This window comes from Pezoporus flaviventris, unplaced genomic scaffold (assembly GCF_033815535.1).
Source record: "Pezoporus flaviventris isolate CSIRO_AGI_PZ_B2104156 unplaced genomic scaffold, CSIRO_AGI_Pfla_v1 ptg000002l, whole genome shotgun sequence".
In the NCBI taxonomy this organism is placed as follows: domain Eukaryota; kingdom Metazoa; phylum Chordata; class Aves; order Psittaciformes; family Psittacidae; genus Pezoporus; species Pezoporus flaviventris.
In genome coordinates, this window is record NW_026892550.1 from 90,126,985 (window position 1) to 90,271,163 (window position 144,179).

Consider the following 144,179-nt stretch of genomic DNA (forward strand, 5'->3'; position numbering starts at 1 on the left):
GAAATTTGACTGGCCCTAGTTATCATGCCAGCAGCAAAACCTGTTCTATTAAAATTAAATTATGCATTTCTTCTTTAAATCCAGATGCAACATTTGATTCAATGACTGATTTAATTTACCATTCAATTTCTCAGAATGGTTTAATAATAAACTGCATGAAGAAGCAATCCGTTTCTGTTGGGCCTCATTTGTACTGATCTAATTAAGTCAAATGTTTCCCTTTCCAGTCTTGGGAGAAAGTCATGCAAAGGAATTCATGCTTCTCATTTTCAACCTTTTATAATTTAGAATGTGCCAGTCAACCTTACTTTCCTTTCTGGAACAAATCACTTATATTTTGTGTCCTACTATGATGGTTTGAAACTTGCATTTGCTTTTGTATTCATTGGCATTCTCTGTCATATCTAGCCTCTTTCATGGTTTGGGTTTGGGTTTTTTTTTCGGTTTACAAGATTCAATTCACATATCTTTTAAAACTGAAAGTTATGCAAACAAAAGGTAATATTGTCAGTGAAGAGAATACAGTCCCTTGGAAAGGCAGCTGGATTCGAGTCAAGAAATCTAGACTTGATTTACCATCTTCTATTGACTGCACAGGCAGCTTTGAGCAAGCCAGTGTAACTCTTTGTGCTTGTCTCTTACTCCACTCTGAAGAGAAGCTGAGTTACCGTTGTGATGTCCTTCATTTTCTCTATACTGCTAAGTGTCTGGACCCCAAATCTTGTTTGTGGCTTTGTAATGCAAGTTAGGAAAATGTAAAAGTCACTTTGTTCTCTTGGGGAAAACACTGGAGAACCAATTATATTGCACATACCACTGTACATGTATGATTAACAGGACCAGTACAAGCATTCCTGGAAAAACATTTTCTGCATCAGTAATTCACAAGCCTCTCAAATTTTAAATCAGACAACAGTCACAAATTTCCTTGGAATAAATTATATATGGTCTAGCTTGGCCTGAGCCTTACTGTGAGTCCCAGAAAAGCACTAGCATGAGCAATGAGCCTGAGAAACAGCCAGAAGGTGCAGGCAAGGCCAGAGCAGCTTGGACCCCAGGGATGAAGATCTGGCAGCTTCCAGAATAAGGGTGCTCCTCACTATCAGCACTGCAGGGAAGCACACCTGGGGGCAGCACTACCAACTACAGCTGATAAATGGGGGGGTTTGGGTTACCTCCCCTTCCTGCCTTCCAAAAGTCGAGCATCGACTGTCTGCTTTGGTTCAGTTCATTGCACTGAACAGAAGGAAGCTTTTCCACCGTGGCATAACCAGCTACCGACAGCCACAAAAGTCTTCGCAAACCACTGTTTGCCACCTGTCATAGCAGGCCCTTCTCTGGGGGGTATGTGGGTTAGGATGGAGTTATGTGGGACCTCCTGAGCTTCACACAGGCTTATGCCGTTCAGCTCTCCCCTGGCAATGCTCTGCCAAAGCTAAGGTGTAGCTGAGGGCCTCTCACCCCCGCTCTCATTTCTGTGCCCGCAGGCAGGGGGCTGACCTGTAGGTCGCTGCTCTTTCAAGTGTTGTGAGACCTTGCTATGCTGAGCAACCCCCTCCTGCCCAGATCCTGGCTGGTGACCTGCAAGTGAGATGTGCCGTGGGGCAGGGGGAGGCGGGGAGCCGTCTGCTGTCACTGTGGAAATGGGATCTCCTCTGACTGGATTAATCTCCGCAATCTGGGAAAACATGGTTTCAGTTTTCCCTTTTGTAACGGCAATCCGTGTTGTCAACTTAGATTATAGAGCTGAACGGCCAGATTAAGCTGTCAAATGCTTGCTTCTGCAAGACCGTGTTGAGCAGCTCACGTGTCGTTCCTCCTCTTGTTCTTTCCATAGCTCTTCTGGTTGACTTTTTACGTGCTGGTAAGGGTGAGGATGCCTTGAACCAGGCTTGAGCAGAATAGAGAAGGACCAGCATGCCTCCTGGAGCGAAGGATTGCCGCTGGGTGGAGCTGAGGTTTTCACAGCGAAAGCAAAGATACGCAGATATGTCTCTGAACCACATGCTGGGATCAGGACCAAGAACTGCTGAGCTTATTCTCCATTTGGCCATTGAATTTAGATACCTTGAACTTCAGGGAAATTTGAGTTTGGGTTTTAAGCACCTTGGGATCTGAAGCACCATGGATTGTTGGGAGGTGTTGTGGTGAGCCCGAGAGAGAAGCATGCAGTCACAACAGGATGCAGAACCTGGACCTGCAGTTTCCAATGGGCCCACCTCCAACCTTTTATATTGAAGTGTAATGAATTCAGCTGCAGACAATACCTGCTCTGTCCTGTGCTATTTCATAGCGCATTGCACTGCTCCAAGGCTCATTTGAGCCCACAGTAAATTAATATTTTACCTGTTGGAATGCCTTTTTCCTCCAGCTAGTTTAAAGGCAAGTTGTGGCAACGAGTGGGTGGAGTGTATTTTATTTAGCTGTGGTGAAAATATTACTGTTCTTGATCTGAGCAGCTGAAGCAATAGGAGCCATAGAGAGCGAAAACCACCAGGGTGGGAGGAGGAGATGAGGGGGAAGAAGTGCTTTCTTGGTGGAGGTGTAAGGAATCTACAGTTCTGAGAGGGAAGCACTCGAGAAAAGATGATACACAAATGAAAGGGCATAGACCCCTAATCAGGATGGCCCTATACAGGCTTTGTGAGTAATTGTGCCAGACTTCTAGTTACCAGGAAGGTGACCTGGAGACCTAGACAATAGGTGCTGCCCAATGCTTCCTTTACTGGGTCCCAGGGCTGTGTATAAGTGGGCTCGATGAGTCAAAAAGTGCTGGGATCCTCTGATCAGAAGTGGACTTTGCCCCTTGCCAGGGAACACAGACAGAAGTTTTGAGATCCCCAGGTAGCCCAATTTTGTATTTTCCAAAAAATGTTGCCATGTTGCTATGCTCAAAGGTTTTCTTACAGCCTGTGGTATTTAGCAGGGAATATGTCAGATTCACTGTGAATAAGCTGCTTCAGAGCTCTGCTGTCCACTATATAATTTTAAATCTTCTACGTTTCATCTCACAGCTGGAAAATGTTTTCAGTGAATGCCAAGAGCAAGGGCTTAATGAAAGGAGGGCACAGCTGGTTCCACTGCAAAACATGTGAAGCAGAGTGATGCACAGAAAAAGGAAAAAGCAAAGCCGGGGGGTTGAACATTAACCAGTTCCTGCTTATAAAATGGTTTTCATTTCTAAGGATGCTCCAGTGCTCTGGTTATAAATATCAATATGAAATGCCTTGATTGAAAGAGACAAGCAGGAGACGTGTTGGTGTTTGGGACAACTCTGTCATTCAATGCTAATCATAATAAGTCCCACTTCCAGCTGGCAGTGTGCAATCACCCACTTGTAAGTACCATGGCTCCATGCAATAGTGAGGTTGGGGCACATAGGCAAGACACCCTGTTGTGCATCTGCCCCACAAGATTTGTGTGCCTTGGACTCGGGAAGCTTGGCACTGCTGCATGTCTTCTGTAGCAGATTCTCCACTCTGAGCAAGCAGCGAGTCCTCCCACTCCCCCATATGTTCAGTTGCTAATTGCAAACATGAAGGACAGACATTTTGATGCCTGCTCTTTCAACTTCCTCAAGTTCTTACTTTCAAGTGGTTTGTTTCCAAGATGAACTGTCTTCTTTTCCTTGGTACTCCAGTGCGAGTAACTCAGACTATCGCTTTAACAGCTTTGCTAATTGTAGATGTCGTGGGCATCCATGGTGTCTTGACTGTCTTTGCCTAGGAGCATTCTATTAGACCTCATAGCAACTGAGGGCTAAGAGCACACATTTACAGTAGATAAATTAAAGCACTATGAAGTCACAGAGCAGATTTTCTTCCCCGTACTCATCCATCATACAGCACTGTCACTCAGCCCCAGGAAGACATTACTTCTGTTTGCTGCTTTCTGTATGAGACTTCATTCTTTAGCTTTAAAAGGATGCAGTTGTTTGTCCACCCTTTTTCCCTCCCCATATTACCAATTCCCAGCTATGGGAAAACATTGCCTTTACAGCCCATAGACAAGCAAGAAAAATGTGTTTCTTTTTGTGGCAGCCCCAGACAAGAAATTTGTTGTTCCCAATTCTCCCAGCCCTCAATCCTTTCTAAAGCTAGGTCACATCTAGTCTCTGACCTGTTTGTCACTCCCTCCACTTCACCAAGCTGTTGTGAACATCTCCTGCCCTAGTCAGTTAGGGTTCTCTAATTAGTGACATAATAGTTGGGCAATTAATGAACTAAACCTGCCTTGTAATGAAGGATAAACATTGTTAGTGAGTCACTCTGAAGCAGGGATCCAATGCTGCTGGACTGTTTTTTCCCCAGCAAGCTGCAGCTGGTTGTTACAGGGGTGTATGTTTTATATGCTCTGCCTCAGGGGCAAATTACTTCAAATACAACCGTATTGTGTGGCTGGAGAAAACCGTTCGCTTGCAGTTTTCCTTTCAAAGGGAGGACTCTAAATCATGTTTCTTGATTGAAGTGAAGTAGTACCTACAAGGTCAATTCCTTTTTTTGTGGCTATTTTCAAAGGAAAATCTCTGCTGGGATTGTCCATGCAGGGTACTCATTGAAGGGGTTGACAGACAGCAATGTGCCCACAGAGCGAGTGGGGAGCAGTGACAGGACCTCCCGTATCACCCACCAGCAGCCCATTTTGCCATTATTAGTGGAAGGGACAGTGTGTATTAATACCTCTCTGGTTGATGGATGGAGGTTTTCTAGGGTAAGGCTCAAACCAGCAACACTGTACACAATTGACTTGGGTTGGTGGTTTACCTCAAAAAAATGGAGGTAATCAGCTCTTTAAGAGAACACTACCACAGCCATAGTGGTTGTGGATTTACTTAAAGGTGGAGAAAAGGGAAAGTGCTGTGGCAGAGCTCAGGGATTTTCCAGCATGGCCTTGAGCGGGCAGTGATGGTTGCTGGGCTGTGGGAATTCCAACATGCACGTCTGGAGTGCCCAGCAGGAACTGCAGGAGAGGCCAGCCTCTTATCCACATACATGCTTTTTCAGCAGATGCATTGATAGCATGAAGCTGTCTGACATCCAGACTGGAAACCATCTCCTTCTTACCATCTGAGTTGTTCTTTGAATGAGATAAGTCAGGTTTGATGCTCTTGGGATTGCAATAGAAACCCCAGCAGAAGGGAGAGGGGCTACATCTCATCGAGACCCAGCAGGTAGAAAGCAGAACACTGCAGTATTTCCCACTGAGGAAGCAGAACTTGAGCAATAAGCAGATGTCTGCAGCTCCTGGCAGGCCAATGTCAGACTGTGGATTTTGAGGGTGCGAGAGGCTGCAAGGTCAGGGAAAAATGGGATTCACAAGAGATGCCTTCATCTCAGTGAGTTTAATCACACAAGGCTTCTTCTCTAGTCAGCAGAGAGTTTTTTCTATGGAGAGATGCAAAGCAGCTGATTTAGATGCTCATTCTGAACCATCCTGTAAAGGATGCCTTATTTCTTCACTGAAGTTGAGGAAATTTACACCCCCAGTATCACCTAAGATGCAGGTTGTACAGACTTCATGTATTCTCTTGCATGTTCTCTGGCAGTAGGCTGGGATGTCTTGGGATTTGAAAGGTTTTCTTGTAGTTTCAATTAGTCATAAAAGTTGCATGTGGCCTAATCCAGAGATCCTGCAGACATGAAGGAAGCAAACTTCCATACAAAGCTGTGAGGAGACATGGAATTTGCACCACATGAACACAGAATCCCACCATTTACAGAGTTTGCAAATTACATAAAAGTGGATTATTGCACTTTTTATGCCTGATTGTAGTGCTCCAGAGAGGCTGTGACAGTGGCTTGTCCCTTTAGGAGTCTGTACAGTTGTCATATCCATGGCTAGTGCTGTAAATGGGATCTCTACACAGTGTGGACAGAACACTCTCATGCAAGCGGGAACACAAAGTAAGAAAAACTGATCAGACTATCGACTCTTTAGGTTCCTTTCCCTCTTCAAGCCATACATTTAAAAGCTTGGCCACGCACTGCTAGGAAATAGCTGAATCATCCCTGGAGACCTGCAATGCAAACTTGTAAGGAGGAAGCAAACTATTGCAGTGTTCCTGACACAGGGGAGAGAAAGGAAGGTATGTCCAGAAGTTTTGGCTTTGACTGGATATAGAAGCGAGGTCCGCCTTGTATGTTAGAGAATAGCACTGCTAAAAGAGACTTTTGGGTCTGGCTGAGTAAGGAAAGGCAAGAGCTGCCATATGGGGAGAACAGCAACAGCTCACTGGTGCTTCAGGAATACTCAGTGGCTGAGGCAGGAGGAAACTAAGCCCCCTTAGTATGACTTTCTGCAATCACTGGCTGCAAAATTCCAGGTATCTCTGAAGTAAGCCACCAGCTGGTGTGACTGCAGCTTTCCTTCAAGAACCGTTCCTGTTTGTCTTTAAAGATGGAAAGATACAGAACGTTTTCCTGGGTAAGCTGCATTCATGGATTTCTACAAAGCCCACACTATGCTTGACACTGTGGTGACTGGGATACACTGCACTGAAGCTGCAGCAGTTCTCACAGGGAGTGTCAGAGAAGTGGCACCTTTGCCATAGGTCCCATCTGCAAATCTCTGCAGCGTGCTCAACTTCTGATGAGAAATGCTTACGGTCCAGCTGAGATGCAGAAAGCAGATCCCATGACTGTCATAGCTTAAACGTTGCTGAGGTGCCATCTGTAGCTGTCACTGAGAATCTGCACAAAAGGAAGAAGAACTGAGATACTTAGTCATAGAAAACTGGAGAGCAGCTGTCTGAAAGGTAGCCAGGAAGTATAGGGTGCATTTCCACAGTCCCAGCTCCTGTCACAGTCTGGGTTTCATCCAAACTAAAAGTGCTCCTGTATTTTTACAGAAGGAGAAAAAGGAATTTCCAAAGAAGTGAGAAGATCCTTTAAGAGTCCCTCTGGAACAAGCATTAGCGGGCTCGGCCACATGCAGTGAAAAGGATCCCACCTTGTCTAGCTCCACTGTATCACCTACTGCGCTCTAAATATAACTTCCCACCACTGAAATCACTCTGCTTCTGTTCTTGAAGCACTCTGCTCCTGTTCTCTGTCCATTGTTTTAGTCTGCCTTAACTTTGTGCAGTGCCTGTATTAGATGTGCAGAGTGAAGCAGCCATCCGCACTGACCGGCAGAGGGAATAAACTCTTAAACAAAAAATGGTACCTTGCAGGGAGCAGGACACCTTGCTCTTCTCAGATTTCCATTTCAGTCCACAGTTAAGCTGGGTAACTTTTCTGCTTACCCAACTTAATTGGCGCTTTGCAGGTACAAAAATGTTTGCTCTGTCAGGGCAGAGAGCAGCCATTGTTTGCCATGGCCTCAATTCCTTGTAAATGCTTTCTTGTAGCTTCTTATTCTCATCTCCTTTGGCTAAGCCACAGCACAATAACCCTTTGTAAGGCAAACACCTTGGTATGACATGTTAGGATTTGTTCCACTGAGCCAATTTAGAGCATGCTCGTAACTGTGTAATTGAGCTGCGCTGATATGCATGTGCCAGGGAACATTAACTTCTCCTAAACTCCCAATATTTTCACATTCATGGTATTTTTCCAGATGGATTGTAGCTGAAACTGTATCTTTAGTGTCCTTAAGATATAACACAGCAACCTATAAACGTCTTTTGCTCCACAGTGCATTGGGTGGAAAAGTGTTTGCTGTGCCAGATTTCTCCGCTAAGTATTTCTCCTGACAGTGGCATGTTGAAAATCCATGTAACTGTGAGATCTGGTGGTTACAGTGCTTTCAAAAAAGGAAAAATAGTGTTGCGAGCAAAGGTTAACCTGCAGTGATTGATTTACTTAAGCTTTGAGCAGTCACGCTGAACCTTTGGATAAATGTTTATTTAGCATTGAAAATGTGTTGTTCATTTTCATGACACAACAAACAGAGTGTCTGTGCTTGCTGGGACATGGCAAGGTTAGTTAAGTTTTCTGCCTTCATAAAAAAAAAAAGAGTCCTGATAGTAGGGAAGAATATGAAAAAACACTTTGCCAATGAATGGGATAGTATTTCAGGTTAGTCTCCCATTTATGGCTTTGTTCCGTACAAGGAACAAAGGGATTGTTCCAGACAAGATGAGACGTACTAAGAAATATTCATCAGTAAAACCTAGGACTCTCTATAGGCCTGGCCTAATAGGCATTAATCAACATCTTATTTGAATGTCAGTGTGTTTAATCAAAGTATTAATTCTGAAAGGGGGAGGTCTGAGTCTGCCTTCCTCCTGTGTCTGGCCAAGCTCCAGGCTGGGTAACTAAGGTGTCCCCCTTCATGCCATCAATAGGGGAGGGTGTGTAGCACCTTCGCACATCAAGGCTGCAGCAGTACCAGCTGGTCAGCAGGACCAGAAGGCACTGGAGACATTTGGCAGAATCTGAATGGTGACTTGCTACGGAATGGAAAGGTCTGTGGCACTGAAGAACAAAGGCAGTGAGTTTAATACTGTATGAAGGAAATGCCGTTGAGTGCTTCTGGTACATCAATGGCTATTTGGTGTTTTCAATAAGGCAAAGAAAAGTCATGCCAAAGTAAAGTGACATACTGTTGTCAGGGGATAGGCAGGGGGCAGTGGTGCCGACCTACCTGTTAGGATGAGCGCCAAATCATCCACCAGCCCAGAGGGATTTGAGGAAACTGACCTAGGGACTAGAAGACCATTTTCCAGGATCAGCAGGGCCAGAATCTCTCATGAAGTCAAGCCCTCTAGACATGATTTAGTGTGGTCACATACCATGGACCAGAGTAAAAAGCACTCTTTTGGCTTTACAGTTTCACCACCTCCTGGAAGCTGTCTCTGAAAAAAGACATCAGGCCTGTGGCAATTAGAAATCTTACCCTCTTCTGGCTGCTAGCAAATAACAAGATTATCCTCAGCACTGAGGGGGAAAGCAGGACAGATCCCTTTCCCAGCAGCATAGGGCTCTACTCCTGCTGTCCATGTTGTTCAGCTGGAGAGCAGTTAGATAGGAAGGGCAGGTGCCAGGGCCAGATCCTGATTCTTACCCAGCAGAACAATTCCTACATCGTTTTAGAGCAAGAAGGTTGCACAGCAGTCTTCAGCAGGTGCTGAATCCTCCAGATTTGGCCAGTGATTGCACGAGATCCAAATGTTCCCCCTTCAAATATTTATTTCTTTGCTTATGGGGACCAGCCCATATAACAGCAGATGTTGCCTCTATGGAAAAAGCCAGCCTCTTACAGCACTGATTTTAAATCAAGGGTCCATGGGTGGGCTACTTTCAGAAGGTGCATGAAATAATAATGAAGAAAACTCTTCTTCAACTGGCAGGCTGCCTGTGCTCTTCAGAAGGATGTCTGCACTTCCCTTGGAAGTTTTCTAGGGATCTCCACATCAAAAAAGGTTGAAAACCACAGTCCTTGAGAGATTTTCTGTCATGTTGTTTATATCACATCCAGATTACAGATGTTCTTGATCCTGATCTTCTACAGAGAGCACTCTTCTGAAGGAAAAGGAACAACCCACAACATGTAAAATGTAGCCTAAGTTAAGGTGTCTGCAATAAATCCAGTAAATCCTTTTTCATTTTATGTAAGACACATCTTTCCATTTACACTATTTTACATTCATTAGAAGCTGCATGGGATTTACTTAATGAGTGAGTAGAGAAGAGCACAGCTGATCTTGCAGCGCCTTGCTGTGAAGTACTTATTCAGGCAAAACTCCAGTGACGTCAATGAATCATTTCACCATGTAATGATTTCAGTAGCAGGTTCTATCAGATTAAAGATATTTTTTCCCCAAGATTTTACTGTATGAAATTACAGTATTTTCAGGTCCTGGATCTTTTGATTACGACAAGGGCACAGAACACCGCCAGTTTAATAGTATAACCGTACCAAATATCATTGGACCTGCATGCTGTATGCTTGTCCTGTTGTGGTACCAAACTGGCTGCCAAAATGGTCATGCTTTTGACCACATGTCATGTTTAGAAAGAATGTGGCAATTATGGTAAGATTTGGACTAGTTCTCCTTCAATTATGGATAATTCATACTCCACTTATATAACTGCTATGGGTCTTTTATTTTTCAAATTTAGTCATTTCTCAACTAGAAATAATCTGTAGGGTTTGGGACTGATTTTTGCCTTCCTAAATGTACAAGTCATGGGCTTGGATTTTCAAGAGGAAAGGGAGAAGACAAATTACCCTAATGTGACCTCTTTGGTATCAGACAGCTGCATTCTTCAAACTGCACTATGATTTTACAGAAACCCTATCCAAACTAGGACAGGGACATTGAATCCTGGGAGGAGGGAGAGGGATTGGGTAGAGACGAGCCTGCCTTTTATAAGTGTGCAGTCTGCTTAGTGCAGGGAACATTGTCAGCAATTCATAAGCTATTCATCAGGTCAAAAGCAATAAGGAAGAAGAGCGACATGGTTCAGTGGTCAGTCAGGCAGATCATCAGTCTTTCCATAATCCAAGCTGTACAGAGGAATCTGGCAGAAAGGCCAGATCTAGAGAGTCTCTATTTTTGTCTCCATTCTGATTTTTAATAGATACTCATTTGCACACACTTATTTAATCTCGCTGTTGCATCACCACCCTTCTTCCAAAGTTCCATGGGGAAAAAAAGTTGCTTTTTGCAATGTGCAAAACCTCAGATTAAGATGGAAGAGCAAAATAAACTGCAAAGCCCAGAAACCTCGAAAATGAAGCAAGCTTTGCACAAACATTCATAGGACAGAAGCTGCAGAAACTGCATTTTTCATCAGTCTGGTCTCACTGGCATATAGCACCAAAATTGTGTCAACTGAGATATTTTATAGAAGAAAAATTTTTTTTTTTTTTTCAAGGAATTTTAACTCTTTAAATGAAACCCTATCACCCCACATTCTGGAAATTTGTAGTGAGGCAGGGGAGCACAGACCATGCAAATCAAATAGGAGAAGCCATTCCTCCTAAATCCCAGCTCAACTCCAGTGTTTACTGGAATAAAGTCTTGGAAACATTCCTTTGGAGAAGCTAACTTTCCGAGGTTTGGGGATTGTCCTGATCTATGTTGTAACATGATGAATTAAGGTAAAACATAAGGTAAAAAGATAGAGGTGTGCTAATACAATAGTTAAATAATGCCTAAAATTCCCAAGGACACTTGCTCTGGAGTCTTTCTTCCACTGAAAGTAGAAGTTGGGCTGATGGACAAGAGCATTTCTATGTCTCCTACAGCCATATAGAAACAGAGTATTTCATGCCTGAGCAGCCTTGAGAAGGTTCCGTGATCTGACATCTGCAGTCAAATCGGGGCCAGTCTTGAGGTAAGATGGCAGTTAGGTCAGCATCATCGAGGACATGAGTTTCAGTCAAAGTAGGTGAGGAAGGCCTTGATCCAAAATCCAATCTGACTGCCAAGAGGGTCTACTGAAAGCATTTTAATCAGTGCAAAGGCTCACATTGACTGCCATTGGAGCTGGGTCAGGACATCAGTTCAGTGGGACTGGCTGCCACAGTCAAATCATGGAATAATACAACCAGGCTTTTGTTGACAGCATTCAAGGCACCAGATTGTATTCTCTCCTGTATTGGTGACTATCCAAAATAACTCCATTCACGTCACTGGAGCAATTCCCTACTTGTTCCTGTGTAATTAAGAGAAGACTCTTTCCCACTGGGTTGGTGAAATCACTCAGCATTTGGCCTATGGATAATCTGTACATATTCATCACTGTCAACACAAAAAGATTTAGGATCCTCTGCAGGACTGAACATACTTCTGTTGGCTTCCAGGTTGCAGTCATAAAATCATACAGGTTGCTTTATTCAGAAATGCACCTCACCTGGGCTGCAAGGGTCATGGCTAGCTCTGCATTTCTACCCAGTCTGGGGGTACCAGATTCTTCACAGACCATCTACAAAACTGTGACTTATTGACGTGGGTCCTGACATGCTCCCTGGAGCTGTACTGCAGCAAAGATATGAGCCTGTGTACATTTCCGATGCAGTAACTACTGGAGATGGAGCAGAAGAGGTTCGTGCTTCCTATGTCTCCTATAAAGGGTTTTATTCATGTGATATCATGCAGTGGATGTTGTAAGCCACAGGGAAAATTTTAAAAACCTTTAAAATCAGAAACTTCTGAGCAAATACAGAATCACAAGCAGAGATAACAGCACCCTAGATAATAAAATCACTCTGAGACACTGTCCCTTGAGGAAAAATCTGAGGAATGGGGAACAGAAGAGAGCTGGAAATTTCAGAGGAAAATTTGGAGAGGAAACAATAAGGCAAAAATCCTTTACAACTTGTATCACATTTCTCATATACTGTTACATGCTATGAGCACAGTGTAGCATCGGTGCTGTTATGAATGGCAAAGGTACTGAACAAGTTTGGCAGTACATAGTTTGAAAGTAATACTTTTTACAATAAAAATCACCCAAGAGAAATTGCATTAATATAAGTCTTTATTTTCAGTACCCTGGAGAACAAAAGAGAAATTTCTTCTGTAATCTACAGACTAGATATTTTTGCCAGCTGATTTGTGTCAGAAAGGAAAAGGTATTATAAGCAAGGGTGCATGATCTGTTCCAAAAGGGAAGCATAACTGTGGCTGCAGCAGTAGGAGAGATGCTCAAGAACAGGGCACCCGCATGTCCACTCTGACAGTGACACACTTCACTCAGAATCTCATCTGAGCAGTCAGGGGAAAGCAACATGGGACTCCTTGGGATATGAGATGAGCAGTGTTAACATGTGAGAGCAAATGCCAGAAAACAGGAAACAAAAGCATTCAGATGGTAGATTCTTTGGGTAGCTCTCAGAAGCACCTACCTTACATCTTGAAAGAGGTACCCACAGCTGTTATCAGAGATCTGCTGCACCTTTAACCTGCAATGGAAAATTTAAGCAGTGCAGACTTTGACTGCATGTTCAGCTGCACAGCAGCATGAAGTTTAGTCCTGCTCTACCCAGGAAGCATTCTCAGTGCTTGCTCCCTGTCACCTTTATCAGCTGCTTGCAGAAACCACACGCTTATGTATCAATTTCCTTCCAGGAGACCAGCCTTCCCCCTGTTTACATGCTGTTGGGAAATATTTCTGTACCTAAAAGGGCAACTGGCTACAACCATGGTGACTTGTGTTTCTCCATCTGGTGCAATAATGCCTAACAAGGTTGTTCCTGTACCTGATGTTTCATTTTGTGAATACCCCTTTCTTCTTAATTAATATGGACGTCCTGGTATAGAGAGACTCATAAACATCGACATGCAGGGGATCCTGTAAGCAAGCTGCACGGGAAAGTCGTATTCCTTAGTACTTCATGAGCAGTACTGAAAATCAGCTATAAACCAGTGATAGAGGCAGGCCCTTTGTAAAACTCTTACTATTAGGACATAAGCACCAGTTGATTGTATTTCACCTGAAGCACAAGACAGTAAATACCTCAGTTAACAAAAGCCACAGTCAGTGCCTCAGGTTTTAAGGTGATGTTTTATCTTGGTATTTGTTTTGCATCAAGGCCAAGTTCTATTTCAGATTTCTTTGCACTTCTTAAAATATTGACTTGAGATGGCAAGAAAGGCCAGTGGCAAAACTGAGCTGAACCCAGGTAAGCAGATTTTGTAGCAACCTTCTGATGCAATGCCTCTCTGACCTAGTGCATCTTCTTTCTTATTGAGGTTTTAATGTTGTATTATGGCCTTGCTCACCAACTGGTTAGCAACACTTTTATTTAGAAGCACATGCTGTCATTGTCCACTCTTTAATCAGTGAATTAGATGAAACTTCATCTTCCTTCTTCCAACTAATATGATCAAGTAAAGAATCAGTCAAGCAATTTCCACTTCTCCTTGACTACTTCCATATACTCTGCCTTGAACGTAGAGCTTGGAGACTCACCAGGTTTCAGGCATATGTCTGAGATTGTCCTTGCTTTGTTGGTTTTGGTGTTATAATGACACTTTAACCTGGAATTTATTTCCCATTTCAGTAGTAGAAAAATGCTTTGAAAAAACACGGAGGAGAGATACTCCTTATTTAACTCTCTACAGATGTATACTAGTCATAATAGGTAAAGAATGTATCTTCTGGCTTTACTCTGAGCTGTAGCAAATGGCTTTGACCCACATCCTCATAAATTAGGATGTAAGCAAAAACTTACCCAACTATGCCTTACAAATGTAATCAAAATCAGACCCGAGCCTTGTAACAACTCTATTTATCCTCTGTGATACCCTTTTGTGCCTTCCAATTATAGTCGTGGACATCATGATCAAATTACACAGAAATTTTCAGTGAGGGTTGGGTTTATCCAGTTATTCATGAATAAGAGGATTTATTTTTCACACTCTGCTGGTTTTGTCTGGGATAGAGTTAATTTTTCTTCCTAGAGCTGATGCAGTGCGTGTTTTGGTTTTAGTATGAGAATAACGCTGATAACACACCGATGTTTTAGTTGTTGTTAAGTAATGCTTACCCTGATCAAGGACTTCTCAGTCTCATGTTTTGCCAGTGAGAAGGGACACAAGAAGCCAGGAGGCAGCAGCGACAGGACACCAGACCCAAACTAGCCAAAGGGGTATCCCATACCACAGCACATCCTGCCTAATATGTAAACTGGGGGGAGTTAGCTGGGAGGAACCAATCACTGTTTGGGGATGGGATGGGCATCAGTCAGCAGATGGTGAGCAATTCTGTTGCACATCACTTGTTTTTCTTGAGTTTCATTCCCATCTCTTTTTTTATAATCTCCCTTTTCATTATATTATTATTATCTTTATTACAGTTATAAAGCTTATGAAGTTTTTATCTCAACCCGTAGGTTTTACCTTTTTCAGATTCTGTTCCTCATCCCACTGTGGGGAGGGGGCATGAGTGAGCGGCTGCATGGCACTTGGTTACCAGCTGGGGTTAAGCCATGACACACACTTTTGTTCAATTTTATTCATGTCTGAATTGTACAATCTGCCAACATGGCATAAACATCCAAACAATTTCCCTTAGTACTATGCAGCCACATGACTGTTTCATCCCATCATTGAGGGCTTGACCCCACATCTTATACCTGAAGTTAAAAAACATGTTATTACCATAGTATTAATTCAGAAAATGTTCACAGCTCATGTTTTGGAGGCTTCTTGCTCTCCTACATAGAAGAACAAATAGAAAGAACATGATTTGGGGATTAGAACTAGATTTTAAAGTCCCTTCCAACCCAAACCATCCTATGATTCTAGGATTCTCTAGCAATAGATCTTCTTTCAAGTTTCTGGGTTTCCTCTGATTGGCTAGTGTATCCTTGGATGTGTTATGAAACCTGGTGATGAAAGCAAGTTGTCTGCCTATAGAAGGTTAGTAGGTTAACTAAACATAGGAGACTATGACCACCTGGTTAAAACAGGGAAGAAGTTCTAGCTCAAGTGCCAAAGAAGCTTAAGTAGCATGTATTTTTGGACTAGACCATTTAAATTTTGCCCCTTAATGCATATGCATGTGGTCATTTGTCTAATATATGTATAAAGCATTTGGTCTGCACTCATGGGTATTTTCCTAGCATTGGAGAAATATTCAGTAATTTCTATGGACCCTAGATCTGACCCCTGGAAAAGTGAGCAGGGAGCTCTGACTGGGTGTGTTGCCTCACACCTGCAGGCTTGTTACACCACTGGCAGTGCAGCATGGCATCTACCTCAGAGTGCTGCCAAATTTGGTAACAACACACAAAACCCATCTGGCTTTAACTCAGATTCTAAGCAAAAGACGTAGCTAAGGCTCTTCAAGAGCAAATTTCATCCGACCTAACTAGATTTCAAGGCAACAGGAGATTTCTTTGAGTGGAAGGAGGAACCCACTTTTTGCTTCTACTTTACCGCAAGCTGGGCTTTATGGCAAGGCAGAACTTCAATTACAATGTTAGGTTTGTCCCCACCCCAAACACAAAGGGTCTTATGGTATAAAGGGCACAAGACAGCCAGTTTGTGTGACCACTGGACACAACTCCCCATTCTTGAAGCACTTTTACACAGTAGCACTTTTCATCTCCTATTTATGTGTGGAGAGGTGATTGACTGTAAAACAGTGCTGACTAGGTGGTAAACACCTTGCAAGCCTGGCTTACAAATATTGCTCTGAAACCCTACATGTGTATAAATTAACTCATACTCTTCACAAGGACCTGTTACATTGACCAAGGAATAGGTAGAATTGGAGTAAGTATGATTCAGAACCATCTGCTTTGAAATGAGGGTGAAGATAAAGCTAAAAGAACAGCTGCTTTAGTGCCATGACTCAACTTGCCAGGCATCTGCTGTAATGTCATACCTACCTCGATATAGCAGAAACAACCTGCAGGTTTCCCTGCATCTAGACAATATGCAATCCTTCATTCCACACGGAGTTCCATACTTTGCTTCTGCAGCAGTCACTTCAGCCCAGCCAAGGTTATCAGTCCTTTTGCTTGCAAGGAAGAAGGTGGTCCCAAGAGAGTGGCAGGTTCTTGGCTCCCAGCTTCTATATACCCCATGTTTCATGACTCTGAGGTGTTTAGTGGAGGAGGATCAGCTCTGCTCTCAGTAAGCCTCTGCCCCATCTACCTAGTAGAGTGTAATGGTGTGTTAGACATTGCAGTGCAAGAGCTTAGGAAGGACAAGCAAGCTGTTCTTCTTTCTTCCCAATATTTCGTTACTAACTAGACAGTATTGAAAAATTACCATTTGCTCTATTTGCTGTACAGCTCTGAGTATTTTGTAACAGGGTGTGACTAAATCCAGTCAATACCTGATCTGTAAAGTGACAGGGCTTGTGTGCTGTTCCGTCAAAGGACCGGTTTACTGAATCGGTAATCCTGTCAGTTTGGGAGAGAATTGCTAATGCTTTTAATGATTAGTTTCTCTTCCTGGTTAATGCCCAGTTACACTTAGAGCATAAAGTTTCCTCAATAGCAATTTCACTGGCTACATATATTCCAATGCTGCCCATACTACTTAATTGACATGTATGCACTTACTTCCCTGCAAGAGGTTGGCTTTGTTTTAAGTGGAAGACCAAATGTGAACTGAGATGAAAGCCCATTGAGGCCAGGGAGCAGACATCAGTCTTGAATTTGGCCTATACTGTCTAGTACTAAGGAAAAAGGCCACAAGATGAATTGTTGATATATGTGCTTGTTAAATGGTATTTTCACCTCAAAGCATACTTGAATCTTAGAAGAATGCAACTATTTCAGCTTTCTTGGATGATGTGCCAATGATACAGCCTGAGTCTAATATGGATCATATCCTTCTTTTAGTCATTCCAGCATGATTTTATTGACTCAATGTGTTCATTGTCTCTCCTATCACCATCATTGAGAAGAAATATCACAGATTCTAGATGATAGCTTTCTGAACCAAATCCTTAGCAGGAGAAAACTAGGCCAAACTGCCATCTATGATCTTGCTTTGTGTGCCTACAATGTCTTGCTATCTGTCTGGAGTTGCATTACTGTAACTTGAGAACAGTCAGCGTGAGAAGAGAATTGATACTGCTATTTGCTCAACCACATGTTACAAAACTCACTCTGTCATGTGTTAGGTGATCAAAAACGGAGCAGTCAAGACAGACCTTTACTGTCTACAGTAAAAAGAGGAAAAAATAAAATTATATTGCCCTATAGCTACAGGGGTATGTATGCATATGTATGTACACTACATAAACACTCATGCAAAGTGATAAATTAATTGCAGATGGAGCACAGTAATCTCAGCCTCCTGAGAGTTAGACAGTAATATACAACAACAACACAATCTCCAAGCCATGACTCCACCACCCACATCCAACACAACGCAGGGCTTCTTAAATCATTATGCCAAATTGTAATGCAAACAGTGTACAGAAGGAGGAACAAAGAAAATAATTGACGTGTCTACCCTAAGGCTCTTCTAAAGATTAGAGAGAAAAGCCTCAGGACTGATATGTTATTTGCTTTGTTCTTTATCCTTTTGCTAGCTCTTTGCACTAATTTTGGCACTGGATGATTTAGAGCACCCTTAGTTTTGATGGATGCAAGTGGCGACATGTGCGTGGTTCCTTAGTAAATAATGCTACCAATGTGGATTGTTTTAAGTGGCTCTGCTATCAAAGAGTTCTGTCTTAATTTGAAAATGCATTTAGGTGATTAAATAATCTCTTAGATTCATTTGTCTTCTCTGATTTTAGTGGCATTATAATTAAAGCTCCAAATACATAATTACATAAAGCAGAACAGTGAGCAACTTACTTTCCCTCATTATAAATTACTGCATGGTTGAGAGGCAGGGAGGAAATAGCTTCACATGCAAGAGCACTGGGGAAGGCTGTAGTTTTATAGATAACAATTGGGCACCACATCACTTGAAACCACCAGCTGTGCAGTTTGGGAATACCTGTACTAAAGGGTTCAGGTCACAGAGGAAAGATGTCAACCATCACTGTCACAACAGCTGTAGCCTATGGAAAAATGACAGAGATGGGGTAGGTCTGTAAGAAATTTAAAGACACAGGCGTGTATAGTGGCCAGGCTGTTATCAGGAGAATGTTGAGTGACCATGGAGGAAAAGAATAATGGCAGTTACCAGAGATGTGAAGGGCTTCAGGGGAAAGTTAAAAGCATTGACTGAGTGATGGTATGAGGAGATGTGTATATAAATATTTGCAATGGATTAACACTTAGTGGAGAGTGGAATTACTTATCTAGGAACAACAGGATGCGTATGATAACATAGCCCTGCAAATGCCATACAGAGCAGTGCTGCAAGGTGGTATGTAGAGCTACATTGTTCAGCAAAAACAGGCTACTTCTGGAAGATCGTGCTTGGCTCAGTTAGGAAGAATTTTTCCATATCCTAGTGAGGAAGAGGCGTTGCACGAGAGAGCAATGTTTGCAGCCTCCAAAGTTCCCAATCTACCGATCACGTTTCATCAAAAGGAGTACCCAGGAAAACCACTGCGTGGGAAACCTGAGAGACTCTCTTCATTCTCTCTTCCAGGCTTTTTCCCACATAAAGTTGGGTATCTTGTCCGGTACACTGATATTCACCTGAAATGCATTCATGCATTCATTTCTGAGTTTAATTTCAACAACCCAGTAGTAAAGGACAGATGCATGCTGGTGTTTGGGGGCAGGGGAAAGGGTAATGTGAAGGACCATAGGAAATATCTTTCAGTCTTATTTCCTACAGAGCATGTAGGGTTTTAAGGTCATTCCAGCTAGAGATGGCAGAGGAAATGAGAAGACAGCAGGAGCAAGGGAGAGATGCCCAAACTGCATGAAACAACAGGTGGGGTTTTTGTCTTAATGGGTGAAGGATTAAGATGATCTTTCTTATTCTGCATTTATCTTTCCAAGACGACACAGGCTTGTCAAATCTGTCCTGCTGTTAATCTGCTGTCTTCAGAGAGAAGAGTTCTGTAAAACAGGGAAAATACAAATCAAATCCAGAAGGTTTATACTCTCTCAGTTTATTAGTTCAAAGCCCTTGTAAATCTATGGGTGTCGAAGGAGATACTTCTCACTCACACCCTATATAAATCATAGAAGAACTGGAACCAAAAATGTTAGCAGAAAACCAAATATTTCTTGTTATCACCAGATGATATAGAATGGAAACAAGAAGTACGGGACAATAAGGTACAGTGCATTCTGGGGACCATTTTGTACTTTCCACAAGCAACAGCATCTTAAGGCATTGTGCAAACACAGCCTTTGTGATGACACACACAGTCCTTAATGTGATCCAAAGATGGGAGATTGACATGAACATTGTTGCTCACTCAATATGGTGATGAAAGCTCCTGCCTACAACAGCGATCCACTGATTTGTTAAGAAAATTTCTAAGGATGAGAAAACTGCAAAAGTCATATATAAATTATTCAAAATCTCATGAAAACTTTCTGGGTTTTGTTTCTCTTATGTTTTTTCTTTGAAAGATGGGGTTTATTTTTAAATGTACTCCTTCATGGGAAATTGCCGAATACCCCATCCTCTGTCTTATTCAAGTCCTTAAATGAGTCATCTTCATCTCTTAGTTTTCCTTCCTTCCTTGTTCCTGAGCCATTCAGAAATGCTGCTGTTTCTGCCTACTCTGTATTGTCTTATCCAGAGTGACCCTTTGTATCTAAGAGCTTTCCAACTAGTAAAAATAGAATTCTTTTTTTTCTCTCTTCCACCCTCACTTCATTCTAAGATACCAGTTTGCATCTTTCTTCATTTTGGCTGTAACATTTGAAAGGACAGGATTTAACCTGGTTGGAACCTGGGCTGAACTGGGAACCTGGCTCTCTGAGCTCCATTTTGTGCTGCCACTCAAGATTTATCCTGGTAATGGGTGTATAATTCCTCTTTTTATTTCCAGAAGGAGTTTTACCATCTCCAGTCCTTGTCCCCTGGCTGAGCAGGCTTTCATGGTGCAAGGTTGAGACACCTCGGTGGGGGTGGTGGTGGGATTTAGTTATGGCCAAATGCACCAGAAGCAATGGTGCTAACAGGAAGCCTGGTAATAAGAAATGTCAGCCTGGCATCACTGCTCTGCCAAAACATGGATCTCTTCCTGCCAAGACGAGGGTCTCTGCACACCCTGAAGATAGCCCAGAAGCTGCACCAGAAGATGGCCCTACTCTCACCCTTTTCTTTCCAGCTTCTGCTCCTCACTCCAGCCACTTAAACCCCAATGCAGTCAGCACGTCAGCACACTCATCTCCAGCAAAACCTAGCTCAAATCTCTGCAAATATTAACTCTTTCCAACTAACCATGTTTTATTGGGTGGGCAGAGGGGAGGACAGTGAGAGGATGAGAGTGCTGGGTTGCTTCCCACTGCCATAAATACCATTCAGTGCAGCACAGTGCAGTTTTGAGTTTATTTCAGCCTTTTTCATACGGCACAAAAGTATGAGATCACAGCTAAGTTGTTTGAAAGGCTGGCCTGAGAGGTGGACTTTGCTGTTAGCAATATCAGCACTCAGCTTCCTCCTACTTTTATCTCACTCACCAGTGAGTTCATCTAATAAGGAAGTCTGTAAGGAAAATAAATTCAGGCTCAATTCCTCTGCTGGTATAAACTGATATAATTCATAGCACTTAACATCAATAAAGGTCAACCTTTTTGCTAACTTCAATGCTTGCACTCATTTTCATTTTGTTTAGGGTTTTTTGGGTTTGGGTTTTTTTTCTCTTTTTTTTGTATTTCCTTTTTTTTTTTTTTTCCCTGGAGGCCACCCTCCAAAATGCAGTTGCTAAGATGGTATTCTTTGCCCATCAATCGCCCAGTGTCAGCTCCTCTTACCCTCTTTGAATCATTCTTCAGACCCCCTCAGCTTCAGGACACGAGGGTCAGGCTTTTTGTATCCACTATGAATGCTCTCCACAGCCTGATCCTTCTGCCTACCTTCCCTTATAAAGCTTGCACTGTCAGAGGGTGCCTGAGTTCCCAACCTTTATGAATAGGAGCAAGCAGGAGAGCCAGTTGCCCTCCACTCATTGGGAACCTCCAAAGGAAAAATGAATCAAACTAACCAACCAAATCAAATAGCAAAGCCAGCGCATTACCACACAAACTCTGCATGATTTCTGGAAGGGTTTGTTACTGTCTGTGATCCTGAAACATTTTCTAGCATAAAATACCATAAAAAAGCAAACCAGTAGCAAAATTGGCCTAGGAGAATTTGATGCAGTGGAGACTAATCTTGATAATGTGTGGTGGAAGCTGCAGCCATTTTTAGCAAATTTTCCCTTTTTCCACCTGAAAGTCTAAGTAAAATTCTGAAGACATGAGCTCATGCAAACCAAAACCAGGAGACAAGCTTTATGGTGGCTGCAGAAGCTACACCAGATCTGCAGACCTACCGGCAGAAACTCCTTGTACCCAAGGAACTTCCCTCTACCCAAGGAAGGACACCAGGCTGTGATCAGAGCAAAGAGCTAGATAACAACCCTGGAGCACTGGAGAGCAGAGGGCCAGGATATACATAGGATGCCATGGAAGCCACATCTGTGGGCTGCTTTATGGGCTTAAGCATGAGGCCCTGGTGCTGCCAGCAGTGTGTGCCTTGGTTCTGGCTTGGCCACAAGCCTCACTTCTCTTTAACTGGAAATTAGGAGATAGGGATGGAGTATGGGAAGTGGGAAGGAGCCTGGTCCAGGCCAGCTCTTAACCTGACATGGGTCCTAGGACAATACCCACACAAATGGACTTTCCTTCCTTCTAGAAGAAGGCCATACAGAGATTTAGGGTAATGGAGGATTTGTTAAAAGCTCTTCTGAATGAGTCAGATCAGATCTGTTCTCTTTTCCATTCTGTCTGCTTCTTACAAAGGCTCTGGCCATGTTAATTGCCAGTGTTTTTCTTGCCCCCCCCCCCCCCCCTTCCCCCATTACTACATCATTTAACAGGCATGAAGAAAAATGTCATTTGGTTGCCCTTTAGACACTAGCCAGAAGTGACAATAAATTTAATGCAGATTTTGGGGATAAAGCAAAAACTATTTCTGAAGAGTGACAGTATGTGCAAAGCTTGAAGCTTAGCAGCTAAATTCTGAACCCATGCAACATTATGCTGCCCTGTGTCATTAACAAGCTGCCAAAATGACAGCAAACTGGATTATCTCCTTCGCAATGTAGTCTGTTCAGCACAAAATAAATGACTGCTGACTTTAACAATGCGCAGTACCATTACAGCAAAACTGTGTTGTGACCAGAGGCAATCCTACATGGAATTACCTTGGGAAATGAAGCTGCAATTAATCTTTTCTAGCTACACATGTTACCCCAGGTTCTTCTTATCAAAATCATCTAATTAAACACTGCATTATTTCCAGTTTTATACCAGCCTAACTCCCTTGATGTTATTGGAATAATACCACTATCAACTTGGAGCAACACAGGAGGGAAGCAAGGCATATTCCGCAGTGCAATCACATCATCATGGTTTCTTCCACTCAGAGGGTGTCTCCAATAGACTTTCTGGCCACCACTTTCTAGGAGAAATTCAAAGTGTAACCCCAGAAACTTACAGTGTCAACCAAACCAACCTTTTGGTATTTGTGCCAGAGGGGAATGATGACAGAAATTTAAACAGCCACTCTCTGTTGTTTTACAAAGCCTCTGTTTTACACTGAGTCATAAAGAAACTGTAGAGATCTGGACTTTCAGCTGATCATGAAACTGAGCAGAAAGTCCAGCTGAGGATTTTCCAGGGTTTAGCAGAACAGGTCTCCTCCTCACATGTTCAAGCTGAAAGATTAAAGGAGCTCTTTATTCAAGCCCAAGTACAGCATCCTGCACTTGTCTCTGCTGAATTTCATCCTACTTTCTTCAGTCTGTTTTTCTAAGCTGATGAGATAATTTTAAATCCCACTCCCCACCCCGACGCACTGCAGGTCTCCCAGCTTTGTGTCTTCCACAGATCAACCAAACACCATCTCTACACACCCTCAACATCACTACTGAAGACACGGAGCTGTGTCAGAGCTGGCTTCAAGACAGTCCTCCAGCTGGGCAAGGAGCTGCAGATGATGGTGCCATCAAACTGCCCTTTCAAAGCCACATTTTCCTATGTAGTGTGAGATGGCATCAGAAATGATGCAGGCCTTCGGCATCCCTGAAGGAGGGCTCCAGCTATGATTGTTGGCTGGACCTTGGGGAATGTCTTGGTGGGCACCTACTAGATTCACATTGGTTTGCAAAGGATGGGCAGAAGGATGGATAGCGTTGTACCTCACACAGTAAGTCTGCCTTGTGCTGGGTACATTCCTGTTCTATGGGGAGCCCCCAGAAGGTTCAAAAACCCACTCTTCTTCCCATGGGAACAGGCACAGTAAACAGCTCCTCCAAAGACAACAACCAACTGCTGTTGTTTCACCTTTCAGGAGAGCAAAGGTAGTGTTTTTGTACACGAGTTGGGTGCGTAATGCCAGGCAGGTCCAGGCACGTGGGCCACATTGCATGTTCACCAGCCTTCTTGGCTTCTTCCATGGAGGCCGAGCACACACGCATGCAGGCTGCTTGTCACAGCATCAGCTGAGCCCCAGCTGCCTCCAGCTTTGGGAGGCGCAGGCTGCTGCCCGCCAGCCTCGTTGGCAAGGCGGGTGTTTTGCTAGCATTCTGCATGCACGTACACATCTCCCCGCGAGCACTCAGCTTGTTCGGATGCATCCAAAGCTCCACCACCTTGGAGGAGTCACAAGGGAGCAGCTGCCCACCTCACTGCCAGCTGCCTCATCAGTGCCCCCAACTAAGAATTCATCATGCAGCAGAGCTGATGTGATCTGAGAGGGGATAAAGATGCCCGGGGTCAGCCAGAGGCGTTCTTCCTACCCTTGTCCCTGGTTTAGAAGAAACACCTGACTACATTAAAAAAGGCTCCAGATCCCAGCTCTTTATCTCTTTGATTGGAATCTGGAATAAAAACCCCAAAGAAACTCTTGGATGATACAGATTAAGGTCTCTGATATGCTTATTTAAATTATAAATCCTGGAGGATTAGAAGGGGTGTGTAAATGAGGCTTGGCAATGATAGGGTTTTGTCAGTGATGGAGGCACTAATAGAACACAGAAGCCCAGATTTTCAAAAGCAGTTGGGTGTTTTATTAAGAATTAAGAGTAGATCCCTGTGAGTAGCAGGATCTGCAGCATCTCTCTGGGTGGCAACAAAAGTAAAAGGCTTTTTTTCAAAAGGACCCTGTGCTCTGCCCCTTTTAAGGGTGTTTCTTCTCTGCTAACACTCCAAGATATCACCAGAAAATGTCACAATACAGTGTACTGAATTTAGAGGTGAACATTCAGTGTTCATCTTCATGACATATGAATGATGTCTTGCTTCATATCCTCGTGCTTGGGATAGGTCCTCCATGTTGCTGTACTCATTGGGAAATTGCAGCTAAAATGGGGGTGAGCTGGCTGAAAAATATGCTGTGGTTCCCCTGGTTTTCCATGGATATAGTACTGTTCATATGCATGTGCCTGAGTTTTCAGCAGAGGAGCGCTCCTGTTAGAGCCAGCACCTGAACTGATGGAAATTCCTTTCACCCTTTTTGGTTCTTTAGCAGAGCTTCATTCACACCAATGACTAAGAAGATATTTTTACTTTTGCACATCTGTCCTGGATCTATTGAGTATTTTTCCTTCCAACAAGCAGTCCCCAAAAGGGCATATGTCTGTATATATGCGTGCAGGACAGTTTTGCCTAAATAGTTGCCATGCTGCCTTGATGTCATTACCAGAGAAAAGATTTATTGCTGAAGCTCAGAAGTCTGAAGACTTCAGTGACAGATGTAAAACCCAGCAAGACTGCAGTCTGGGATCCTGATTCAGTTCTGTGCTAATAAAAATGTCCTTCATGCATATTTCACATCCAAGCAATTGTCCATCTCTTTTTCCCTGCTTACCTCCCAGCACTCACCAGAGAAATAAATGTACGCAATCCACTGGAGTAGAACCTACATCTTTTCAATGTCAGGTGCTGGTTTGATGACAGACAGTTGGGATAGTTCCTAGAGACTGCAATGCACCTGAAAAGCTGAAAGGTTGATCTGCTGGAGTCTGAGCTACAGATTTGAGGTGTTCTAAATAAAATGCCAAGCGACTCATATCTTCTGTAAACCAAGCAGCAAGGAGAGATCTGGATCACATGCACGTACACACACACAGACTGCTGGGTGATAGCGGTAGAGCATTCTCTGGTCAGCAAAGGGACAAGAATAGCTGGACATTAAAATGGCCATGGCTGAAGGAGCTGTGCTGGTAAAATTATCCCCTAGAAGCTTGCTGTTGAGGGATTAAATGGATATTAATTCCTTTTTGGTACGAGAAGGCTGGAGAATTGCATAATGGGGCATACTGAAGAGTTTCTGAAGAGGAAGTGAGTCAAAGTTTGTTATTTTCAGTGCAGCCAGGATTGTACTTTCTGACACTCGGTTGGGAGGGGGGTGGTAGTGGCATGATTTACCCAGCATAGTTGTGCTGCAGGAATCACAGCCAGGATCTGGAGCAAACATCTCAATTGCGACATCCTGGCAAAAAGCTTGCTCTAACAAGTAACTATTTTGAGAAGAGGAAGAATAAAGAACAAAAGTTGGCAAGAAGAGCTGCAAGGGCTGCATTTCATGCGGATGCTCCCTTCTGCTCCCCGGGCCTTGCAGACCTGTTTGTGCTGTCCTGGCTTCTGCTCCCTTTGCTCTGCCAAAACAACCTCCCTATCCGTGTCTAAGCACTCCCAAACACCCACAGTCTTTCTTAACTCTGCTTCTTTGCCTCTCCACCCTCCTCAAGCATTGGTTCCTTTCCAGCTACTGGCACTCCCGCTCCCTGTTCTGTGCTGCATGGTTACACGCAGCTCTCCTTTCCCAGCTGCAGTTCCCCCCGCACCATTTATCTCCTAGTGCCTCAGCACCCAGGCACACTGAGGGGTATTGCACCACCAGCAAAACCACCTGCTTGTCACTACCCACAGGATCCGAAACATCCCTGTGGGGCTTAACTTGCCAGTGCCCGGCGTCTTGTTTGGTCATTTACATCTGGGAGAAGGAAACGCGAGGTGGCTGTGATAGGCCACCAAATGCGAGCAGCCGTAAGCTGACAAGGGCCATTTGTCACTGTTATTAATCCCCTGAGTCACACTGACTCCAGATATTTCCTGTGTCACTGCTATTTTTATTTCTTAGCAAATAAAGACTGTAGACTTCGGTTTGCTTCTGCTCACATCAGGGTTGACTCAAGACTCTGACAAGGAGAATTAAACGCTTGGCTTGCCCCAGCAGAAGGCAAAAACTGTGTCCTAGGTTTTGCACCGTTTTGTAATTACTATGAAATGTATGTTAGTGGTGAAGTACTAAACAGCACCAGGAACTTATCTGATATTAACAATCTCTTGTAGACTGGCTGTGAAAACAGTCCATCTATTATCTTGAATATTTCAGAAAGAAATATTGGATTCTAGGATCAGATCTGGCTTCTTTTTTCCTTCCCCCTTTCCCCCCTCACCACTTTCTTAATGCTGTCTAATATCAAAGGAAATACTTGCCAGCATTATCCTGAACAAAATCTCTGCAGCTGAGGCACCGCAGATGTCAGGCAGGGCAAAGCGCAATAGCCTATAAGTGTGAGAGTCATGCAGACCTTTGACATTAGCTTGAAGTTTGCTAAATCATCTACTTAGATGCATGGCAAAATGCTTCACACTGACATAGCTCTCAGTTGCTTTCCAACGGCAAAAATAATGGTAAAACAATGAAGGTTTGTGGCATTTACATGCAAAACTTTCAAAGTATGAGCAAGCGGCATTTCGTTATCACTGGTGGGAGGGTATCAGCAAAATCTAACCTTTCTCCTAAAATCTTAGGGTATAGTTTTAAAGTTAAATTGAGATCTTTACTAATTAGCATTTACTTTGAAATCCCTAGACTGCAGAGTACAAATGTGAAGACAGAGAATATCAAGATAATTGTTCCCTCGTATAATGGTCTTCAGATTAAGCAAGTCGAGCACACATTGAATTTCAGTGACCCAGAGCCCTTATCTGTCTCCAACAATACAGCACAGCTCTGACTAAGAAAGGTTTCTAAAGCTCAGGCATCTAGTGCTTGCTGAGACAATGTTAAAGAAGGTGACAGGACGTGCCTCAGATATACCAGCATCACTGAGTCACACGAAGGGTTAGCAGAGCACTAGTGACTTGGTTTTATAGTCCTGCGGTTACATTCATCTGCTCAAGCGATATTCTTCCTCTCCTCAGACACAACAAGTGACCACTTGCCAGCTGCTGACCATAGGGAGAAAAACATGTCAAAGCAGGAACCCAGAAGTAAAAGAGAATATTTTTGCTCTGTTCTGCGTATCCTTAGAGAAAGAGACTTCAGGAACTTGGCTGGAAGAAAAAGCCCACAACGTACACTCCCAGGACTCGAAGGTATCAGATGAAAATCAACTAATTCTATCTCTCACAGCTAAAATGTTTATTCTCCCTCATCAAAAGGGTCTAACAGGCCTTTAGAGGTTTGCAGTCAAAATAAAATAAATTTATAGAACTGGCAGTTTTCTGGCAAAATATTTTATTCTACTTAACCACTCTGTGCATTCTTCATTGTGGTTCAGATTCTCTGTGATGCAGTTATCATGTCTGGCTACAGCTCTTGTTTTCTCTTCGCCCTGTGTTGCATTAAACGCTAACACTGGCCATCACATCCACAGCACCAGGCAGCATTCCCCATGGATTCATTCAGCCAGTTCAGCCCCAAAATTGCCCTTCCCTCTAGGACCCCAGCAGCTGGATGACTGGTAGTTTACCACTCTCCTTCCAGGAATGGAGAGGTTTCTGCCCAGGTGGAAGGTTTGAGAAATTAAGCCTCAGGCAGATGCACCATTACATTTGTCTGCCCAATATGCAATGAGGTGAGAAATGCCCTTATGCACTGTATTTCAGTGTGGAGCCTTGGCCAAGAGGTTTCCTCCTTTTCTCCTCTATCCTTACCCCTTTTCCAAATCCTTCATGCTGTGCTCCCTGGAAAGTTCTCCTGATCTTCAGAGTTTCAGAGGCTGCTTCTGCCCAATGCCCATCCCAGCACACTCTAAACACTGGTCCAAAGGGCTGCCACATGCTTGGCTCTGCTCCCATCTGCACCCTACTCAGCACCATGTAGCACCATTGATGGCAGTGGATCATTATCCAAACAGGGCAGCCTTCAGCGCTGGCTTTGTCATAAAGTCTCTTACTTGTGCTCAACCTCAGATTTTTCTGGTTCATTATATCCCCATCAGATGAGGGTTTCAAGGTGTTTTGCACTGGCACCAGTGTGACCTACTGTATGTTCAAGGCCACAGACTGACTCCCTGTTTTACCTGAACCCCATAATTTGTTTCTCTTCCTTCCAGAAAGACATCCAGAGTTTGGTTACGGGACATTCAGAGGTGAAAAAGTCATAGTTTCCTGAGCAGTTTGCTTTAGTGGTTAATCACTTCAACAGTTAGAACTGCCACCCTTAATTTTTCAGTTGATCATGTCTGACATTAGTTTCCAGGCACCCATTTTGTTGTGCCTTTAGCTGACTTTGTACTTAGTGTTTTCTTCAGTCACTCCTTTGACCTTCCTGTTTACACCTTAAGTGTCTGCCTGTCAGGCATGTTTTCCAGCCATGGTGTCATTCTTCTTCCTGCACCCATTTTGAAACTTGCCAGTTCCTTAGAAGGCAGGCATGGTGCCACACAACAAAATGGTAAGAGGAAGACATCATAGGTAGATGAAGCCTCTTTGTCTCTGTGACAAAACTAAACCAGTAGTTTTGTCTGTAGTTCCTTTGCAAAATTTACTTTAGATCTGGAGCTCACCCAAAACTTTCTCAAGGAAACCAGAACAGGGCAAGCTGTTGACTTCACTATTTATGTGAAAGTCCCTGAAGTCCTGGTCACTAAGAATCCTATATTTGAGCTTACAGTTGGCTTTTCAGACGGGACAGTCATGGCATCCAAGGTAAGAATTTGGACCTGAGGAAGTAATTGTATACTCCTAGTGCAAGGAGTTTACATAGTAATTATGTACTCCCGAAGTGTACGATGCTTGGTAGTTATACACAGCAGACCCAAAAATATCATTTAACACGTGTGCTGGTTTTTAAGGCAAAAAATAATGGTGAATTTACTTTGTGATTATATGGTCCTTACCACATATGCTTTCTGCCAGTATTTGATACTTACTATGTCATTAAATGGTCAGCAATTGCTTTGGAGGCAAAGACTGTTTGGAAAATTGTTCTCTGCAAAATGGAGCATTATTTAAAAATCATTAACATTTTTCACCACAACATTTTTCCTAAGGGAAAATATACAAGTCTTGGAATTTGACTTCAGTCTGCATTCTTCTGGAGATGTGTTGTGTTCCTGTTGTCTTGAGAAAGCATAATGATGCTGCTCTCAAACTCCTTCTCTTGCCTTTAACCAGTGTTTCTCTCCATCCATTTTCCTCTTTAAGCCCTTCCTACCCAAGCCAAAAATAAGGACTGAAAGTTGATTGTAATTTTAAGCCAACAATATCCCTGCTCCTCATGAAGCCAATGGGCATGGCAAAGTTCCCATTGACTTCCATAGTCCAAGTTCTGTTCTGAAGATCCTTGCCATGCAGATGGAATAACTACTGAAGTCAACGGGGTTGCATGGAAAATGCCTGGGTACAATAGCAGTAAAATCCACCCTAGCAGTACGAGGATCTTTTCCAATTTTTTCTGACCCAGGCATATCTACATGTGTATGCACACACACCAGAATGGAGCCTGCAGTCCGCAAGCTCTCTTTAGCTTTGCCAGCATGGTATGTTATTTTGTTTGATTGCAGGGCTGCAGCAGAGAAACGTGGATCTGTCCAACCTGGCATGACTGCAAATTAAATCCTGAAAGGTAGCCTGAAAGAGGCAGCTTCATTCAGCACACTCTATATCAAGTCTTATAGGGCTCTAACTAGTGTAATTTATGGCTCCTAATGTAAGTACTAAATTCCTATTTAGGCTCTTCTGCTTTTGCTTGAGTTTTCTATTTATTCTAAGGAGCACTGAAAATATTTTGGTGGTGATTCATAATAACATGACACCAGTTAAGTTATAAGACTGTAATTCACTCATTTTCAGAAGACCAACAGAATGGCTGTACATTACTGCGCTGTCAAAATAGGACTTACAGGAGACTGTGGAAAAGCACATACCCCCTGCTGGCTGCCTACAAGGGGGGAATTAATCCCATTCTTTTGCAGCATTGCAATCTTTAGGACAAACTGTACCCAAAAGCAACATGTGCACAGAAGACATGACTCTCATGGGCATGGTATCCATCTCTAAGTCTGCAAACAGAATCTGTCCATTTGTAATGGCTTCTACCACGTCTTGTTTTCAGGCCTGGTGAAAGCAATGTGTGGTTTCTGAAAGCAAAGACCAGACAGGTAATGGCAGCTTGGGTGGAAAAAGAAGATATAGGCTGGGCAGAGAAGAGATTCAGAGCAGCCCTGTGGAGAAGGACTTGGGGGGTTTGGTCAATGAGAAAATGAACATGAGCTGGCTTCAGTGTGCTCTTGCAGCCCAGAAAGCCAACCATATCCTGGGCTGTATCAAAAGGAGCGTGACCAGCAGGTCGAAGGAGGTGATCCTGCCCCTCTGCTCTGCTCTTGTGAGACCTCATTTGGAGTATTGTGCGCAGTTCTGGTGTCCTCAACATAAAAGGGACATGGAACTGTTGGAACAAGTCCAGGGGAGCGCCACGAGGATGATCAGGGGACTGGAGCACCTCCCGTATGAAGACAGGCTGAGAAAGTTGGGGCTGTTCAGCCTGGAGAAGAGAAGGCTGCGTGGAGACCTCATAGCAGCCTTCCAGTATCTGAAGGGGGGGGCCTATGGGGATGCTGGGGAGGGACTCTTCATTAGGGACTGTAGTGATAGGACAAGGGGTAAGGGGTTCAGACTTAAACAGGGGAAGTTTAGATTGGATATAAGGAAGAAGTTCTTTACTGTGAGGGTGGTGAGGCACTGGAATGGGTTGCCCAAGGATGTTGTGAATGCTCCATCCCTGGCAGTGTTCAAGGCCAGGCTGGACAGAGCCTTGGATGACATGGTTTAGTGTGAGGTGTCCCTGTGAATGGCAGGGGGGTTGGTACTAGATGATCTTAAGGTCCTTTCCAACACTAATTATTCTATGATTCTATATGAACACAGCACCTTAGCCACAGAATTACTTGCTGACTGGTGGGTGCAAACAAGTAATTTTAACAGCTACAATGATGGACCACATGGGATGGTTCAAATGCTAAATGTCAGACTAAAAATGTTTCATGGACTGGATTCTTTAATAATAATACTAAAAAAGTATTCCTGCTCTGAAAGCCACAGGCTTTCTTTAGCCATTTTCTTTTTGAAGAAAACCACCCTTTTTCATATGTTTCTCAACTGATGGATTGCTACATTGCCTGTCTTAGAAACTGAATGAGTCCTGCCTATGCATGCCTGTGTCAGGAGAATGAGTTTTAAAATAGCTGCCTCTATTAAAAATACCTCTTGATTATATGGCAATGTAGAGATACTTAAGGGGTTCAAGTAACTATTCACCTCAGGCATCTTTGTCCAGGTCCATGTAATACCATAAACTTCTTTCTCTGGAACCTGTTTTTTAACCGTTTGGAACAAGCACTTTTTTGCAGAACCCATTTGGCCACAGAATGACAGCTCTCAAATGCTTGCTACCAGCTGAGACAAAACCTAGGCCTTGGGACACCTGTGTTTTATAATATTACTAAAAATACTAAGTGAGCCTTTGGGTTTCAGCCTTTCCTGGCTCATAACATCCCAATTCTCTCTGCTCTCCCACAGAGAACAAAGTCCACCCCTGTTTAACTACCAAGAAGCTCCAAAAAGCATCACTGCAAGCTCAGCCAGCAGCAAAGCCAGCAGATCTGCTCTGAAAATAGAAGCAGCAAAAGAGAGACGGGTGATGACTCACGGCTTAGCTCTGCTCTTGTTTATAGTGGCACAAAACAAGAGTAACTCCCTTGAAATCGGTGAAGTTAACACCCTTTCAAGTAGCCACACTTCTTGAGCAATTTTAGATCAAGCTGCACTGGTTTGGCATAAGTCAGCTTTGATATTGGATTAAGTCAACTGGTATACAGTTGAATGCATCCTGATCAATTCAGAGCTGAGCTGAAGTCCTCCAGTGCAAATAGTGCAGTTGTTTGGGTGGCACAGACTGTCTGCATCGCACAGCCTAGGATTCCCTCAGGGAGAATCTCCCCTGTAGTCACTAGGGGGTTATCAGTTAAAATTGGGTGGAAAAGAGTGGGAAGATAGCTTGACTGAGGGATAAGAGTGATTTGTTGTGTTTCTTACATTTCTACGGCATTACACAACACAATTTTTGCAGCCTGGCTGGATCCCTAGCTGGAGAACTTGCTGAGCACAAGAGTGGGTTGAGGATTTGCTTGATTGTTTGTTTTCCTCTGAAAAGCAAGAGGTTTCTCACTAAGATTTTATGGGAAATTCAGTTATAATAAAGATGTTTCCATTTTAGTGAAAATACTCACTAGGGGAAAAATGTTTCTCAGCCATCTGTACTGCGTGTTTCCAGCTCCTGAAGAAAAGAAAGGTGCCTGATGTCCTGTGAGAAGTCCCAGAAGAGGACCTACTGCAAAAACAAAACAACCCAAAAAGGTTTGGCAACAGACCTACGGCAGCTCCAAGCAATGCCCAAACTACCGAGCTATTTAGCATGATTAAGCCCATGCAAAGGCTGATGGAGGTATTCTGCTGATTCAGTAGTGTATAATTCCCTGGCCAGACCCCCCACTTAGATTTCTGGGCCACCCCATAGCAACTGAGAGAAGTTATCAGACATTGTTGATTGTCCACCGAGGAGTGGAAATGGAAATCAGCTAAACATCTGCTATTCTTCATGGCAACATTACAGCTCAGCTATGCAATTCACCTAGCTAGCTGCATGCAAACAAAATGGTGTGCCAGCATTTCCAGTATAATGAGTGAAGGTTACAACCTGAGATGCTGTTAACAGAGATGCTATAAACAAAGATAAGCATATGTGAGGTAGGGGGCAAAATAATAAGGAAAGATCCCACATGTGTGGGGCTTTGTGCTGTTGCTCAAAGAGATGGGATTCAACAGGCACAGCTGCTCCTTGCCTGTTGCTGCCTCCACCCGTACTTTTTAAACAATATCCATATTTAATTGAGGATTCTCAATTATATTTTCCCCAGTGCTTTTGGAAGGCCGGATTGTTTCATTTTTCCTTGGCATCTTTATCTTCCAGCTGCTAATTTCCTTATTACTGAGGACTCTATCACTCACAGGAGGTCTAGATCTTGGCTGCTCCTGCATTCACTAGATTTTAAAGCTGATGTGGCAAGACAGTATCCATTGAGATATGATGGTATTTCTTTAAAGCAATTATTGTCAGATCATGCTTTAAAGATATATGTGGGAAAGTTGATGCCCAGGTTTTGTCCCCTTTGGAGCAGCAATGAGCAGCCTGCAAGCGCTGTGCTGTGCCTGCCTCCACACCTTCTTTTGAGCCCATCTGTAACATGGGGCATCTACACAGGTATGTGTAGGGTGAGGCAAGGACGTTGGAGCTGGGGCAGAGCAGCTGCTTGTAGCCCCCCGGGAGGACCATTGGCACAGCTCACCTCATCGCCATGCTGGGTGAAGTGTTGACCCTCACCTGGAGTTTGGGCCACATTACATGGACCTGTTCTGACACCTTGATGGAGCCACAGCAGAGGAACAAAGGCCCACAGGGAATTAAGCCCTCAGCATATCTTTGTAACTTTTAAGTTCCACTGCCAACCCCCTTTAAAGTCACGTACATAGAGTGTATGAAAGGCAAAGGAGGCCAATGGCATCTTGGAAGTGAAACTGCATTCACAATTTAGAGCTCTTTTCATTTTTGCTACAGCACCGTTCAGCCAAATCTGGCCTGGGATCGCAACTCCAGGCATCAGAGCACATTTAGAGACCCTGGGGTGGATACTGCTTTGCAGCCAGCTCTTGCCTTTGTGCTCACAGGAGGCAGGAAGACAATGGGGGACTGCTCAGGTATCCCAGAAAAGGGAAAGGCTGCTACAAGAAGAGCATGATGCAGAGACACTCCAATGTCTCTTGCAAGGAGTCAGCCTGGGACATGCAAGCTCAGCTCCTGGCAGGTCACCCATATCTGGGGCTATCTGAGCCCAGCTAATGAGGGCTGGAAGTTGCTCCTGCCTTAGGGACCCTGGCCCAGGAGTGTGGAGGTTCAGAACATCAGCAAGCAGGATGCATCAAGGGTAAGATTAGTGTAGATAATAGCAAGAGATAGTCTAGTTCTCCTCAGAGGTACAATGTCTTTGTTAAAAACAATGACATCCTGCTTGACAGACTGTACAATTTCAGGACCTATGCTGGGATGACTGAATAGATTCAAACAGTTGAAAGGAATCACCTACCAGCTACAGACAAAGTTAGCGAGAAGGTAACAGATGCTTTTTGTGTCTTTAGTCTTCTTTATGGCTTTTTCCATCAATTTCAAAGCAGTTATCACCTCCTTGAAATTTAGCAGGGCTGCAGGGCATGATCAGGCAGGGGCTGGGTAATAGGATAGAATTGTAAGCGGAATGAAGATGTGAAGCAGTGGGAATAAGCTATTCAATGTGCTCTGCTTCATGCATTTCTTCAGGCAATGGATGTGGCTAAGACTGATCAGAGGTAGGAGTAGCATATTTTAAATATGTGAACTGTACATTAAAATAAATGTGCTTGTGTGCCACAAAGTAGATAATCAAGAAGAATAGTTTGCTGAAATATATGGTTAGCACAGCTTAGCTCTAATTGTTATGGTCAATGTTAGGTTGTACTTGCAATACCATTATAATCCATTTAGTTGCCCAAGGGAAACTTGAGAAGGAATTTAACGCTATCTGTATGAACACAGGAGAAGGATTTGCCCTCATGAGTTGGGCACTTTTTGTTACTCAGGACTAAACTACAATGCTACTGACATTTCTTTAATTTCAAAATGCCAAATACTAGGAAAGAGCAAGTGTAGGAAAACCTACCTGATAGATTTTGTATATGCCTGCGAAGGAAGGCTCTTTCTCTTTTTAATGAGCTAAAAAACCCCAAATGCGTTCATAATCCCAAAACGGGATTGCACATTTAATCTAATTATGCACTAGACTCTGGAAAATCCTGAGAGTTTCCTGTTGTGCTGTTTGGCTTTATCCCTCATCTCGGCTGAAGCTTTTGAGCTCCCTTTGGGGCTCTGTGACACCATGGATCTGATTCAGCAAAACACTTAAGTATACACTCAGCTCAAAAGCTTTGAGAACTTACATCCTTGTTTGGCAATACTTTTAAGCACTTACAGAATTTTAAGTATATACTTGAGTCCCTTCAACTTCACTGAAGCATAACATCTACTTAAGTGTTTTGTTTAATGAAGGTATAATTGATTAGAACATCGTAAACGCAAACTGATTTTTCTCTGGTTTGCATTTGCTATCTTCTTTTCTAAGAAGCCCAGCTTGTCAGATCTATTTGTTTATACTCATTTTGAATGCAGAGCTGTGTGTGGGAACTCTACAATTAAATTCTCCAATCTGTTTGTTTGATTTCTCCTGCATATGTAGGAGTTCCCAGCTCTTTTGAGAAGTGCTGTGCTGCAAAGGTTTTAGCATAACACTGAAGCCAGAAGCAGAGTTACAAGTCAGATTCATTGCATGTGACAGGAGCAGATGAGTAAAGTAAGATCTGGTTCAGTCCTCTTAGGCAAGATTTGTTCTTCTTTGGCTCTAATCTTGCAAGCCACACAGGAGCAAATAATCTTCATCCACTCAAATATACCCTTGAAGTTGATGGAAGCAGCCAATGCACAGAAAGTTTACAGGAACTGATAAGCAGAGATGAAAGAGTGCAAAACCAATCCAAAAGAGACCACGTCCACCTGCCACCTAAGTGGCAGTTTACTGCCAGCTTCAGCAGAAGCAGACTCAGTGCTGAATGACCCTTTGCTGTGCATGGCATCCGTATAAGCAAGCAGAAAGATTGTTTTTCCCAGACTATTGTGGCACGAAATAGATGAGCTCAGGCAAGACCACCTGAAAGTCCTCTTCTTTGCAGTCTATTTTATAAGGCTGGGTAATTAAACAGGAATTACTTCTCAGCCTGATTTTTCAATGTCACCTAAAAATACAAGGAAGATGTTTGGCTCCATCAGAAAACAAGATTTGTATTGCAGAACTGTTGTGTTACAGCCGTGGGATGAGCCCAGGCTGCACAGCCTAAGTGTGAAAATATCTCCTATTAGTCCCTCCCTTTAGCAGACAAGTCCATCCTATTTTTTCCCGGGCAACAAGGTATATATTAATTCTTAAATCTGCAGGATAACATGCCAGCTGCTGGGATATCTGGCTACTGTGATGAAGTGGGAGGGATTTTGACACTGGGTCATTCCCCACAAGAGAGCAATTCCACCTCATAGCTTGGCCAGAGAGAGTTTTAAAGAGGGGTCCTTTCTCAGAACATACTTAAGAGAAAAGCCATCCTAGAGGAGGTAAAGGCAAGTGGTAAAACTGTAACACATTCAATAAACTACGTTGACAGAGACATTGATCTCAGCAGTAAAATGAAAAGAAGATTAATCTACCTTTGGTGATGCTAATGTACTGGGGAATCAATTAGGACAAAGGGACTGCAGAAAGCCCTAAAAACTCTCACTGTACAGAATTCTTGTCAGAAGGTTCTTCTGGAAAAGACCAAAACACCCAGGAAACCAGCAGCTTTTAAACACAGAAGTACACAGACAGAGGTCAGATAGAAGAAGAGAAACACTACTTTTTCTTTTAGTTTTGAAGGGTTTTATCCTAGAGCAGAGCTGGTCAGGAATACTGGACAACATCTGTAAGAGGAAGGGTAGCTAAGCACAGGACAGGCATCAAGGACACCCAATTGTATACCAGTTGTCTCAGCTAGAATATCTTAAACTGTTTTAATCTCAGGCATCTTAAGTAATTTATCTGGAACATGCATATGAAGCATTTCTTTGCCCTATGTTCCTTCCATAGACAAAGGAGAGAAGATGACTCAGTTCATCTGTTCTTCATGTGCAGCCTTGGGTGATGGCTGAGGGAGTCCCATAGGGGAAAGGAATTAAGCCCTGTGAGTTTCCAGGGCTGTTTCCCTGTCTTACATTCTTCACAAAGAATGATAGTATCTCTTGGTCCCCCTGTTCCTTGGATTTTTCTACTTGATTATGGATTCTCTGAAACAGGTAAAGTTCTCCAGTTATTACACTAATACATAATGTAAGTTAGCCAAGCTATTTCATTAACTAGCAAACATCCCTGCAATATTACGGCCACAGTTCCTGGAGTCTTAATTAAGTCGTATTTGTTCAGGGGAATCTTGACAATTGAAGTAAGTTTAGCTTCACTCCCTTGTTCATATTCCTTACTAGGTATGTGTGTATTGGGGTTTCATATTTTTGTTCACACTAGAGTCTGACTTTACTTGTGTATATTTGTTATATAGCGGTAAAAAGGGGGACTAAAACTTTAGGGCATAAGAGGAAACAAATACAGAGCTTTCTGCATCCACAAGATATAGAATTACTGTTCTCATGAAAATGATGGCAGGAGGTGAGGAGAATTTCTAAGGAATAAGTAAGTCACTCAAAGGATCTAATGTACAGAAATGCTGGGCACCCACAAGTCTGGGGTGGGAGCTACCTACTCCAGCCGTATGCAGCCAAGGACTCACTGTGGGGTCCTGCTGATCAGCATCCCTGGTGTGCTAGGTAAATCCCTGAGCACTTTCTGCTGTTGATAAAAGGAGGGTTTTCAAGAGACACGGGTCCCGAGGCAAACCCCAGAAATGCCTGTGGAGCAGTGGCTCAGCCCTGCATGGCGGTAGGACACCTTAATGATGGCTCACACCAGCCCGAGGCAGAACCTGTTGGGAGGCACTCAGCCACCTAACTCCTTGGCAAGGCCTGTGTGCCCCAGGCACTTCCACTGTGGCTCCTGGGTCTACCAACAGCCCTCCCCATGGCTGCGGGTACCCCTCGGCACACCAGCCATGGCGTTTTGCATGGCGCGTGGTGCAGCTCCAAGCAGCCAGCAGCCAGCAGCGCTGCGGCAGAGTACCTTATTTAACCTTGGTGAGGGAAACACCAGTGCTTTCCCCTCTCAGCATTTGTTTTCAGTTGCTAATCCAGGAAACACACGTCCTTTCTATTTACTTAGGAAAGAATGAATAATAACCACGTTTCTCCCCGGCTCCTTCCCCCTCTTCTCGCTCCCCACCACCACCTTGCTATTAAAATGGAAACCCCTGTGTTACAGACATCGCCGGGCTGCTAGAGCACTTAAGCAGCACTCTGTGAGCTGCAGCCATTTACTATGCGTGATTGTTTCTGCGAGACTTAATAATTCTACCATTGTTATTATAACACTGTGCACTAATACAAATGAGCTTGTAAATAGGGGTCCAACTAAAATAAAACTATTATAATCACAGGCCAGGCTGTAAATCACAGACTAGTGTATTCTGCTGTGGTTTGAGCCAGAGCCAGGCAATAGTCAAATAATCAAACTGCAGATGTTGGGATAGCAAATCTGCTTAAATTTAAACAGTGGCAAAGGTCCAAACAACAGGGTGGGGGCAGAAAAGACTCTTTTGTACAAAGTAGGAATTCTCACCCCCCCCTCCTTGTTAACTGGGTCTATAGAGTAACCAGACATGTTGCCCAATAATAGTGCTGTAGTGCTGTTCCTCAGCAGCTTGCACATACCAGCGCTGGCTTGCAGTCGCAGGAGCCGTGCAAAGTTTCTGCAGAGCGACTGATAATTAGGATTAGCTGCAAGGCTTGCAGGGGTGTCCCTCCCACAGCCACTGCCACTGGTAAGATCAAGCCCTCCAAGCCTTCCTGAGGGAGAAGCCCAAGGGTACCAGATAACATCCTGTATCATGAACTTGATCAGTTACCCCAAGAGTCAATGATATGGGATTACAACTTGACCCTCTCTAATTTCTTGAGCTTCTTGCTTTGACTAACTTCACCCCCCTGCCTGTCTCACTCTTGGATGACCCGATTTTCCCATGGTGCAGCCCAGGACGCAGCTGCAATTGTGATTCTTGCTCATGGTGGGCACTTAACACCCCATGCCAGGCCAAGGGCTCATGTCCCTGCCCCGAGGCATCCTCAGTCAGGGCACACAGGGAGACCTGCCTACAAGTGGCATGCTGAGGGTTTTTTCACTGAGCAAAGCAGCATGGGAGGGGCAGTGGGGAGACTGTGGTGCAAATGTGGGGCAGCTGAGGAGCCCTATGAGGCCGTTACACTCTGCCAGCTGTTTCCACAGCTGTGGGAGATGCAGTGCGGTTGCTTCTCCTCCTAGCCAGAAAGCAGGATCTGTGTCAGTAGTGCTCAGACACAGGCGATGTGTTTTCGTTTGGAGAATACATGTGCCTTGGCTATTGCCCCATGACATCTGAAACGATGTTATAAGCTTCTTTAGGAAAAGTATACGGTCATTTGTTCCTCTGACAGCCATAGGCAAACAAGTTGGATGGGTCCTGTTCCTCACCACGTTGTCACATGTGGTCACAGGGGGATTGTTAAATGTGAGAACCTCCTTGATGTAATTTTAACTCACCATGAAGAAAATTTCTATGCTGTTTTTTTAATGTAATATTTAAGTGGCTGCTGGGCAACAAATCACAAGAAGGATCAATCACACAAACAGATGCATGTAAATACTTCTTTTAAGCAAGTAGCTCAAGAAATCATTGAGGGCATAAATCAGTGATGCCTCCAGGGGAAAACCAGCAAAATGAGCTTGCCAGCCTCAGATGAAGGCTGGACAGGACACAAACCAGTCATCCTCCCAAAGCTGCTTCTTCTCTGTGGCACTGACACAGCCGCTGTGAATATTAATGTTATTTCCCTAAAATCTTGTGGCTAAATTCCACTAGCAGGACAATTTGCCCTTCCTGCTCAGGAAATATTTGCTGTTAAAATGCCTCAAAGGCAACACGAACCAAGCATATTCCACCTCCAAACTGCAGGGACCCCAGAAGGGGATTTTGGTTATGAAAAGCTCATTCACTGATTTGAAACCTTTTCCTTACCATTTGAGTAACCAACTTGGAAGAACCTCCTCTTTATTCCATTTTTTTCCCATTCTGGGTTCTTTTTAAAGGACAGTGTATCTCCTGGAGATGGAGAACTTTTTTTGGCCTGAGTCTCCCTTCTGGAGGGAATAGAAGCAGAAAAACGCACCTCTCCAAGTACGTATTGCAAAATCAACACCTTGGTGTGCACTTCTCGCATATCCATTCCGCCGCATCCAAATTTCCACAGGTTTTCCTGCCCCTTTTGTCAAGGGCACCATTTTTTAAAAACGCTATTCTTTCAGTCTCAGACTTACAGTAAGCGCATTGCTCAGAGGAAGCCTGAAGAGAAAGCCCGGTTTCCTTTGATGCATTCCTAAGTGTCTTGGTGAGAGGAATCGTTCTGGCGTGTGAATCAACTCTGCTTCCTCTGCTTGTCAGAAAAACAGTGCAACCTTTTATTGCTGATATATGCCATGCTGCACGGGATGTGGTTGATTTCTTCTGCTGCTGGGGCTGCTCCGCAGAGATCTGTTTCACAATGTGTGCAGCAACCAGATTAAAATCAATGCTGGAGGTTGTTGTGAACATTAAGCATTAAATAAACTCCAACGTTGTACCGTAATTCCTCATGAATGATTAGATCATCCTGCTGGGAATGCTACCATTATACATAAGGCAAATGTCACTGAGTGCCTCATAAATTTAGTATACAAGTACTAAATATATTAGGTCTGATTCACTGCTGCCTAGCTTCAGTTTATCCTAGTATGAGGCAAAAGAGTTACATCGGCATAAATGTGCAGTGAAACACTGGTTCCCTTCTCATTTTAAGGGATCAGCTGTTTCCACTGACTTTTGTACGACTGACTCTAAGTGGATTCACAGTTGCTCCACTTCAGCTAGGCTGTGTCAGTTGTGGTAGATCATGCAGAGGAGCCAGACCCAGGAAAAAATACAGGCTGGTATTTCTGGCAGAGAAACTGCACCCCTAATAGTGAAGGTAGGTCTAGACTGCAAAAAATAATGCGCTCTGGAGCTGGGCTGACAAAATCAAATCAGCTGGTTTAGGTTGAAAACCCCACAGACGCAAGGCAGGTTGGCTTTTGACACAGGATAGCTGCTCAAGTGTAAGTCAAGTCTACCACAGAGCTCACGTTGAACAGGAGCTTCACACATGATCCAAACCCCAGATTGTGTCCGGTTCCCTGGCACTTCAACCCACATCAAAACTTCCCTGGGGAAGGGGAAGATCCATGTGACACCATTTTGGTGTGTTGCACAGCTCCACTTCCAAATACGGTGACTTTCCCTTGATGTTTCAGATTTTCCATGGAAAGAGTAATTTCCCTCAGAAAGAGCTTCCCTCCACCTCCTGTTTGTCAGGGTGGAAATAAACACCTCCTGCTTTGAAAACATTATTGGGAAAACCTTTACAATCATATCCTATTGTCAACAATACTGCTACTAGAGCAGAATGTGTCCTCCGAAGCTTCCTGGTCCTTGACTCTCTCACTTAAGGATTATTCCACACAATCCCCTTCGGCGTACGTTGTCCAAAGTATTTTTAATGAGGTGTTGACTAATTCCCTCGGGAAACTTTCCTGCAGTCTGACAGGTCTCATTGTTAACATTCTACCCAGCCTAAATTTTCCCTTACTAGACTTCGTCTCAAACTATTTTCCTCTTTCCTTGGTGTATTTTGCATCTTTCAAATATTTGCAGGCAGTTATCATATCCCCTTTTTAGCTGTCTCTCAGCCAAGCTAAACATAATTAGCTTTTTTAATCTTCCTCCATAAATCCAGCTTGCTTTCTTGAAATCCAGCTCCCTTCTCCTACTTACGTGTCTTTTTGGTATGATGAAACTACATATTTTGTGGCTGTTTTTCACACGCTATCACTGATACCAGTAGGAAGAGACATCAGAAAATCAGACAGTAGATCGGGATGGTTTCTATTCCAGGTTAACTTTCTGCTCTTCATAATAACTTCACTGTCGAATAATGTAGGGTTTCTTTTGTGTATTTATACCAATTACTGTTTACAGATTTCAAACCCTGTGCAGTATTTTCAAAGCTAATTGCTGCAAGAGATTAACTAGGAACTTTGTGCACACTTTATGGGCAGACTGGCAACAGTAGAACACTCCTGGAAGATTAATTTACCTGTCAGGAAAATTTGTTACCTGATGGGGAAAAATGATGGTTTTCAAAAACAATTTAGCCAATGTTATCCAGGACTGGTTTTTGTTTGGCATGAGGGAAGAAAGCGCTCCACTGTCCCAATGGCCCAGCACTCACTCTCTGAGCATTGGCTACAGGACGCCAAAACTCCATGTTTCAGATCTGTGTAAGTAAGAGGGGAGCATTTCTCAGTATACACATCCCATAGGAGCAGATGGAAACTTAACCAGAGAAATGTTTTGCACACCTATTGACTCTGGCCACAGGCAATATCTATTTACCCATTCCGTCATTGTTCAGTATATAGCCAGATCTTTGGGGAGAAAGGGGCAGGGAGCTAAGTGTACACAGTGGACATGCACTGGGTATTCATATTCTCCAACCATTTTTAAATTTCTCTTTGTGATCAAAAGACATCAAGGACTTAATAACATTTTCCATTTCAGACATGTTCCAGAGGGAGTCTGTCGAAATGCTAGAGAAATTCATCCATACGGAGAGTTTAAAGATGAACTGCCTTCAGGACTTGGGCTGCTCAGTTCTCAAGGTGACTCTGAAAATCTCAGCAATAAATGACTGAAACAATTTCCTAAGGAATGTAATTGATTCTTCATCCACTGGAATGCTTGTACCAAGGTTGGTTATTTTCTAAATGATAAGCTGCAATTTAAACAGATGCAAGTCATGTCTGGTAAACATAAATTCTGTTTAGCAAAAGGGGCAGATCAGAAGCTAATCCTTTGTTTGCCCTTCATCATATACTAACAGCTCCTTCCTTCGTTATATGCTTATAGATTCGGAGATTTTCACTTTGTGCCCCTCAAATACCGTAGCTATGACAAAAAGTGTGAAGAGGAATCTGACTAGTCAAAATGCCTTCAGGCAAAGTAGTAACTGAAGCAGGAAAATCCCCGCTGCAAGAAAATCCCTTGAAGCAGGGGTAGAAATGTGCTCAAGTATAGGCCTCCTTCAATATTAATATTCTTCCTGAGGGCAGAAGTCTTTGTTCTCCAGGCCTCTTCACAGCTTCCCGAGTCTCCCCTAAATGTAGCTGCAGAATGAGCGATCAGTGTGGCTCCTGAAGTTTTTTAATTTTTGGAATTTAAACAAAATGCTTTAATTACAATTTGAAGGAAAGCTGGAAAAAAAAAAAGAGTCTCTTTTTTTTTCCAGCAGCTTAGACTGTTTTCACAACTTTTCTTATGAGAATCTGTCTGTACCCAAAATCACTTAGACAGCAGCTGTGCTATGCAGGTCTCCCGTTTCTCTGGTTTAGCTCACAAGAAGTTCATAAGGAATACAAGTGTGGAAAGTTGAAAGAACAATCCGAGTCCAAGCAAATGAAAATTAAAAGAGGGGGAGCTGCTATTGTTATTGCAATAGCTCAAAATGTCCTGAACAGCAGATTTCACTCACTGACAGAAGCAAAATCCTAGCTGATTTTCATTTCTTTTCCTGACGATGGCACTTCTTCTGCAAGATCTGCCCAACACCACTCACCATAGTCATCATGAAAATGGAACAGAAGCCTGAACGCCACTGTGAGACATCTGGTCTGAGTAATCATGACATCAAAGTTGTGCTTAGCTAAGGCCTGTGGTATAAATGTACATAAAAACTGCACAGCTGTGTGCATGCTATTGTACCCGCACAAGGAGTTCGCAACCTGCAATGTGCTTCACACAGACAGCAATGATCAAGAAGGGGGGGGGGGAGCACACAGAAGATGCAGGCTACAGTCTCATTCCTTAGTTCATCTTTATTTAATAAAAATAATATTATAACATTACTCATTTTTATGAATAAGGAGAAAGCTGGATGAGCAGCCAGGAGCAGATGCTCAACTGAAAGACATACATCTGGATGCAGGCAAGCTGGCCTCCCCATCTGCTTTAGCTGGCGTAGCAGAGGCTGCTAGAGTGGCAGGTTACTGCAGGTCTGAGGTGTCCCTGTGTAACACCCTGTTCTTGTTCTGTAGTTCAGCAAACAAGATAGCCTTTGTTCAGCCTAACAGGGATTCCCAGTGCAGAAACCCACTGCTTTGTCCCTCCAGCCCCTCCTTCCTTCCCATACTTTGGAAATAAATTGCCTTCCCTAGCAGAAGGTGTAGATTAGGGGAGCCAGTGAGAATGAGCCATGGGACACGGTGCCCAGCTAAGACTTGTTCTCTGCAGTTGCCTATGCAAACCTACAAACCAAATTAGCTTGGAAAAACTGGAGGAAAACATGTGGTCCTGGTGCCCTGGCCCTCGATTAGCGGTGAGCAACAGTGATCACCAAAGTCATTCAGCTCAATGTGTGTGTGGAGCAGAAGATGATCAGGAGGAACAATGCAGCAGGGATCCAGGGGTTTTCCTGGGAATGATGGCACTTTTGGAGCAAGAAGACCTGGGCTTCTGTTGGAGGCTGCTGCTGACATTCCTGACATGTGCCTGTGCTGGCACTTGCTCCATGGCTCAAGGGGTGACAAGGAGAGTCAGGATGGAAAGAGCTGAGGAGAGAGTCCCTGCAATATCCATTTGCTTTGAGCTCTGGCTTTGCCTCTTTCCTTCCCTTCAAAGACTATTTACTTTACTTTGGCACTTAAAAAGAAATCAAGCAGGTTAAAGGTCAGCTTTATTATTTTTGTTGGGGTTTTAAGAAGTTTAAACCGTAGCCTAAGGAGATTACCTATGCCATTTGGGAAAGACAAATCTGCATACAAACCCCAGTCTTTCTAGACACAGGTGAGGATGACCTGTCCACTACAGCAGGGAAGATTTTATGGGCTATAAAACCGAAAAATGACAGAGACACTGGATGTACTGGAACAACCTCACTAGCTTTTCTCACTAAGCTTGCTGATTGAATTCCTTCTGATTTTATAATTATATAAAAGAAGATCAGGGCTGCTATTATAATCATGCCAATGTGTTCATTCCTTATGCAGTAACTCCTATAAAGATCCTACAAGAAACAGGAAGATTTTCTTCTGGGGCAAAGGCATAGGGTAGGTTTTTGAGAGGCTATCAGCAGGAAAAGGAATAAAAACCAGCATAAAAATCCCTGGGGTTTTGCCAGTAACTTGAACAAGAGCAGAGCAAGGCTTATGCTGAATGCTTCTGAAAATCTCAGCTTTGATTTGTTAACGACCATTTACATGATGGACTACTGCAAGCCGTTTATCTGCAGAAATAAATACTCAAAATAGAAGAAAACAGGACATAGCCAGGCAAACTGTGGTTTGTACCAAAGCTTCAGATTTGCTGAAAGACAGATACATAATATTCCTTAGGGTTTTTTTTTCTGGAAAACCACTACTGAAGACTTTTTGCCAGCCTCTTTTTGTTCATGTCAAAAAATAATACTGAAAACTGACCTTTGGGGATTTTCCTGGGTAGCATTTCACTGTCAGATAGAGAGCCATACCCCTGAGTCAGCAAGGAATGGGCAGGCCTACCTTTAAACATGTGAAAGTTATTTACAAGAGCAATTTACTGAATCAGGCCTCATATGAGAGAGATAAGGGGGGAAGATTTCATAAAAGGACTAAACTACAGGAAATCCTGGCAGAGTTATATTTAAAATGACATATGCCCCCTTCCCACCCTCCCTTTACAATGGTTTTATTAGTTGCAGCAAAACTCTTCTTTATAAAAGTGGTGGTGGTTTGCCAGAAGATGGACTTCATGTGGTTGTTGCCAATCTGGCGGTAGACTTATGTTAAGGCAGAGTATAAAATCCAAGCAAACACTCCAAATATCAGTACAGAACAGATTACTGGAAGTCTTTGCTATGCTAATAGCAAGTTGGACTCATAATTTCCTGAATGCTGGCAAAGTCAAAGAAGCAACCACCAAGGCACGCAAGGAAGACCGAGTGCCTGCATCTGCTGTCTCCTCATAGGAGCCACTCATCCTCTAAAACCCAAACCTTGCTAGGGTGTCCCAAGTGGACACTCAGGAGCTGTGGTACCTAAAACATTTATAAACCCCTCGCCTGAACCTACGTTGAATTAGCGCAACACAAGAACACATCTGTCTAACAAAAACTTGTTCTGCTGAAAGACAATGCCTGTAATTACTGGTAAGAAGACCACATTTGGTTATTTTTTGCAATTCTTCCCCATCCCTCGAAGCAAGCAGAAATAACCTTCCAACAATAGTCTATTTCTCCTTGGCTTGATCGGAACAAAGGCTTTCTATTCACATGCATGTGAAAGACAGAGTGGGTATTTTTGTGGTGAAAGATCAAATCTCTCTTCTGAAATTTGCAGTGGATAAAGCTAATTGTAGCAGCTCTGAGGCTTCGACTGTCCTTCCAGGCAACTAAATGTTTGTTTGGAGTGTTTAACAGGAGTGAAAAGTATATATATCACAGCAGAGGACTGAATTAATCTAGAGCCTCCTGATGCTTCCAACACATTTCCTACCAGTGAGAAGTTAGTCAGTAGATCTGGGAATATACCACTAGATATGCAATGTTCGATGCAAGCAGCATGGGCAAGCTTGTATGAGCCATGTAATTCCTATTTCATTTCTCAGACTGACTTCAGCATTGTTTCTATAATAGGAGGACCTTGCTTCAGCTTTTGACCAGGGCTTCTCCAGAAGAAATGGTTTAAGGGGGGAAAACATATAAACTTGATGCTGGAATTCTTGTCCCAGCAGTACCAGCTTCACCAGATGAAAAGCCAGATAACTCTGTGGTCAATGGCTATAGTTTTAATTAAGGTGTAGTGAATGTGTTGACAAAAACAGCTTTTCTGCTGTTGGGAGCAATCAGGTTCTCTCACAACACGTGCTTTTTTTGAAGAATTTTTAGAGGTGGCCTCTGTATCAAGAGTGATTCTGCAGGTGTTGGGGGCAGTGCTTATGTCAGAGGGCAAAATATGTAGATCTCCCTTTCTTTGCATGGCAGAACTTGAACAAAAGATGTCCTTGACAGCTCCATTCAAGCGCATTATGGGCTCTGACCCTTCTCTTATGCTACAGTTGTCTTTGTAACAGAACTTCCTGGAGGGGCTTTCAGAGCTCTCCCTCTGCCTGTTCTCAAGCAGGATCCTATCCTCTGTGCAATATTGCAGTTCTGCTGAAGCTGGTGACAAGGTACAAACTTGCAACTCTTGTGGGCAAACCCAACTGCTTGTACTTGCTATGGGAAAAGTGATGAGGAAGGCTCCAGTAAATCTGCTTCAGTTTTAGAGTGGAACAGGAGGAAATTGATTCATTCACTTATCTCCAGTGCAAGAAAAGACTGTCCCTCTGCTCTTTCACCAGGAGGAAATGTAGCCTCTACTCTGCTTCACTTTCAGTAATCTTCAATAGTTCTCTTTCTTCCAGAGTTACCTACCTAAGCCATTGCCAGATCAGGGCCTTAATTTGGAACTTTTTAGAAAATAGCATTTTGGCTCTGGTAAAGTATGATGGCCACTGAAGTGATTTCTTCATAGACCAGGTGAATTTGTTCATGTACTACCTATTTGGGCTGTTCGTGCCTTCTCTATTAATGTCAAAGGAGGGCAATTTCTGTGCCCATCCAGTTACAGATTGATCTGTATGCTATTGCCACCAATCTGGTGGGATACAATGGGTTAAGACCACTTTAGAAACTTGACCAATAGGCACTACTTCACTTCCCTAAGGAAATGGAAGATTTATTGAACTATACACAAGCTCTAGGTTGCTAGGAGCTTTGCAAGTGTCTTGTTTGTAAAGCGCTGAGGCTCGCTGTCCTTGAAGCAGTATCCCCAGTCATCCAATCCCAGGCAGCTCAAACTGGCTTCTCAGAAATACATATTTCTAAAACCACTTTTGAAAACCCAGAACTCTTCATAAAAGAAAATCAATGATGAGCATGTGGGATCGGAAAACATTCCCACTGAATCCAACCAGAATTCCACAATAATATTAACACGCTTGTCCAGGTTGGGTCAACATCAGTTTGCACTATGTGGGGATGTAGTACTTGACCATTGCCCATTGAGGCAACTTGACTGTTGCCTCTTTCGACTCTGACACCATTTTTTCCTGGGAGCACAAGGGGATTAACTACCTTGGGGTTTCTAAGTGACAGAGCTGACCGAACATTCCTTGTGGCACTGAGTTGTATGGGAATTTAGCAAATCTCTCTTCTCAGGCAGCAGATCCCTCATCTCAAGAAATCATCCGATTAAACTGTCAAGCTCTGGGACGTGCAGCTGAAGAGGACACCAGAGTTTGAAGGAACATTTAAAGAAATATTTCTGGTAATTCCCAGTGCAGCCAGGATGATGACACATACTCTGGTCCTAGCAAAGTTGCCTGGCAGGCAGCTAGGGCTTTATATGTAAATATAAACACATATTTACATATTTCCACCATCTGGTAAGGATTTGTTTTCCCTTTGGTTCTATTTAAAGTATGTCTTGTCCTATTATCTCTGAGGCTGTAATTGGGAGGGCTGCGTTAATAAACTCTATATACTGCAGAGCCACAAGACAAACTTTCGCTCCTGCCTGGCTTTTCAGCCAGTTCTTCTACAGCTGTTCCTTGCTTGTATTTCTGAGCGCAACAGTGTCTCCCCAGCTGATGAAAGAGGCACAGTTTTCTAAGTGGTTTCCCGCTAGGTAGGGTATAATCTCATCACCAGCTTCCAAGGATGGATATTCAGTTGGCCTAACCCATTTGTCCTGGCAGCCCAGCTTTGTAATTGTTCCTCGGCATGGTGTCTCCTTCAGAGACAGCTATTAGCTCAAGGTCCTACCCACTGTTTCTGCATCCAGGAAGATGCTCCAAAGCATCACAGCTGGAGAATTAGACTGAGCCTTCAGCACCCAAAGCAGAGGTGACAGCACAGACAGGGTTAGTGCTGCAAAAGCACAGTTCAACCCACCATCCTGACAGGATATTATGCAGTCTACAGGGCAAAACTAAAACAGGACAGCAAACAAGATTTGGATTACATGAGAGACTGAAGGACATTACTCATGTTAAATAAAAATAGATAAACTGAAAGGGGAAAAGTCAAGACAAAAACTTCAAGGCAGGTCGATGCCAGCGCTTCCACCTGGTCTCTGAACAGCAGAGGCTTCAGGCTGGGTGTACATTGTCAGAAAGCTCAGGCCTGAGTTTTCAGAGGTGCTCAGGGACTAAAACCTCTAAATTCATGCTGGCAGTAGAGCTGCTTTGCTGACTGAAGAAGTAAGGTGATGTCCTGACCTGCAAGCACACCTATGGCCAACGGGACTGATTTCCTTATTTACATGGAAGTCACCTACCTTATCCCTTTGTGGCCTGGTGTGCTTCTTCTCAGTGTGAGCATTAAGCCCAGTCACGAATCAGGTTGAGGAGGCTTCTGGTGATGCATAAAATCCTCTTGTAAATTGTTTTTCCAAGGAACAGTTAAGCACCAGTGCAAATACATACAATGTCCTTAAAAGTGTAGGTTTCTGTACGGTGAATCAAAGGGTTTTCTGCACCAATGAAATTCCAGAAAATACAGGGCAGGGAGCAATAGTTAAAGGGAGATGGCCAGAAAGAAAATGCTCAGATCATCTATCCAAAAAAGTTGCTTCTCCAGCCAAATTACTCAGTCTTTTATGAGAAAGATGTCTTGGTTTGGCAAGGAGGAAAAGACAGCTCCACCAGACAACAGTAATAATAATGATAAACACGTCTTAGTTGAACACTAAAAACCATTAATCCAGGGGAAACATGACTTGCTCTCTTCCATGGTAAAACTTTCAGTTGAAACCCTGAAACAGTAACCTGGGACAGGTACTGGAGAGCCTGGACTGATGCTAGCAACCACCAGAGTTTGTCTTGGCTCAACAGAAGCATTTCTGCACATTTGTCTCCAGAAGCATCTCATTAAAATGAGATGTGAATCACAGAGATAAGTGATTAACTGAAGTGATAAGCTTATCACACACACTGAATTTACATGAGTATTGGACTTCTCCCTTCATCGGACTGCTTATGACTTACCCTGTAGCTATAACTGAGGCTCTGGTGTTGCAACATTTATTATTACTCATCCTTATGCAGTCAGTAGCAAATTTAGATGTAAATACATTTGTCTGCAGTAGCTAAAAATGCCATCTCCTCACCTCAATTTAGCGCCTTACTTTCACAGTCCCTGAAGTCTCTAAATGGAGACCAGTCTCCTCTGTGAGAAGAGTCACACAAATCAAACACAAACTTCTATGGCTAGAAATAGTGCTGAATCCCTTTGCTCTGAACTTGGCTTCTCATGCCAGCACTAGGGGCTGGCTGTGGGCTTCATCTCTGAGGTGGTGACAGCACTGGCAGAGATCTGCCTCACACTGTATCAGCACAAGTTCTCTCCCTCTCCACCAGTGACTTGGGGCTGGCGATCTTCAAGGAGCCTACAGGCTTTTGTGCTGGCCTCCAAGTGCTTTACTCATATATGGAAGTATCACTCAGCATCAGGCAGTGTTGCCCAGTGAGCTGGCCCCTGGACTTCAGGGATCCCTGGTATTATCATACAGCATGTATACACAGCCTTTGCAGCATCAGAAATTGAGATTATCAACTTTTAGAAGCAAAGAAAGGGAATGGACAAGACTGTTTGTGGCTCTATAAAAAAAACACTACTGCTTTTGTCACTTAACCATGTAGCTCCCAAGGCTCTTGTCTTGCTTCCTTGCTCCTGCCTTGCCCAATCCATAAAAATTCAACAGTTCCTGAGAAACACTGGAATCCCCATGGAGCAAACTGGAAAGAAGACCAGGTCTGCCTACAGACTTACTATGCGACTTCAGCTACGGCGTATCCCTGTACACTTACCTCCTTTAATAAACAGGAAAATGAGACGCCCTCCTCCCCACCCCACAGCATGCACTTTGAGAGCTGTACAAACATGTGTGTAATTACTTAGTGCTTGCCACATACACGCGCCATACCCAGCCATCCAGAACTTTCTTCCTAAAAGTCATTATTTTTAAAACAAAACAAAGGGTTTGCCCCTTTTTTCCCTACTGTATCAAAAAGAACAAAAAACCAAATGTCGTTTCATAATTGCTATTACAGAAGAGACTTGCATTACAGTTTCCAGCACCTGCACAGTTAAGACCTCATTCACCTCAGGTACAAGAACATGTGTGCTGACTTTGAATATATACCTTACAATTTCTGACTCAATTAGCATACAGCAGCTAATCATTCCCTTTGTAATATATTAGTGGCTGTTTGCCTTTCTGCATCATTGGCTTTTCCCCTTTATTCCCACTGGTTTGAAAGCGGTTGTCATGAATAAATCTAGCACCTACAGCCATGGCTTCTTCCTTTAAAAAGCTCAAGAGAGAGAAAATTAATTAGAAAAATGAAAGCCTTTTTTCATGATATCCAAACCTTGGATCCTAATCCAAACCGCCTGTAATTTAAAAAGCAGAATATACACCACAGGTATCTTGGCTGGCTGCACCAAGGCTGAAGTTTAAGGGTGCCTTGCTCAGAGCCAACGTTAGGACATTGCCAACCATTTACTTCAATTTCACGAGTCCCCAGCACACACACCATACCTAACACCCAGTTTCCCTTATGATGCCCACCCCTTTTCCAAGAAAAACACCCTAAAGCCCTCTGGTTACCAAGGGGACTCCAAAAAAAAAAAAAGGAAACTGACTTCCTTTTTCCCTCTCACCAGCTGATTATGCTGGCTGTTCTGAGCCATCTGACTGTGATCATCCCACATTTGACAGCAGCCACCAGTCTTCTTTGCTCAAATAACCCCTAATTTATACCAACAGGAACATCAACATTATCAATAAACTGTCCCTTTCCCTTCCAGAGAGAGGAAAGGACTGTGACCATTGACCCCTGGGCTACAGATGAGTTGTGCCATGCAGGGTCATCCAGCCTGCTCTGTCTTACCTGCACAGCACACCTAGCCCACAAACCTCATTCTTCTCTAGAAAACAGTCAGCTATCCTTTTCCAGCAAACACTTCTACAGCTGAAAGCTCTGTGTGTTCTGCAGTGCCAAACGCTTCGTAGCACGGGAGTCTCTGTGGCCACCCACAGTATATTCAAATGCACAAACGAGCCAAGAAGCTTTGCATAAACAACTTGGTACAATGTGCTGAGATGCTGCTGTATTTCTGCATGACAAGCTCATTACCATTTGGCCTCAGTTTATGCTGATGTACAGTGGAAAAGAAAAGGGAGAGAGACTCTTCGCAGTTACGTTAATTTTCTTTTATTTAATAAAAAACAGTATCAGATTAAAAATACAAACACTTTGGGTGATTATCCAGCGTTTTCCCCTGTGTGCCTCGTAGAGCTCAAACCAACCAAGGATTGGGAGAAAAAAAAGGAACAAAAACCAAAAAAAAATAACACCAAACAATTTTGGCCGGAGCTGTAAAATAATGTTGCACCAATTAAATTACACCAAATATATTATTATACCTTTGAAATGGCTTTCAGACCAATAAATAAAAAAAAAAAAAGAGACAAATTCAAATAAAAAAGTCGACCTTGTATTACAAAAAAATTAAATAAAAATCACAACACTAATAATAACAATGTGCAGTCAAGTTTGTTTTCTTTTTTCTTCTCTTCTAGGAATGATAACATGCCAGTAAACATGTAACATGCCAGTAACATGCCAGTAAATCCCTATGTAACATTTCCAGTTTGGCAGCAAGCAGTAACTCACTCATTCACATTTGTACACAAGGAAGCAGGCCTGGGCAAAAGCCTCAGGAGGTAGGAGCCTTAGGTGCTCCTCACTTCCCAGCCACGGCTAGCTGAGTTCCCTTCCCTTCGTCCTAAAACCTCTCTAAATGCATTCAAGGTTTAGCACCAGATCTGCAGGGAAGGTGTCAATCAGCACAACCCCACCAAAGTGATGCTCCATCATGCCAACAGGACAGCACTGATTTGCACCAGCTGAGGATGATCTGGCTCTCACGGTCTTGGTCACCAGTTAAACACCGTGGCTGCAAAGCACATCATCCTTGTTTCAGACAGGCCACGGAGACTACATCCAGCTGTTTTAAAATGCACCACAGCAAACCTGTTAACTCAATACACTGCAAAATGGGGTGTTGATATGGGACGGGCTAAAAGAGCACATGCAGGGCCTGTGAGAAAATAGGGCAGCTGAGTATCATACAGAGAGGTACACATCTGTAGAGAAAAGACCCGCAGTTGCCCTTCCTGAGCCAAAGTCCAATTGACTGCATGAGAGTACGTCTCTCATAAATTTCATGGTATTGATGCCGTTTATTCCAGGGCCAACTTTGGTCCAGTGTTTCACAATTAGTAAAGGTCCTCCATAGAGGCAGCTTCACTGATTTAAGAAACTCAGGCTTGCTCATCTTTATGCTAGGCAGCCCAGCTGATTTTTAGGATGAACCAGCAGACTTAAGTACCATGATATACCAAATGAGGAATCTGCAAGTAAAATAGCTCCTTGCCCTAGACACCAGTCATTTATGGGGTTATCCCCAGCTCCCAGGAAGTCCCCAGAGGAACTCTATTCTGTTTCCTTGTGTCGCTTAGGATTTGGGACACAGTGGGCCAAATTCTGCTTCCAGTTACAGGGTAGGAGTGAGAACAGAGCTTGCCCCTGGGCATACGTGTAGACATGAGTTTTGCAGCTGTGGATCATTTGACATCATAGGCTGAAACCTGCCACTGACTCAACACCAGTGCACCTCCAAGAAAGCCAGGGGCTATGTGCTCATGGAAATGAGACTGAATAGGGCCTTAAGATTCCAGTTTGCCCAGGCCTGTCAAACACACAGTGCCTTTCTGACGTAGGCTTACATTCAGGTAATCCAATAGACCCATGTGGTACCTTTATGGAGTTGAAGCCTTCAGTCTGGATAGTGAGTTGTTTGAGAACACAAACCCATATCCTACTTATTTTTTTTTTCAAACTGGTATCATTGCACACGCAGTACCAGCTACACTATATAGAGAGAGGCCCACAGTTTTATGCTATGTTATCAAATCTACCATTATCATTTCATCGCTCAATTCTTTCTGCTCCATTACTACTAACTAGAAACATTTTCATTTGGAGAAAGGCAACTTCCCACTAACTTTCTGACCTCTATCCATTTCCTACATGCTACAACCTTTTCCTTACTTAACATCCTGGTTGCAAACTACCTGTTAACCTCAAATACTATAAGGTGGCACCTTGCTGACAGTGACTGAACTCTAGATTGGAGGGTCAGTTAACCCTTGAGACCCTTTGTTAGATTCATCTTTGTCTGGGCATTCATCTGGCTGGCCATTTTGAGAGGCACAAACTGAACACAGAGGCTGAAATGCCTTAAAAGGCCATTTAGCAGCTGATAACATCCATTCCTTCCAGTTCCCATTAACACTTCTGTGACTGTTTTTGCTGGTAGGAGTGGTAGTTGAAAACAATCTTAGGGCCTCCTGCTTGCTGAAGAGCAATAGCTTAGGGAGGGATCAGATCTGAAAGCCTGCTCCACTGCTTGTCCACATACACCTTGTGAGGCTATTCTAGGGTGAGTCTCTCAAATTATCTGTCTTGGAAAGCATTCAGAACCTCTCATGCCAGCCTGGTGGAAGGGACTGTGGTGACCACCTAGCCAGGCCTCCTGCATAACGCTAGCCAAAGGTTCCCAATGTGCAATGACTGTATCCAGACAAATAACTTCAGGGAGAAACAACGGCTTTCTAAAAGACATTCAAATTTCACTTGAAGAATTCAGCTCATCTCTTGATAAAGCTAATCTAGTATCAATTACAAACCTCCCCAAAACATGTGTCGCTCACTTCCAGTTTTAATTCTGTCTAGCCTTGACTTTGAGCTATCAAGTCTTGATGCTTTTGTCTGCTAGATCCTGATGTGTTTTCACCAAGTATACAAAGACCAAAGGTTTATCTCTCTGGTCAGGTAGGTAATATTTCGAGGACACAACATTAGAGAAGTGTGAGATGGCTTTGGGGCTACTTTACCAGGAGTTCAGCTAAGAAGATACAGCCAACTCCTTTGAAGCAAAATCTACCACTGTCAGCAAATCAGTGACCTGGCTTACTCCATCACAAAGGTACACAGAAAAACTCTCTTCCCTCCTTTTCCATCTTCTCTCTGCTAGTTGAGCTTGTTGCAGATCTCTAGGGCTTTCTTGTAGACCTGAGTCACATCATCCATATCTGTGAGAAGGGAAAAACTGCTGTCCCCCAGACGGTTGCGATAACGCTTTAGATACTGTGGCCGTGGTCGGTTCTGAATTCCTTCGAAGTCTTGGATCTGGAGGAAATTTTCAGCAGAGACACAGCTCCGTATCCTCTGTCTGTTTGGCCTGTTCTCTTGCAAATCCAGCAAATCAAAGGAGTCACTGGACAAAATACTGTCATCACTAATCACGCTGGAGGGGCGACTATAACTTCGAGGTAATACATCTCCAGGCAGGACCACTTCTTCCATAGCCTCCAGCGTTGGTGTGTCAGGGCTAATCAAGGCAGATTCAGTGCTGCTGGTAGAATACTTGCTGTTATGTTTTAAGATGCCCTTACGCCTGCAGGAATGGCTGTAAGACCCATTTCTGGATGGCTCAGTGACCCCTGGAGAAGTGTCCCTATTTACTGTCTCATCATTATTGTCCAAGAGTTCGGAAGATTCACTTCGTTCTGGAGAAGAGTAATAGCCGGACTCCCTCTGCTGAGTCTTCTTTAATATTCCTTTTTTTGGCATTAGTGAAGACTGCTTAGTGCCATATTTGCCCACTACCTCTCCCTCCACACCACTTTTAATGGCTATGCCAGTCCTACACAACTCTTGCTCCAGCTTAAAAGCAGAGGGTAACACTGGGCTGACCACTCCTTCAATGAAACCTGCACTGTGAGATCGATGTTCGCTGTTGCTCCTTTTCTTCAGGATGCCTTTAGGTCTCTTGGAGGTGGGTTTGGATGTATTTTCAGCTCCTCCTTCCTGGATGGACTGTGAAATGTCATTTTCCTTTTTTGACTTTTTCAGAGACCTTTGTCTCTCTAGTGTGACTTCAGGACCTTTGGGCTTAGAAAGGCACTTCATTTTGGTATCGGTCTCTGGTTGGAGGCCAGTAGAACGGTGATGCCAATCAATGAACCTTGCTAACAACGGGGACTCGGAGTCCCTCATGGCATCACAGTCACAAACACTACTCTTATAGCCCCAGTTCACCCACCAGTGGTTGGCAATGTCTTCAATGGTTGCTCGACGTTCAGGGTTCACCATCAGCATCCACCTGATAAGACCACGAGCATCTATGGACAAAGAATGGAATATAACATATTTAGGTGTGGACATTCTTAGTTTCACCAGTTTAAAATGTAAGCGTGAAGCCAATCAAATGAGCAACAATAATGCTTCTTACAACAGGAAAAGGGAAAGAGGGCAAAGCTTTGGCCATCAGTCAACACTGGAAAATGGATTTGAGTACTAGTTCTTATCAGAAGAATATGATTCACCCAAGAAATGTACACTGGGTTATTAAATTAATACTCATACTGTATTAGTCAGTGATTAGTTCCACATTACTGAAAGAAGTCAGCAACCTATTGACTTTAATAATTGCAAATCTTAGAGGAAAACAAAGGGGAATAAGGATAGTGTAAATGATCTACACATTACTGCTTTCACATTTACTTTTTCCATAAACAGTGTAGTCTTCCATATATTTTAAAGGTGTATTTTCAAATGATACAATATTTGTTTAAATATAACATATATACAAATTTTTAAGGCTGTACAAAATTATAATCAATGACCTGGACTTAGTTGATGCTATTCTGTCAGGTGACTGCTTAATGTGTTATCCTCCAAGTAGAAGTAAATGTGAACACAGTGGCATTAATTCAGATTTTGGCTTGCCTTCTTGGATAAGAGACTGCATTGCTCTAACCATTCATGCTGTCTCTGCTAGTGATATACCACAGCGAGGACTGATCTGTACCAGTATGTCATATCAGTTTACAGCTTGTCTGAACAATTCCACTTGCAATAGCTAACAGACCTTTTCCACTGTCATAGATCTGGTTAAAAGAGCCCGTTACAGCTTCCCCAAGGCAATAAAATCTATCTGCTACAAAACTTTAATTTCAAAAGGACTTTTGGTAAACACTGCACCCAGATAGGAACTGATAGCAAATGAAACCAATAGGGGAATGAGGTATTTTTCTTTCTTCATCACTCTAATGACACCAAAACATGTCAGAAGGGGCCAGGCAAATCCTCCATTATGAACTCCTGTCAGCTCAATTATGTTGCCCTCACTCCTTTTTTTGTACCTGAGGTCTGTGTTGGCTCACGATACTCTCCACTGCTGATCTGCCTGATGAGATTTTTGTGATCGAAGCCATCAAAGGGCATTGTTCCATAAACCAGAGTGTAAAGCAATACACCAAGGGCCCAGCTGTCAACCTGAAATACAGAGGCAACCCATGTGAAGCCCAGAAAAGCTGATCCCCACCCTTCTCTTTGCCATTATCACCGCAAGAGCAGCATCACATCCAGCTGTGCCTACTGATGGGCAAAGCCATATCTAACATCTGACTAACCATAGACAAAGCAAATGAAAGCAAATGAAGGGAGCTTGAGAACTCACAGTATGGGAGAGACCCAACCAAACCCACATGTGAAATAACACTAGCATTAAGACTAAACCTCAAGAACACCATCATCAAAGACATCCCCATACCACCACAGAAAACTGACCCTTCTTACCTCTGGGCCTCTGTAAGGTCGTCCATTAACTATTTCAGGGGAAGCATAGAGTGGGCTTCCACAAAAGGTCTGCAGAAACTTGTCTTTGTGGTAAAGGTTGGAGAGTCCAAAATCAGCAATCTGCAAATAGAATTACACAAGGCATCTGTAGTATTAATGTTATCTTAATGCAACAGAAAATCCTTTATCAGGAAAGACTTAGCTATATTTGTCTCTGCTGGAAGGCAGGGATCCCTCGACATGGAAAATCTCTCAGGTTCTCTGGTCAACCCATTATGCTATGATTTTTTTACTTTTTTTTCTAAAGATCCTCCAGAGAAGGAGAAGGGTCCCTAGGTTAAATCCCCCAGATCAGGAACAAAGATGCTTTGGTTCCATTCCTAGACAGGTCACTGACTGACTACACAACCATCAGTCAGTAATTTTATCCTGGATGAACGGCGTATACTTGCAAAGACAATCTTATACTGGGAGGCGCTGGGCCTGCTGTGCACTGATTGCTCTTCACCTTGTACAGTCAGTAGCAAAGGAAAGCAAAGTAGAAAGTACTACCATTCTTATCACACACATGCAAGCAAAAAGCCAAGACCTTTAAATCCAACAGGAGGAGTGAAACACACGTGTGACAGGAAACTAAACTTTACAGAAGAAAGTGGTTTTTGAAATTATCTGGAATTTAGCTACACTTGAAGGGGGAAAAGTGAGGAACTCTCTCACTCTTCCAGATTCAGGGACTCCAGCTGAGGAATCTGAGCTGTTAAGCACATGAGATGTCTATCATGAGATAATAAACACAAGTCTGGTTCCTAACTGGAAACAATAGGCCCAAATCCGGCTTTCCCAACACAAACAAAACTTCCCCTGAGACTTTGGGAATTTTGCCTATGTAGGAATTGCAGGATCAGGTCCAAATATTTTGTTTACTTCAATTCTCTGGTTTTGTTCTTACAAAACAAAGGCTGAGGATAGCAACACTAAATGCTCCCACAACCTTTGCATTTCCTTTGTTTCTCTAGCACAAGGCAACATATCTCAATTTTTATCTTCTTTAAAACCCAAACACTTCTGATTCCCAGAGATACTTCTATTACTGCTCACTACTGACATAAGGTGTACATAAAAGACTAGCTTTAAAAGCCTAGGCATTAAAGAAGTATTATAGCTATAAGAGACAGGACTTTTCTCTGGGTTTTCTTCAACTTATTTGGTCTTTTATACCAGAAAGAAATTAAATCCAAGGAATCATCACAAGACAAAATTCAAGAAAATACAAATTGAACAGAAAAGGATTCATCAGCAGCATCATTCATTCCTGCTTTCTAAAATGCACGTCACCAGTGCCTCTAATACCTGTTTTAATTGCAATGTCTAGTGAACTCTTGGGAGACATAAAGTCTTTGTCTCTACTACCTAAACTCCTACAGACACACCTAAAAAATGTCACAGTTGAGACCAAAATGAACAAAGCTGGTGATGTATGGAGAGAAGTTCCCAGTTTTGTTTCTCTAACCCAAAACAGAAACAAGTATATACACACTTTATAAATAGATATATATATTGGTATATCTAGATACTTTCTCATTACAAATAAAAACATTTTAAAAAATTATCATTTTCACAGAATTTTTAAAGTCATAGACCAAATATGAGATTTCATGCTTTGCCTTATTTTATTTTGATGTTCTGCAGGTGTTCCACTGACAATCTGGACTCATGCTATCCTGCTCAAAGAGCATCTGATTCTTGTTCATTAATGTTAATGTATCTCCCCATGTCCATTCATAGTTTGCATTCACTCAGTCCCTGAGACAGTGTATTATCAACCCGCAGCAGAAAATTCAACCCTTAAATAAATGTGGTTTGTAAAAATCTTCATTGTATGGCTGGAATGTCATTGAAAACAGCTGGTGTACAATTGCAGTCTGCAAACATATTCTCATGGCTCAGATTGCACTTAATTGCCCTAAATTCCACTTTCTTATCAAATCACCCTGCCTGGCTTGCAGGAAGTTGGTTTTAAGCCTTATGAAGTGTGCCCTGTCAATCAGGGGAAGAATGGGATCATTTGAAGTGTTAAAAATTCCTGCTGGTCATAGAGTTTTATTTTAGTTCAGGATGCAGCTAAGACAAGGACAAACACTACACAGTGTGATTCCTTAAGAAAATACATTCCCTTAACACCATGGAATGTATAAAATGCATGTGGATGTGCATGAATATATATATAGGGACACACATACCATTGTTCACACTAAGAAACTCTCAGACTTGGGCATTCGTGTTTTCATTTTGACCATTCCGGAAAAGAGTATTTATGTTACAGTCCACTCCCATACTCACAGACTGATGTTTATCAGCTTTTCCCATTAAAACTGTCATGCCCCCCAAAACAAGATTAATAGAAGCCAACATTACTTCATGTTCTTGGCACTTAAATGGACCTAAGGCATCAAGTCAAAAAAACTTCCTAAATTGGGAGGAGCACGGAAATTGACTTTTATTCCACTCGCTTCAGGAGGTGTATGCTTCATATTTACTGTTAACTATGATAAACCAGATGTAGTTTATTGTTTAAGTGTGGACTATAAATTCCATGCAGTTCACACTCATGGAAATTGTCAGTTTTATCCCACTTAAGAATCTGTCCCTCTGTACTGTAGACAGAGAAATAATTAGGTCTCTTAAAGCAAATGAAACGTATGTGCAGTCAGTGAGACTGCCAGCAAGGTAAATCCCAATTACATATACTTACTCTGTAAATATGAAACCCTCATGGGTTTTTAGTGGTTAGTCTGCTTGGTGTCCCCTTACCAGCCCAAGAGAAAGCGCAGTTAGTAGGATTAAGTTACTATTATACTTGCATTTTTCTCTCATTCTATCAATTTGGGGTTGATCATACAGTTTACGTCAACATCTGCTAGACATCTCTTTTAGGTGCAATTCCCAGCCCAGGATCCTCCACAGCCCTGCTGTGAACAATGAGGCCCCCTTCATTGTGCCAGGTTACATGACAGAGGTAGGTATCCTTGGGGATAGGCTGGGAAACAGGGCAGGGACACAGTATATGGATAGGCCAACAAGAAGCACTAATTCCCTGGCTGCAGCGCTGGGCAGCAGTTTCTTTCCACCTCCCTGCGTGCAGTTTCGGAGAGAGCTGAAGCGCTTGGGGACGTGAGGTCCTCATCATGCCAAACTGCAGGAGCTATGGGTGAATGGAGGCAGCTACATCCTCACCCCACTGCTATTTCTTCTAGTAAGTTCATACCTACAATGAACCAAAACCTAGTATCCTCAGTCTTTTTAAAACTAATGAAGAGAAAAAGGCACTACAAGAAGGCTTTCTGAAGACCACCAAAGGCAGATGCCTAAAACCATCACGAATCTCTTCCCAAAAAGGGCTTTCTAACTCACCAACTCAGGGAAGCAATTTGGAGCTACCTTAGCCCTAGTGCTTGTCTGACACTACCACCTCCAGCTGGGTTAGGATGATGAACAATGATATCCTTTCGATGGGATGAAAATGACAGTGACAGGCTGCTGTGCCACTGCAGGGTGGGGGCAGCAGCTGTACCTACCCCAGGGCAAGCAGAAGGGGCAGCTCCGAGTTACCTGAGCTGGAGGGTCAGTCACCAAGTGCAGAACAGAGTAAATTCTAAGGTGAACTGTGCTGTCAGCAGCTGGCACATGAATATGAGGAAGGAGAAGCTTGTACATGCTGCAGAAACCCTTACTTCATTGCCATATTATTTCTTTAAAGAATATGGCACCATGAGCAAGGTAAGAAAGCAAAGAACACTCTTCTGCCCTAAAAGGCTGCAGAGTTTTAGGAAGGTTTAGCTCTAGGATTGTGCCCCAGTACTAACTTCCACAAACAGGGTAGGTCCCAGGAGAAACACTTGCACTCAGGGTTTCTGCTACACAGCTGGGTGCCTATCTGGGGAGCAAGACAAGGTACTGTTTGATTAATTGGCTGGATGAATTCCTTGTACCCCATGGATCTGTGTGCATGTTCAGCCTCACAAGTGTTTAAAAGTCACTTTATTCACTTGTGTTTTGCTGCATTTAGGCGTTTCAAGTAATAGTTTGCAGGAAATATTACCACATACACCCAGTCCCTGAAAAACATAATTATATACCACAGAGCAGATTACTTTCTTTCCCTCATCACCTTCCACCTCTGGCCTGTGGATCTGCAGAACTCTTCAAAATGCATAATTTTATGTCAGCTTCCAGACACTGGTGTTTCCGAGTTGCTGTACTCCAACATGACTCCATTTCCAAAGACTTTTTTCTCACTACCATAACTCCATACACTGCTTCATGACCTTCATATAATTAGCTAAGATTTAAGAATGGTTTCCAAGTTAGCATAGTATCATGTAAAATAGCTTGGGGCCCTTTTCAGTCAGATAATAATTTCTAATGGATTACATGTTCTCTTCATTTCCTGTTCTAAAAGTATTACTTAAGTCACTATACACGGATCTAATTTTACAACATCTTATTTTTTCCTCACATTGCTATGACATGTTTGTGTATAGCCTGATGTACAGATCACTGCTTTCTTCAGAAACATGTATTTAATTGCAGATTGCACCCAAAACCAAAGGGATTCCTTTCATTTTCTCATTCTTAAAATCAAATTGCCAATGTTGTAAGTGCTTTGTAATCCACTGAATGAAATATAAATAATGGGAAAGTACAGATAAGACTATCACTCCATTTCTAAAAAATGCCTTCCACTGAGTATTTGAAGCCATTAGTCAATACCAAACCCCAAAATGCATATTCCTTTTTTCTGCCTGAATAAACCATATACAAAGCTGTCAGAATGAGGACCTGATAATTTTACTCCTAATAAATAATTTACTGTTCCATATGTGTTTCCTTGCCAACGGTTACTGTTTGGTGAAACAAAAAGAAGGAAGTAACATGGAAACCACAGTAACATACTCAGAGCTTCAGTATCAGCAAAGTATTGGCAGTGTGCTTAACATCAAGTATTCAAAACTGATCTTAGTCAGGAGGTGCAAAAAACAGACAGCAGGGAGAAAAAGGAAAACAATACAAAAAGTCATCTCTTTAAGTAATCCAAATTCAAGCACTACTGATAGCAAGATGCATGAAATACCAACTGCTTCCCAAGTCCTGTCTGGTTTTCAGCTTCATGAGACCCTTTGCAGAAACACTTGCTAGTGGACAGTAAGGGAGCTTGCAGCCACCTACCCATGCCATGGCAGCCTTGCCCTCTCAGAGGTGTACCTTACACTTTGCAGAGAAGAACCTAAGGAAAGGCTGGAAATACGCAAAATACCTACAAGGCAGCTTAAACACAGTGCAGTTTGGGAAAGCAAAGCCTTCAAGAAAAAGATGTCCAAATGATTGGAAAGGATGCGGGGAGTCATGGCTATCTGAATTTCTTCCACAGCAGTGCCACTCATTACAGCAGCTGAAATGCATCTGTGGTTCTGAAGTCCCTGGGTCAGCTACATGGTCTGGACCCAAACACAAAGCTACCTGTCCCTGTCCCATCCTCCTGCTCTACCCGCCGGACAATTAGACTCCCATAAAGAAGAGCAGGGAGGGAGTGGAGCCTTCTGACAAAGCACAGCTCCCTGGAGGCTTGGGGAAGTGATTGGTTTTGCATATGAGGACCACAGCGCAGAGATCCAGCCCACCGCAGTTAGCAAATTCTCCAAATTCCTCTTTTCTCTCAAGAATTCTCTGATTAGCTGGGAAGACAGCATGGCGTGTAATGCGGAAAGAAAGGTCATTTTGCCTGCGGAAGTCTGTTTCGTATACAATGTCCTAGAAAGGCTACTTTTTGTTTCCAGCCCTGCTGAGAACAGCTCAGGCTGCTGCAGCCAGTATCCCGACAGGGACAGGAGCAGGGAGGTTTGCTCTGACACTGGATGTTAACAGCAAAACGTCCAAGTATTGCATTGGATGGGCCTTCTGTAAAAGACTATTTTTAGAAACCACATATTTATGTGCCTTTAATCCACTAGTTGATCCAAGTTAGCTTCTGTCATTAGCATTACACAGATGGCAGCTACCATATGTTACTTTCCATTTCCATTGCACATCAGCTTAAAATGAAGACAATCTCTCCTGCATGCAGCGCAGAAGGCAGTGTTTGCAGCCACATGGCTTTCAGTGAAGACAAAATGAAGACTCAGGTTATTTAGGTATTTGGCTATGCAGTGAGCTCCCTGATTACATTGTTAATGAAAAAAGGATGCCAAAAAACATCAGGAGAAACTCCTCAGCATCCTTCCCTCTGCCCATAGATGAGTACACCGAGCCACCCTCACATCTGCCTACCCAGGGAGGAAAAAAGTGGAAAGTGAAAGAGGTTCAGCTACCTGGAAACTACACTTACCTCTGCATTATTTCTTTGTGCTACAGCTATTAGGAAAAAAAGAAGACAAAGGGAAAAAAAGTCATTCCCATGCTTTCACTAGGGAGAAATGACATGGAAATGACATCACTGGCATCACTATCCAAAGTATACGTTTGTGTCTGGAGTTCCAAGGCCATTTCCTAATGAAGCGCATGTGCTTTACTAGGTTTATTTTGAAACTTTATTTGCTTATTTTCCAGCCATGATCAAAAGGACATTCAGAGTGTTCTGTAGGAGGCACTTGAACCATGTAGACCAGAAAAGTTTCTTCCTAGCCCCAGCAGCAGCCAGCAATAATATCATTCGTACAATAAACCCGACTACATGACATGCTCTGCTATTTCCTACCAATAAATAGATACTGCTTCAGGAATCGTGGACCTTGGGTGGCAGGACAGGGCCACTTCCCCCAGGTCATGCAAAGCTTCATTTAGCATCTATGATCAGTGACCAGTGGTGCTCTTTCCCTAACTTCCAAACCCCTGAGCCTCTTGCCAGAATCTGTTGCTTAGTAGTTGTTGCCATAACACTGGCTCTTCTAATTCTTTAGTTCAAAATGTTACAAAACATACAAAGCCATTCTGAGAAGCTGAGAAAAAAAATCTTACCTTAATATTAAAATTGTCATCAAGAAGGATGTTTTCCAATTTTAGGTCCCTGTGGACAACACCATTCTGAAAAAAGGAAAAAAAAAAGGGGAGAACATGAGAAAATATTGGGAAAATTAAAGGTGAGCTGGCAGGGTGGTCTTTGCATCTACATTTCAGGACTGATTTCACTGTCATAACACTCACGGCCCAGTGACTAGTGACAGGCAATGCATTAGTCATTTGGTGTGTGGTTAAGGGAAGAATGACTGGAATCTGTCCTCCCACAAAGCCTCTAAAACAGCAGGGGGCTAGGGGAATGGAGGGCTGGGGGGTGTCTTTTCGGAACTTAATTCCAGCCTGAATCCTGCCCCCACTGCGTGAAAGCAATATATTCTTCCCAGGCACCAGAAAACAATATCTGTCAATGACGTTAGTCCTTACAAAAGCCCTCATTCCTCCAATGTGCAGCCATGTGGATTGTGGGGTTATAATCCTAAAGGACTGCAAATGTTAAGGCTGGCAGTGGACAAGCTAGGTTTAGGTTAGAGCCTTCTTTAAAGAAATTTGGGAAAGACAAACTGCATAGGAAAGAGAGCTGTAGCTTTTCAGCACTACAGTGAGGACTTTGAAAACCTCTCTTGTTGATCAGACTTCAAGTGGAGATTAAAGTGTTTAAGAATTCAAATAAAAACTGGTGCTAGCTGCTCAGCGCCTTTAGCCTCATGCAAGTTTTTGCTCTATGCAGTTGATTCAAAAGCAGGGATAAAAGGTCCACGATGACAATCAGATACATTGGATTTAATTGCTTAATTTGTCATTCTAGTGGGTACCATGATGGAAAAAGTCATTAGCAAAGCATCATTCTAGTGCTCCTGCCACATCTGGAGAAATGTTCCTTTTGCCTATCCAAAATGAGCACATGCTAAAGTTCGTATATGAACACCGTTCTCTTGGCTTTTTTCTTTCATATATTTTATCTCCTAAAGTTGTTCACGTGTATATTCAAATTGCAAACTATCATTCATTGAATTTATTAATATTGTAGAAATCCTATAGGATGCCTTTTCTAGTTAATGATGTTAATAGTTTTTTTAATGTCAAGAGAACTATTTTAAAGGCAAAAAAGCAACATAGGGCTAATGTAAGGGAGTGGCTCTTATCTGACATAACACAGGAAAACATCCTTAGTCTTTAAAAACAGGCAGCGAATAACTGCAGCATTTTTAATGAAGACCTCATGCCATACTGATATAATCATATGTTGTGATATTTAATAATGAATGCTGTTGCCTCAGACAAACTTTGAAATATGTAAGTTACTAGCAGCCTTCAAACAGCATTTTTTACTATCAAATCCTTTGCTCACCTTGTGGCAGTAATGTACAGCAGAGACTATTTGTCGAAAGAAGTGTCTTGTCTCTCTCTCGCTTAATCGCCGCCTCTCACTGATGTAATCATACAACTCTCCTTTGCTTGCATACTCCATGATGATCACAATCTTATCTTTATTTTCAAAAACTGCACAGGATAAAAGAAAAAAAAAATATCACAGTTGATTCAATATGTTTGAAAACTGACACATTAAAGAGTGAAGAAGATTCAGGGTGACTGAACATATCCTGTATCATCACTGCAGCCTGGAGAGATGCACTACCAACACCACTGCAAAAAACAAGTTCCAAAGCTAATTTTTTCCAGAAGATTACGTTTCAGACCAAGAAAAGGAAGTTGAGGCTATCTTCACTTTCCTGTGGCTACATTAAAGAAGCTCTTTGCCTTTATAATATGGGATCATAGGGTGCCAAAATCAACTTGATCCTAATGAAGTAGATACTCGTGCCAGTGACACCTGAATACTAATCCCTGCTCCATCTGGGACTACTTCTTACCAGTAGTCCTCTTGAGGCTAGAGGACAGAAGGAAACAGGAGCTCTCATAATCTGGAAAAGATTAAGAGAAGGCATAATAAACTCAGTCTTCAATGACTGGCTCATACAGGGTTACCTGTATATAAGCCAATACTTTATTTGCTTATAATGACATTGGTTGGCTTTCACCTACTGTCAAAACCCAAAAAAGTGAACTGATGCATGTGTCATCTTCCAGCTCAACTCTGTGCAGTATCATGGTGGGCACGGACACTTGAGCTAGCAGAGGCTGCAATGTCTCTGGAGCTGAGCAGCTCTTGTCAGTATGGTTCTTCACCCCATCTCACGCACCCAACTCATCCTCAAGCTTACTTATCTCCTGCCACCACCACATGTCCCATTGCATGTTGTAGATATCTTCTATCACTTGCGCAAATCTGGCAACAATGTGCAACTCCCATGTAAGCAACAAAAGGAATATTCATCCAATACACGTCACAACTTGACTGTTCTTTGGGCCTGAGGGTACTCTGTGCCACATGCTGTCAAGGTCCTCACTGGGAGCTGCAGATAACTAAACACTTAATCTAGTAAAGCAGGCTGTGAGTAGTCTCAAATTGCCATAGTGCCCTGGCTGCTAAATAGTTTTTCCCTTCTGACATTGAAAATCCACTTCAACGCACTGGAAACTTCCTGCATGTACCATAAATAACCATTGCTCATACTAAAATATGGTCATTTTCCTTTTCATTTTATCTGTGGCAGCAGCCTGCTGAGGCTAGGTCACGTTGGCAGCAAAGCATCTGCAAATTAATGAGGTTACAGCAGTTATTATAAATGGTTGTTAGTTTTGACCAGTCCTACTGGAATGATGCCTTCTTCTATCTCTTTAGCAAAGTTCAATCAGTAGTTCTTAGTGGGGTTTTTACTTAAAAAAAAAAACAAAAAAAAACCCCACAACAAAACCAACATAAAAACAACCACCAAACCCAACTTCAGCTTTTGCAGTGAAATGTGAAGCTGCCCCTCTCAACACAGAGATACTTGCTGTTCTTAGGCTTTGTCTCATGTCCTCTCACACCCTGTCACTCAATTCTACAAGCCACAGCCTCTGCAGTTCCCTCTAACACCCCTGAACCCCAGCCAAAGAGTTATGATAAAAGTGAAAGCGAACAGCCAGATAAAATTGGCTGCTGACTTGTCTGCTAGCCTCACTGTACCCCAAAGCAGAGGCTCCTGCCAGTGATTACATCCTATGTGCATCCTCATTAGTAATAAACTTCAGAAACCAGAAGAGCCACCTCTGGATGGATTATACTTATAGTATCCTCTCCACGAATGACAGACTGATATTGTTTGGGAAAAACTGAACGTGCCTCATGTCATATAGGGAAGTGCAGCGATGTGTTACCAATAAAGCAGCAATGCACACATTCGTTTCTCTAAGCTTGGAAAGGCTAGTTACATACAAGGCTGTTTAGGAAGGCAAAAAGAAATAGTTTCAGAAAGCTTACACAGATCACTAATAACGCTCTTATTTAGGAGATCTGATTTAAAAAAAAACAACAAAACAAAACGGATCTAATTCCTCACCCTCCCCCCCAAAAAAGCTGATTCAATGAGTTAGGGTTATATCAGGCACATATAGATGAAGTTGCCACATGGCATCACTGACCTCAGTGGACTCTCATGGTGGTGCACACTTTAAGCAGTACCAGCTGAGGACCACCCTGAGCTCAGGGGGACAATTTGCCTCACCAGAGGTGCACAGATGAGGGTATGGGGGTGAAAGGGACCTTGGCTCTTCCCACCCAGGCCCCTAACCATTGATGCCCTATCAGGTGTTCAGTGCCAATGATGACAGTAACAGCAGCACCAGCCCTGATACGATGGAGCATTCTTGGAGCCTGTGCTTTAATCAAAGTTCTGCCTCCATCACTCAGCCATAAGAGCTTTTTCAAGTCATCCTTGATGTTCTGAAGTTTTAAATGCAAAATCTATTTTTTTTTTTTGGTCTTAAAATTAGCATGTTATACAACTCCTGATCCAGACATATTTTCCTGCATTTTTACAGAAATGAAGTGGAAAGACATTTGGTTTGGAGGAATGTGCATTTAGAGGTACTTTCTATTTCAAATTTTCTCTTATGCCCTCTAGGAACTTGAATTTAAGAAAGGAGAAATTGCTGTTCCAAATTTTGAATTTTTGTCACAAAACAGCACTAGAATCAATGAGAAGAGAAGCATCCTGGTAACTTGCATTCAGGTTTCAGTTTACCAGCACTCTCAGGACAGATTGGAACATTCTTTTTCTTCATGAGGAAGCATGGGGAGGACACTACCCTTGGACTCAGATGACATTACAGAGGTCTCCTCAGCATCATCACAGCTGAATGATTACAGAATTAAACACCTATTTATCTCTTCACCAACCAGCAGAGGTGACAACCTTTTTTTTTTCTCCAGGGAGATGGAATGTATATTTACAACTGCATCATCTCAGTTCAGAGCACCTCTATTGTATCACCTGAATCTCAAGAGGGGACCTGCAGTTCCTGTAGAGAGGGAATTGAACAGTGGACAAAAACATCTTAAATGAGAGCTGCTACTGAAGGAGAAGGAGTGAAGAGGCAGTGAGATTTTTGTCTATAGACACACACAATCTTAAAGAGGAATTCGGTGGTCAAAACTATCGAGCACGTGACAAGGTGATATTCTGGCAAGTCTCAGACCATCAGCCACATACACCTCAAATTTTCACAGTAGCAGTTAGGATTTCAGGCAGGTTTCATACAGACACTTCTGAATTTCCCTTCTGAGCACAGTACGTAGTTTTATAAACACAGGCTCCAAGAAAGCATTGTGGCTAACAGCTGAGGGAAGAGAGGAGGGCATCAATTAAAGACTGGATTAACTTACTGCAATTAATAATGACGTAATAAATATACTGCCCTGTTAACACCTGGGCCGTAACCTGCAGGCTGATGATGGACGGATTGCCTCCATATAGCTTCTGGGCCTGCTTGGCTCACTCTTTGGGGTTTTTTTTTGCAGATGATTTATTACCTGCCATCCTACCGGATATTCATTCCGAAACTCACCCTCACCTAGAAGTATGCCTGAACTGTACCTACTGCCGACAGAGAAGCACAGCTTCAGCAGGATGCTGCACCCCAGGAACATCCCACAGCTGGCTACTGATGGGACAGCTGTGTCATACAAGCTTGCTCCTCAACCTGGACCAAGGTCAAAGGAAGGAGTGGGTTATGTATAAGAAAGGTGGGGCTGATCTTGCTTCTTTCAAATCATCAATACTCTGCAAACAGCTGGCCAAATAAGATAGGTGGAGAACTGTCAGTTCAACACCCAGAAATGGTAGCAGGAGAGATGGTCTGTCAATCACAAATCAAGAGACAGGGGTTGCTTAGATACAAGGCATGCCTTAGATACACGGCATGAGCTCCACATATTAGAGGAGACAGCAGCAGGAGAAATGCTTGCTACAAGCTGTGTGTCATTGATTTCTTAGTTTATTTCCATGACTCTGCAAGCTGGGTTACACTGAGCAGCAAGACCTCAATATGGTGGGAGGGCCACTGCAGCACCTCAGCCATAGTGGTATCAAGTGGTGCAGGCCAGTGGTTGCAAAATGACAGCATTCCTTTCAGACATGCAGGACAAAGTATTGACTTCTGAGACAATGGCCACAGGGAAGAAGGCATGGACAGATCTGTGGGAGCACATCAGGAACCAAGGAGTAGGAACGGGCTGTGCCACGAGGTGCAAGGAACAACATGTCTATTCCCAGGAGATGAGCAAGAGTACTTTATTTAAAATGTGGGTCTCAGAAGTGTGGAGAAACAGCATTTTCCAGTGGGCTACAAGCTTCTTTGGGCTTGGTCTGTTCACCCCAAGAGCATCAACAGAGACTAAGAGCAGTACCCTACTCAAGCAGCAAAGGGTGCTTAAGGTGCAGTGGTCAAAGAAAGATTTCTTGCAGCATTTCTTTAGGCTCCCCTCTTAAACAAATGTGTTTGTTTGTTTATTTAAAGAGGGGAAAAAAGAAAGAAATTTCTATACTTCTAGGCTGATAATTGAAACCAAATCTGCTGGCTTCAGAGCTCATCGAAGTATACATATGTGAAACTGGGAAAAAACTTCTCACTACCAAAGACATATCTGAGTCAAAGTACATTTTGTAACATCAACAATCTGTCTCTTTCACAGGCTGTTCTACTATAGCAATAATTCTTGGATATAATCTCTCCACTTATTTATATTTAGAGGCTGTGAAATGATGAACTCAGCTTCTATCTACAGCTTTCCATTTTCCAGTGCTGGTTGTGTAGGGACCTCTTGCCGATCAGCATTCTTCTCTTCAATCCTACTGCTAAATCCTTACATTTAGCTACACCAAAGTTACCTCCACTGGAACTCTACAGTATAAGTTTGAGACTGGATGAACATACTCACTATCCCTCGTAAAATGCTAAAATGGACTTCACCTTGAAAGTGTTGGAAGCCCGCCTGGGCTTGCAAGCATGGGTCAGAAAGATTTAATAGTACATTGTACACCTCTCTATTAGGACAGTTCACTTTGGACTTACTACCAAATTCAAACAGCAAAACAAAGCAGAAGACTTTGCCCTCCCTCCAAGCTTGCAGGATGCTAAAGTCAGAGTGAGTGCTTGCTGAGGGGGGTGGATTTCCCCCCCCCCCCCCCCCCCCCCCCCCACACACACACGGTGGACTACCTCCTTGTGGGCTGTTTCCATTTGGTTTACATGTAACCTCAGGGTAAGGATTTTAGTTTGTTAGTTTAAGAGGGGCGGCCAATCTCTTCGCACTGGAACCATTTGAATTCTCTTCATGCCTTTGCTCTCTATCAGAGCAATCTCCTAAATTAGTTCCAGTATGTTGACATTCCTTCCATCTGGTGTCTTTCCATTCAGTGGTATTTTTATTACTCTCCTAACAGCCGCAGACAGAAGTACCTTTCCACTGCTACAGAATGCTCTTTTATTAAAGGTCAGCCAAATCAAAAGAACAAGCAAGTTTGTTTTTAATTTTGGAGATGCAGACTAGAATAACCTTTTCATTCAGAAAAGTCATGTTTGACCCAATTACCTCACTTGGGTAATAAGGCTTGAATTATTCTTCAAAAAGACATGCGAGGACTGAAAAAGTGGGGATTTTTACCTTGGAAATCCAGCCCGATGCATCTTCTGTGTTCTTGACTGCTTTGAAAGCTTTACAGCCCCTTGGTGTACTTTTTATTTTGTTGTTGGGGGGGGGGGGGTGGGTTATTATTATTATCTTATGACTGCTTTTTTTTTTTAATAGTGCATACAGAAGACATTAAAACATCCAGGGTCCAGTGTAGAAAACCATGTGTTTTCTATATAAGCATGTATATATATAGAATATGCTTAAGTAATATAGTGTGCATATGCTTAATTACAATTGAAGATAGTGAGATATAAAGTATCTGTTTTAAAGCTAAACTTGTGTTAAACTGTTTTCCTGAATTACGGCCTTCTCTTCTGCATATCTTCTTAAATTAAAGGAATACAGTTAAGATCCTGCAATAATCATTTTAAATCAGACAGCATGCTAGAATTTACTCCCCAGTAAGGAGATTAAATCAGAACAAGAGCCACTACCCTTGCTGAGGTTGTTTCTCAGAGAATAAGACTGGGGATATGGCAGATTTTGATGGTCTACTCTTTATAAAAGAAAGAAAAATGACAGTTGCTAATTCAGCCACAATAACACGCTATGTTAATTGTCTTTTATTTCAGCAAAGAATTAAAGAGCTAATTCCCTTTTTTTTTTTCCAAATTATGATTACAAACTGCTGAGGAACTTCAGACAAGCAAACATTTACATTGTGGTGGGAGGACTGTGTAAATAGAAAGATAAAAATAAATCTCATCATTGCTTGCAATCATTTTGGCATCTGAATTGGACCTGCCAGTTTTCTCACACATTTCAGTTTAAGTCATGTCTAACAAAGCATTGATTCATGTCCCTGAATGACAGGAAATTCATAAAGGTAGGGCATGGTAACTAAAGAGTTAAGTTTGTTTTTACTAGTTTCATTACTATCGCCAGACTCTTGAAATATTACTTTATGTTCTTGGATGTTATCAACTGAAAACAATGGCAATAAAGCACTCAAAGGTCAAAAGCCTACATAATTAGAGGAAATCAATTAGAAATGTGGTTAAATAGTGTCACTGCTGAAGTACTTTTTCTTGGCTAAGTAATAAAAAAATCATTCCAGCTTTCCAACTTTCATCATTCTTGTTTAAAGCCCAGTTGTCCATGTGATGTTTTAAGGGACTTTTGACTTTTTCAGGTGTTTTGACCACAGAAAGGATGAAGTCATTAGGCACCAAAGTTTGTTTTGATTATGCCTGAAAACCAGGAGATAGCAGAAGCTGGGAGAGAGGCTGGAATTGCCTTTCCAGCACATAACTCTGCTCTGCCCATGCGCAAACCCACCAATGGTGTGAGCTGCCACCTCAGTTCCCAGCTACCTGGCCCATCCAGGGATGTACATCACAGCTGGTGGCAGAGGACACTTGCCTGAGCTGGTACTGCTGGAGGGGACACAGTTTGTCAGCAATGGCTCACGTCCATGCACCTTGCCAGCTACCACCCAGGCAGAATTTTGGCAATGCAGCTGCTTTAGGTGATGACATGATGACTTGACTGACACAGTTCAAGAAGCTCTGCGCTGCAGGCAAGCCTACCAAGTGTGCACTGGCTTTTTGTTGCATGAAATCTGGCAAAGTGTAACAGTGAACATGTATTTAGCAAGTAAGTATCCTGAAATACTATGCCACCACCGTTACACTCTCAGATCTTCGTCCACTGCTTTTGGGATTTGAAAATACTGAAGGGCTGAACCAGTTTCCTCATTAACCAAAACATGCAACTCAAGTCATTGTGGACTGGTAGATATATGATGGAGAATCTGTGCTTTGAAGAAAGAGGGAGGGAAGAAGTTTCTCTTACGTGGGAAAACCCTTTTTTGTGTGTGTTGTTGCTGCAAAGGGTCCAGTGCTGTTCTAAGCATCCTGGCCCAAATCCAGAAAAGCACTTCAGCACATGCTTCCCTTCCATTACTCATTCACATTAATGCCATCATGTTCCACGGGCACCAAATTGTAATCCTAATATTTACTCATTTTTCAAGGAATATCTTCATTAAACTATTTCTACAAACATGTTCACTAATGACATGTTCATTTTTAAGGGCATTTTGAAAATGGGTGGACTTTTCTGTACAGTTATGCTGATCAATGACAACTCTTCTAGCACGGAAACACATAGGTACAGTATTTCACACTACAAAGACTCAAGAGCTCACTCTTTGAATGTACCAAGTGTAACTTCACTCTCATGATTGGTCCAACACATGTTTAAATGTTTGCAGAATCAGGCCTGATGTTCTTTCCTGGTTTAAGTTTTATAAAGTATTGCCAGATGAGATAGATTTTGCACTCAGGCTACCCCTGGAAAAATATGTTAGCTCTCAAAGGCTTTATTATCAAATCCTGAAGTTTTCAAGGCAAAAAAGAAATAGGGTGGGGGAGAGACAGAGAGATGAATGGAAAGAGGCATTATTCTATAAATTAAAATTTATGTGCTGAAATCAGAACACTACTAGCAAAGCCAGCTTCATTTATCCAGTCCCTTTCAAGGAGTTTAAAGTCACTTGAAAGAGCACTTCCCTCACAGCCGCACTCGACAGATTGCCAATTACAGCCCTGCTGAGAGGATGGAATTTCTTTGGAGTCACAACTGTACATCTGCCCTCACAGTAACAGGCAAGGTACGTTTGATTAGGTTACAAAAAAATACACCTAAACTGGAAAGCTTTGTTTCCACGCATCTGAATTTGCTCAGTATGGTGAAAAAAGATAAGCTTCTGTTTACATCAAGTTGACAAATTCAGAGGTTAATTGCTTTTAAGCACGAAGGTCAAAAGGATACCTAAACAAGGATTCTACTTAAGGAAAACACATGTTTGTAAATGAAGTAGAAAGAGCTTTCAAAGATACTACAGGGAGATACAGCATTGTCCATGCTATGTAGATCTGTGCAGCCTGGCAGCTACAGAAAGCACTGTCAGAGATGCAGTGACAGTCTGAAAATCTACAGTAAAAATTAGTAAGAGAGGAGAAAATCATCTGTGTGGTGGCTTCAGTTTAAAAGTTAAGCATCTGATCTGTGTTAATCAGCTGGACTCCATCTACAGCCAAGAGGAACCTCCAGTATGTCATTTACCCTACCTATGTGAAAAAATATCTCTCAGGAAGGAGCAAACGACCCTCTGTAGATGCTGATCTCACTTGAATAGAGAGGGGCATTAGACTTCTAGTGTACAACCACTGCCTAAATGTTGGATGGCTTAAATTTGATGAGATTAAGCCCATTCCTGAGCACTGACTAACTTCAACATTTTGTGTCAGAAGATACCAATATCATCACTCTGTGCATCATTCAAGAGAAACAGCCACGTTTAAAATCTGACTTCAAGAGGATACAAATACTTCAGTCCTAGATGTAGTCCCTTAGCTTCACTACAAGTACTCTTCAACTTAAAATGAAGCACACACTTAAGGATCCCTGAGCTCACATCTTTATCTCCGAGTTGTACATAGCCACTCCTCTGGATTCAGCTGCACAACCACGTCTTCCCACTGCTAGAATATCTAAGTTACAGCATTGGCTGCTAAAGGCCAAATACTGACTTGGACTGCTTGGAAAGGCTGGATGAGCTGTATAGCTGCTATAGCTCCACTCTATGTAACTTCTTCCAATGGACTACAGCCCAATCAAGAAGCTGACTTCCACTGCCCATCCCCTCAGGCCAGGAATTAAACATTAGAATCCACAAAAAGCTGCTCTGCTTTCTAGAAAAAGAAAAGGAAACAAACCAGTAACAGAATGGAAAATTCCCAGAATGCGAGAACAAGCGTCCAGGTTCATTGCCACAAAGCAGTGCTGCAAGCAGATGGACCACAAGAGGACCACAACATTACCTGCCATAAGCACTCACCCTCCTGCAGACAGGGTGAGCTCTACATCGTGGAACTTAACTGGCTCTGCTGCAGAAGCACCGCTCCTCCCTCCATGGGGCCAAAGGGGAAAGCTTTGCTCCCACAGGACTTCATTGTCTACTTCTTAGAAATGCTGTAATCTTTCTAACTTTTACAAATGTTTTAAGTCAGGAAAAACTATTTAAATTAAGGACGAGAAGGGCAATGGTCAAAGGACTGCAGCATGCTTAATCTTCCTTCTTTTTGAGTTCCCGTGCACATTTGAAATAACTTTTGTTCCATTTGCAACCCACATGCTGACACAGCATCCCTCCCCTTTTCTGTTCCCAGATCCTGTTATAAGTTTATTCAATAAAAAGACAGATATTCATCTCAAGTACAAGAACATGCTTTTGAATAACTCAATATGTGATACTGTAACAGTACGCCAAGCCAGCCCTTGTTTTAATCAGTCGTACCAACTCTCAGAGTGGAGCTGCCATATACATATCATCACCTTGCATATTTACCTCATGAGTATGTAAATACAAAGGGCTAAATTCAGGCTGCCTGTTCTGCATGCAGGGGAATAGGTGATCCACAGGGACAAGGCTGCCTGACCCTGATCCCTCCGAACCTCTGGAATCCACACCCCAGGTCCATCATGCAGCTGCCCTCGTTGCACCAACAGACCTCTTGGCTGGTGTCTTTTATCATGTACCCATCCTGAACACCTCAGCTAGAGCTGGGATGTTACTTGAGGAAGGAAGGAAGGAAGGATGGATGAGGAGATTTTACTATAGAGTAGACACTCTATAAATACATAAACAAACAAACAGGCAAATGAGGGGTGAATGCCCCTGGCTTCCAGCTCCTTGCTGTAGGACCAGAAAGCAGCTTCCGGAGGCAGGAATTAGCAGGTTTCTCAGCTGTGTCCCAGGAAGAAAGGAGTTAAAAGGGGGAAACAGGCTAAGTAAACAGGAATGATAAGCCAGTTACTAGACTTACAGGAAAGCGTGCAGAGGTGGCTAGGAAGCGGATGCTGGGATTCACAGGGAAAAGCAACCATGACAGAACCAGCAAGACTCACTGGCAGGTAAAGGAGGACCAAAGGTCTACAGCAGACAAGACTGGTCTTGTGCAGTCCAGGGAAAATAAAGCATACAAGGTCTGGCTTAGGGGCTGGGGACATAAATGGACACCAGGCTAGTGCGTGAGGGTGAAATTAAACTGAACTGTTCAACGGGACCAAGGAAATGAGGTGATACATGCAACGATTTCACACCTGCCATGGACACAGTGCTTAAGCCACACATGAAGCTGTTCCTCCAGGCAAAGGGCTATGTATCTGTGAAAGACTGGTGGTTCAGAAGGAATGTAGCACTCAAAACAGTCTCTTTGGTAAGGGATTGGTTACACTAGGTTAGGGGTTTGCTTGGTGCATGATGTCAAGAAACATCAACATCAGGTCTGCAAGGAACATAACAGAGCAGTCAGAGAAGAGAATCGCATTCACTAACCTTCATATATGGTGATGATATGAGGGTGGCTGAGGGATGACATGATCTCAATCTCCCGTCTGATGTGAACCATATCTTGTTCATCCTTAATTTTGTCCTTACGAATGGATTTTATTGCAACCTATAAATTCAGGAAACCAAGCATTATTCTTGGAACTGAACAAATGCATATAACCCATTAAGGAGAGTTCAAAAAATAAATACAGATGTTAGGTGTTGGCAGAATGTGGAATGACCAAAACAAAGCTTTAAAATACAAATCTCCATGCCCCAGCTCCTTCATTTTAAACCAATATACACACTCATTACAGAAATGAGTGACGTGAAATTTTAGGGTCTTCAGGTCCTAAGACTTCACTAAGGGAGAACACAGCATCTTTTGGAAGGATCCCTGTGTTAGCTTAAGCACTTTCCATCCAAGGCAAATGGCAAATCTCCCAAAAGATTTTGATGGGAAATACATTTGCTTAAACATGACCGCATCCAACAATTTCAAGCAGAAGCTTTGGAAGCAATTTTTCTGAAATAAGGTTGAGATCTCTGATGGAACAGAGACAAGGAAACCAGGACACCAGTTACAACTTTATACTTGTCCCTGTTAATACACAGAGGATCACATTAACACAGGTGGCTCCATGGTTCTCTAAAGCAAGCAAACCACTCAGGAGTTATGACTTACTTAAAAATCAGAAGAAATAAATCTTTGAAATTCACATCTAAACTCGTCCTCATGTAAACCCAATGCTTTGGGGTCCTACATAGCACTTATGTAATCACTGCAAAACCATATCCTTCCTGCCTCCTTCCTCAATCAGCAACCTTTTTTTCAAGCACATCGTGTGACTGGGTATCTTTCCAAAAGGCAGGGTGGGAACAGGGGAAGTGATAGCTGAACTTGCAATATAAATTAAAATTATAACAGCCCTTGTGAGTGTGTGCATGTGTGGTGCCTGTGAAAAAAGGGCTTATCTGAACAACGCCAAAAATAATTGCGGAGGTCAGCTCATGCCCTGTAAGAAATGCAAAACCAACAATGGAGAGAAGCTGGTGGGAGAGGGAAGGTGAGCGCATTGTGCATACTGAATGGCAGCATGGCCTTTATTATATTCAGTATTTACCCTGCTTTATTTTTGTAAGCCGGAGTTGAAGGAATAAATTACCAGCTAGTTTAAATCAATACATCTTTGAAAGGCATCACTGGCCTGCTGAGATGACCACCCTTTTACGGGTAAACAAAACTTTTGCCATTCTATGCAGCCAACTACTGTGGACTTCTCCTGGGAAAAGATATGTAAATCTGTGATTTATGTGATTTCCCTAGTTCCTTCTGAACAACATAATTTTACTGCCTACTTCAGTAATTGCAAGTGGCATGGCTGGTATTGCTTTCATTATATGAGGTAGTATCAAGGATATTGAAGAAAGTACAAAAAATGTAAAATATTATAAAATAGAAACGTACATAAACAGGAGCTAGCTTAAAAGATCAGGTTTCCTACAAAGCCTTCAACTCTGAAAAGCAACATTGTTCAAAAAAGCATTAAGCACATGCCCCATCTCCTTCAACTCCCAAAGATTTCAGCACATGCTTAAAATTAAGGTCACGCTCAAGAGCTAGCCTTCTTTGGGACAACAGAAAGAAAAGCAGAATTCCAGGGACAAAACAATTTGCATGTTAAAACCTAAACAATTCTTTTCTTCCTCTTGACCCAAGCATTTGGGATAGAGATTTAAAAAGTACCAAACATAACTATGGTCTTATCTACTTGGCACGTGTTTTTAGAAAAGGTAATAAAATAGATCTTAATTGTATACGTGATCAGGATAATCTCCAAGTACTTCTAGAGATGGAGAAGGCAACTAACACTAAAAACAAGGTTGGATTTTTTCCCCCTTCCCATGTTTGCACTGGGAAAGGCTGCAAATGCAAATACACCCTGTATACAAGAAGAATGTGGGTGGCTCTTGGAGCAGCATGTGTATTCCTGCAAAAAATAAATAGAGACATAGGTAAAAACACATTATCTATTAAAAGACAGTCTTGTACTTGGCTCTGAGGAAGACTTTAAGAAGGGTTTCATTGTCAAATATACAACAGGGAGCAAATTCTTCACCATTCATGGCTGGTAAACTAATAACAGCACCCCAGAGGGCATGGCAACCTCCTACTAACGACTCTGCTTCACAGACAGGACTCTTGTACATCTACACTTAATTACTGCAAATGGCCTCTGTGGAATAATTGCATATATGAAAACATACATTTTTAGATACAAAAATGCAAATGTGTTTGAAAAGCAGTCTGTAAATATTTGTTTGGATTCGTCTTCAAATGCAAACAGATGTGTTGCCTGGGAACATATTTTTCAACAGGACCAGAGAGTTTACAGTCTCACAACCCACACTAAACAGTGCTTAAGGCATGTAGGAGCCTTACTTTATAACGGGCATTCCCAAAATTTTCAGCAATTTTTGAAGATTGTACTTAAACTCTCCTGAAAACATCACTTCCCAGTTGCAGAGGTAGAATTCAGCAGCCCAGAGTACTTGGTATCATCAGTGACATCCAGGCTGCAAGACCTCAGGTTTTAACATTCAAGACTCCCCTTTCCCTCCCTCAGCTACTTCAGATCACAGTGACCAGCGCTTGGAAACAAGGAAAAGACAACTGGCATGCACGAACTATCTCCAGTGGTGTCAATGGAGCCAGGGCAGCCGGTTCCTCTGAGGCATCCATCTGCCCACATTCGGACCATCCCCTGCGATCCTGACAAACAGCAAGAGTGCTGTGAAGGAGGCAGCGCCCCTCAGTCAGGGCACAGCATGTTACCAGTAGAAGCACTCTGCAGGAGCAAGGCTTCAGACACTTCGGGCATGTACTAATGAAAGAATGTAACTGTCGGTTTGCATAGCACACGAGCATGCTCAAAGCAGAGTGCAGCCATTTACTAATTTAACCCTGGGAGGCTTTCAGGAGATGAGGAAATGGAATTGAAAGCTGATATAACTGCTAAAGGAAACAAGGACAGTAGCGTCTCAGAAATTGCTGCCTGCCTCTCCCTCCCAAATTGTGTAACACACTACAGGACTGCTGGGCTCAACAAACTATTTGATTATTAAAGGCTGATTTCTGATACCTTTGCCTATGTTCAATTGCTATTTTTCCCCCTCAGAAAGAGCTTCAGGGAAGTGAAAAGTTTGAAAGCATCTCAATAAATACTTTTCACACGCACTGTCTGCCTGGTAGCCTGCACAATCCCCAAGTCGACAGGATCCACATATCAAAGCTGCTCAAGAGTGCACAGCCTTGCTGGTGACCTGGTCTGAAAGGCTAAACAGCAAGTGATTGCTACCAGCGGACTGTCACTGTCAGAGCTGGCATCCCAAAGCAGCATTAGTGGAACAGCAGGACAGTGTTGATTCCAGCTCTTCCTCTCTAAGAAAGGGATTTCTGGCAGCCAAGTCTCTTTCACTTGCTTCCATCTGCTCAGACCTTAACTTACTTGGGCTTAAGTCTACCGATACGAAAAAAAAACCACAAACAAGAAAGCAGTCCAGTTTGGTCAGGGTTTTTTGAAGTACTTCATGGAAACATTACTAGTCATGACCATAATTCAGGTATTTATTATATATTACACTGCTTTCATCTCTCTGAGCAATGTCAGATCCTTAGCTGTATGTTAAGGTATCAGGTTGTAAACCAAGTCTCTCTTCCAGGTATTCTAAAGTATCAATAATGGAATTTCTTTCATTAAATGTATTTTACTCAGAAATGTATTCCCAAAAATACATTTTCAAAGTGCACTTATGCTTTTACACCAGGCAGAGCTGGCTCCATTTTTCAAAACCCCACTTGCAAGACTGCTGCCAGATACGGTACATGATGAACCTGAGCAATTTAAGCCTAATGAGAAATAATCTCAATCAAGAAATACCTTATGAAAGAACTTGTTTGTTCATTCTTCAGGTCTTTTTCTTTCTTCCTTGCCTGCTTACCTTCCTTGCTTTCCCTGAAAGCAACAGCTCCACGGTATACAACATTTAAATTTATTAAGGGTCACAGCCTATGAATCAAGAGCAGGGCAAACGCAACATGCTTTTTTATATCAGCGACATTAACTACTCCAAATATTCCAGCTCAGGATCTGCAGAGAAAGTGCTGTTAGTCCCTTTGGTACTCTCACAACACGGTACTTATACTTCTACCACACTTTCTCAATATATTTTACTGGTTTTAAGACTTAGATAATTTAATTATACTATTTTTATTAACCTTACTAGTGGAGGAATTTGTATTTTTCCTAGCTTCTTGTCTTAATGAGAATTTCAGATAACTCCAAGACCTTGCACTCAAACAAAGTAACATATCAGATTCTTAATAATGAAATCTAAACCCTTTCACCCCAACAAAACAGGTTCAACTTCACCCAAAACCCCTGTAGACACAGTATCCAATCTGGAAAAACACTTTAGCACATGCCTAACTTCACACATGCGAGCAGGCTGTTGACTTTTGTGGGATAGCTCGCACATGTGAAGTTATATGCATAAGCACCAAGGTCACAGCTCAAAACTTGGCCATGCAAAGGTCTCTCTGGGGATCAATACTGGCTGTATGCACCAGTAAAATCCTCAGTATGTATTCTGTAGCTCTGATGGCAACACGGTCCCACACATGAGGTTAAAGGGGGAGAAAGACGCACAAGAGATGGACTGAAACCACCTCCACCTGCACTGCCGGTTCTGGTACCATCCTCTGCTCAGAAGCAGGGAGAGAGGCTGGCCTCTTCAAAACATATAGCACAGGGTTGAGAAAGCAGGGTGGGTATGAACCTCTAATATTGCCAGGCATTTCCAAATGCTCTGTACAAGCATAGGCCAGCAACACTGCTGCTCTACCTTCCAGAAGCAGACAGGAAAGAGGGAGAACAGCTTTTGGCTTCCCATCCCTCAATGAGTCAGCTTGCAGAGTTTACTGGGCAGGAAGAGTGGAGAAATAAGCTGCTCTCCTCAAGGCTGCAATAAATTACCTGTCTCCTTTTGCTGGAAAGAGGATTTATACTCACCCTCTGTACTGGTGTAGAGAGATTACTAAGTGTTTTCCAACACACTTCATTCTTCTTTGCTTTTGTTTGGTATGAATAATTTGAATTGACCTATAACTACTTCAAAAGGATGACGGTTGCAAAGGATTCTGTACATTCAGTCCTATCTGTGAGAGAAATGTCTCTCCTCCTTTAATGAGCTTCTTGGCTGCTGGGCAGAGCAAAACGGGTAGAATTTTCTTTTTACAGAGGCAGATCAAAACCATCATGTAGAGAAAAATATCTCAAAGTCTAAACAACTGGCAAAGGGTATGACAGGCAGTAGGTGCCCATTTCCATATCAAATCCCTGTGTCTGCTGAGTCACTGCTGGCATTATCATTCCTGGGATGAGCAACAAAGCTGTATTTTCATCAAAGCATAAAGCTGTTTCTCTTGATTTCAACCAAGGAAGTTGGTTCATGTGTTTGTTTCCATTTAATAAACCTACATTTGCCTCATTTCCAGCTGAGATGTGGCAAGATTAGCCGCAGTGCAGAAAGTCACAGATTTTTAAGTCAGTCAGTGCTGTAACTGAGGCTGACCACCTGAATGCCACAAACCACTGAACCCTCCCCAGCTATTTCTGCATGCAGTACATTCAGTCCCACTGAAAACAATATTCCACTCGTTATTATCTATCAGGGCTATTTTTAGGACTGTGGTGAGATATGAGCAAACTGCTTCTTTCCACCGTGTGGGCTGTGACTTCCAAGCTGGTTCCAGCTCTTGTGCATACCACCAGTGCTTGGAGCAAATTCCAGATGGCTCTTGCAATACTATAGTGGAGCATCAGGAAAGTGGTACCAGGACAGAGTGCAGTCTCCAAGAAAGGGAAACCAGCTTGCTGCTACTAAGAGATGTTTCAGGAATGCAGCTTGAAGAAAATTATTACAAACTATTTTCTTGGGGTGAAGAGGGAGGGGAGGGTTAAATACACATAAACCTCTCCTTTCCGAAAGCTCTGAAATGAAGCCATCCCCACCCAGCAATGGGAAGTGGGTGAGCCCAGCCAGTTTCACAGCTCTGCTTCCTTTCTTTGAGACTAAGGTGGGAAGTGCAACGTGCCAAGTGCCAGCATGGGCGGGGAGGTAAAGAATAGGTGGATCAACCTATTCTAGGGGAGAAGAGAAAGGGAGAGCAGAGGATGTTTGGGGGTGGGGAAAGAAAAGGCACATTGTTCTTTCTCCAGCTCCACGGAGCTGAGCAAGAAAGAATAACGTCTGGCACTGTATTATGTTTTTTCCAGGGGAGTCTCTGCCTATGGCTCTTGGCCCAGACATCACCAACATAAGAGGAAGAGAAACAAAGCTATGAAATTGGGTAGTCCCTGAGGTTGCTGCAATCAAATGATAAGGAGGATGATGCTGATAATGCAGTTGCATTGAAATGGCACTTCCAGAGGCTGCACAGAGAGAAAGGAAAGGCAGTGGATGGGCTGAATAACTGTCTATCCGGTCTCTGGACCTTCCAGGTGGGAAGAAGGAGCCATGGATGGATACCCCTACAAGAAAACCAAGCATCCAAACGGTTCTGCAAAGGTATTCCCACTTCTTTTTGTAAGCATCTTCCACGTTTGCTGGGAAAAAAAGCTATCTTTGAGACTCCAATCGCAGGCCAAATGCAGTAATAGAGAGAATCACACAGGACATGCAATTTCAAGAACAAGATTTGCACAGTCATAGAAAACACTTCGTGCACTCATTGAAAAGTTGAATAAAAGGCCATTGTGAGTTTAAGCAAAATTAGCGCCTGGCCTTGTGCATGTTGCTAACACATCTCCAACAGCTCTCTCTTTTAGAGAAGGAGTAAGGTCAACACAATGCCGCTGTTTTGGAGAGTGTTACTTTTCAGATCCGAAAAGCCAGGTCATCTCCATGGTGATACTGCCTGGGAGACAAGCATGCCAAAAAATCCTTATTAATTATTTATCAATGGCCCAACTCTATGGTTTTGATATGTTTGCAAACTATGCAGCAATCAGGGGTGTTGCTTGGAGCGGTAACTGGTGCCATCTGCACCCAGCGAGATTCTGCCGATTTAAATCTCAGGGCTTCTGCCCATTACTCTTGTTCCATTGCATGTTTGTTCATGTCATGGATGTTACCAAGGACAAAACGCTGTTACTGTTGTGAACTAGCAGCTGCACACATAAAGGGCAAGGACGCATGTGCCACGATGCACCTTTCAAGTTCATTTGCTTTTAAGAGGCAAGGGTATATTTTACAGCTGCCTCACTCTGTATGGTAAAAGCATACAGCAAACACCTGCACCTCTGTGCTTCATTCCCCTCTCCCCAATGTATCATATAAAAAAGATCGTATTTCTAAAACCAAAGCTGATTTACTGCCACTCTATCACTCACTACCTGTATAGAAACTCACTCCTGCACCAAGGCATTAAAAGTTCCAAGTCAGTGCCAGTCCCTCTTGGAGAACCAAGGTACAACTACCTTGGGTTTAATTTTCCTCTTCTTATTCTGCTGATCATAATTCCTATTATCATCTCAAAAACAATGATTCATCAAATGAAGAGGAATTAACTAATCACAAACACTTGGCAAAGGGGTTATATCTTCTTTCTAGTTCCCCCTTTATTCACAAAGGAAAATGTCTGTGGAAGCAAGTTTTAATAAACAGTAGAAGGCACCAGATGAACACATTTATGTTGTACATATACAAAGTGGGTGCCAGGAGGAACACGTACAACACCCTTCCTCCACTTCTTTCCTCACCCCCGCATACGGTGCCTGTTAACAGGATTTGTGAGCACATTTCCTGAGTAACTACTGCCTTACTGGAAAATTTACATCCCTTCATTGTTTGGTACCCCTACCCTCAGCTATGTCCATAAAGCCTGGCATATTTGCACCATGCATCTCTGGCAGACCTTTCTTCATTTAGTGCCGAGAATCCTGGCCTTGAGTCACCCTTACTACCAGACAGATTTTACAGCTCTATATTAATCATTCCAGGGCTGATTTACCACAAGGAATAAAAAAAGTCATTCATCTGGTTTATTCCAATAGCATTTAAAAACACATGCTAGCAACCTGGTTATTGATTTTTTATAATGGGGCAGTGAATCTTGAACACAGGGAGTAGGGAGGGCTAGAGAACTCAAAAATGGAGAGTCCACTGATACATGTCAGAAACCTCGCAAAAAACTTCTCCTTTCCCAAAAATAAAAGGATTTCATACAACATTACTGAAGTCCTACGTTGTAGGAATGTTCAGTTTTAGAAAGATCCTACAAGAAATCACCAATTGCAGCAATAACGCAGTGTTTCCCATAGTGGCGCCTCAAGTTGCCCCTTCTCTCCCATGCCCACTGTCCCATAAGAGCCCACTACTGCAAATCTGCTTCCATTCAAATCCTCCCTGACACACAGTGAAACAAGTTTGTCTTGATAGCAGCAGAGATTGCAAAAGATTTTCTAAAAAGCAGAGGCCTGACAAGGCAAGGTTATTGAAGATGTTTGCAGTCATGGCCTGCCAGGACTGGACCCCAAGGCTGTTATCCTGGGAGAGTCCCTGTCATGTGCAGACTTCACCTTCCTGGAGAAAAGAGTAGAACTGCCTACATTTTTCCTAATTCACTTCTAAGTGTAACTACATAGCCTTCTGAATATCCAAAGACACAATATCTAACGCTTATGATCTAATTCTGAAGGCCTAAAGAAAAGATAAAAAATGGTCAAGTTGAAGTTTTGGGGCCATCATGCACAGACGGATGGAAGACCATCTCTTTTCCAAAGTCTAATAACTCATAAATATCCCATCCAAGTACGCTGAAGCTTTCAAGGGAAGTTCATGTTTTGGCATAAGAAATTATATCTGGAAAGAAAGCGGGGTAGGGGATTTCCCCAAGGCAATGGAGGATCACAAGTATAATTAAAAGGAAAAAAAGAGTGCTTTACAACCTCAACTATGGATCCTTCCTCTTAATAGATGTTAACCAGCACTAAATGCCCCATCCACTGAAAAGATGAAAATTGCATTTACAGTTAACTTCTGGTGAAGTTGCCAAGCAGATGTTTATTTTTGGCTTCCACATTTACTAAAGCCAAATGCTATACTGAATTGGGACTTCACAAAGTCTAACTGCTTCTCTTCCAGGATACAATTTTGTTGGAACCAAAAAGGAAAAAAAAAAAAAAGAACAGGAGGGGAAAAAAGGCAGGGTAGGAAAAAAAAAAAGCTGATTTCACTTTTAAGTATGAAAAATCCTGGTAGCATCCATTTCTAACACGTCTGTTTATATCATAGTTTAAATAAGGTTAGAACTGTGCAATCGTTAACGGTCAGCTTCCAAACACAGCGCAGCTCCATCCAACATATGTGCAAAAGAGGAGAAGTCACTGGAAGCGAATCCTGTGTCAGTCCAACTTCTGCAAGTCTACACACAGACTGTTTAGCACTAATTAAATTACTGGCAAGTCAAGCCCAAGAGGAGTGAAAGTATTCACAAGCCCCAAGTTTACAGTTCTCAGTGTTAGATGGGTATTACAGATTCCCCCTCCAAAACCTGGAAGATAGATTTCACATTAATTTTGAGGCTTGATCTCACTGCTACCACAGCTGCTGATGCAGTACAAAATGCTAACCTGAGGCAGCAGAGAGGAACTTTAATTCAAGGTTGTTTTTTTCATTGTGATTAAGCAGTGAACCACAGTGAAGTAATCCTCCAGAGTAGGAGTGCACATTGTTCAAGGCACTGATTCGGGGATGAAATGCAAAACCAAAGTCCTGGCTACTTCATTAGAACAAACCCTTTATGACTTTCTTAAGAAGAGCGGTATAAAGCCCTGGTGCCTGGATCTAGTTCCAGTTTGAAAATTACAGTCTCCTGTAATTCCTCCCAGTAATTTCAGTTGGAAATGGGGTTATTCACACCCTCTAAGCAACTGCAAACTATTGCAATGTGCTGCTAAGTAACTGCTAAATAATGGTAACTTCAGCAGTTACCAGAGTCCCTAAAGTGATTTTGCACATTTAAGTGAAAGGTGCTAAATCAGTGCAAGGCTGTAATTCCCATTAAACAAGGAAGGGGGTTAGACATTGTTTGAACTCTTCCTTAAAACTAGTTTCTCTCCAAGAAGCCACCTGACAGTGCATTTTCATTCACTGGTACATCCTGCTTGAAGGAGATGTGGGTAAGTAAACGTGACTGCTTACTCTCTCACTGAAGTTTCTGTGAGCTCAGAGAAGCCTCAGAAACACTGAGAGCTTTGCACACCTTCACAATATCTCCTCTGCCAGAAATGTGAGGTCAGCTGGTACTGTGTGGATCTTCTAATTTTGTTTTCCTGGTCCTGTAGTCCTTTGAAGAAAAAACGAAGTGCTACTTCACCATGAGAATTACAATAGTACAAGGAAAACTTGGGAAGAAACGTCCGTACCTTCAGGCACCACAATGCTCATTAAAACTCAACATTATACTGCTTAAGCATCTCAAATTCTTAATTAACCCAGTGGAATTTTGAAATGTGGAGAGATTTTAAACTTGAGTTTATATAGTTTAGGCTTTTGGATTAACACTGATGAGCAGGGATTCATTGCACAAGGATGGTGGGCCACAGAGATTGTATCATAGAAGTTTCACAGATGTGTTTGAACAGCACAGTTGGAACAGTTAATGGCACAGACCTATCAGAAGCACCTATATCTAGCATATTTTTCTAAACTGATTTAAGGTGGATCAAAATATAAACGCCACTTTCTGGTAGCAATCTAGTGAACCATAAACCCACATCCTATCTGGAAAAATACTTGGCAAACAAGAAGATTGGCAATAGTGTAACAAAGCCTCACCCAGGTTATTTCACTTCAGAGCTTGCAGATCACTTTGCAATATTAAACTTGTTTTTGTAAAAGCACTGCTTCAGTATTACATTGTTCTGCCTTGACATTACCTATTTAATGGCTCCTTTTTGGAAGGGACTATCCTAGAATTTATGACAGATCATGGTGGAATTGCTACAGAGGGAGGAAAGGAGTTTGCTAACATTTCTTCCCCATCCGCCTCTGATATCCGAGAAATATTTGTACCCCTGAAGGTAGAGGAACCTCCTGTTGCTCCCTTCTATTTATTGAAGGTAAATTACCAGGGCCACCCTAATATCTCAGTGGAGAGAGTAACACAGGAACAGGAACATTCGTGCTCCCTGCAGCCAGTTGGGCTTGGAATAGACATGAGAGGGTGAGGAATGAATTATGCTTTCCTACAATTAAGTGGCTGGCGATCAAGCAATTTTGTAGCCTTAAACACATAATTCAAGCTTTCCCTGCTAGACGGGGAGCTCACAACTGCAGGCAGTTGTTCTAAGCAGTTCCGGGGAGGGTTAACTTTGGAGGGGAGAAACAGCAAAGCCATCTTTTTTCTAGATGGAAAGCTTTTGGCTAAGAACTCACCCAGACCCCTGTGATCTCCAGAACTGTTGCCCCCTTCTTCAACACGCACAAACACCTTTTTTGGCACGTGTTTTGGCTGGAGTCAGCTGAACAAGGGAGAGTTAGCACTCAGATTTCTGGGATCCCCTTGCCAAAAGCTAAGCTGTTAGGTAGTGCAACAGCAGCAGCACAGGCTTCCCACTTCACCCTGCCAGTGACCTTCGCACAGACTTGGACATACCCCCTTCCTCAGAGTGAGGAGCAATTCCCTCTCACACTGCTCAATCCAGAAAATCATCTCAGCAAATACCACAAATCATGTCAGACCAAGCAGGGCTATTAAACCAGTGCTGCGCAATGTGAATTGCTGTCCACAAGGGACTGGAGCAAAAGACTGCCTAACCCACTTTGTTTAACTTTTTACTTAAACAATCCTGAAAGGGGACGCTGCATTGCTACTCTGGAAATCACAACTTTAATCTCATTTGAACCACGCATTCCTCAGCTAAACTGCAGAAATAATTTAAGCACCAACTCCCAAATAAGACATTTTTCAACATTTCCTACATTTCCTGGAAATATATTCCCTCTGATGCTGTGAAGTAAAAGCAGACTTTTTAATATAATCAGGTTAAAGTCCTTCCAGTAGCTCTAATAAACTCTAATGTCAGGCTAATTATATGCATTTCACCAGCTCTGCATCTTCACATTCCTCAAAGCAACACCATGCAACACCACTGGAACATCGATCATTCCCATCTCAACCCCACAACCCATTTGCACATACTGCGTTGCCCGTGGCAGGAATCAATAGTGCTTCGTTGAAAATAGAGCAAGCTTTGTTTCCCCGTAACAGTAACGGCTTCCTCAAGTTTGCTTTAATAAGCATGCCACAGCTCAGAGGTGCCAACATTTACTGGGCTGTTTAAACATTGTCTAGAGTTTTGCTGGGCAGATAAGAAGAATAACTTGGGTGTACAGTAAAACAAAGACATAGCTGTTTGTGCCAAACATTCAGTTTATGGCAGTACTTCATAGGAGTTATTCCCCATAACAACCGAACTGTCATATCCTACAACTACATCCCAGGCAACCTCCCAGCTGAGCTCACTACGGCTGCTGTCTGATGTGCTCCACATACAAACACCCAGAACTACCCAGATGTTCTCTATGTAAAACATTTGGTTTGAAACACGCAGCGCTTCTTTCCAAAAAGCCATTACATTTGTTTAATGCACTCACACAGTTCAACTAAAATATCCTGGAGCAGACATTTGACTGCAACTCTACTCTACAAGCCCCATCTGCAAAAAGAAAAAAAAAGAAAGAAAAAGTAAATGAGAATGCTTTACATGATTTATGCTGTCTTTATGATCAGCCAGTTCATAAAATACAAGCTCTGCTCTACAGACAATAACACAAATCGCTTTCAAGTGTATTGTTTAGTCCTTGCCTGCGTTAAACAAATATTTCAACTGAAACAAAGGGCCGATCTCTACTCTTTGTTTTACAACAGTGTTAATGTAACTGAGAGCAGCGTTTTACCCACGGACATCACAGGGGATGTGATTTTTTTTGTTGTTTTATGCTCGGAGTGAGTGAGTAATGACATCCAATAATGATAACCAGTTACATTCACGGCTGCAGAGTTTTCCTTTCATCCAAGAAAGGCTGGAAGGAGGTTAAAGTACAGCATGAAAATCCTTCCCCCACTGAATTCCTCGCAAGCAATGCACAACCCACAATGAGGCATTTCACAGGTCCCATTAGACCACGTTTTCATCATGAAATGCTAGAGAGGATGGGAGAATACATTTGTTTTATCGAAACACAGAGGCAGGTAGAAAACTCTCAAGCTGTACACCAAAAAAAAAACCCCGTTGCTGAAAAAGATGGCTAGCCCCTGGCCTGGATGCAAATGCACTGCACAGTCTAGCCAAAGGTCCTTATTCCTCCTAGATTGTGAAGACACAACAGTGACCAAGTAGTGATCAGCAGTGGTACACAGTAGTGACCAGGCTCCAAGACACAACAGCTGGCTACCTATGGAAAGTCAGTACCACCCCTTCAAAGTGTGACTACAGCCATGAAAAAGGACACTCACCTCACAAGCGACCTTCCTGAGATGGTTACACCTATACAAGGAACAACTTCCCTCAGCGCAGTGCTGGAGCTGTGGTTGACCCTGTCTCTTTCTCCCCACGTCTACACAATTTCCAGATGAACCTCAAGGAAACCACTCACCCCCTGGGCATCTGAAGCATACCTAGCTCATACAGGAGATGGAGCTTTAACACACAGATAACTATTTCATTATTTCACCTCATTTTGGCACCCTAAAGAGAACAAAGGGGACAATCTGAACCATTCTATGACAAGGGGCCTGAAGGATACTATGCTTCATGTATAGGCCTGGAGTCTTCCCAGGAGAGCAGTGTGTGGAAGCCTCTCAGTTGTACCCCTGCACAGGCCAGCCAAGCCTGTATTTCCTCCAGCAGGTATCTTAGAGGCATTTTTGTCTTGCACTGGAGCATAGTTACATCATGCTCCAGGCCACATAGCCTTAGAGCATGCACCATCCAGGAAGGATGTGCTCTCCCCTCTTCTCTCAAAGGCTTTTTTTCAACCCCCATGCCAACACAATCCACAGCACGACCCGGCCAAAACCACTGTGCCAGGTGCCCTCAGGCACCCCTGGCCAGGCCTTCGCTGCTCCTTCCTGAGCCGAACTCCACTGGGGAAGCTTTGAGATTTGATTTGAGCAGAGTGCTATGGCAAAAATACACTAATAAATGACAGCTCCAAACACATGCCTCAACAGCTATTTTTTTGACAAATGCTTTGCCATCTTCCCCTGTCAGACTTGTGCGTAAAAGATTTAATCTTTTTGCATCAATGACAAAAATGACAATGATAAAAAATGGCTAAAAATGTAATAAAACACCATTGAACAAAGGAATGTTTGTCTAGTTACCACATGGCTCAAACAGGTATTTTTATCTAACCCTCATCACTAACCTTAGTGATCAAAAAAATATTCACACTCAATTTTAAAATAATACCTGTGGCTCAAATAAAGGGAAATATCATTCACCATCAGGTGTTTCATGGAGATTAGAAATAATAGCAGAGATGAAATGCCTTTTTGTGCATGGGAAACATGATATGGAGGTTTTAAGCGCTCCATCAGCAACAGGACCCAAATTGTTCCGATTTGCCCATCAATGGCTAAATTTAGTCTCCAAAATTGGCATGGTATCTTTCCATAGGAACAATTCATTTCCTCTTTGCTTTTTTTTAAGCCTAATATCCCTAAACTGGTATCTTTATCCCAAGGCAGTGGTGCTCGAGCCCAAATATGCTGACTCAGCTCCTCGGCACAGTAAGACCTTCGCATAATTGCAAGTCCCTCAAGCTGCCAGATCTCATAACAAAGACACTTGGCTTCTCCAGCCTCTCTGCTTAAGTCGTCCCACATGCTGGCCACCAGGCCAGGTTAGCCAAGGGGCTCTGGGATTACCACAGGCCCCCACTTCCCGGGAAGGCAAGGCAACAAGGACACAATGGCTGACCAAGCAATGCTTTGTCACAGAGGCTGACAGCCTCACGCAAAGCACAGGAGACCCTCCCCTGCACCAGGCTGGCATCCCATGGAATCCAACAGCAAATGGCTTCAGGTGCCATGCCAGAGGTGTGGCTGAGGTGAGCTGAGGAATGCTGACACAAAGAGAAGGGAAGGCCAAGGAGGCAACCTGAAATTAAGTTACATTAGTCACACATTAACCTAAGCAACCTCAACTGTCTTCTTAACACTTGCAAACCACAAGACCTGAGTTTATTCTGTGATTCTATATTCACCTACAACTGGCCAGGACAGTTTCAAACATGCCAGCCATGCCAGTCCCTTTTCCCGAAGCTGCTGTGTGGCTGGGTTGTTTTGGGTTTTTTTAATGAAAGGAACCACCCATTAAAGTATTTTATTTTCCTCCATTGGTGAGAGCAGAGCCTGAAAAGTTACACTTGAGCAGGTCCCAGGCCTTGCATCCCACCATGGGCCAGTGGCTGCTTTAAGGACTGATGCCTCTTAAACCACCAGAGGAGCAAAGCCTACCCACTTTTGGAGTGTTAGGGAGCACTAAGCATTTACTCCATGCAGTAGTTTAACAGACTGAACTGAGGGTTGGTCCATGGTCTTTAGTTCAAAAGATAAAAAAATACTGAACTCAAATGAATGTACTAAAATGGCACAAGAGCAAGGGACGGCTGTAATCTTGCCCCCTGCCTCTTTCCCCCTTTGGAACACACAGCAAAGGTTACAGGAGGGTTCTCCACATCTATTGAACATCTGGCATTTTTGGTGTGGGTCCAGGATGTTTGATGGGTATGGCCAGACATGAAGTTATCGCACCCAGCCCTGTAGTGTTCAAAGGTCTAGGATCCCCTAATTTATACAACATACTCTGTTGCCTGCAAAGACACGGCGATACATATATTCTGTTTAAAAGCAGATACTTCTCAAATCATAACTTGCAGATGCTCGAAGTCTTTCATGTGGGTAAGACAAATGAGAGCCATAGAGACTGATTTTGTAGCCAGGGAGTACAGGAAGCAACAGCAGGAGAACACTATTGAAAGCCTGGATACACTTATGGCTTTAATGAATTGGTCATCAAACATAACAACACACATATGCAGTTTTTACCTTGCTTTGTAGTTCACTCCCCACCCCCCTCAGCTATCTAGCAAAGTGGAAATTATTTTGAGTTTAGTTTATTAAATGGACACACATGGTACTCACATCTGCTGGAAGATATCCGAGGGAAAAACACTGACAAATATAATCTGCATATTCAGTCAGAGACCTTTTCATCTGAGACATTTCCTCTGACATGCCAACTATCCCAAGTACATCAACCCATCAGGCTAATGACAATAGTTTTTCTATAAAGTGTCTGCTGCATGCCTGGGCAGTTTATGGACAAATCCTGACTTACAAAGGAAGCAAGAAGAGACAAGTTCAATAACTTCCGTGGGTCAGATTCCCACACCAACATGCCCATCACTAGCATGCAAACCATCATAACTGTATGCCAGAGGCAGGAACTGGCAGCAGCATTCATCCCTCCTCACGGTCATCTTGTACAAGTGTCCTGTTGAAAGGAACATGGTACAGTAAGAGAAGATGCTTTGGCATCAGCATCCTGCTTCACATAGATATAAGGTACGTAAGCATGGTACAGGAGGAAGAGACTCAAGACAGGTAGATGCCCACATCAAAACAAAGGTCAGCCAATTTCTGAATCCCTGGAACACAAGGCTTGTAAACATGTCCCATATGTTCTGCATTTTGATTACCATGGCTGTACACACATTGGCCTGCTGGTGTTCACGGCTTATATACCTGGAACTGGTTTCACGTTCAGCATTCTTCCTTGGCACTGTCATGGCCACCACATTCTTCCTCGCAATTCCTCACTCCAGCAAAGACTTTCTAGTTATTTATTTACCAGACAAAACACAGACTAACTATGATTACAGTTCTGTAAAGAATAAACAATTGCTCACAAGAGCTGCACATTCCACACGGTTTTATTCAACATGTATGACCCCAAACTACAATATATACAATAATTGTCTCCACATGGCAAACCCACATTGTGGTTCTTAAAAAATAATACTAATTTTTAGAACACATGCCACCAAAAAATGCAGTATATTTTGCCATATCTAATGAAAGACTTGGTACAAGCAATTTCCATTCTGTTGTGTTCTCCAGCATATGGTCTATGAAACCATTTGTAATAATGCTTAGGCATTTTATACTGTTTTTAGCTGAAGGCTGCATTATAAACATTGGCTCAAATTCTGTTGTGCATTTCCCATTTAGACGGACCACACTCGGTACACAGCAGGCCAAAATGTGTCCCATTAATTAGTCTAACTTCCCTCTACTAAGTAGTATCTCTTCAGAAAGGGATATATACTGAGGCACAGGGAAGTTAACTGATCTGCCCAAAAATGTTCAACAAAGGGAAAAGGGAAGGGGAGAAAGAAGCAGTTTCTTGGAAACTTTTCATTCTTCACCTGTAAGAAAGCCCAGCATCACTGAAGACATGATGTCCTCTCAAAGCTCAGAAAGAACACGCTGTTCTTTAATTTGGTAAAAGATTTGACAAGACAAGCTAAGGTATTCAGATGACCCCTAACTGGCTAGTCATTAATTCAGACTTTCATATCACTGAACTATACTCCCCTGAACAAATCTGCTTCGCCAACAAGAACTCCCAGTGCAGAAAACAAGTATTTTGTACTAGTGCCTTCCCCCTAATGATCTGCTTGCTGAAATCAGTTGTTTTTGTCTGCAACCCTTTATGTTTAGGTCTTCTTTGGCATTTCCACTACACAAGTGTTTATGTGAAGACTGTAGCAGTACAAGTCTTCTGTAAGTAGTACTTAACAACCAGGTAGTAACTCCTTTTATAATAAGCCCACAATATTCACTGTGAATTACATCAGATGAAATCCAGTGGTTTTTTCTTTTCCCTTTTGAAACCAAAGTCTCAGAGCACATCTGAAAATTAAGGGTGGTACAAATAACAAACTAACAGCAAAACTGTTTTCAGGCCCACATTATCTTTCCAACTTCTATTCATTCTGTAACTAGAATTTGCATGCATGCTTTGGCACAACTTTTACAGAGGATGACCTGAGTTTCACTAACATGCCTCCAGCACCATGAAAACATTGTCCAGATTTAATCACATTATGAGTCCCCAAAAGAACTCAGTCTGCACACCTTAAGTAATTCAGGTTTTGGCAATATGTTTTGCAAGAATGTCTCTTCCACCGAGGAACCTCTGGCCCCACGTAAGTGTGCTGTGGCAGATGTGTATGCAACACCTCACCACAGGCTGCACAGGTTCTGCTGGCAGCTACCAGCTCAGAAGCAGGGAGCAAGCCAGCACTTTCTGTGTGGGTCACAGCGCTGGCATGCAGAACAAAGCAAGAGGCAGCAGCACAAATGGAGTACAAAGGGGGTGGGAACAGAGACCCAAGCTGAATGTCACCGAGGGACAAAGACCCACGGTAAAGAGAGTGCCCAGGAGGCAGGAGAGACCAAGCTCTGCAGGAGGAGGCTGTCATCCTGAGGCCCCTGATGTTATACACTCTGCATGTCTGGAAAAATCAGGTATCAGATTGTGCACTCAAAACTAGCCGATACTTCTGATGATTTTGGCTTCAATCGGCAAGTTTTTCTTTGTCATGTATAAGACGGGGTAGTGATACAAGCCATTGTTGCTATTATTCAAGTGTATTATCATAGCTGTGGAAGCCACATTCACGAATCAGGATCCTGCTGGGCAAAGTACTGTACATGCACTTTACATCACAGCAGTGTTGTGTAGATACTTCCACTGGTGTCTGCAACACAGGAAGATATCTTAATAAGAACAACAAAGAATCTCAAAAAAAACCCAAACAGTTCTGCATCAGATTTGGACATTATACTGGAGAAGATGCATACTGAGTGATCAAGACAAAAATTAGTATTAACTAGTGACCCAGCTGCTAACTGAAGCAGAAGCTGTCAGGAAAAAGTTGAAATATGACATTATTATTAAAGATAAGGGAATACACATGCATAAGAGGGAAGAGAGGGAGACCAGCAAAAGTAAACAAGAGAATTGGGACAAATGTCCCACCTGGCTTTCCCTGCACTCAGTGACCCATGAGCATGGTTTTCTCTTGTTATTTGGAATCCCTGAAAACCACACCGAAAACAAACAAATGGTTGTGCGGCCAACAAGGCCTTAATTACTGACATGAGCTGTCATTGTTGGTATTCATGTTTGGGTTTTGTCATGATATGGAGAAATACAATGAGCAAAACAAAGGTCCTCCTTTCATGTAATCTCTTGTTGTTTCAGGGTTTCCAAAACCCCTGCGCAACTCTCCAAAAGCATCATGAAGCAGAGCTGTCTTAAAGCAAAGGTTTTCACTGGAATTGTAAATGAACTATTTCTGTTGACCAGAAGTTCTGTTTGTTTTTTTTTTTTACAAGATTTTAACAGATTTTTACAGAAACTAATTTCATTTGGCTACATCCTTCTACCTACTCTTCCATGCAGAAGAGATAAACAACACACACCACCACACATAACATGCCTGCACTGATATGCACCGCGTGCCTGTTTTTCATATTGGGCTGCAGCTTGTCATCAATTCCCAAATAATTAACTGTCTGGAGGAACAGCTGGAGGAGAATAGTGCTTCCTCCACCTGCTGGTGAGGAGGAAGAAAAGATGTCCTGGCACTCAAGCAGAGGGAAGGAGGTGAAGGCTGATGGGAGGCCCCCTGCAGCTATTCCCTATCTCCTCTGAAGTGCAGCCTAAGGAGAGAAGGGGAGAAAGCTCCTGGCTTTTGCAAATGGCAAAATGTCTCCTAAGAACAGAGGGTAACCAAAAGGAAGTGCAGATAATACAGGGCGCTTCATGAGAGGTTTTAAGAAACCAGCAGCGTTAGCAGGCTCCAGGTCCACAGCGGCAGGGAGAGCAAACAACTCCCAGCAAAGCACCTCACAGGAGGGCACCCACAGGGAGCTGTAACAGCCGGGGTATGGAACCGCTGGGTTAAACTCTGCTGGGAGTGCTCCAGGTTTATCTGGTGTCTAACAGGGTTTATCTGGTTGTCTCCCATATTTTAAAGAGCTACATGTTCCTATACTAATTTAATACTAATGCATTGTTGTATCCAGGCATTGCTTTCTGTATAATGTCAGGAAAAGACAGACAGCAAGACTGAAAATGCCTATCTGTATTTTAAAGTTGCATTATAAGGAGTATTTACCCCAGTGGAATCATTTACTTGAAGAATCCAGCAGCACCTACCAGCTTCATGTATCTTGGATAGGATCAGCCAGAGGTGGTCAATACACAGCTTATCTAAGGCTGACATAAGTGTAACTGTGGATTTCTTGGCTAACAAACAGTGAATACATAAACCAAAGAACTGAGCTTTTTGTGTTAACATGTGCAAGATGACAAGTGGAGAAAACACCCACAGAAATGTCACCATGAGCGTTACTTCACAGGCTTGCGATATCATCTCTTCATCCTTACACTTACTAACAGGTGCCTTAATTTAAAATACTGTAAGCTACACAGTGTATACTGAGCCAGTATTAATGAAGGAAATCTTACTGGCAATATCAGGCACCTCATCCGTCATGTAGCAGGCCATATTTTAACTGCTTCATGCAGCATGCAACACTGTCTGCAGTCACTGTGGTAACTAATACACAAATTCACATAAGTTGTTTCCAATAACAAACTAAATGTATCATACTATCTACCTCAGAGCTTTATGGCAGGAAGCTTTATGATCACTTTCCACTGAATTAGGAGGAAAGACAAAGAAACTATGACGATTTGAACAAACATGCAACCTGTTGATAAGTGCCAAAGACTACTTTCATTCAAGTCAAAATAAATCCTGCTATTGATTTCCAGTGGCACAAGACTAATGCACATGTGTACCTTGGATCAAACTGTCTTCTCACCTTGGTTTTACTTCAGTAACGCAGATCTGCTAATTTCTATTTCACTCCTGAGCTCTCCATTTATACAGATGACACCAAAACTGAAGTTTGTGCCTGGCTAATCATACAGGTATCTTCAGGAAATGCCATACAGCTAAAGAGATTGTTGACAGACAAGAGAAGCAGAGAGGCCAAATAGAATTGCTTGGACAAGGCTTATAACTGGGAACACAATACCACTGCCAAGGTCCAGCTCTGCAATCTGTTACCATGCACCTTGAAATACCTGCTTCCCACTGAGTAAAGATAAAAAATATTAGCTAAACCAGTAGCAGAATAGGAAGCAAATGGACTGGACTAGAGCAACCTTGGGACTCTCTCTTGCTACCTAGCTGCCAGTTGCAGAGATGATTTGTACTGGATGTGGTACAAGAGGGTGACAGATAACTTGCTCGCTGTGTGCATCCCCTGCTGGGCATCCAGTCCAACCTGCTCACCAACACTGCAAATGCTGCCCACTAACAAGAACTGCGGAAAGGAAAGAGGAGAGAAAGGTGGTGGTGAGGGGGAACTGAAGGAAAACTCTGCCCCTTTCTGATCACTCATCCTGTCAGTGCTCTCATCTCACCCACGGAAAGCAATCAGTGCTCACCGCCAACAGCCAGACAGCGGAACTGTCAGAAAACAAGAAGCATTTTCCATTCACTTTGGTCTGGCTGGATTCCTGACAACTAGCTTTTACTCTGTAAGCAGACAAAACGTGGGTATTTTACATACACTCACAGATGTTAAAGGTCAAACACACATGTTGCACCAGAACTCGCCTGCAGATTAGTTAATAATTATACAGTGCCACACGCCAAGGCTTGTATTACTCCAGTATAAAACTCACAACCCAGTAAGGATTTGTTTAGCTTCTACATGCCAGCGGACAGAGTGTAACATTACTACAGTATTCCGATTTTCACCCTCTCCATTTCGAGATGGCATTAGCCATACAAATTCACTTCAGACTGTATCATCTAAGTACTCTTAGCTGTGTAGCTGAAGCACTTGACAGCAAAATAAAGCAAGCCCTGGCATGCTGTTAACTTGGAGGAGATACACATCTATGCTACCTCCTTTCCTCCTGTGAGGGCCCTTCCCAAATCTGCATCTCATATTTACAATAGTCACCTTTGCTTTAATTTATCAAGTCTTTTGAAAATAGGGATTTTCAACATATTTGCTTATTTACTACATTTGGTAGTGCAACTCAAAACTAACGTACTTACAAAATAGTAGTTAGTATATAACCTAGCTCTGGAGCTTTTGTTAGCCTGGAACTGTAAAACAGCCAAGACAGCAAACTTTAAAAATCATGGACTTGGTGTGAGCATGTGCAGAGATGTCCATCTCTGGTTTCTCTTTAGCCAGCCCCCAAATGAGCTAATAAACTGAAAGCATACATGATACGACTCTACAACTTGGCTGAAACACACATTTTCACTGTAGACACAAAGATACTTAGTTCCAAAGTAAAACATCCCTTACTGGCATCTGCAATTTCATTTTCTGTTTTACAGCTGCTTCTGCCTCTAGGTGCATGTTGAGCTTCCAGGCAACAGAAAGGGAAAGATACATGAGGCAAAACCTATACCATCACAAGGGAAATGCCTCGCTTTTAAATGAAGTCTAGTAAAAACTCAATTAGTCTTTTTCAAACGAGAAGCAGTGCTAAGACCTCTTTAGAAAACCATCTATTTCTCTGGGCGATCTTTAAAGCAATGCCTGCTTCTCATTCGCTCACCCTTTGTGAACAGTTACGTATTTTAGGGAAGGAAAAATGACAATAAGCCTAACGCATACATTTCTTCAGTTGCATTTCTGAACCCTGCTAGAGCACTGTACCAATGAGGAAATGCTGAAGCTGAGTTATTGCTTGGACAACGTCCGGGCTGCTTAAAGTCTCTAGCCAGCCGGCACCGCTGAGCGGTGAAACGGATCGTAAAGACCAATGGGGCTGGGTTGCAGTCCCTGCAATTTTTTTAGGTGTCAGCAAAGTTCAGGTCACAAGAGTATGACTGAATCATGGCATTTTTAATGGGAGAACCAATGTCTTCACTTCCGATGTTACTTTGGTTAGCTGGGGGATGTGACAGGTTCCAGTAAACCACTGGGGAAAGATAACTTGGTCACAGTGGTCCCACATGTAAAACCAGAACAAAAACTATAAGCCACCCTATTCTTCCAATAATAACACCTCCTTTTAAAACATATTGATGAGTTACTACAACACTACACCACTACCCTCCCCCACTCCCCCCCCAAAAAAAAACACTAAGTTTCTCCATAGGATCTGGACTCCAAACAAAGCCCTGGCTGGACCCAAGCGGCTGTGGACACGGGTGGGATGCTCACATGCTCCCGGGGCTCCGTGGCTGCCGCCTCACCGAGACACATACAGGGACCGGTCCCAGAGGGACCGCAAACAGTCCGCTCCATCCTGAAGTACGTGTTGGAAAGAAACATATACATGCATGCACATTTATATATAAGAAAAAGGCAAAGAGAAGTCCCTCCGCCTGCCATACCACTCTGCCAGAAAACCTCTCGATGGCCCGCTTGACTTTGCCATAGGTGCCTTTGCCCAAGGTCTCCTGCAGCTCGTAGCGATGCTTCAGGTTGTGCTTGTGGTGATGCCGCTTCACCCCCTGCTGCTTCGTCGCCGCCGTTACCTCCGGAGACGGAGCCTCCACGAGCGACTCTTCCATGGCCGCTGCTGCCGCCGCTGCTGCCTCACCGCCGCCGGCCGGCTCGGAGCCGCAGGAGGAGCAGCGGGGCTGCACGGGGCTGCTGCAGCTGCTGCCGCAGGCGGCCGCCTCGGCGCCCTCCATGCCCGGAGGCGGCGGGCGCAGAGTGTGAACGCCCCGCCGGCCTCAAAGCTTCTGCCTCAGCCCCGCTCCCGCGCCGGCACCATGGGGCGCGGCGGAGCGGGGCGGGGCGCGGAGGCAGCAGCGCCCCACACTCTCCTCCCCTTCCCCACCGCCCGCCCCGGCGGCAGCGGCGGCAGTAGCGGCAGCGGCACAGCCGTGGGGCGGACCCTCCGCTCCGCCCCGCCCCGCCCCGCCTTAGCTGGGCTGCCCCCAGCGCAGCGGCCCGGGAGGGGCAGGCCGGAGTGGCGGGGTCGCTGTCCGGCAGGGACCTCCTTTGTGCTCTGAGGGGCCGGGGTTCCGCGGCCAGCCTCCCGGCCTGTTGGAAAGCGGCTCCTCAACGGGGCTGGCCCCCGGCGTGGCAGGGAGGGAAGGGCAGCCTGCCCCCAGCCCGGGCGTGCTCCGCGGCTGAGCGCCCCGGCCTTTGAGGGCCGGGCTGAGGCGAGACTGAGGGTCGGCCCCGTCCTTACGGTTGCACCTGCAGAGCCTGGGTGTGAGTGTGGGTATGGGGCTAGCGGGCAGGGGCCTGCACCACATTTGGGTTTGGGAGGTTTTTTCCAGAAAACGCCTAATTTTCCCCATTTGCCAAGCAGGCGAGGGTTTCCTGTAGGGTTTCCATGGACTTGGAACTGGTGGAAAAACACGGGCACACCCGGCTGCTGCTGGTCCTTGGCATGGGCTGGTGTGGTTTGCCTGCTCCAGGAGGTTTTAGACTGTACGGAACCTGCCCGAGTACAAGTCCTGCAGTGGTTGCCATGCGTATCTAGAGCGGAGGGACCCCATTACCATTACCCCAGGACTGCCAAGACCACCACTAAACGATGTCACTGAGGACCTCATCTACACTTGCATAGGGGGGAATCATTTTGGCATGTTCCAGTGTGGCTAGTTTGCTCGATCAATGCAAAGACCTTCATGTGTGATTCCTGGCTTGGGGTGCCCTCCCCACTGACTGATTGTGAGCTCTGCAAGGATAATAGACTTTCTGAAATCCTGGGTTCAGCTTCATGGCCACAGTGACATCAAGGCACAGACTTTCAGTAACTCCCTCCTCCTTGCTGCTGGAGTGTTGACACAGAAATTAGTCCATGTGCTCAGCTGATTTGACTGGTTGGCTGCTGCAAAGGCTCAGGTTTGTCAGAGGTAGCTAACTTGGGAGCATCGAGGTGATGGGGCGATAACCCAGGTGTGTCATATGGTTCCTCCAGTTCACCAGGCTAGTGTGTAACGATGGACTTCCCCAAGGTTTCTTCGCAATAGTGAACACACTGCTCTGAGGTTGCAGCAGCCTTAGCCCCTCTGACTTGATGAACTTGAAATCTCTCTGTAATTACCACCTCCACAGCTTCATTTTAGGATCAGCAGAAGTGCTCCACTGGTTCAAGGCAAGTCTGCCTAGTGCAGTTCCTGGCAGAAGCCAGCACCACATGGCACAGGTTGAGGACGACAGAAAGAATCCTGCAGTTACCAGAAGTAAAACCTCCTGTGATGAGTTCTTGATCTCTGGGACCCTGATACTGGCTTAAGCCCTGGAGCATGGAACTCCACATCTCTTTCATGGAGTGAACTGCAGACTGGCTATTCCAAAGCAGAAAGAGTAAGGGAAGCTTCACTCTGTTGCTATAAAAAAGAAAGAGCACCTTGTCCTCCTGTAGGCCCTTCCTTCATTTTAACTTTGGAAAGGACAACAGTTCTGTAGCCACCTCTGGGTAATAAGACTACATAGGTAGCTTTCATGTTCTTCTTGTTTTATGTTCTGAAGCACTATTGCATTCCCACTATCCAGCACAGAATAAAACAATGCCTGGGCTACCTGGACATGCAGGAGAGGGAGATCTGCTACTGCATCCGCTGCCTTCTGTGCCCTCAGTTTGAAACCCACTTGTGTAGCTCTTCTCAAACTGGGGGAATGCCCCAAGAAACACCCACATGAAGCAATGAAGGACAGACCTGCTCGAGGCAGGGATTGGTACAGGGATGGAATGGGGATGCAGCAGCACCAAGAGGCAGAAGGGAGCTAGGAAAAGGGCTGGTAACACGGAGAACAGGAGAGGTGCCCTTGACTGCTGGGAGAAGTGAAAAATCGTCCTGACACGTGTTCACCACAGTGCAACTTCACTTAAGTAGATTAAATCAGAGTCTCGATGTTGCTGAGTGCCAAGTGTACAGCAGTTTGTCAGGATGACAGTAACAACTGCCCGGCGGTTTTGCATGTCCAGAGCAATCCTAGTCCCACGAAGATGAGAGTAGCCTGGGTCCTGCGCTGATCTGCACCAGCTGCCTGCGCGCTGGACTGTGTGAGCAGCTCAGAAAGGGCTTGGTCCCCCCAGAGGCAGCAGGGAAGAGTGTCCAGCTGCGGCTGTCTGGAAGTTGCCCTTAGGCTGGAACTCATTATAGCCTACATCCAGGTCCTTTGTACCTCTTGAGTAGCCGAAAAACATGAATGCTAGTGATGAAAATAGCTTTCATTATGTTATACTCCTGAGCGTTGTTAATGTTCGCGAAAGTATTCTCTTCTAGCTGCCTGGAAGGAGACAAGACAGTTCATTAAGGAAGTATGTCATGAATTATTGCTATATATTGTGTTTGGAGAGATATAAGGCATAATAAAACACCAAAAGCTCCAAAATAAAAAATGCCAATTTTGTAATGGAATATAAGCACAGGTACTATGGAGCATTACAAATACCAATTCTCCTTTTTAAAGTTCCATGCTCCTAAATGTGCAGCCAGAGGGCATTAAGCAAATTAAATATGTAAATTAAAACTGGACACAAGAAACTTTCTGTGCTCATTTGTAGTAGCAAAGGGAATTAAAAATAATTATAAATATAGCAGTACACATATGATTGAGTTTGTCACTGCCATATAGAGATATTTCCTTTTAATTTTTAGCATATTTGCAGTCAGTATTGTCAGTACAGGAATAAAAATCTCTAGAGCAAATAATACACCGGTGTTCTTCACAACAAGTATGAGAATACCAAGAGGTAAAAATAGCAGAAGAAAGATGAGACGATGTTAGAATGGAAATAGAAAATCTTAAATACTGACTTTAGTAGGCAATTTGCATTGTTCTAGCTGTTCCTGTCAGTGTAAAACATGTGGTGTTTCATCCTTTCTGAAATAAACATTTGGTGAGAATTTCAGCTCTCTGAGCTTATAGACATCACTAGGGAATTCTTCATTTCTGACAGTATTATTTTACGTAAATGCTTCTCCATATTCACAAAAAGGAATTATCTTCCCATTGAAACCAGCAGACTCCTGCTAGACAGCTCCAAAGGAAATAGGATTAGGCTCTAATTTGCAGAATGGCATTGGGGGATATGTTGTACCAAATCTGAGCTATACAGATAATCAGCAGGCTTACCTTCTTGAAGTCAGTGTTAGTTGAAAAACAATCTATAAAGATTGCAACATTGGGATTATAAATTCATCCCAAAATTCTGTATATTGCAGTGTAACCTGGTGAGATGGTATAATTTATACACAAACAGACACTTCAGTGGTTGTGTTCAACAGTATTGTTACCACCCCCTCTTGGCTTCCAGGGGGCTGTTGGAGAACTGGAACACCTTTCACTGTAATGTAGAGGAAAGAGAAGAAATGAGTACTAAAGGGATTCCTGGATGTAAGGATCTGTATTCTCTGATATTAATATCCTGCTCTTTTAAATTTCTGCTCTCTGCTGAACTCTGGTCTGTATGTGGAGAAACATAGAACCATAGACTTAATTAAGTTGCTTTGCTCATGCTTGATGATCAAGCTGAGCATAGGCGTACACATTTGCTAGGCCAAGCTAAAGTGCTCAGCATTGTTCAGTCTGCAAATCTAAAGATGATACAACTGCAAATATTTGGAAGGTGCTGGCAGGCGAAACCAGAGGCCATTCTCTCAATTGAACTTTCTCCTCTGTATAAGTACCTGCTGAGAGAGAGCTTTTTGTTCGGCTGAAGTGAGAGCATGTTAATGTGTTCCACTCAATGATAGGGATTATCCTTTAGAAAGAGGCAGCTGGCAGAGGCGGCTGCTTTCCTGCAGCAGGTATCTGCATATTATCTGCTCTGGCAGATCACACCCAGTTCTTGAAATTGCATGCTTTATGAAAATTACAGAAGTCACGCAAGTTCAGGATTAAGACTGTAATGCTGATTTTCTCTGTAGTGAGCCATAAACTTTTACCTTGACAAGCAGTTGTCTTTTGAGGTTTGTCTTGTTTGCATCGCACAGATGTCAATTCACTATTAAAAGAGTACTTCAATCAAGTAATTAATACCTACACCCTGGATTGGGATCCAGGGCTCAGATTCAGAGGTCATAACTTCCATCTAAACTCCTGTTCTTTGCTTGCCTCAAGGCTTCTCAAGGTATCCGTGCAATAGGTGTCATTAAGCCCTCTAAATCTGGATCCTGGACCCATTACAGAGCTTTATGGGCAACGAAGAAATTGAGGAATACTTTTAAGTCTGTTAGAGGACTCTGGAATTTAGGCTAGGGTTCTTTATAAGACTTTCAATAGGAGAGGAGCCATATGTCCATAAAACATCTTTTAAAATTTCATTTCCAAGCCTCAAGCCTTTCTTTCAAGCCTTTCTTTCAGTAGCTTCCACTGAGAATTTAGAAAATGAACATGCTATCAGTTTCTGCTGTAATACTGGTTATTTCTTTTACTGGTTGTTGTGTTTTATTGGAATATCCATAGAACAGAGGATACCAGTTGCCTGCTGAATTTACATCTCCAGATCTGAAAGTTCATTTTCATATTTACATATGCATGTGTGTGCCTGTATGCTTATGTCAAATGATTTTACCTATGTAAAATCTGCTTTTCTACACCCAACAGTTCTTTGTGGTACTTGAACACCTCGCTGCTGTTGCTAAACTAGGGCACGCAGGACCTCTGAGAAGTGAGGAGAAACAAGTGGAACCACATGGGAGAGAAAGCTGGAATGTAGGGTCTAAGGCTCAGGGTCTCTTCTGTGGCAGGGTTCCCAAAAGGATTGACCACACACAATTCCTTCATCTGTTGCTTTCTTATTTCTTGTTCAGCTTAGATACTCTTTCAGTAAAACTCAGTGATGGTGTGTTTATTGTGCTATTTATATATTATTTTTATTAAATAAACGAGCCATCCGATCTAAACTACCAGCTCCGCCCCCCTGCACATTAATGCTTTTGGAACTGAAGTCCACATATATCAGCAGGCTGTAACCAACATTGCAGTTTCCATCATCGTGAGCAGGGAGTTGCTGCAGACCACGGTTGCTGGATTGCGCATCTAACCAAAATAGACTGCAAAAAATGAAGTGAAAAAAAGAAACTAAGTCACTCAGCAGCACGCTCCTCTCTTCTCATCACTTCCTTCTTTACCTTCGGTTCCCTCCCTTCCGCCACCTGTGGGGTTTTTGCCCTTATTTTGAGAGACTGACTGACTGACTGCATCACTTTCAATCATCAGCATGTCGGACCACGTGTAGGCAGCCAGATCTCTGCCTAGCCCTTTTTGTCCATTGCTGTCTCCCACGTGTGGAACAACTGTTCTTGAAGTAGCATATATATGCATGTCTTCTCCAAAGCACCAGGGAGACATCATCCCTGAAGCATGACTGAAGGGACACTCCCTCGCCACCATTTCACAGTTCTCCTGACCCCGACTCCCCCAGCTCAATGGTGCATGCAGGCGAGGTACCTTGACTTTGGTTTTCGGTGCTGCAGCCCCAAGCCCTTATCCGGTAAATATGTGTAGACTTTGGTAGTGCCTGTGGGTTGTGGCAGAAAAGGGTGGAGCTGTGTGGCCGTGGCTTGGGTTGGGGCTGGGAGGCAGCAGAATGGAGAAGGGGGAAGCGAAATGCAGCCGAGGTGCTGACGGCCTGGGGTACATCCTGCTGAGGGGCTGCTGCCCACACCAGGAACTCCAGGGGCCTTCACTCAGAGATGCTTGTATGGGAATGTAATGGGGAAGTGTGAACTTTTGCCATTGTGACCCCTTCATCCTGGATGACTCACGGATGAGATGGGGCAGATATGTCCCTTCAGGACTATGGGATTTCCTGCCCAGTCTGATTGACTCGAGATACAGCACAGCCACTGGGTAGATCCTACAAAGAGTGGTGCTTTAGCCTCCGTTGTGGCTTTTGTGTGGCGTTCATTGCGATGATGCCTGTGATGAAGAAAACCAAAAGTATGTTTTGCACAAGATGTTTGTTTTGATGTTGAGATCTGTGTCTAGATTGTATCGCTCTTTTCATGCAGCTATTGGATGTTTTCTTGGAAATCCTAGAGTAAGGCTACTCCAATAATAAAGGGGGTAAAAAAGTGTATTTTTTTTTCTTAAATACATACATTTTTAGAGGGAAGAAGGTTAAGCACTAGATGTTATGATAAAACTCATGCTGCATGTGGCATCAATGAGTTACTGGACGTTCATGACTTTGGATGCACTCATCTAAACAAGCCTTTCCCTAAGGCTACCACTGACCAGCAGGTATCTGGGATAATGACAGCAAATGCTGCCCAGTTACTGAAAATGGACCCCACAACACTCAGAACATAACATCTGCTGCATTATGATAGATATACGATGTACCTCATCAGAAAGAATAGTATTTGTTATATTCAACTGGTAATACGCATCTCTTCCCTAGGTACAACCCTGGCTTGGCAGTGTGGGTTTGCAGTTCATGTCTAGAGGAGGAGAGGGCACTGTGTGCCACCTTACTCCTGTTGGGAGACAAATCTGTGGGGAATAGATGGCAACATGGCTCTCTATTCCCTCTTTCCCACTTGTGCTGCAGGTAACTGGCAACCTCCTTCCCTCCACAGACAAAGAGAAGCAAGGGCTGAATCGTGCCTTCCTGAAAGGCAGCCCTTTCCTCTCCTGAAGATGGACAGCCATGAGCACCTTGCCATGCCATGCCTTGCCATGAGCACCGCACTAGGGATGCAGTCTGGCTCTGAGAATTTGCTTCCTGCTCCTCACCTCCCTCTAAATTCCCACTCAAACACTGGAATTCAGCATAGTGTGCATCAGGGCTTCGTAGCTTTAAGACTGGCTGTATTTTTCCTTCAGTGATCATTAGTTTGTCAAAATCAAAACAATACTGAATTAGAAAATAGACCTAGCATGGAGGCTGCCAGCTTCCTTTAGTGTTACTTTGTTTACTTTTCGTTTGTCTGCAACCACTTCCTGGCTTTAGAAAATAGTGTTGCCTATGACTTGTAAATAAAATTAGGTCAAATAATAAAAACTTTAATGGCAACATAATAATTTTATGGCAAGTGATTAGAAAGCTATAAACAGAATGTTATGACTTTAGGATGTGTATCAACGATGCAGCATGGCTTTTACAGGAAAAGGACATACCCAGAAATCTGGGGCAGCAAACTACAAAGAGCAGCTAAATGGGAAATTAATCTGTTTGTGTATAGATACCTGAGAACCAAATATAATTTTCCATTAGATCTTTTTCAAATCCCATCCTTTATGCTTGTTTGCTAGCAGAGAGAACTCTCTAAATCAATAGCAAATTGGCTAAGCGACAGACTTGATCAAAGCCTCATTATGCATGAAAATTTCATTTCACTGGCTAGGGAATTGGGAGGGGGGAGGCTTTGTGGCTCTCTCTGTTTCCTTTGTGCTTCTTATGGTGTATAAAGGGAATTGCAAATTTCCAAAATCCCCGTAGCGCCATAGGGAAGCAGAGACTCCAATGCTTTCCTAATTGCCAGGCCCACAGCAGGGTGACTGTCAGGGCTAGGGTTGGGGCTTTTAGGGATGGGGAAGAGATGTTCTTTCTGTGCTGACAGGCCATTTTATTCGGAGCTGATGCTAGCTGGTCCACATGACAGCCACCTCTAGGCTTCTCCAATCTGCGCTGCGGCCACAGAGAGTCACAGTTCAACAACCCCAAAAAGACAACACAGATCTTCAGAGAAGATGCAGCCACAGTCATACAAGGAGAAGGAATGCAACACAGTGATGCCAGGAGCTTCCCTGCAACAATGCAAAGCACACAGTACTTTGGGTAAAGCTAAGTGTAGGAAAGACCTACCTTCCCCAGCAAGTCCACAGAGATGCCTCCCTCTCCTCCATGATCTATGGCAAACCAGAAAATCTGGCCCAGAGCCTAAAAACACTTTTAAACTTGTCTTTCCTTATCTCTCCTCTAGAACTAGAATGCTCTTTCCTGCCTCCCAAGAATTATACAAAAATAAATCTTCTTGGATCTGCAGAATGCTTTGCTGACATTAATTGTGTTATAGGAAAGAAACAGATTTATTTTTAATGGAACAGGACACTCATTTCTAAAGAACATGGTTGAAGGTCTGTTACCAAGATGAAAAAAGTGTTCAAATTTAATAAGAGGAGCAACATGACCTCTACATATTTCCCATTGCTTTAGCAAGGCCAAATCCTTCTCATTTTACCTCAGCTTGTGCTAATCTCCGTGAGGGTTCCATGCACAGGAGCCTTTGTCAGCACCAAAGATGACACCAGTTAGGCTGCCTAGAATTAACCAGGTGCTGTTGCAAAACAGCTGGAAATTACTAATCTCCCTCAGCATCCATCCCCTCTTGGCCATGACACTGTCTGAAGTCTTCTGTCTGATCCCTTCCTGCTTCTGTTCCCTTCCCTCGGGCCTCAACCCGCTCTCGCTTGCTGGGGCAGATGCAGCAGGCTGATTGTGGGCATTTCTCCCTTAGGACCTAGACATGAAGCTCAAGAACTTTGCCCTATCAGAGCTTTCATCACCATTCTGCACCGGCTTGATAAAAAGGAGGGTTTTGACCTCTCATCAGCTGTCACCTACGCAGTGTGTCTGGGATTTTCCAAGGAGCCAGAGGGTTGTTGGTGCTCAGATCTCCCTGGCTTTGCACTATGTGACACACATCCTCTGCTCTGAGTCACTGAATACTTGAACATGCAACCTGAACGCACCTGCTTTCTGTGAGTGGTGGTGGTCAAGAAAAGCAAAAAGGAGTGCCGGATGATCAAGAAAAGCAAGTGTGAGCTGGCGTGGGGCATGTTCATTTTTAAACGGGTGAATTATCCAAGGATGCTCCCTCTCCTGCAATTTTCAGCTCCATTGGAAATGTGTAGATCAAGTATCTGATAGAGGGAAATGAGTCAGATGAGGCTGTAACTACACACACCTTCAGTGGGGAAATGCAATAGCTAGATTTCTAAGATTTCACCCTTGCAATACGCGTATGAGAAGAGAGAAAGGAAGAAATGAGCTTCTTGCCACAGCCTTATCTAATGTGGTCTCTGGTTGCTGTTGAAAAGCGACAAAACCTGCTTTGCTTTAGAAAGTGAAGTAGACCCTTTCTGTAGCACCACCAAGTGGTTGAGCATCTGTCGAAAAATTGCAAAGCAAGCATGCAGCAGTGCTCACAGCAACGTTTTTTCAAGTACTTTACGGTCTTTTAAGTAGTAAATATTATTTTCGGTATGCAAACCTGGGTGTAAATTGGGATTAACAACACTTACGCTGGCCAGAGTGTGGGTGAAGACAGTATTAGATGTGTTGCACTCAAAGCTGTCAGAAGACTGACAAAACCCGAATGCTCATCTGTCATCTTCATGGGTAAACAGATGTCTTGAAAAAAAAAACAGGACCTGGCTGTATTAGGAGTGCAGCAGGTTTATAAAGCAGATTTGAACAGCTATGAAATGGGTTGTGATCAGAAATAGAGATGGGGTCAGGTTCCTGGTTCCATGAAAGGCTCCTGGTGTAAATTGCCCCATCAGTGAAACTTCTTCATATATGACATGTTACAAGCTGGTTCTGCCCTACCTTCAGGGTTGCTAACCGAGGAGGATTCCTTTGCCTTTAGTCTCCTTATGATGGAGAGGTGCCGGTAGCAGCGTGGTTGCTCAAGCTCACCCCTGCCACAAAGAGACTTTCAGGCAAAGAGATTGCTTGGGGTGTCCCTTGGAAAACCTGGCTCCCAAAATGGTCCTCAGGAGCATGCAAGTATCTAGTGTAAGAGCCCACACCACTGGTATTGTCCTGCTCATGGATTATTTGAACCCAAAAACCTGACTTATGGAAAGACTAAAAGTACTGCCCCTGGGACGTGACCATCAGGCTTCATCTGCATAAAACTGATTTAAGCAGGTTTCAGTGCAGAAGCAAAGCCTTTGCATCTGTGGTAATTAGCCCTTAGAAAGGCACACTGTAATATGCCTCTCGGCTACCACGTCCCCCTGCATTCATTAATTGTAGGTGCCATTAGGTCTTAGCCAATGACCTCTACTTGCTTCCTGGCTGAAAAGGAGAACACTGAGGCTTGTGTTCGTCACTCACCTTTTGCAGAGCCACAGGAACACTAGCTCCCTTCTATCTCCAGGAACAAAGGGGACCAAAGGTATCTCTGTCTTTCATGGGGCCTGCTCAGGTGGAAAGAGCCCCAGGAGGAATAAAAGGTCACCTTCTCGTGTGCCAGCTGACAATTCTGTAATTAATAAAGCAGGTGCTTGGTGGCCATTCTGATTGCCAGCCTGCAAACTTGAGGCACATCCAAAGATGCCTGAGGTGCTGCAGTTTGGAAAAGCAGCAGAAGACTCAGCAGTCCTAGTGACAGAGATAGGCTTTCAAAAATGCATTTCTTAGCATGACAGGTGAAGCTTTCATGGGGTGAAGTCTCAGGTGAACATTGCAGAGTCCCATTTTGAGGGACTTTCAGTGGTATGGCTGCTGGACTCATCCTGCAAGATGCTGCAGATAAATAATGGGAATATTCTTACTTGAAAAGAAGAGAAGTGCCAACAGACCAGGAACCATCATAAACAAGCTTGTGAGAGCTAAATGTGATTTTCAGAGGAGGTGATTATGCATGGATGTCACAGCGTTTGCTGGGATCAGTGGCTGTTCAGCGCTCCTGAAGAGAAGGCTGCATTGACCCTGAGGGAAAGTAGATAAATTGAGTCAAAACACGTGGTAGTTTCTAATTTCCAAGAGATTATTATACTCAATAACAACTCTGTGCATTTGTGCATATGCATCTGTGATATAATGAACAGCAGCATACATATAAGTATATATAAAAATATTATCTACATATATGTATGTACACAAGCAAGCTGATATTGCTTTAACAGCTATAGTAGGGACCCTGTCAATATTAGCCATCAGTATTAAACATCCTTTAATGTTTATCTTGATGCTTGAGGATCTGAAAGCCATACTTGACAAGGAGTTGAAATATTGTTCATTAATACCTCTAAAACTGTAATCGCAGCAGAGCACATCACTGCTTTGAAGCCGAAGTCAAGCTGCCTGTATTAATACAAAGCTGTAGCTCTGCCCATCTGTATGCACGTTATATTTAAAATGCAAAAAGGCCTCCATGGAAAGTGAACCAAATTCACCACAGGTAAGAGCAGGCATGGCTCTTTTGAGGTCTGTGGAATGTATTTGCTTACACCAGTAATGGATTTAATCCAGAGAGCATTGTTCTTTATAAGACTGTATTTTTCTTTGTGTTTATGCCAGCTGAACTCCATTTACTCTGGGAGGAATAATAATTATTTATACCAGTGTGAGTGATGCTATGTAACAACTTTCATTGTCTGTTTCCTTTTCTAGTTTACTGTACTTTTTCTGCAGGTGCTGCTCCTCTGTTTTTTCTGCTTTTACTTCAGATTTCATTGGTCTCAATGAGAAGGCAGCCAGGCCTTCAGTGCCCACATCCAGTACCTGTTTCCCAGTGCACATCCCATTCCTGGTGCTGAGGATTTCTCTGTTGCCTTCACTGGCACTTCTCTTCTCTCACCATCACAACCAACACCATTCCACCTGGGAAGGTCTGTGCATTCCTGTAGTTCATCAATGCTACTTGTTAATTGTCCAAAGACTGGAGACAGAGGAGTGCTGCTCCATGCGCATGAGGCATCCCTTCTCTTCCTTGTGGGCTGACTGAATAACCTGATTTTCCATGGAGAAATAACTTATGGTTAATAACACAGGCCATGTCAATAAAACCAGGTAGGAAACAATAGTGTGCAAGAATCAGGTGGTATTGTAGAGCACTAGAGCTGATCAAAAGGGCTTAATATTTAGTGGTCAGGAGAGTAGACCGGAGTGAAGGTAATGTTAACTTTCCCTATCATACAGTTAGCAAAAAGCACACATTTATTCTGCCTCTTTACTGTCAGACTTTGTGTCTCCAGCCTTAACCTTGCAGTGAGTGCCACCAAAAGCTATTTCCTTAAGTTTTGCCTTCCTGAAAATCAGTGGCAGAATAGGTGCATGCATTTGGGCTATTGACTTTATATACGCTGCTAAAAAGAGAGCCAGTCAGAAAAGGCTATCTAAGCATCATACCATGGGTGTGGTTGAAGAGGTTAAAGTACAATCTGCCTTTCTTAGATGCCTGTCCTCTCACCCACTGATGTCATTTCCCCCGATAGCTGGAGCATTAGCCCTCTCCTCAGTTGAAAGATGAGTCCCCAAGGAGCCTAAATTAAAGACACCCGTACAAAAGTGCAGGGCCTGACCTCCTGCAGCTGCACCGGGGCTAATACTAATTCATTGTGCTGCTCCGTGTTACAGAACAAGGGGGCAGGGGAGGGATACAGAGGCATTTTGGGCTCCTCGTTAGCTCATTCATAGACACCTGGTATCCCGCCTCCTCCTTACGCTTCGGTGCACACCACCCCTATTGTATAGAAACCTCACTTCTTTAGAGATCTGAGCTGCTCGGGCTGGACAAAGACCAACATTAAATCCACAGCTGCCCAGGAAGAGGCTTTCTCTGTCAGGGGTTATTATTGAGGATGTCTGATGAGAGACCGGAGTGGGAAACTCCCCTCGCCTCTGTCACTTCCAGTTACAGGCTTGGATGGATCTGTCTGCACATAGTTTTCTTCCTTCACATTAAAAAAAATGGGCCACTCCATAGCTGATGTGGACTGTCACACCTCTCCCTGACTTTAGCTCCAGAGCTCCATGAGAGGTATATGACCGGCTGCACTCACCACATTAGGCTGGACAGCACTCCAACTGTTTACAGCCTGCAGGGGCAGTGAGGCAAAAATACCTCTATTGCAGCTCCTTCACCCTCAATGAAGTTGCATTAAGGGTAAATTTGAAACGACAAGGGCCAGCTCCTATTCTCAGTTACCCCAGAGGGACCCTGGAATTGCGTCGTTAGTGTCCAAGGAGTTAGTTTAGATCCACATGGGCACAAATGTGAGCAGAATCTGGCATTGAGTTTAAAGGAGCAGAACAAAGAGGGGTTTATGTCAAAAAAGAACAGTGGTAGGCAGCACATATAAGCCGTATAGCCCTGAGTTTTGAAAGGAAAAGAAATGTAAAGTTAATAGAAAACCTTTGTGGCTACTAAATACGTTTTATTCTTGAATCCCCTGTGGAAGAGATCAGACCCTTGGCTTATAAAATAGGTGCAGCAGGTGTGAGCTTGTAGACTTTTGTGCCTCATGTTAAGGGCACTAATGAAAAGTTTATGGTCAGTGAAACCTGGAGGAGAAAGCAGGAGTGGAAAAAATTCTGCCCCACTACACTAGAGAACATCTGGAGCCATGCCATTGACCAGGGGAATTTAAATCTACATCTCAAAAGCTTTGCATATCTGATCACCATTCCCACTATCGCTGTCTAAACAGACCTCATGCTGGTAGCCTGACCTATTTAGTTGGTGGCTGTGCCTCCTGTTCTCTCCATCTAACTCATTTCTTTCAAGGCGATGCTGAGGACCAGTGTTGTTATCTGATTTTCTTTTGATTTCCCTGTTTACTCTGATGTGTTTCCTGTGTTTTCTTTGGGCATATCAGCTAAGTTGCAGCCCTTGAAGGCAGCCAAGGACAAGTTGCTTCCTAGGGACTGATGCTAGCCAAGCTGCAGCATGGGGGTGTGAACATCATGCAAACAGCAAGATATGGAGCTGAGTGGGGATTCACAGCCGCCACAGGGAATTGGATGACTGAATCCCATTAGAGTTGCAGTGAGGTTTGGCAACCTTGCTCTTCCTGGCCGCCTTTGAAGAAGTCTCAACACAAAAGCTGGAGGCTAAATCTTGCATAAAGCAAGACACTGTTACTCCCACAGGAATGAGTACTGCTCATTGCTATTGCAGTAGCTGAGCTGGATGCTGTGTAAGGATCCCTAGGCAAAACTCCTATTATCCTGTATAAGGACAGAAGGAAATATAAGGAGATTTTCAGGCACTGTCAAAAGATATTATGAGAATATTGAAGATCCATCCAAATCTCTACAGGCAAATCAGCTAGAATGATAACTGCATTATTGATATTATTGGTATATTATTGGTATACATTGTTGTTATATTACATTGGTAAGATTTGTACATGTTTATAGTTATATTTATAAAAAGTGATCAGTGTTCTTATTCAAAGATCCACATGCACTTTAGCAGATGCTATTACTTATTTAGTAATTAGTGAATTGCTAAACATTTGAATAGTGAAATAGTGAATTACTAAATAATAAAATAGTGAATTACTCATGTGACTCTTCAACACAGAAAGCCTGGCCATCAGAAACTAGCTGCCCTATGTATTGCAGTATGGAATCATAGAATCATAGAAAGGTTTGGGTTGGAAAGGACCTTAAAGATCATCCAGTTCCAACCCCCCTTGCCATGGGCAGGGACACCTCACCCTAGACCATGTTGCCCAAGATTCTGTCCAGTCTGGCCTTGAGCACTGCCAGGGAAATTCTGCCCCAGCTTGTGAATACTATGGGATCTGGGACAGGAAGAGGCAGTTAATTAACATGTTTAACCCAAAGATGGACAGTACCAGACCTGTTCTACACATCTTAAGTAACACCAGTTCTTGACTGACTATGGAAATGTTTTAACTTTAAAGTACGTTTACACTGTCAGAGTGATGAGAAGAGGCTCTTGTGTGTCAACAAACCAAGCTGCAGAATTAGGGGCTTCAGCATCACATCTCATCCTAAGGGTTCTGCAGTCTTTCTTTGCCCTCTGCTGCTGGAGCAGTGCATGAGAGTGAGCAGGCAGTGACAAAGTGCTACTGAACCCCAGTGCTCTGGGAGGATTTCCCACACAGTTGCTTACTCACATTTAGACATTTAAGATCATTGGAGCATCTTAACAATGTGCTGCGTCCTTCTTGCTTGTGATCATGCAAGTTTATTTGATAAATTTAAAACAAAACAAAACAATCCCTACTTTTGACTTTGAAAGAGTAAATTGAGTTGATCTGCCTTGAAGTTCTGTGTTTGTCTGTAGCAAATACTCCTAATGAAAGGAGTAGGAGAAGGCAGAGAAAGGAGAGACCCCATGGTTTCCTACTAAGTGCTAATATAATGTAGAGTAATATTGTAGAAGCACAGGAAGCTGTGAGATTCTCCATAATATCAGGACTTATATTAAAGAAAACTGTTGTTTTGAATAAACTTTCTGATAGAAACTGCATTAGAGATCTGCCAAAATGCCCAGAGTTCTTCCTTGATACCTGTGAAGGAGACCCAGAATACAGCCAGGCAGGAGTTTCATTGTCAGAAACGTGCATATAAAGTCTAAGGTCAAAGTGCATGAGAAGATTTTCAGCTACACCTCAAATGTTGCTGTTCTTTTTGAAAGCAGATTGATTGGTGGTCTTGGGCCTTTCGCTGCACTTGGGACCTTTCCTCAGAGGGAGTTTTAACTGCACTCGCCTCTACCTGACTGTACTGGAAACAATGTGGGGAAAAGTTTTCTCTTGCAGTAAAAGCACTTCAGCGAACGCATTGGTGAGGAATGTTTGGGACTTAAATACAGGGAAACCCATAGCTGACAGCCTGGAACAGAGGGAGATATACCGAGGCAACTTAAGAAAATAAAAGCTAATTACAAACATATGTAAAGCAAAAGGCAAGAAAAGGAAAACAGGGAAAGAATGGCAAGGATCCTGTGGCAAAGTGACCGGTAGTGAGCTGTCATGCCCAAAGCCACAGGATGAGGCCCACAGCATTTATTGCTCAGTGGAAGTCATTTTTCAAGTCAAGGAGCAATACTTCTCCAACATAAATGAAAAATTCCAGTCAGCAGAGGGGAACTGAAGCCCTCTTTAAACAAAAGTATCATTGAAGAGGGACTAATAAATCACCAAGTGACTAGAATTTTTCATCTGCAGTGGAGAATCCTCTCTCAAGCCAGGTCCCTGTGTCAAGCTCATCCCTTTGGTTTTAACAACACACTTCAGGATGTGTTTATCTCTATTCGGTACAAACTTCAGAGAGACCTAAGCACTTTGGGAGTAATAACTTTGGCTGGGAGCTCTGACTGTCCTAGTGGGAGATTTAGCTGCTAGCCTGAGCTCCCAGTCCCCTTTGCCTGTATAAACCTATAATAAAGGGCTGCTTCTCCTTTCTGGATGCAGACTGAATGGAGGGAAGGAAAGAAGCTTCTCTGCCCAAATACATACTAAATGCCACTCCTGAACACATTTAGGCATGAAGGAAATTTGGGCTCACAATCAAGACGTAGTATAGCTGCATCCTCTGAAAGTCCTTTTGCAGGCAGCAGTATTGAGGTGGGCTGGATTCACTGAAGAACGTGGCGATATACATTTGCTTGTTGCATTCTTGATTCCTTTTTGCAGGAGTCAAGTGCAGATCACTAACTTTGGGCATCATCCTGAGACAAACTTGTCCCCAGATTCCATCCAGGAAACGCTGAAATCAGGGCTACATTCATTAACCACCTATCTGCTGCTAGTAGTTCAGACAAAACAGCAAACACTGAACTTCACTTGCTGCAGTGCATCTTTCCTGAGTTTGCTTCTCTTTTGCCAATGCAGAAAAGCACACCTAGTCCTGAACTTGGATTGTGCAGTGAAGTTCATAAATTTATTCCATTGCTCTGCAGGCATAGGATAACTTTCTGTTGCAGTGGCATGAGAGAAATTGAAAGGAACAATAAGTAGCGTTCCAAAACCTCTTCTTAATAGATGTGCTTCTTTTTATAGTTCAAATACTTTCACAAACAGGGATTTAGCTCTGTGCAACTATTTGAAACAGCAGCTCTGTTACCGAGTTAATTTTATAGGTAAAGCAGTAAATTCCACCAGTTCTAATGAATGCAGAATAGCAAACCTAAAGACACAGAAGAGCTTTGTGAAGGGACCTGAAGGTAAATCAAAATCTGACAAAAGACAATGTAGTAGGACTCTTGAATATATTAAGCTTTTACACCCACTGTTTGAGGTCTGGGGACAGACCTCCACATGCACAAGAGCTGCATTACTGAGCTGTTAGGTAGAGAGTCAGCATGCAGGCTGCAAGGGGCAGGACACTAAGACATTAATAAGACATTCTTCCTGGAAGAATGGACAGAAGAAATAGAAGATTCTTTGCCCTGGAAAAAGCTGTAAACTAATAAAGCTCCCCAAACCCTGGAAAACATGCAATGGGGCTGGAAGCTGGAAAGCAGTAGGCATCCTTTGATCCTTGCAAATTTTGCTTTGCAACTGAATTCTTCCCTATTCTGATCCTACACATAATTCATTCAATCACTGTGGACACTGACAAAGAAGGATCTATGTCCATGGGCCTTGGAAAGATGTGATACCACAGAAGACAGGGAGGGGAAGGGGCAGAAACACCTAGAAGTTAACGTTATAACAGGCACAGTGGTTGCCACCAGCCAGCTAGACTGGTTGCTCTCCCTGCTGTGTGCCACATTGCTTTAGCACACCTCATCTTTGTCTTTGGTTGATCAACTCCTTTGGCAGGTAGTCTCTTATGTGACTATACAGTGGAGATTTTTCCCCATGCTGTTGTTACAGGATAACCCAAAAGTGCATACATGATAATACACTCAGAAGGCCCTACAATGGCCTGGCCTGGCTTAATCAAAGGAAGCTCCCCTGAATCCAAAGTAGGAGAAGTCATCCTGTTGCAGCTTTTCAACCCCAAGGACTTAGGAAGGGGGTACAGGGCTTTTTCTGATCCTGCCCCCAACCTGGAAGGTTCACTGGAAGGCTGTGACATTCTTCTGGGATTCTGTAATGCAGTTTAATCACTGAATGCATTCAAGTACAGAGGCATTTTTCAAGGGTCTAAGAGGTTATTATCACCTCAGTTAATTATCTGTAAGGATTCAGACTCCAGCAAATGTTAATTATCCTTCCATCAATCTCATGTTCACAAAAGCTTAGTAGGGCTATTTTTAGCAATACAGATATCTCCTTCCTCGGTGAAAAAGCTGCTCTTTTCTTGCATATATTTTTGCAAATGTTAAACACATTAGATGGAACTGAGGGGATTTTCCCTCTCTTAGAAACCATCCTAAGAATGTGCAATACTTAATGTTGAATTGCTAAGAACAATATCATCTTCAGACCTGAATGTATGATGTTAGAAATCTGGTATGGGGATGGGGCAAAAATTATCAGAATGGAGGGCTTGGAGTCCACATTTAATCCTGCAAAATATCCCATTGGTAGAGTGGTGCCCAGACCATTCGAGGAGATAGATGCCTACATAAGTCTTCTCATGCAGCACCTATAGCAAGGATTTGAACCAGTGGGTGATGGTGTTATATGCATGATGTAGGAATAACAGCGCTACATTCAGATCAGTCAACATTCCTCGTTTCTGGAGCTGAGGGTTGTGATGGGATCTCTGAAAGCATCAGCTGGATGTGTACCAGTGTAGAGCTGCTCTGCCTATAACCCCAAGCAGCTGGAAGCAATAGCATTGAGAAGTTTGTCCCTCAGTTCAGTGTTTGCTCTGGAGCTTAATGATGAGCATTGGGCTGTCTATACTATTCGTGTTTCCAATTTTTTTTGACAGAAATAGGTAGCAAATATGCCCTGGGGCCCAGCCTGCTTCCCCAACACCATAAACCATGTTTGTTTAAACCATAAATCTTAGAAGCCAATACTACCTCCTCTGATAATGTTCTTACACTGCTGTGTCCAGACCCCAAGAAGGAGACTTTAGAAAGGAAAGGCTCACTCAATATGGGAAGATCTGTTAGGTGTTCTGGTAAATAGCTCTCATGCACTCAGAGTAGAGGATTTTTGGAGCCTGAGGTACTGGAAATCATCACTGGGTATATTACACATTTTCTGTGTGGCTTTGGGCAAAGTGCTTTGGCCTTGATTTTGTACCAGGAAAGGAAAGGGGAGTGTAGCTACTGGCTTCAGTGGGATCTGGATCAGGACCCTTGTGGCTTTATAATTTCTACATTTCGCATCTGGTTGGAAACTTTCCTTTAAGACTTCACTGTTTTCACTTTACAGGCTTCAAATCTTTTGCAGTGCTCTCTCCAAACAGGTGGCTCTGCAGTGGTTATCCTCTCAAGCCCTGTTTTAGCTTGTGGCTTCAGATTATTGCTGTAAAGCAAATAATATTTAAGCATCATATTCTGCATCCCCCCGACGTGTATTATATTGATGGGAAGTTGGTAAGAATGAAGACATGAAGGGAAAAAAAAACATTATCAGCACTTTGTTTGAAAGTCAGAGCACTAAAAAAAATTGGAAGCTTCAAGGTAACCCTGATTCTTTCTCCACTTGTTATGTTTTCCATCCTGACTCATAGCTCTAGGACTCCATCCCAACCCCAACCTAAGCAGTATTGACAGGAACGGATTATCCACAGGAATTTGACATGGACAGTGCCAAAGGAAAATCTTTCTGAGTGGAACAAAGCCGGCCTTATTTGAACTAGATTCTTCCTCTAGAACTGTGGATGGACACCAGGATACAGGGCACAGGAGTTAACTGCGCAATAAGTATTACATCAAAACCACTTATTTCTAAACAGGATATGTCATAAAATGAAACATTACCTCTTTGGCTTTTATTCCTCTCACAGTGAAATTGGAATCACTTGAGAGAAGATTCAGTCCAAATGCTAAGCTCAGCATCTAGATAGCATTGTCTTGGAAAAGATTTAGAGATGTTTGTGTATCTGCAGCAGCCAAAGGAACACCTGCTCCATAAGCTCCAATATAAAACAAAGCAGAGTTCAGGGATCTCTTTGTCTGAGGCCTAGCTGGCTACTACTGTGATGCTGCATTAACTCTGAATAGCTCTGGGTATTAGTATTTGCATTATAAATGCAGGAATCATCAAGCGCTGCTCTTAAAAATAAATTTCCGAGTTTGCTTTCTCAGTGCATGACCAATCAATCACTGCTCCTGAGAAGGTAACATTATATAGGGTGCTTGCAACATATTGTATGTTAGAGATTCTAGAGAGGTTTTGCTATGTGAGCAAGAAGAAAATGCACTTTTTGCTTTGGTGTCCAAGGCAGAATTGCTTTTTGAGCATCCCTGGTCAGCGTTAGACCAAATGGGTTCTTGGCAAAAGGGATTGCTCTGTATGCTGTTGTACCGTCTCATGCCAGAAGTATAAATAAGCACTGGTAAAGTCCTGCAGGTAAATACTCTGCATCTCTGACATCGGTATCTATTTGCTCATGGCTGGGAGAGAAAGCAGCAATGTGTGAGCACTCAAGAGAACCAGGAAGGATGAGTATCTATCTCCTTGTGCTACGTATCATATACAGCTGGTACTAAAACCAAACTCCAAGCAGTCACAGCTTCCCCCTCCCTAAACACCTGTAGATGATGACACAAGAACTGGGCCAGGGACAGATTATTACCAAAACGGCTGAACTGGGCAGCATAAGTAGCACTTGCTTCTAGAGTCAGCCCAGCGCTGGCTGAAAGCACTTTTCAGGGGGGTGGTCCCATATCAGGAGAGCATCAAACAGGGCACATGAGCCCATGCCGCTGCGGCACCAGAAGGGAGATGGAGGGGGAGCTGTGGCGACTTTGCGAGCAGGAAGAGCGAGGCATAATCCCGGGGCAGGGATTGCCGTGGGTCGGACGGACGAAAGGACAGCCCCCGTGGAGCCGCCCGCTGCCCTGCCGCGCCGCGCTGCCGCCACGAGGGGGCGCCCGCCGTTACCGCCTGCCGCCGGTTTCCCCAGCAAGGCCTGCTCGGGGGGTGGATATCGTTTGTGATCCTCCTTTCCTTTCTATCCCCGTTCCGCTTCCTTGGAACGTGAGCAGCCCGATGGTTCAACTGCTCAGTGTCCTCCTTATGAGGAACGGCTGAGGGAACTCCGTTGCTTACTCTGGAGAAGGCTCAGGGGGGACCTCACCACTCTCTACAACTGCCTGAAAGGAGGCTATAGTGAGGTGGGGTCGGTCTCTACTCCCAAGTAACAAGTGACAGGACAAGAGGAAGCAGCCTCAAGCTGCATCGGGGAGGTTTAGATTGGATATAAGGAAAAATTTCTTCACAGAGAGCATGATCAGGCCCTGGAACAGGCTGCCTGGGGAATGGTGGAATCACTGTCCCTGGAAGCGTAGATGAGGCCCTCGTTGACACAGAATCAGCTAGATTGGAAAAGACCGACCTGTGAGATCAAGTCCAACCATTACCCTGGACTGCCAAGTCCACCACTAAACTAAGGGCAAACCGATCTCCCCACATGATTGCCACTTACAGCCACCCCTCATTTACCCCCCATAGTGGCACACTGTATAGCTGCTACCCCTACCCCTCATGGCTGCCCCTCATCTTCCCTCACAATCACCCCTCATGGATGCTTTTCACAGCCCATGGCTGCACTTGCTCTCCCTTCACGACTGCCCCTCCTCTCCCCTCATGATCTTCTGTCATGTCCTTCCCAGCCATGCCGCTGCCCATGGCTGCTGGTGTACACAGACCAGCACTGGCACCTCCTTCCCTGTCCCTGCCAGGACATGCTGAGCACCGACATGGTTTAGCAGTAGACTTGGCAGTGCTGGGGTAATGGTTGGACTTGATCTTGACGGTCTTTTCTAACCTGGCTGATCCTATGATTCTCTTTCATCCCAGAACATTTTACCTCTCAGCATCACTCTCCTCGAGATGCTCTCCAGCTCAGCCTCACCTTTCTCAAAGGGCTCCAAATGGGAAAAACTGCCCTTGGCATTACTGAGCAGAACTGATGACCCACACTGGGTGTTTTTAGGCTATTGTGCCTGTACATCTCAGAAAGCTTTTACTGTGGTCACTGAATTTCTCCACAGTTTTATTTATACTATCAACGGAGTTACATCAAAACAAGATGGTAAAAAGACTAAATCACTAAACCACCTTTAGGCTCCCAGAAACTCTTCTTCCTCTTACAGGTTATTTCACTTGAGGCAGCAGTTGATGCGCAACTGGGAGAACCTCTGCACAGCACAAGATTTATCTCCGTCATGTTTGCTGGCACAGCTGTTCAGGCAAAGTTCTTAAAAATTTAATCAAGTCCACAGTGCCTTGGTATAATGACTTCATCTCTAAAATGGGAGCTTTACATCTTTGAGATCAAATATAGCCCAGCTGCACTGCTGGCTTTACACCCTCCAAGTTCCCTCATCATGCAGCTACTACCCTTTAAAGCCCATTGCATGCTTATGACCACCTTGTTGTCAACAGGTTCTACTGAATCTTTTAGATGGTAGGTAGTCTAACAGGGATTGCCTACTTCTGTGAATCTGGCCTCACGAATTGCTAAGGATGTGATGATGCCCATACCCCTGAAATCATCCTTTCCCAAACTTCTGAATTACAGTCATCTATCATGAAGACTGAAACAGTTTATGTGCCTTGCAATTCAGCATTCCAAACTATGCAAAAGCAGCAGCCACTCTGGAGAGATGACAGAGGTCCTTTCTGCACATTATTTCTGTTCTACATGCTCTGGGAATTGAAGTCTTACCAAGGCATTGCTGGCAGTGTCCGACATAGCATTCATTCACTGCATAAATCACTTATTTCACGTATCACAAGTACCATATTGGGCTTCTGAGCCTGAAGGTCAACACCACTGCCTTAAGCTGACTCAAACCCCATTTTCACGAGCTCACCTGTAACTACAACAGATTAAGAGTGCCCCCACATTCCCTTATGAAAGCTGAGAACAAGTACAGGGCTGTGCCACATCTGGTGCTTCACCCAGGCCTTTTCCTGTGACCTCACTGGAAGCATCCTGGGAAACACAACATTAAGTAGCAATCAGATAAAAAAAGGTGCAAAGAATATTCCAAATGTTTATTATGTATTAAAAATACCGCAAATAAGCCATACAGTTCATTTCACAGTAACCTAAACAACATTGTTCAAGAACTTCAGAAGTCAACAATGAACAGTGCAGTTCCAACAGCGACAAATTACCTTAATGCCATGGCTCCCTCTTTCTCTGCCAGCGATTCTTTCCTGTTTACAGTGGGAACAACTCCGGATATGGTTCAATATTTTATTTACCTAGGAGAACTTCTTTTCACCTGTGCTGTTCCCATAAGCACACCACTTCTGGAAGGTGCTGTTTCAAGGAATTCTTCTAACGTAGTCACGGATCTGGCTAGTGCAGGCTGAGGTGGGATGATGCCCACAAAGGATCTCCAAGGTATCTGTGTGCAGACTCCTTTACCAAATCTTTGGATAAAGTTCAAAAGTAAACTTAAAAAAGGAGGGATATTGGAACTCCTTTCCAGAAAGATAGAAACCCAAGAAAGCTCTATGAAAAACTGTGTTTTAAATGAGCATCTAGAGAATTACAACACTTTTTCCTCACTCTCAGCCAGTTCCTAAGAAGGATCCTTTGCTACCAGTGCTGCAGGCAGACACCTGGGAACAACGATGGTGACAATTAGGCACCAAGTCCTGAATACATAACAAGAGTTCAGGTTACTGTCAGCTGTGTGAAAACCTGGAAATGTATATGCCTTAGAGCAATTCTGCTGATTTCACGGTGATCTTCCCCTTTGTGTGTTTTGGAGTGTCCTGTTATCGTTAAGCATGCTTGCTATACATGGAACACAAGGTGCATTTGGTCCTTCTCTTTCCTTGTTCAAATTTGTGATAGCTTTTACAGAAAACCCTGTATTAGGCCTTTCCAGAAGAGACACATCCCCATCGTGGAAACAGTCTAAAAATACGACAAAAAAATGACTGTACCCGCTTGAATGTTATCTCACCCTTCAGATGACCCTTCTAAGCACAGATCTGCACCAGCAGCTGAAGATGCTCCAAAGAAGCCTGTGATCACAGAGAACAAATCTCTCCAGCCATGTGGTGGAACACTTCTCTTAGGTCTTGGTCCCAAGCAATGCCACTTAGCTCAAACTTTCCTTGGAGTTGAGGGGGCTCCTTGTTAACTCCTTGGTACAGATTAAGGACTCACAGAAATAATACTACAGCTCAGCTGACACCTGGTAAACTGACCACATGGCTGAATCCCAAACTGTAGAAACAGGTAAGTTGCTTCAAACCTGGTCCACACTTCAGGTTTACTGCTCTGAACAGCTTAATACAGGGATGTAGTTTTCTTCATTTGTTTCTTAAACCAAAACATACCAGTAAAATTCCCAGTGCATACAAAAGTATGCTTTTCATACCGGAAGTTGTAACTTTTCTGTGTGGGGCATCTAATGTCATAGAGTGAAACACCTTTGTGCCATGAAATATGCCCATGCTGGTGAAATACCTTCGTGCCATTAAATACGTCCATGCTAATGAGGCTGTAGTGCCTCAGTTACACCACTACAGCTACAGCCATACAGCGTGACAGAAACTCAACCCCCAACTAAACTCGTTTTCTGGAAATTAAAAAAACAACAACAACAACAAAACAACCAAAAACACTACACAAGAGAGAAATAAAGGAAATAAGCAGAACCGTCTCTATTATCAAAGTATTCTCTTTGGAGGTATCAAATTGCTTTTAAAAAGAGTAAAAAACTGGGCATACAAAAGCTATTCTCCTTAATCCATTATCTGCACAAGGAGCATCGCTGCCTAAACTTTTTCATGGATTTTTTCTACTTTCACAAACAACCTTTCCAGGTCATTCCTCAGGTCATCTATTGAGCTCTTCACAGACTCCAAGTTGTTCTCATTATTTTCAATTTTCACGGAGTAGGAGACTAAACTATCAACTGCAGTTCTTATCATTTTCAAATCGGAATCAACCTGGCTGACAGAGGATCTCAGTTCATCTACAGAGCCTTCCACAGAAGAAAACTTTTCAAGATAGCCTTGAGACTGTGCTTCACCCTGGAGATTCCCTTGATCCAACAAAGTACTGATTTGCTTCTGGACATCCTGAAGAGCACCGGAGGATGGCAGCTCACTGATGCTTCTCCTCAAGTTCTCCACGTCATTGTACAGCGAGGTCTGTGATTCACCAAGATTTTTCAGAACATCTGTGACTGAAGTTAGGTCCATGTCTGAGATTCCCTGAAGAGCAGCAATGCTTTGTTCTAGGGTACTGAGCTTATTCTTATATTCTGCCTCCTTAGACAGAAAGGATCGCAAGTTTTCACTGTTCTGAACAGCAGCAGAAGTTAGAGACTCCAGGCTGTCTTCTATGTGTCTCAATCGAGACTCAAGTCCTTCACTGTTCTTCCCAAAAGTTTCTAATGCTTTTCTGAAGAGCTCATTTTCTTCCCACTTGTTGAGGTCAGCTTTAACTTGCAGCAAATCTTCATCGAGTCTTTTAATGTCACTAGGGAGATGCATAATAGAATCCTGAGCTCTCAGAACTTTCTCCTGTAAAGCTTTTAATGAAAGGTGTTCAGTGTCTGCAGCCTCTTTGAATTTCTCATGTTCTTGTTTGAGGTTGACTAGCTCTTTCACTTCAGTATACACATCTGACTCCATGGAGTCTATTGTACTCTTCAAGGACTCTATGTCCTTTTCTTTGGTTTTCATGGATGCTTGCATCTCATCAAAAGCATCTTTTAGCACCTTAATTTCGTGTTTATACACACCTGCTTCCTCTAGCGAATCAACCTTTGCTTTCATATTGTTGATTTCTTCTTGGCTCCTTTGCTGGACTTCAGTGAATACAGCAATGTTATCATTTATAGACTTGGTTAGCTCTGTTAGTCTCTCTTCAACTGTGTTTTCCAGAGATGTGAAGTCTCGTTCCCTTGCATCCTTCACCATGTGGATGCCATCAGACAAGTCTTTCAATATTTCATTTTGCAGCTTCTGCAGCACTTCACTGATGCGGTTTATTTCACTCTCCCCTTGTTTAACAGCCTTCTCAGTCACCTCCTGCTTCTGCTGAGCTATTTTCATCATGGACTCAAATTCTCCAAATGTGGCTTGAAGGGAACGCACCTAAAACAGAAATACACATGGTTAATACTTACAATTTCATCCTCACCCTTGTGTCCTTAGGGCCCTTGTTACTATATGAGATGACCACCTTGCAGTCCTTCATGCTGTCTACCCAAGGTGACCCTATGGTGAACAGATACAGGAGGCACAAAAAGCCCATCATCTAGAGCCTTACAGCCATACAGAGAAATCCATCTTCTGCTGAGGATCCTTGGCCTCACTGACCTGCCACAGATGATCCAGGAAATGCATGTGTAAAAATCAAATTCGAGCCTCTTGAGTTTGCATCCACGCCCCTGAGCCATCCCTCCCCTATATGATGCCTGGTTCTACAAGCTGCAAGTCCACAGGGGAGGAAAGGGAGGGGGGAAAGCAAACAAACAAAAACCATCTGGCATCAGCTTCTGAATACAGAAAAGCCAGCCTTAGAAGTTAGCAGGCAGTAATACCCAAGGCCAATTCATGAACATGAAAGAAGTTTCACAGTAGACAAGAAAGAATAACAGGAAAAACTACGGGGAAAGGGGAGGTGGGAATGGCTGGGGAATGGGAGTAGTGACATTTCCTATACACCAATTGAGACACAGATTTTTCTTGTTAGCCATTTTTTAAGATAAAAAACATAGAAAGGCTTTAATGTTCTCAATACTTAGTACCTCATTATTCATACACTCACACACTCTTACTGAATGTATATGTGCACAGGCAGAGAACAAAGCCATAGCAGCTGCCAAGGGGACTGACTCACATCTATCTCAGGTTAATACAGAGGGCTGTTACCACTGGATCATGGAGGTCCAGTTAAAAAAAAACACGTCTTTACAGTTGGTTTTAGTAGCAGCAGGAGGGAAAAAGGCAAGGGGTGAGTGACCTCCACGCTGGTTTACTCTTATAATTAAAGGTAATATCCAGGCCAGGGAAGCACGCATTACTTCATTTGGGGGCCACACTGAGTATCAGTCTCAGACTGTGGAGAAATCTTCTTGTGTGCATGTGGGGATTGTACTTTTTTAAACTTTGTAAAGCAATGTAAGAACTCCCACTGGCTGCAACAGGAATCCATCACGTAGAAAACACCTCAAGGCTTTGGCAGGATGGCAAGTGCTGAGTAATGCGTGCTGCCTTGCCTCATGCTACTCCCCGTATCTGAGGGGTAGATTAATCAGTCATGCCACACGGGCTGCCATGTTTACTGATTAGATACACAGCTGGAGGGGTGGTTTTATTTTATAAATAGAAGGAAGTATATTTTATATGTTCTTAGAAAGAAATACACAGAACTCCTTTTTTCCTTCGTAACTGAAGGAGGCTCCATCAGTTCCCAGTCAGACTCTGAACCCAGAAATTATTTTCAAAAAACCTAACAGATCTATTATTTAAATTATTTATACGTATTCTTGCAAGATTAAATCCCCAGCCAAATCCTCCTTGATTTTCATGGAAGTCTATACTGTGTAAGGATTGTGGGGTTTGGCGATGAGATTTACCCTTACTCCAATAGATCCCTGCAGTTTGAAGAATACCTATATAGATGACTTTTTCCCCTCCTTCCCTCTGTAAAAAGGTCTGTAATGTCTTTACATTCCCTATGCTTGTATTTTCTAGTGCTCAAATATGAAACTAGAAGCAACCTGGGGAAGGGGGGGGGGGGGGGGGGGCGCAGATAATACTGCCATATGTATTGCAGCAGTGCACCAGCCATTACAATGACTTACAAACCTCATTTTCATTATGAAAGCCTTAGCTTTCATTCATTCTGATTTTTTCCACACAGACCTTTTTCTGTGCCACTATGAATGGACTTCAGAAATCTAAAAGAAGAGCAAAGTTCTCCTCTCCCTCTTATGACAGAATTTTTCTTTGACACATTCAACCAAATCACTGGATTCATATTTGCAATTAACTATCTTCACTTATTAGTCTAAGAAAAAGCATCAGAAATGGCCAGGAGAATTCTCCAAAGGCCAGAAGGTCTCTGCTGCTATATGTTTGCTGGAGATGAATCTCACTCCTCCTCAGTGGAAGTACTTTATACCAGCTCCTCCACTGCATTTGGACAATGCTCGTGGTGGAACCTGAAGCTATTCTCCTATACTTCCCGCTGGGCAGCCACATGAAGGTCAGAGAGCTCTGCCATGATAAAATGGACTGGCATCTTCAAATTAGACCAGCTTCTAATCTGACCTGTCCTAAACAAGAGCCACCAGGACCCAAAGCGAACCCCTTGCACATGAGGGGTAAAACTGCAACTTCAGAATAGTAGTTTGTATTCACTGCACAGCTGGTTTGCATGTGCACCTATGTGTGAGTTTGTGCATTTGGTGTCCACAGCTGGTAAGGTTTGAGACCATAGCCCTTGAAAGGTTTCACAGCATAAACACCACATAAAAATGTATCTATAGCTAACACCTATGACTTCTGTAACTCGTCATACTACCTTCCGTTTAAACACCAAACGACCTTGGCCTCTCAGAGAACTGGGCCATATTCAAGACTAAACTTCCACATCATTTCCTTTCTCCTACTGATGCGTAAAGCAGATGAGTTCACATAACACTCCGGACAGGAGCGCTCTGCAATAAAAAGACTGAAGAGCAAAGCCAGTTCCAGATGGCAGCCTGCACTGATGGCACACAGCAGGACCCTGCACTTTTGGAAAGCAGTGACAACAGTCTGGTCTCCTCTGCCTCGAGTCCATTCTTCTGTAAGGACATCAAACCAAAGCAAGCAAAGCTTTCAAGGGTTACACTGAAAATGTGTGTAATCTCCTTCTCCCACCATTTTTGCCTTACTTGTATGTATGTCTTACATCAGCCACCTGCTATATACAGGCAAATAGTTTCAAGTTCTCTTTGAAACCAACTATTTATAAACACTGGGTACATACCTGTCTCCTAGAGCATGTCAGATATACCTATGATTTTCTGCAATGATATGGAGATGGGAGGCAGCAAAATGTACCAATTCCTATGCTTATATATAGCAAAGACACATATACTGCACATGCATCTGCATTCCATGCTCATGCATTGTAACCTTGGGTTCTGCACGCCTTGACATTGCAATTCCTTCCTTCCTATAAAGAGTCTGTAAAAATGCCTTAAAAAACAGGTAAAAAACAACAACCCTCACTAGTTCAACTTATGACCCAATCATCAGTGAGGAAAATCCCCAGGATTTAAAATTAGCTTCAGAAACAACACTACAGCCCTGAATTTTACAACCCTTTTCACCCCTCATGTGAGTTTTCCCTTTCCTCCTTGTAAGGGAGAAGGAACACCAATGCTGACCCTACAAAATCCACATGTGCAGGTTGCCTCGCTTATGGAAGCACCACAGACCAGAGGATCTCTGCTAGCGCCTGTCCCAACCACCCTGTCCCCTTACCACCAGCCCGAAGGGATACAGGGAATCCGCACAGCAAGCAGTCAAGCTGAGACAAGAATTTCCTTTTCTTTGATCTGATTCACTCATAACTTTACATACCGCTTTCCAACCAATTTACCTACTCCCCAGACAGGAGCCTGATTACAAGTTGATGATACGCCCTCACAGACGCCATTTTTTAAAGGTTTTAGGCAGCCCAAAGCACATCCAGATGGTCAGTGCTGTTTGTGAAACTGCAGCTCGGGGGCTAATAAGGCCTGAGAGAAAAAAAAATAGGGAAACCAGCATTTCTTTCACTACATTTGAGCCACACCCTTTGCCAACAACTTGTCAGCTCTTCCGCGGCCCTGGCCTGCCATGGACACGGAGAGTGTTGCTCCCTCGGCGAGAAGTAGCAGCAGGAATGTGGAAGGCGGGTACTGCAGGCGCAGCGTTTCTGGCATGGTCTCTGCTATCTGGTGAAGCTGGCACACGTTCTGTTTTACAGAGGCAGGATGGTGTCACGTCCAACCGCACTCCCACGCCAGTGCACACACCTGCCTGCTCGACGCGGCGACAAAGAGCAGCCCATCTGCCACGCTCGGGTTCAAGTGACTGGCGAGCGTCGAAGATGCGGAACCACAGTCAGCAGGCTCTCGAACTGCGGCTCCTCCAGGTTAAGCGTGCTGCCTGCGCTGCGTAAAATGGCTTCGCGCCCAAGCCCTGGAGGAGAGAGCTGGGCAGCGAGCCGCCTGCGGCCGCCACTGTGGACTGCCCCTCAGGTCCCGCCCCGGCCCGGCCCCTCGCTGTGCTGTGCTCCGCTCCCTGCCAAGGATTCTGTGTACGAGGCCACGTTTGCAAGCGCAGGCCCAGGCTCGATTTGTCCCTCTAATGCCATGAAAGCATCTTTACGGAGGGGGAGAAGTGGAGGGGGTAGGGTACGGGACACGTCTGCTCTCCCGCAAGCCGGGCTGTCCCAGACCTGCGCGGCTGCCTTTTTAAGGGGTGAACCCCCCGCTCCGCCAGTACCCGCGGCCCTGCTCGCCGCCGCGGGACTACTCCGCAGGACATCCCGCCCGCCTCCCACCGATGCCCGGCGCCGCGCTACCTTCTGCACCACGGCGTCCAGGGTGGCGGCCAGCTCCTGCCGCTGCCGGCCGGAGGCCTCCCGCTCCCGGGCGCTCCTCCCGACCTCCTCCCGAAGCTGCCGCACGTACCAGCCGGCGGGCAGCGCGGCGCCCAGCACCACTGCGGCGCCTAGCAGCAGCGCCCAGCCGCGGCGGGGGCCAGCGCCGGAGCGGCTCCCTCCGCCCCCCCCGGCGGCCCTGCCGCCCCGGCCGTGCGATGCCGCCGGCGGCTTCTTCGCCGCTGGCTCCTCGGCGCCGCCGGGCTGCGCACTCTTGTCGTTGGCAGCGGCGGGTGGGCTGCCCCCCTTAGCGCCCCGGTGCTTGGCGGCCGACATGGCGGGACGCCGCCACCGTCGTACGCGGAGCGGGAGCAGAGGGAAAAGGAAGGAGGGATGGAGAGAGGGAAAGAAGGAGGGCGGGGGCGCCGGCCCGGGCAGCGCTGCGCTCCCCGCCCCGCCCCGGCCCCCGCCCCGGGGTGCCGCCACGCACACGGGGACTGCCCCGTACCGAGGGAGGCAGCGGGACGGCGAAGCGGCGGTCACAGCGGAGGGCCGCCCCGCCCGACACGGGGTGACAGACCCAGTGGCGGCCTCTCCAACTGCCGGCGGAACCCAGCCCAGAAGCCTCACAGCGGGTTCTGCCGCGCCCTCCCTTATCACAGCCGCGGGTGTCCCCAAGCCGGTCCCGGTCCCGCTGTCGGGTAGTTTTAGTGGCCTCACGAAATTCCTGTTTTGCTTGGTTGTGATTTCGGCTCACAGAGCAAGCTCCAAAAGCAAGGCACGGAGAAAAAGTTTTCTCCATCTCCATCCTTGTTTCTGTGCCTGCAGAGCAGGGACTTGGCATAAGGCTGGTCCCTCGGGCACACAACAGCTGCCTTAACTGGCAGCAGCGCTTCTGGCCCCACACGAATTCCCACCCGTTTCGCAGAGTGCTTTGTGTGAGCACACTCAGTCGAAGATGAGAACTCAGCACTCAACCTCCCTACGGAGCCTTCGCGCTCCCAGCATGCTCTTTTGCCTCACCACGTCGACACGAGTCTGCTGCATCCCAACAGAGCATGTCCCGGCACATGGCAGGAAAGGATGAGCAGGCTTCCTCCTGCATCATGTGAAAGAACTGTGGAGGAAAGAAGCAAGCAGAACAAAGGGACGGGATAAGGCACTGGTGGAGGAAACAGTCTGCTGTGCACGGGATTAATTAAGCAGTCCTATGGGAGGAAGAATTGCATCTGATGCTGCAATACAGGATCCTTATGCAAGTTCCACCAAGGAACTGGGTGGACTTGAGGCTGTGGTTTTAGGGCGCTGGTAATAGAGAGCTGGGGGTAGGTACTCTTCATAGAGGAAACTGGTAGGGAACGTGCTGTACAGCCGTGTTTGGGTGGAAGGGAGATATATAGGAATAACTTGAAAACTCTGTTGAAAATCCCTCTTTTTTTTTCAGCATCACAAAGACCTGTTTAAACCCTTTTCAGAAACTGAGTAGTTGTACCTTAAACTGTTATGTACTTGCTTGATTGTGGAAACTTGAAAAAAATACAACCTAAATGCCTTTCTGCTGTCTGCCTACAACTTTGGCCAGACTATAGGACAGGCGACAGCACATAAAAAGCCTTAAATTTAAAAAAAAATGCCCTGAGTTCGGCAGTATTGTACCCCTTTTTTGTTCTTTAGTCCTAAGTGGCTTAGAGAGACAGACCTTTTGTAACCTTTGACCTCAAGTTGTCCACACATGCACAGCACAAGGCCAAGGTGTGTAACTGTGTCTGCTTTTTCTAACTATGGGTTACAATTTGCAAAGTGAGTCCTAATTTTTAAAAGAAAGGACTGGAGCATATTCTCTTTTAACCTCACTGGGTACCTTGCAGGCAACAGCAATACAGACATTCACATGCTAGCTGAGTACAAATACAAGTGTATTGCACGTGCCTTCTTCATCTCTTGAGCCCTCCATGCCTTCTTCCCTTCTTGAGTCCCTTGTGCTGATGTCCTGTTTGCTGCTTCCTTTGAAGTTGGAAGCAACGCTTACTCCCCTGTTTCGTGAGTTGCCTGAAGATTCAGAGTGAGATGCATATTGCAAGTTGCTATTTCAGTGTTAGCAGAAGAGAGCTTGCAATCAGGTGGAGACTTTCTTGTTGCTAGCAGCTTCCATGAGGGTCTTGGACCCAGGATTCTGGACCTAGGACAGTGTTGTAATGAAGCGTCCAAGTAACTAGGGTATCAGGATGGACTTGCCAGTATTTTTGAAAACTGCCTTTCATTTCACTACAAGATGATCAATGAACAAAGTAAAGCTGGTCCTGTATTGTTCCTTTCTTTTACAATTATGAAGACCAGAGACTTACACAGTAGACTTCTATTACTGCCTCTGTCTCACGTTCTCAGGGAGCCATGCAGAGCAATAATGGCTCTAGACCTGGGCTAAATGCAAACAACTGCTAGACAACTAGTAGCAAATGTGGTAGTTTCAAAAGGATTTGGTGTTTGTGTTTTTAAGAACAATGCAATGGAAAGTTCTTGGCTGTTGGTTTCTCCCTCAGACATGTTACTCTTCTGCTGTATTTTAATGTGTATCTTTCTAGCTAAAGCTAACTTTCACAACAAAAAGTATTTACTCATGTTTCTATCTGTTAATATCTGTGGGGGATAAAAGAAAATTCTGTTCAAGACACAGAATCAATGAATGAAAATAATGCTTTAAAGCTCTACGGGGGTTCTGGGCAGAGATCTTACATGTGTTGCTTTGGTGTCTCTAAGACATGAAAGAAAATGTTACTAGCAACAAGCTCATTCCAGTTCTATGCCTGGGCTGCTGAACTGCTGATGTTAATTTGATTTATTTCCTTCTTGTGCTTTTATGTTACACGGAAATGCATTGCTTGCCAAGAGGCATTGCACAAGTGACGTTTCAGCACATTATTGTGCAAGCCGTAACTCCTTGCAAGAGAAAAGCTTGAGGTGCTAATGTGTCTGTTTCTCTGTTTGATTACAGCAAGAAATCCAATCAGGTTTTGTCTTGGAAGACATTTTCTTTTCTTGGTCGTTCATTTGATTCCCAGTACATATTATAGGCTTTATTTTTAAATAAATTTTAGGTTGAGTATTCTTCAGAGACAACAAACTTTACCTAGGCAGTATCACAGCTCCTGACGTCAGACAAGCAAATCCAGTTCCATTCAATACTTCCGGCAAGGTTTAAGAGGAACTGAACTGTTTAGCCTCTACGTGGTGTTCTAGGCAGTAACTACTAGCATGGGTAATAGAAGCAGAATATACAGTTGAATGTCTCAGGCATTTTGTCAGCACACTTGTGTTTAAACACCAAATGACCTTGGCCTTGACCTTCGACAGACCTGAAGCCAAAAGTTATTATCTGGAGATGATGCTGAAGTGACTGCAGGTTACAGACACCACAGCAAAACTTGCTTAGCTGATTGCACTGACCATGATAGTCCCAAATAGTGGAGAGCTTGCACAGGGTCAAGAGGTTGTCTTGAATACATCCCAGAGGTGGTTGGAGCCGACAGAAGGAGGAGGCTTGCACTGAAACAGTTGAGGAACCTTCAATACTCTGTCCACCTCAATGGGAGTAAAAATCTTCATCAGTAAATGAAGCACCCTGGGAAGACTAGGACAGCAGTTTCCACAGTGAACATCCAGCCACAGCCTTAGCTGTCTCACACTTTGTAAATGTGATAAAGGGGTTCTCAGATTTCTCTTTGGAAGGGGCTAGAAAGGCCAGGATTTGTAGCAGTACCCTGAGACCCACCTTTGAAGTTGTTTATTTTGGAGAGCTTACAATAAGAACTGAGCCGTATGGATGTTACCAGGGATGATAATAAAGAGGATCATCAATGTTAAGCATGAAGGGAAGCAAATCTTTTTCAGATAGTAAGGCAGTGTAGGCAACTGTTCTACCATTTCTCCCCCAGCTTGGCAGTGACAAGGAAAATGTTAGCCATGTACTAGCTAAGGCTTGTTCTCACCAAGGAGCCAAAGCAAACTATTCCACACCAAAAGTATTGCTCTACAAACAATTTCTCATTGTACTTGGTGTAGTGTGTCAAACTCTTTCTTTCCTATGTACAGAAAGACAGAGCACTAGTGCAGACGGGAGTATGCATGAGGGATTCTCTGAGGTGCAGAAGTAGCTAGAGATTGAAGACTGGTGCGGTTGCGGAGTTTATGGATATACCAGTTTCTCTCAGACTTCAATATTCTGGTTTGCCTCTGTGAATTTGAAGCCAAATGCTTCACTGTGGAGAAGCAGCAATCCTCTTTGCCTCTCACAAGACTTATTTCTCCTTGGAACACAGGAAACCACAAAAGAGCAAGCTGAGAATGCATCCTTAACACCTGCCTTGTGGACTTTTTGTCTTACCCTTGAGCCTATTATCAAATCTGGGCCTGATGGTCTCAGCCAACCCAGAGTCTTAACATCCATCTGTTAATACTAAAGCCAGTCTGACTGGCTCAGTTATTAGGATTAGGGTAAAATATCTCGTGACTTCAAGTTAAGTTCTCAACTTAGTTATCATGAGCCCTGGGTAAACAGTAACATGCCTTGCCCTTTACCTCTCCTCCCACTCAAACCATAAGTTAGCCATATACTGGGACATTTCTGACCTGTAGGGCCAAATGCAGCTGCATATCTTACCTAGTCAGTAGCTGTAGCTGTTTGCTGGATAAAGCAGTGATTAATTGTAGGCTTTATTGGCTTTGCCAGTTCTACTGGTAACAGTAAGAAAACGTTACGAACTAACACCCTGCAAAGGCTGAGCACAACCAGTTCTTCACTTCAATTAACAGTGCTTCTATAGTGAGGCAGAATTAAGGCCAAATTGAGACACTAGTCAAAATTCCAGATTTGTACGTTGCTGTGGTTTAACCCTAGCTGGCAGTGAAGCACCACACAGCTGCTCACTCGCTTTCCACAGTGGGATGAGGAAAAAGAAGCAGCAGAGTAAAAGTGAGAAAACACATGGATTGAAATAAAAGTAGTTTCATAATTGAAATAAAATAGTAAGACATTTTAATGAAAAGGAGTATAACAAGGTGTCCTGAGTTCAGCAGTCTCAGTAGCTGGTGCAGTGCTGTGTTTTTGACTTTCAGCCTGGGAACAGTGCTGATAACACCAATGCTTTTAGTTGTTGCTCAGTAATGTTTAGTCTGACCAAGGACTTTCTGAGTCTCATGCTCTGCCAGGGAGGAGGGGAAGCCAGGAGGAAGCAGAGACAGGACACTTGACCCAAACTAACCAAAGAAGTATTCCATACCATAGCAAGTCATGCCCACTATATAAACTGGGGGCAGTTATCCAGAAGGACTAGATCACTGCTCGGGTTGGGGTGATTATTGGTCAGCAGGTGGCAAGCGGTTGTATTCTCTCCCCTTGTTATTTCCCTTATCATTATTATTATTGGTGGTAGCAGTAGTGGTCTGTTACCGGACTTCTCTTATCTCAACCTGTGGGAGTTACATTCTTTCGATTCTCACAGAATCATAGAATCATAGAATCGTTAGGGTTGGAAAGGACCTTAAGATCATCTAGTTCCAACCCCCCTGCCATGGGCAGGGACACCGTACACTAAATCATATCACCCAAGGCCTCGTCCAACCTGGCCTTGAACACTGCCAGGAATGGAGCATTCACAACCTCCCTGGGCAACCCATTCCACTGCCTCACCACCCTAACAGGAAAGAATTTCCTTCTTATATCCAACCTAAACTTCCCCTATTTAAGTTTTAACCCATTACCCCTTGTCCTGTCACTACAGTCCCTAATGAAGAGTCCCTCTCCAGCATTCCTATAGGCCCCCTTCAGATACTGGAAGGCTGCTATGAGGTCTCCACGCAGTCTTCTCTTCTCCAGGCTGCACAGCTCCAACTTCCTCAGCCTGTCTTCATACGGGAGGTGCTCCAGTCCCCTGATCATCCTTGTGGCCCTTCTCTGGACTTGTTCCAACAGTTCCATGTCCTTTTTATGTTGAGGACACCAGAACTGCACACAATACTCCAGGTGAGGTCTCACAAGAGCAGAGTAGAAGGGCAGGATCACCTCCTTCCACCTGCTGGTCACACTCCTTTTGATGCAGCCCAGGATACAGTTGGCTTTCTGGGCTGCAAGCGCACACTGAAGCCAGCCCATGTTCATTTTCTCATCGACCAGCACCCCCAAGTCCTTCCCCGCAGGGCTGCTCAACTCTTCTCTGCCCAACCTGTAGCTGTGCCTGGGATTGCTCCGACCCAGGTGTAGGACCTTGCACTTCTCATGGTTAAACCTCATGAGGTTGGCATCAGCCCACCTCACAAGTGTGTCAAGGTCCCTCTGGATGGCATTCCTTCCCTCCAGGGTATCAACCGAACCACACAGCTTGGTGTCATTGGCAAACTTGCTGAGGGCGCACTCAATCCCACTGTCCATGTCAGCGACAAAGATGTTAAACAAGACCGGTCCCAACACCGATCCCTGAGGGATGCCACTCGTTACTGGTCTCCAGCCGGACATTGAGCCATTGACCACAACTCTTTGCGTGCGGCCATCCAGCCAGTTCTTTATCCACTGAGTGGTCCATCCAAATTGATGTCGCTCCAGTTTAGAGACAAGGATGTCGTGTGGGACAGTGTCGAATGCTTTGCACAAGTCCAGATAGATGACATCAACTGCTCTACCCCTGTCCATCAGTTCTGTAGCCCCATCATAGAAGGCCACCAGGTTGGTCAGGCAGGTTTCCCCTTAGTGAAGCCATGCTGGCTGTCACCAAGCACCTTGTTGATTTTCATGTGCCTTAGCATGCCTTCCAGGAGAATCTGCTCCAAGATTTTGCCAGGCACAGAGGTGAGACTGACTGGTCTGTAGTTCCCCGGGTCATCCATTTTCCCCTTCTTGAAAATGGGGGTTATATTTCCCTTTTTCCAGTCGTCGGGAACTTCACCTGACTGCCATGATTTCTCAAATATGATGGCCAGCAGCTTCGCAACTTCATTTGCCAGCTCCTTCAGCACCCGCGGATGGATTTCATCAGGTCCCATGGACTTGTGCATGTTCAGATTTTTAAGATGGTGTCGAACCAGATCCTCTCCTACAGTGGGCGCAAGATTCTCCTCCCCATCCCTCTGGGAGCCGGGGGACGGGAGGAAGAGGGGGAGTGAGAGAGCAACTACGTGGTTCTGAATTACTGACTAGACTTAAACCATGACACAAGGAGAGAGAAATAAACCCCCCCAAAAAGACAAGTGCTACAAAGGAGAAAACAATTGCTCACCACCAACCTGCTTGATGCCAGTCCCCAAGCTGCGACTCCCCAACAACATCCTTCCTTATTGCTGAGCATGACTTCCTATGGCATGGAATATCTCTTTGGTCAGTTGGAGCCAGCTGTCCCCACTGTGTCACCTCACAACATCTCGTGCACCCCCAGCCTACTCACTGGTGGGCAGGTGTCAGGAGCAGAAAAGGCCTTGATCTTTGTAAGCACTGCTCAATAACTAAAACATCCCTGTGTTATCAACACTGTTCCCAGCACAAATCCCGAACATCATCCCATACAAGTTACTATGAAGAAAATTAACTCTATACCAGCCCAAACCAGCACATACCCGCATGTCCTGTATAAGACACAAGGACATTGATCTTCTTAATTGAGCAGAACACATTTAAAGGTTGTACACTTAATTTTCCTGGCTGACATTGCAGATGACACAAACAAGAAATTAGTGAAATTTGTCCGTGGAGAAAATCTCCACAGTAGGTAACCTACTTCAAGATCCATATAATGGCCTATAGATTCAGTGCCTCTGGATCAGGAAGGAATTGAAACCAAGAAGGAGGTTAAGTGTTGAGTACTCTGGTGTCTAACTTATTCTTGGCCTTTGGACTGGAATCTGGAAGAATGTCTTTGGTGCCTCAGCTATGTACTCAGATGCACACCTCAGACAGATAGATAGATAGATAGGACCAACTAGGTATTTAATGAGCTCCAAAACAGCTAGTGTGCTGTGGGAGAAGGGCACTGCTACAACTGAAAAAAAAAAAAAAAAAGTTGTTTTAAAGCCATTCCTTTCTGGAATCCCATCTCTTACTCCATGATGTAGGGTGATACCCCTGAGATACTTTTTTCTTTAAAGTTAATCTTTCATACAAATATTTAGAAGCTAGTTTACTTGGTGAGGCTGGGGCATCCCTTTCCCTCCCTGGGCAAGCTAGACCACTGAGCATCACAGGTTTCCTCAACTGCCAGTCCACACAAACAACACACAAAACGCACCTAAATCACTGGCCCTGGTGTTTGCAGCAAGTACTCTTCATGCAGTTTTAGATGATATAGCTGGTTAATTAATAAAAGGCACCAGCTGCCATCACAGCAAAAAGCAGAATACAGCTTCCCCCCATCTTTCAGATGGCATTTAAGACAAAATGGATGTAAAAAAATAACACTAAATAATGTCATCTGAAGTGGAAATAGTCCTGTACAAAGCAGCCCATCTGTGTGCCATCAGTCTTCTCCAAGGCTCTTTTGAGCTTCTCTCAGATTGTCATTGCCACATGACATGCAGAAACTGGGGCAAAGTAGCGCAAACATAGTTATTTAAAACGTCGTCTTCTTTCTGGGAGCTATCGGATTAGGCTGTTGGACTTAATCCCATTTAATGTCTCTGGAGGCCAGGCTAAGAGCGCCAGGGCTGGCAGGTGCTCTGCACTGCCAGGAGCAAGTGCTCCTACTCAAGCAGGGCACTGCATTTGTGTAGCCAAACTCCCTTGCCTGCTTCAGGACCTCGCTTTTATAGTAGAGGTTAATAGGACTCACAGTGGGCTTTGGTCTATGCAAATACAACATCTATCCCATATAGTTCACTGTGTGTGTTAAAAGATTATCTGTAGGAAGGGGAACTCAGTGTCTTCATGACAAACAAAGCTTGATTTAGTTACCTCCTGCCTCAAGAGATGACTGCCACTGTTTTCCCCTCCACGGTTCCTGGTAGGTGGGGCAATGGTGGCACATAGCTCCTGGACAGGAAGACGTGATGACCCTGACAGGTAACTGCTGGCCCGGCGGGTGCGTGAAGCTGCCTGGTCAATGAGGTCAATACAGTAAGTAATGCATTCCCAGTAACAGTGCTGTACTGCCTCATGCCGCGTTCCTCAGTGGGCACTCAGCAGTCCTCCCAGCACCACAGCCATGAGCAAGGCGGCTGACCGAACTCGGCACAGCCCTCAGACTAAGATGGCGGGGGGGTGGCAGCTGGGGGCCAAGTTGGCCGGGGTGTGGAGGGGGGTACCTCACCCCCTCCCCGTCGAGAGACTAAGGAAAGCAAGGCAGGGTTGCTCGTGGGGGGCATACTTGAAGCTTCCACTGCAGCGGGGCTAACACGGACGGGCAAATGCACCCCGAAGTGCTCCCACTTCCCGTGTTGAGAACGGGACCTCTAGTAGGCCGCCCCCCTGGCGTGTAGCCTCACCCACTGAGGCAGCGTGGGGCGGGGCTAAAGTGCAGACCCTGCTCCTTCCCAGCGTGGGGCGGAGCTAACCACAGCGCCGCGGCTCTTCCGTAAACACCACCCCGGCCTTCCCCCCCTCCTCCACCCGGCAAGGCCCATTCAAGGTGGGGGAATCTGCAGAAGCGTCTCCCCCGTCACTTGATATATTCTCCCCCCTTAGTGCTCGCAGCCGGGTAGAATGAGGACATACGGACTGTTTCTGCGGGGATAGGAGCAAGTTGACCCAAATCGTCTGACCAACTGGCCGCTGGCAGGCCGGAAAAGGTTACGTCCCCCCCACGTCACCCGCGGAGATGGACGCGTCCAAGGAAGACACTAATAGTCCGTGCTGGGTATATAACTCGGGGGGGAAAGGGGGGGTGGCGTTTAAACGTCTGGTGAGCGCCGCGCTGAGGGTGAGCTGCTGCCGCCGCCGGCTCGCGGTGAGTGACCGGGGTGAGCCGGGCAGGGCCGCGTTTGTGCCGGCACGGCACACGTCTGGGTGTCCACGTACAGGCTGTGGGGTCGGAGCTGGCCCGTGCAGAGTGTTGGCAGGAGCGGGATGCGCTCCGCTCTGCAGCCCCAGTGGGGCTCCCGCTGCAGCAAGTGGGCTTAGCAGCCACTGCTGTGGGTCTGTAGTGTGACCCTTGCCCTGCGTCTCCTGGGCTGTCTCCGTCCCTTGATGTCCGCTGGCCACCGGGGCGGGCGCAGCAGTGGGGTTTTCCCCTTGCAGCCCGGCTCCCGCTCACTTCCCGGGGCGTGCGGGGCCAGGACGCTTGGGGACGGGCAGCCGGGTTCGCTTTCCACGGGGCTGGCGGAGACAGGGTTCCCTTCTGTCTTGTCCTTCGCCCTTCCTCCCCCTGGCCCTGTCCTTGGAAACGCTGTTTGTTTTGGTCGGTGAGTGCCAAGGTCCTGCCTCTGGTAACTGCTAAAAACATGGGGCCGGGGGAGGAGACAGGCAAAGAAACAGATGGAGGAAGAGGAGGAGCCGGCGGCGGTGCTGCTGCCCCGCCGAGGGTTGGGGGTCGGACAGGGTTGGGCATCCTCAGCCTCCCTCAGCGGTGTTTCTGGCCCTGGGCTGGGGCGCCTTGCCCCTAAATGCGGGAGGTGAGGGTGGCTGCCGTGGCCACGGACAGTGGGGGACACTGCTCATCTCGCTTTTACATAGTCTTAAACTCCTCTTCAAGAGAAGCCTGTATGTAAAGTGGAGAGCTGCGGAACTAGGAAGGTGAAGGTGGGAAATGACGGCTCTGAGCTGTGAAAAAGGAGGCATGAGCAAATTCCTTGACTCTTAACAAAGGCTCTTTTCTGCTCCGGTGCCGTGAGTGCTGCCAGAGGTGGAATCAGTGATAGGGAAACTCGAGCCCAAAGGAGATTCGGTCGGTGCCAGCTAGAAGATAGTAAGGATGTAAGCCTAGTAGAGTGAACAAAGTTAAGACACTTAAAGTGGTAAAACTGGACAGAGCACTTTAAAAGTGTGCATGGATGGAGTGATTTACTTGAATAAGCAGGGCTGTGGAAAAACTTTTCTTGACGATGTTACCTGAAGTTAAACCCATCCAGACTGTCTTTCACTCCCCCAAGATGCTTCATAAAATAACTTTTAAAGGAAGTCTTTGGGTATAAAAAGTGTGTGTGTTCTCTACACCTAATCTGATCTTGATCTTTATCAGTTATAACTGTATGATACAGTTACCGCATCACCCAGCCTGATAAGAGCAAGATGCCTTTAGGCATCTACAGTGTTGTATTCATTTCATCCAAGCTGTTTAAATTGCAGCAGAAACCGTGATAACTTAGTTAACTAGAATCTTGGGGTTTGTACACTTTGAAGATATTTTTATCTTGGCCTCCTATTTAGAGTTTTTCCTTAAAACCCTGTGAAATCGTACTGATTGAAATAGAGAAAACAGTGTATTGAAGCCCACTGTGAAGGAATTCAACCTAATATAAAAGTAAATGTCATTTATTTTCAATTCAGGAAGACTAAAGCAGGTTGTAACCACAGGCTGATCCTTTAATAGAATAGGTAGGATGTTAAACTGTGTATTAAAACAACAACCTAATATGTAATACCTAATGAACAATTAAAAAAAGTTCGGATTGTCTATTCAATATGGGGAGTTACAAAGAGATGTTGGAAGGTCAGAAGGATTTCTGAAATATTTTTACTTGGGAATTATATTAAACCTAAAGTTATATGTGAACTTGGCTTGTAATAATTTACAGCAAGCTCTGTGCTGTCTGGAACAGCAGCTCTTCCAGTGTTTAGGCTATAAAA

The 144,179-nt window shown here is 43.9% G+C and overlaps 3 protein-coding genes across 7 annotated transcripts in view; 1 reads left to right on the forward strand and 2 right to left on the reverse strand.

The window, feature by feature from the left end:
- Positions 1-52,936: 52,936 nt before the first annotated feature.
- Positions 52,937-101,844, reverse strand: NUAK1 (NUAK family kinase 1). The gene is made up of 7 exons (XM_061445040.1): positions 101,475-101,844; positions 77,889-78,009; positions 66,815-66,966; positions 65,467-65,532; positions 58,456-58,575; positions 58,020-58,152; positions 52,937-56,996 (listed from the first exon to the last, which is right to left on the reverse strand). Exons 1-7 carry the CDS (start codon positions 101,775-101,777, stop codon positions 55,843-55,845), a joined length of 2,049 nt encoding a protein of 682 aa, XP_061301024.1. The 5' UTR covers positions 101,778-101,844; the 3' UTR covers positions 52,937-55,842.
- Positions 101,845-124,833: 22,989 nt separating this feature from the next.
- On the reverse strand, positions 124,834-132,822 carry CKAP4 (cytoskeleton associated protein 4). Its single transcript, XM_061445042.1, has 2 exons — positions 132,404-132,822; positions 124,834-127,929 (listed from the first exon to the last, which is right to left on the reverse strand). Exons 1-2 carry the CDS (start codon positions 132,755-132,757, stop codon positions 126,601-126,603), a joined length of 1,683 nt encoding a protein of 560 aa, XP_061301026.1. The 5' UTR covers positions 132,758-132,822; the 3' UTR covers positions 124,834-126,600.
- A 10,745-nt stretch (positions 132,823-143,567) lies between these two features.
- TCP11L2 (t-complex 11 like 2) overlaps positions 143,568-144,179 on the forward strand; it is a 13,109-nt gene continuing 12,497 nt past the window's right edge. For 4 of the 5 annotated variants that reach the window (XM_061445051.1, XM_061445047.1, XM_061445050.1 and 1 more), the window contains exon 1: positions 143,568-144,179. This exon is cut by the window's right edge and continues 1,167 nt beyond it. The gene's annotated coding sequence lies outside the window, so the exon portion shown is untranslated. The other variant, XM_061445052.1, reaches the window with a different exon arrangement.

Excerpts from the sequence above, each read along its gene's own strand:
- NUAK1 (XM_061445040.1), bottom strand. The coding sequence starts at position 101,777 with ATGGAGGGCGCCGAGGCGGCCGCCTGCGGCAGCAGCTGCAGCAGCCCC. Across the intron at positions 58,576-65,466 it reads ATGACAATTTTAATATTAAG|ATTGCTGATTTTGGACTCTC; the intron begins GTAAGATTTTTT and ends TTCTATTTGCAG. Across the intron at positions 58,153-58,455 it reads GACCTTACAGAGGCCCAGAG|GTTGACAGCTGGGCCCTTGG; the intron begins GTAAGAAGGGTC and ends TCTGTATTTCAG.
- CKAP4 (XM_061445042.1), bottom strand. The coding sequence starts at position 132,757 with ATGTCGGCCGCCAAGCACCGGGGCGCTAAGGGGGGCAGCCCACCCGCC. Across the intron at positions 127,930-132,403 it reads TGGACGCCGTGGTGCAGAAG|GTGCGTTCCCTTCAAGCCAC; the intron begins GTAGCGCGGCGC and ends TTTCTGTTTTAG.